Source organism: Prosopis cineraria, unplaced genomic scaffold (genome assembly GCF_029017545.1).
Source record: "Prosopis cineraria cultivar Desert tree isolate PC_DT_omini unplaced genomic scaffold, ASM2901754v1 PC5, whole genome shotgun sequence".
In the NCBI taxonomy this organism is placed as follows: Eukaryota; Viridiplantae; Streptophyta; class Magnoliopsida; order Fabales; family Fabaceae; genus Prosopis; species Prosopis cineraria.
In genome coordinates this window covers 37,244,823-37,389,001 of record NW_026555336.1, presented here as the reverse complement: position 1 = coordinate 37,389,001, position 144,179 = coordinate 37,244,823, and the positions used below count along the sequence as shown (strand labels likewise).

The 144,179-nt window shown below is 32.1% G+C and overlaps 11 protein-coding genes across 27 annotated transcripts; 6 read left to right on the top strand and 5 right to left on the bottom strand.

The window, feature by feature from the left end:
* Positions 1-2,061: 2,061 nt before the first annotated feature.
* Positions 2,062-8,199, bottom strand: LOC129311393 (glycerol-3-phosphate acyltransferase, chloroplastic). 6 transcript variants are annotated; one of them, XM_054953683.1, is made up of 13 exons: positions 7,645-8,186; positions 6,345-6,442; positions 5,633-5,719; positions 5,364-5,461; positions 5,042-5,099; positions 4,663-4,764; positions 4,384-4,445; positions 4,171-4,281; positions 3,793-3,871; positions 3,559-3,678; positions 3,370-3,483; positions 2,729-2,886; positions 2,062-2,351 (listed from the first exon to the last, which is right to left on the bottom strand). In XM_054953683.1, exons 1-12 carry the CDS (start codon positions 7,976-7,978, stop codon positions 2,758-2,760), a joined length of 1,392 nt encoding a protein of 463 aa, XP_054809658.1. In that variant the 5' UTR covers positions 7,979-8,186; the 3' UTR covers positions 2,062-2,351; positions 2,729-2,757. The 6 variants fall into 6 exon arrangements, 4 of the variants coding, with proteins under 4 accessions (XP_054809658.1, XP_054809662.1, XP_054809659.1 ...); XM_054953687.1 differs by lacking the exon at positions 7,645-8,186 and adding an exon at positions 7,470-7,593; XR_008593287.1 differs by lacking the exon at positions 2,062-2,351 and adding an exon at positions 3,166-3,225 and having other exon boundaries at positions 2,771-2,886; positions 7,645-8,199.
* A 4,085-nt stretch (positions 8,200-12,284) lies between these two features.
* LOC129311475 (dolichyl-diphosphooligosaccharide--protein glycosyltransferase subunit DAD1) lies at positions 12,285-14,986 on the bottom strand. Its single transcript, XM_054953800.1, has 5 exons — positions 14,763-14,986; positions 14,634-14,681; positions 13,278-13,365; positions 12,745-12,788; positions 12,285-12,615 (listed from the first exon to the last, which is right to left on the bottom strand). Exons 1-5 carry the CDS (start codon positions 14,844-14,846, stop codon positions 12,532-12,534), a joined length of 348 nt encoding a protein of 115 aa, XP_054809775.1. The 5' UTR covers positions 14,847-14,986; the 3' UTR covers positions 12,285-12,531.
* Positions 14,987-23,994: 9,008 nt separating this feature from the next.
* LOC129310440 (uncharacterized protein At1g32220, chloroplastic) lies at positions 23,995-29,031 on the top strand. The gene is made up of 7 exons (XM_054952279.1): positions 23,995-24,162; positions 25,059-25,152; positions 25,259-25,347; positions 25,963-26,018; positions 26,759-26,905; positions 27,920-28,045; positions 28,472-29,031. Exons 1-7 carry the CDS (start codon positions 24,065-24,067, stop codon positions 28,750-28,752), a joined length of 891 nt encoding a protein of 296 aa, XP_054808254.1. The 5' UTR covers positions 23,995-24,064; the 3' UTR covers positions 28,753-29,031.
* A 5,773-nt stretch (positions 29,032-34,804) lies between these two features.
* On the top strand, positions 34,805-41,857 carry LOC129310486 (inactive poly [ADP-ribose] polymerase RCD1-like). Of its 9 annotated transcripts, XM_054952347.1 has the most exons (9): positions 34,819-35,101; positions 36,441-36,570; positions 37,147-38,388; positions 38,818-39,059; positions 39,455-39,564; positions 40,038-40,199; positions 40,295-40,390; positions 40,492-40,515; positions 41,462-41,857. In XM_054952347.1, the coding sequence occupies exons 3-8, from the start codon at positions 37,292-37,294 to the stop codon at positions 40,492-40,494; spliced, it is 1,710 nt and encodes a 569-aa protein (XP_054808322.1). In that variant the 5' UTR covers positions 34,819-35,101; positions 36,441-36,570; positions 37,147-37,291; the 3' UTR covers positions 40,495-40,515; positions 41,462-41,857. The 9 variants fall into 9 exon arrangements, with proteins under 9 accessions (XP_054808315.1, XP_054808318.1, XP_054808317.1 ...); XM_054952340.1 differs by lacking the exon at positions 40,492-40,515 and having other exon boundaries at positions 34,805-34,965; XM_054952342.1 differs by lacking the exon at positions 40,492-40,515 and having other exon boundaries at positions 34,817-34,965; positions 36,438-36,570.
* A 16,862-nt stretch (positions 41,858-58,719) lies between these two features.
* LOC129310551 (probable transcription factor KAN2) lies at positions 58,720-63,329 on the top strand. The gene is made up of 6 exons (XM_054952423.1): positions 58,720-59,700; positions 59,824-59,900; positions 60,698-60,746; positions 60,858-61,017; positions 61,810-61,879; positions 62,679-63,329. The coding sequence occupies exons 1-6, from the start codon at positions 59,049-59,051 to the stop codon at positions 62,778-62,780; spliced, it is 1,110 nt and encodes a 369-aa protein (XP_054808398.1). The 5' UTR covers positions 58,720-59,048; the 3' UTR covers positions 62,781-63,329.
* Positions 63,330-75,941: 12,612 nt separating this feature from the next.
* Positions 75,942-85,418, top strand: LOC129311229 (probable inactive shikimate kinase like 2, chloroplastic). Of its 2 annotated transcripts, XM_054953366.1 has the most exons (8): positions 75,946-76,371; positions 76,842-77,032; positions 77,116-77,310; positions 77,533-77,594; positions 78,060-78,126; positions 78,217-78,335; positions 78,953-79,129; positions 85,178-85,418. In XM_054953366.1, exons 1-8 carry the CDS (start codon positions 76,129-76,131, stop codon positions 85,285-85,287), a joined length of 1,164 nt encoding a protein of 387 aa, XP_054809341.1. In that variant the 5' UTR covers positions 75,946-76,128; the 3' UTR covers positions 85,288-85,418. The 2 variants fall into 2 exon arrangements, with proteins under 2 accessions (XP_054809342.1, XP_054809341.1); XM_054953367.1 differs by lacking the exons at positions 78,060-78,126; positions 78,217-78,335 and having other exon boundaries at positions 75,942-76,371.
* Positions 85,419-87,634: 2,216 nt separating this feature from the next.
* On the bottom strand, positions 87,635-93,943 carry LOC129311639 (lysine-specific demethylase JMJ13). The gene is made up of 11 exons (XM_054954025.1): positions 93,434-93,943; positions 91,982-92,324; positions 91,205-91,361; positions 90,905-91,124; positions 90,735-90,788; positions 90,578-90,657; positions 90,192-90,469; positions 89,707-90,102; positions 89,068-89,495; positions 88,660-88,935; positions 87,635-88,472 (listed from the first exon to the last, which is right to left on the bottom strand). Exons 1-11 carry the CDS (start codon positions 93,434-93,436, stop codon positions 88,128-88,130), a joined length of 2,580 nt encoding a protein of 859 aa, XP_054810000.1. The 5' UTR covers positions 93,437-93,943; the 3' UTR covers positions 87,635-88,127.
* Positions 93,944-115,781: 21,838 nt separating this feature from the next.
* LOC129311673 (probable calcium-binding protein CML18) lies at positions 115,782-117,475 on the top strand. The gene is made up of 3 exons (XM_054954070.1): positions 115,782-116,026; positions 116,168-116,856; positions 117,126-117,475. The coding sequence occupies exon 2, from the start codon at positions 116,347-116,349 to the stop codon at positions 116,836-116,838; it is 492 nt and encodes a 163-aa protein (XP_054810045.1). The 5' UTR covers positions 115,782-116,026; positions 116,168-116,346; the 3' UTR covers positions 116,839-116,856; positions 117,126-117,475.
* Positions 117,476-119,250: 1,775 nt separating this feature from the next.
* Positions 119,251-121,715, bottom strand: LOC129311529 (dolichol-phosphate mannose synthase subunit 2). 2 transcript variants are annotated; one of them, XM_054953865.1, is made up of 3 exons: positions 121,514-121,715; positions 119,626-119,764; positions 119,251-119,547 (listed from the first exon to the last, which is right to left on the bottom strand). In XM_054953865.1, exons 2-3 carry the CDS (start codon positions 119,713-119,715, stop codon positions 119,395-119,397), a joined length of 243 nt encoding a protein of 80 aa, XP_054809840.1. In that variant the 5' UTR covers positions 119,716-119,764; positions 121,514-121,715; the 3' UTR covers positions 119,251-119,394. The 2 variants fall into 2 exon arrangements, with proteins under 2 accessions (XP_054809840.1, XP_054809839.1); XM_054953864.1 differs by having other exon boundaries at positions 119,626-119,739; positions 121,514-121,711.
* Positions 121,716-126,136: 4,421 nt separating this feature from the next.
* On the top strand, positions 126,137-126,998 carry LOC129311969 (uncharacterized). Its single transcript, XM_054954492.1, has 3 exons — positions 126,137-126,465; positions 126,551-126,595; positions 126,695-126,998. Exons 1-3 carry the CDS (start codon positions 126,222-126,224, stop codon positions 126,838-126,840), a joined length of 435 nt encoding a protein of 144 aa, XP_054810467.1. The 5' UTR covers positions 126,137-126,221; the 3' UTR covers positions 126,841-126,998.
* A 6,203-nt stretch (positions 126,999-133,201) lies between these two features.
* On the bottom strand, positions 133,202-137,415 carry LOC129312051 (binding partner of ACD11 1-like). 2 transcript variants are annotated; one of them, XM_054954614.1, is made up of 5 exons: positions 137,211-137,415; positions 135,319-135,422; positions 135,140-135,215; positions 134,081-134,161; positions 133,202-134,008 (listed from the first exon to the last, which is right to left on the bottom strand). In XM_054954614.1, the coding sequence occupies exons 2-5, from the start codon at positions 135,324-135,326 to the stop codon at positions 133,436-133,438; spliced, it is 738 nt and encodes a 245-aa protein (XP_054810589.1). In that variant the 5' UTR covers positions 135,327-135,422; positions 137,211-137,415; the 3' UTR covers positions 133,202-133,435. The 2 variants fall into 2 exon arrangements, with proteins under 2 accessions (XP_054810589.1, XP_054810588.1); XM_054954613.1 differs by having other exon boundaries at positions 137,243-137,415.
* Between the last annotated feature and the right edge of the window lie 6,764 nt (positions 137,416-144,179).

Genomic DNA, 144,179 nt, shown 5'->3' with positions numbered 1-144,179 from the left:
GGAAATTGCTAGAGGCATAGGACCATTTGTCCTAGCTTGTAGGCCTAATTTATTTTAAGTAATTATGTGTATGATTTTGATGATGTTGTCAACTAGGAGTTGCATTTATTTTGTGATTGCTTGCACTATATATTGATTTAAGTTAAGATGTATCTTGGGCCTGATGTTATATGTATGGTTAATTTTACTTAGACAAGACCAAAATACTAGTGTAAATATGATATTGATGATAATATTGATTGTAAAGGAGTATTGTTGCACTTCATAGTAAATTTATCCCCTTTTTATTTTCGTGATCAAAGGTCATAGGTTTGTATTATTAGAATATTATGGTGTATTGCACGGGTCGCTTGTAATTTATTGAGTATGATTTGGAGGTATTTGTAAGTTTATGAAACTTGGCATCAAATTGGGACACCATAGTGGAGTTTAAATGTTAAAAGGAGTGTGTTTGTAAATGTGTGCCCGACTTCTGAATAAAAAATGATTTGATAGTTGGATCAGTGCCATTAGCTAGTATTCTAAATGAATTTTCTGTATATACTTAAATTATTTCAATTGAATATTGAATGAATAAATAGGGCGTTTGAAAGTTTTTTTCAAATGCTGTTATTTTCAAATGTTGAAAATGTATATATTTAATAAGAATAAAATTAAAAATTTACTGAATTTTTAAATAGAGTTAATGAGATTTAAGATCTTTAATTTTGGTGAAAATATTAAAAATAATTTATAAATAAAAACAAAGATATTACGTTGAATCTGGTGTATTGGAGATCCCCTTTAATGTTGGAGGACACGACATTAATGGGGAATAAGGGACAAAGAACATTAAATTAAAGTATAGGATACTATTTATTATGGAAAAATAGCATATCTAGTAATTATATAAAAGGGATACCACAATCACTTTGTAGCCGTAAGCAGTGTTGTTAACGTTAAGATGCATCGAACACCAGGGGCGCAGGGGACCACCCCACTTGCAATTAGTATTTGCTATGAGGTGTTACTGTGAAGTTAAAATTTTGATTTGATTAAATGACGTTGCTGGGGTTTTTAAAAGGAGTCGGAATCTTATGGAAGAACGCACACACAGAAGAAAAGAAAAACACAAAGCAACAAAAGAGAAACACGGCTGCTTAGGGAAACATCAACACAACACTACAACAGTATGTCTCGGGCTTCTCGATAATCACTTTGAATCCCTGGTTCAGCGGTGCATGCACGTATAAAACAAAATAAAAAATGATTATTTGAAATGACATAAATATTAAAAGGCTTGTCTTTTAATCTTTTCCGCAGTTGAAGGGTTTAGAATATTTAGTGGCCAAGCGGTGCCTTGTTATTCAAAACAATTTGAAAGCTTTATGAAAAATACAGTGTAGGGAGAGAATGCAGGGAATATGGGGGTACGTAGGCGAGTGTGGATGAGATAAACAGAAAAGGGAAGTGAGATATCTTATGGCATGTATGATCTATGAAAAGGCTACCAGACTCCCAATCCCAAATCCAAAGGGAAAGACTAAAGAGCAGCTACGTCCGTGCGGCGCATGGCAATGGGATTCTTTTCACTCCCATTCCACGCTTGCCCTTGGAATTCGTTCACAAATAATATTCTTTTCCTCACCATTTAAAAAAAAAAAAAACGTACTAAAGGTTGGTCCTTGAGTGGGCTGCTTCGTATGTAAACATAAACACAATCTGGACTACTCCACCAGAAAGGCCATGCAATTCATTGCAATCCAATTCGACTATGCTACTGCACCTAGTAGCATAGTCCACATTACGGGGTTCGTAACATGACCGATGCAACGCATAAGCACGGCATAGCCCAAAAAAAAAAAAAAAAACCGTTATTTCCAATTTCCAGCACACCATCATCAATTAACAATCCGACCATGACCACCTGTTTGATATCTATATGCTTAACTTAAGATTTAAGTAAATTCTATACAAGTTACCCAGTCTGACGACACTATCACTGTCCAACAAAATAATATCCAACACATTCCTTTATTAAGAACAGTAAACTGTGAAACAAATCAAATTTGAACTTATAAATTCAAGAGAATAACCTCACCTTTTATTCAGTTACACGTAAACTTATATGTTAACATGTAAAAACTTGTATGGTTCAATCTTACAGAGAACTAGGAGGGGGGCATGTACAATGAGCAGTTTAATTGAACCATGAAGAAACGATGAATGAAACCCTGATACAAGGTATGCACAGCAAAAGATTTAAAAAGAAAAAAAGAAGATATATAACTGTAAATTTCCATCCAGCTAATCCGTGGGCATTGTATAAAGGAAGCTTCTCCTGGAGTGAAATAGACACTTGCCACAGGCGTCTGAAAGGAGCACAGGAAGTCAGAGCTTGCAGCCACGAAATTGAGAGAGTATAGCACACTAACACACAATTCTATCAGGTTAGGTAGAGGAAATATAAAATCTAATTTGAATGGAAAAGGGGAGAAAAAAAAATAAGAAAAGGAGGATTGGAAGCACTGATATCCTTACTTCAGAAAAATAATAAGAGACCGATACTGATAAATAATGACATGTGCATGCAATGGACATTGTACACTAAAATACTCGTAATTTTTTCGGGATATTTTTGTCCTATCTCTTTGCTTGGTCACACACAACACACTGTCATACCCTAACCTTCCAGTTAATAATCTGATATTACACAGCAGTTTCCTTGATTCCTAAATTGAGAATATACCTGATCGTATAGAGAGATTGCAACTGATTCTATGACTGGGAAAGAGAGACGTTTGGAGTTGATGCTTCTAATCCTTGTTGACCGTGCACAGCAGACTTTAATACATTATATTGCTCAGTCACAGAATTATACAGGGCTTGTGTGTATGCCTCTTTAGCCTGCACCATGTAAAACCCACATAGTTTCATCCAAATCAACCCCGTATGAAGCTCCTTGGAGGCACAACTAAAGATTCTTTGGGCCAACTATGCAAACTATACTTTTCATACAGCATGTGAAAAGAGGCGATATACCTCAACCAGACAGATGCGGTCACTTGCAATCTTAGCCTAAAACCTTTCTTGTTTTTCACAAGATAGCCGGAGTTTGTAAACAAGGGGGGGCAAACACAAAAAATTTGTGATATACAAATATGAATAGTTGTGAGATATGTGTACCAACATGACTGCCGGTGCCAACTAATGCTAGAGGAAAGGATGTTAAGAGATTTACATTATCTGCAACAAGCAAGTCACTTAGAAATGGAGCCATACTCATTCTTGAGCGCTCATGAATTGGATAGAATGGTAATCGTTGATTTGTCAAAAAGAAAGTAAGTGTAATGACAAAGTAATAAATGTGACTAGTCAAATTCAACTAACCATTTCGGGACTTTCACAAGCACCAGCAGTTTCAGAGAAGCTTATCTCTGGAGCCACTGATAATCCAACCCCATGGAAGGAGATAACTCTTTTCTCTCCTATCTCTTTTTCTACCTGCAAAACTATATGGATTCAGTAAGACAAACAATGAAACATCAATGGGGACTCTTAAAGCCAAGGATGCCATACCTGAGGAGGAGGGGGCATTATATCATAACATAATAATGCCAAAGGATACATATGACCCGGTACACCCGAATTTTCAACAAGCCTTCTCATGTTATCTACTGAAGAAGCATCAAAGGGTGCCTGAATGTTTCTTATCAGTATAAAAAGCCCATAACATTGGTAATATTCCTCATCTCAAACAATCTGAGGTACACCAAAATAGAATAGAATAGAATACTATGTCTCACAACCTACCGGAATCCATTCTCCTTTGAGGGGATCTGGTCGATCTCTGCCACCACTTGGTGCAATCCAAATTATCTGCGAGCCACTCCTGTACCAAGAGGCAATATGCTATAAACAGTACAAACAGATTATGTAATCTAAATGGAAAAATAACTAACGTATTATAATCCTTTAAAAAAGTCCCACATTTAAAAGTGATAAGAAAAATGAAGGGCATTTAAACTTGCAGTGATCCTAACCATATAGTTTAAGCTATTTTGGTAAAATGGATTAGCCCAAGCACAAGCCCATTTTGGGTGCTGGATTGATGGTAGTGATGGACCCGGCTTCATTTTCTTCAGGCCCATAAAAAATAAACAAAAGGAAATATGGAACCAGTAGACACACCTTAAAAGCATAGCCATTTCCTTCAAACTTCGTGTATTTGCTTTTCTTTTCGTTTCTATGAGTTCTGGAACATCGTTCATGTGCTTTTTAGAGTAAACACAAATCAAATTCCTAAAAACAGAAATAGAAAGTCAACACAAGCTTAGCTTCATTCATCCAGGAAAATATATGAGCATGAATCTTGACGTAGATGTTAAGAACAATGAAGAAAACCTGCCCATGCTGAAGGGTTTACATAGAGGGTCGGTTAAAACTCTATCTCCTGCTACATAAGTCTGCAAGACAAAACAGAGAATTTGATAACTTCAGCATTCTAAAAGCCCAATATAGCCTATGGGTGTGTCAGAAATAACGTTAAGGTGCCATCAAAATCACATTCAGGCCAAAGCAACCCAGAGGCTGCTTCAGCCAAAATTTTGTCCCCAGCCAAGGAAATTCCAAACATGCATTACATTGTTTAAAATAGAGAGAGAATAAAAATTGAATATTTACCAAGTTTTCAGCAATATATGGAAATGACTTTTCAATTAGCAAAGCAATAACTGCAGGATCTGCTTCAGTTTGATGATTCGACATCAGGATAATATTGTGTCCCTGCATTAAGTTTTTCAGCTTCTTAGAATTGCCCCCTACAATTATAAATGTTAAGAATTTAATGGCAGGATATTGCATGCATGCAGAAATGCCAACCTTGCGATTGAAAAAAGAAGACAGGATATAAAAAAAGAGCGAAAAAAGATTAGATTTTCTATTCTTTTCACATACTCTATTTTATTAAAAAAATTAACACAAATATTATCAATGTTTCGGGACAAGCAAAGAAACTAAAAAATAATCACATTATATAAAAATACATGTTAAACAGTAGCACCTGTTTAAGTTTCTCTTCCATTTCATAGAAAAGGGAAACGTTGCCAATGTATGAATTTCTGCACCCAGGCAAAAATATCACATTAAAAAAAAAAGAGTTATCTCTGAATCAAATTGATTCGGCTGGTCCATTTTTTCTGTTTTTTGTTTTATATTTCCATATCTATATTGTGGCAAAATGTCCAATAATATCAGATATACGAAGACAATCTATAAATGAAAATTTAAAGAATCATTTACGTACACATCCAACAACTTCCTTTTTCTTAAAACTAGACTAACAAATATCAGATGAAGAATGAGTGATGAAGCTATCAACTAACCTGAAATCAATTAAAGGACGAATATAATTTTGACCAAATAGGTAGTAGTCAAACGGCTCTCGCTTTGCCTTATGATGTGATTTAAAGACAAAAGGATCCTGGGGAAAAACAAAATAATGTTTTTAAGTTTGATGTTTGTACGAAATGACAAATTTGGCAAACTAAATGTGATTATATGTCAAGTCCTAGTGAAACATGCCTTTAATACAAAATTATAGTAGTATAAAGCAAAGACAACAAGTACACACATTCCAAGAATCCAATCTTACCACAACATCCATAAATATGCGGTCTAAAAAAGTAGTCATATTTGATAATACAATCTCATCTGCTCGGGGATCCCCACTTCGAAAAACCTGAAACGTGATTGTTTCCCAAAAAAGGTATCAAGTCCCTAACTCACTTAAATGCTAGAAATATATATTTAAAGAAAAAAAAGGCATTAAACATCAAATTGCACAATCATAAGTTAAATAAAAATAAATAAATATGTTTTGATTGCCAGAAAGCGCATCCACATCGACACTTAAAAGCCCATGTAAGCTAAAAGAATATTTTTCAGATAAGGAATAAAGCAAAAACGAATAGAGATTTAATGAGAGGAATGCAAAAGTTCAAGTGCTACACAAGTATGATATAGCTAATGCCTTGACAAAATTAAATTGTTAAGTTTTAAACACCCACAAGAAGAAGAGTAAAAGACCTCGAGGCATGATTGGATATTCATATTGATTTCTGATCTCTACCAACATGTTTTTTTTTTAAAAAAAAAAATACTAGAACAATGTCAACTGTCAACACCGAATTGTAAAGAACACCAGAAACATTAATCCTGAATTACCGTGTTTTACTTCAACAATTAAAGTTATTCCAAAGCAAACACAAAATGAAATGTCCACGTTTCTATAGAGAGGTCATCTATCATATACACCCACCACCCACATAACTACATAAGAACATATCCAATGAATATAAACTTACTGCATTTTTGTAGTTGTGATACACATCTTCCATAGCTGAAGCAACATTAGAAGGTAGAAATCCTCCTTCTGCTTCCTTCCTGATTCCAGACAGAAGCTCTGCAAATGTACAATTAACAACATGCAGGGAAAACAATTTTTTAGGATTGATGTAATTTTTTAAAAGAAAAAAATGTACTGGGTAAGAGGAGTGCAGGCAAGCACAAAAAATCCAATGCTTCTGCTGCAATATGACACACCCACGCCATCTGGCGTCTTATGCTAGTTTTAGCTATATTTAATAAATACACGCGAAACAGAGTCAATTCTCTATCCCAATTTAGTAAAGCGTTAATTTATAAACTAACAACCCACATTATCAAACTTCAAAATCCTAGTTTTCTGGTCAATTTAATCCGAAATTTAAAAAAGATCACAAATAGTAACGAAAGAACGACAAAAATGTTGAGAGACTCGACAGTCGACGCTATGCGTTCCAAAAACAAAAATTGGTAAATTCTATATTAATTTATCTTCAACCGACTTCTGATCTTCTCATAGGTTTAACTAACTGTAATACACCGATAAACTCAGATAAACAGAAGTCAGGAGCAGAGTCAATTCTCTATTCATTTTTGTTGCTTAAAAAAAAAAGTCTCTATTCATTTTCTAAGGAGTCAAACTTCATGATCCTACCTTTCTGGCGCACTAAATCCAGAAATCGCCAAAAAAGAGGGCAAATAGTAACGAAAGAACAAGAAAATTTGAAATTCTAAACGCTATTTTATTTCGTCTCTAGCTACAAGTGATAAACCAATAAACTCGGATAAGCAGAAACATAGCAAAATGTTCGCCACAAATTAATAGAGAACAGTTCATTTTCTCATCAGTTAAGCATTCAAACTTCATATCCTACTTTTAAAGTCCGTTCAATCCTGAAGTAGCTGAAAAAAGACGGCAGATAGCAAAGAAAGAACAACAAACACATTGAGAGATTCAACAAAGTACGTTCCTGCAACAAAATAAAAAATTTCTACAGTAATTTTTCTCCTCCTCCCAAGTTCAGCTACATGCAATACACACACACTATTAATAAACTCAAATATGCAGAAAAATAGTCAATTGTCAATCCAAATAATCATCTCACCATCAGCTAATATGGGAGAACTTTGAGCCCTACTTTTTCTGGTCCGCTCAGCCCAGAATTCCGAAAAATGATGCCAAATAGTAATAAAATAACAACAATGTCCAGCCATCAAAGATTAAAACAGCACGTTCCAGAAAATTCCAGCATGTACGTCAAGAAAGCAAGCAGAGCAAACCTTGTTCAGTGCGAGCATTGAGGAAAGTGCGGGAAGAAGAAACGAAAGCAGCAAGGTTCTTAGGCGAGTCGTGATCCATGAGAAGGCGTTCCTCAGCCCTGACCTTGGAAGCCGTAGAAGAACAAGAAGCAAAACTCCGGTACGAAGCGGATCGAAGAGGCAGAGGAGGGAAGAAATATTCAGAAGAAGAAGAAGAAGAAGAAGAAGAAGAGGGAGAAGTAGCGAAGAATGACGAAGAGGGAGAAGGCGGTGAAGAAAGCTTCAGGATAGACATAGTCAAAGTTGATGGGCAAACAAGAGAGATAGCGTGCGTCACAGCGAGACGACCAGTCATGGTCAACGAACTATAGAAGCGAAGACCAGAAGAAGGAGTAGAGCGAGGTAGAAAGCAGGACGAGGGAGGAGGGCATGTCGGAACGGGAGAGAGAGAGAGAGAGAGAGAGAGAGTGATGGCGCGAATGGGGGAAGAAAAAGCTGCTACCTCTGTAACTGTTCCGCTTGAGGATTGGGGGTGGCGGGACACGTGGAGCTCCCTCAACGGATGGCAAGGTGTGGATAAATTGGCTTTCCCTATGCGATCGCCATGTCCATGACATGAAACATCGGGGAGGAATTTATGTGCCAAGCTCATTAATATGCCACTCGATATCATGTTAAAATAAATTTATTAATATCAAAACCCATATTCTATTTTATTTTTGAGTACTTGTTGTGTTTCTGTAAGTTTCTAAATTAACCAGAAATTAATCTTCTAATTGCCAGGATATGGCGCGTGTTTCACAATAACGTGAGATCAAATTCTTTAGTAGATAATCTATATCGAATTTCGTATTTACTCATATATTTTTCCTTCAGATTATTTCCCCTCGTGCAATGTACAATTACAATGGAAATTTTTAAAGCTGATCAATGTTTGATTTCTGAGAGAGAGAGAGAGAGAGAGAGAGAATAAGTCCTGTTGGGCTGTTAGCTGTTGCAATGAAGGTGAAACTTGTACGATTCGAATTGTTCGATTCAACAAATGTGTGATTTCTTCAACTGAGAGGATTTTTCTCGTTTCAATATCTTGCTTGCTACTTGTGTTGTTGAAGAGAGACTTTGTCAAGCATTATAAAAAAACTCAACAAAGTGAAGAATTTAAACGGAAACATTTTCTATTATGACTTTGCAATATTGACCTGAATTTTTTAAGGGATAAATTTAGATGAGAATCGTTATAGAAAATTAATTTTACGTGAGTTTAAAAAAATTAAAATTATAGTTCAATCTAAAAAAAAAGTTAAAAAAATTTTAATAATGAAAAGTCCAGAATACTTTTAATCTGTTATGTAGAATTATTAGTTATTAATTTTTTTATTGCACTTGTTAATTTATCAATATCACTTGTAAAATTATATCATTTTATCAAACAATTAATATCATTTGTTATTAATTTGTTAAATTTATTTATTAATTTATTAACATTAGTTATAATTTACAAGAACTGTCAATAATTTAAAATTGATGTTATTAAATTATAAGACTTATCAATAATTTATAATTGATATTGATAAATTAACAAGTAAAGTTAGTAATTTAACAACTGATGATACCGTTACTTATAATTAAAAAATTAATGTCAAATCTTATATAATTATTGACATGTCAATTCATGTAATTTGTAACTAATATTTATAAATTAATAAGTGAAGTCAAAAAATTAATAACTAATAATTATATATAATAAGTAAAGGATATTTTAATTTTTTGATCGTTGAAATTCTTTTAATTTTTTTCATGTGAACTAAACTAAAATTTTATTTTTTTTTTTTGAATCTACCTGAAATTAATTCTTTATAAAAGTCCTTAACTAAAATTCACCCATTTTTTAAACAGCCTAATGGCATTGAACGTTTCACTTTTTTTTTTTTTTTGGCCAAAAATGAACGTTTCAGTTTAATTTGCATGGATGGCTCTTTTTTAGGCCAACGTGCAGATGACTTGGCTCCGAACAAGGTCCAGTAATATATTCGCCTTGTTAAGGGAGACAATTAGCAATACTTTGCTGTGCCCAAAAAAAAAAAAAATGAGGCAATGTACAAGCTACTATTCATGTTACCCCAAAAAAAAAAAAAACTTATTTCGCATTTATATGAGACCCGCGTGGCCACATTTACCCTTCGTTTGAAAGGGACAATTTTTTTTTTTTCCCCTCTTTGATATAAATTTTTTCTTTAATTCCCCTCTGAAGGAAAGTCATGGGGAAAGCATGGGTGAAATGTCTTTTTCTTCTAGTTTTTTTTTTCATAATTTTTCCTTCTTCCTAATTTCTTTTCATTTCAGAAAAAGCCTTAGTTTTTATTGAAAGTGGGCTTGATTTGTCTGCATTATATGTATACCAGGTCATTCCAAATTTGCATAAAACTCCAATACTCGTTCATATATTGTAACCTATTACAAATTTGATACATTATAATGATGGTTGATAAGTCACAAAAATAATCTGTCAAAAAGCTATATTTTGTCCCAAATATGTTTATGAATGCTCGAGAAAAGTTTTTTTTTTAATTAATGAAGTTAATAAAATTTGATCAATTATACTTATAAAGTACAAATCAACAAATTATAAATTGATAGTGATTTATTAACTAGGGCGGGTCTTCTATGTCTATAGTGAGAATAAAATGAACTGTATCCTTCCCCACTAACTAACAATTGATTGTGATTATCCATACCATCAATATAAATATAAAATACAAGTAAACAAATTATACTACTGGGAGAAATTTCTCAAGGTCCGTGCTCCATTGTTTCTCAAGGGGGAATAACTGGATGGAAGAGTCGGAATAATGAAACATGGAAGAAGTTCAACCTTAAACCTATGCCAATCAATTCAATTTTATCTTAATCATATTAAGATGGGTTTTTTCAGACTGAAAAAGGTGAAAATGGGACTTTACAAAAAAGGACAAAAAAAGGTTTGAGATAGAATAAGACACAACATTGACTAGGAATGTCATGTCCTATTACAAATATTGTGTGTGTATTATTTTTTTTCTTTCAAAAATTAATAGGCATTAAATATATTAATTACTGCTTCTGAACCATAACACAAGACATCTTTTAAAAACCTTACTTGGTTCGAAATATAAGATATTGAATAAATTTTATATCTGTTTTTTTCCATTATACCCCTATTTTATTTATCACTCCTTTTTAAAAAAAATATGTATTAAAATTTTAATTACTATCATCAATACTTTTATATAAGATATTTAACGAGAGTATAAATGAAAATATACAGACATTTATAAAAATTTAAGGTTTCAACTCACATTATTTATAAATTATAAATTAGTTAATTATGACTTATATTGCGATGTAAAGAGAGTATGTTAATATATTTTATTATTATATTAATTTTATTAATATAATTGATTTCAATCAAAACAAAATGCTGAAGCCGACCTCCTGGTTGAGGATGCTTTGCATGTTAATTCAGGTTTTTATTTCTTCGCCCCTGAAGACTAACTAGTGGAGATTTGTTCAGACCTTCATACAGTGAGGGATCGAGAACATGACACATGGGGGACCAAAATTTGTTTTCCCAATTTTTTTTTCAAGTAAAAATCATGAAAATTTATCCAAAAATTCGTGACATGGTCCGTCCCTGCCTCCGTAGGTCTTCGATGTCTTACTTTTAGTTTTTCTTTTCTATTGTTGTTATGTTTCCTTCTTATAAAATATAAAATTGATATGTAAATAAATTATATTAATTATAATTTTAATATTTACAATTCTTAATTAAAATTAAAAGTTCTTGATACAGATAATTTAACAAAACAAAACAAGCAGTAATAATCCATATTTTTACAATATAATAGTTATAATAATATAATTTATTGTTATATTTATCTATTTAATAATTTTCATTTATAGTACATCTCTTGCTTTATTTTTAAAAAAAGTCAATACATTTAAATATCTCAACTAAAGGGAAAAAAAAACCTTAATGTTATACTTAATTTATTTATTACTGTTGCTTTTGTAGCCTAAATGTTACTTGCAATTACTATCATAATATATTATATCTTATATATACTTGACTTTTAAATTATAAACTTATATTATTACTTATATATCTCAAAATTTACTTTAAATCATTATTATGATTCATATATTCTTGTTATTTTGAATTTAATTTAACAAGTTATGTAATTTAAAATTTTTATAAAATAAATTTTTCTTTTACATTATCTATTTTACTAAAACATTTCAATTCCAACCCCATTCCTAATCAAATTCCCAACCAAATGGAACAATTCTTGAAATGAGACGGGACACAAAAAAAATTTAGTCTCGATATTTTTTAATTTTCTTTTTGGGATGGAACAATCATGTGTCCCGGCTGGTCTACAACCCTAATGAATAGTGCCACAGTAATGCGATACAGGCATTTATTACGGTGGTGATCAGGATAAGGATGATACGTAGTAGGTACCTGCCCCACCCCCTTTCTTCCACAAAAAGAAAGACGACCCACCCAACATTGCTGGTGTAGATAATAATAATCAATCATTTGGTCAACATCCATTTTCCCCAACTCAAACATATCCCAATTAGTTATGACCACATGTCTCGTGGATGACTGACACGTAATATAATCATAAAGTGAATGAAGTATTCAAAAATTAACTTTAATGGTTGCAATGTTAACTGATAGCATAGCTGAAAACACGGCCCAAAACTGTTCAACACCAGGCTAGCGTTAAGTTAAATGATAGTGACTATTTTTTGCCTTTTTTTGGGGGGGGGGGGGGCTAATACAAAAACAAGATTTAGGTGTGCTACTGTTGATTTTTATAATCTAAAAGATTTATTGCACATAACAAAAGCCCCTGCCACAACTCAACCAAGGAAGTTCATGATCACCAAATGGAGTACCAAATTGCACAGAACAAAATCTGCGAATGCACGCTCCGGCGCAAGATCCTGCAATCATGCATGGCACTCGTAAATATCCATCATATGGAGAAGCAAATATGTGGAAGACCGATAAAATAAATCACTGAATTTATCACCTCAGGGAATTTCAGAATGGAAAATAGCAGAAAAATTTACCTTGAATTCCTTGTTCTCCTTGTTTACTTGGATCCGGAGACAAACTGGCCCCAAACAAAAAACACAACGACAATTAGAAGAAAGGCCATAACAAATAAAGCCCTACCACTAACAGTGGCTTAGGAGTCTCATAGAAGCCACTTGGTTGCTGGAAAAGATGAGAATAGAATGAATTAAAGAAATAAAAATAAAGTCTTTATTTTAGTATGATAAGCTGATTGTACATTCATCTTGACATTATCTTTCCCATGGAAAAACCCGATACCACAAATGTGGGAATGACCACACTCTCTGCAAATCTCATGAATTATATCTCCCAACTTTATGAATTAAATTACTCCTCCCTCCTCACGAATATGATTGACCTATCTCCCCTCCACATTTTTGTCATTTTATTTTTTTCCTTTACTTCTTTAATCCATTTCATTCTCATCCTTTCCAACAACCAAATAGCCTCATAATGTTCATAAATCTGTGTATATATAGATAGGTATAATTTGCATGCAAATGAATACTAGACATTTGCCACTTACCAGCAAGAACTGCTGTCCCGATACAAGAAAGTACTCCTGAAAGGAAGGAGTTAAATGGGAATGATCCCACCAAAGCCATGTAAACTACCTGTTTTCACAGCACAGAACATAGGTTTCAGTAGTGTCAACTTTGGTGCAAACCCACGTCCCAAGTTATTAATGATAATTAATTCTTGTTTGTATGTTTATGCAAGCATTTTATCAGGGGCAAAACCAACGAATATGAAATAGTGTCTGAAGCTTAGGAGGAAATTAAATTCACTAAACCGTGACATATATCAATTTAATACCAATCTCCACAGTTACGTGTCATGTTGTCCAGAAAACATACAAATTCTCCTTTTTCAGTAATTCACAAGACCGCTAAGTTTTTTATAGCTTTTTTCCTTCATGTATAACACAATTTAATCCAAATTGTATTCTCGCCCAACTCATATCTCAATGTCACAGAAGGAATGAGAAATGGCATACAGCATGCAATAAATATATAAACAAATCAAACTATGAGATGTTTGCACTTTGCAAAGAAACTGAAATCACAACTCCATACAATACTTCAAAAGCAAATGCAGAAGCAAAATGAGAGGAACTAAATTTTAAATTTTCATTTCATGAAAAAAGAAGAGCTATTCAAGGGGTGGGCATGACATGAGAAACCAAAGCTTTGACATGAAAAATTTCATCTTGAGCAAGTAACTGTCAATCTAGCACTTAGTTCCTCGGATGCAATATGGTGACTGGTATACCTTACTGACATCCAGGTTCACTTACAATACCGACCAAAACAATGGATTAATGTTAACAATATACTGAAACAGATATATTTGTCAGCTTTCCCCAATTCCCGCGAAGTTTTAGTGGTAAGGCAGTGATAAAATGAGGTGATGCACCTCAATTCACAAAGTTCTCTTTTTTTTTCACCATAATTTATTTCTATGCCAAGAAAGTGGTAGAAAATTTTTAAACCTAGGCACCTTTAGAAGCAAAAGCTTTTACCGATCTGAATGGCGACACAATCACACTAAACATGTGTCATTAGCAACCCGCCGCTCCTAAAATGCAGCGGACATAGGACAGCTCGGTTTAATTTACAGTAGACTCGAACATTATTAGGATATTTAACACCTTTAAATCCTGGACGACACAAAACAGAATAGGGAAAAATGATCGGCTCAAAAAAAAAAAAAAAAAAGCAATGTCAATCCATGATCACCACAATTCACGTCAGAAAACAAGCACAATTTCGCCATTGCATGTAATTGAAAACCATCGCCGACATTATAGAAAACAGATCTAAAAATAATGGGAGGTGCAAGGATTGACATGCGCTCAACGAGATTGTGACTAGGAAAGTACCTGGATCAGAGCTGTGAACACTGCGAACATGACATACAGGTCAATGATCTATAGAAAGGGGTAAAATGGGTAAGAAATCTTAGATTTTTGAGACCGGAATCGAAGGCAGAGAAAGAGAGAAGACGGAACCTTGAGATTTGTGGGAGTGGCAGAATAAGCAGACCAAAGAGCGCGAAGAAGGTCTTGAGCATCCTTGCTAGTTGACCTCGCCATCCTCGAATTGGCGCTACGCTTCTCTGCTCCCAGACTGCTACTTTCTACAGTCTCGATTGGCAACCGATGATGAAGATTGCAGAGCCCTCAAAAAATGTTCGGGTCGAACCAGGCCACACCATTTGCAAAGTCGCCGTCTTGACTCTAGGGTAACACCGTCTTTTTACTTTCAATTGGCACTTAGCACGTTGGTTGGTACGTGGTAGCCTTCAATAGGCCCGCATTTAGCCCAGTATCGAACTTTCTGCAATTTTAAAGACTAATAACAATGGTGGGCTTTGGAGAGAGTATGAGGCATGCCCCTTATAAATAATGCAACTTTTACAATTTTTTATAAATAAATTGTACATTGTATGCAGAAAGCAACGAACGAACTTTTTTACCTTGAGTGATAGCTTAATAGGTAGGCATGTGTTTTGAAAAATATTTCCAGAATAACGCCCAGTAAAAAATTATTTATTGCAATAATGAGAAAAATTTAAAAATTGACAGAAATGCTCCCAACAGCTGAGAGTATACCACTGCATGCCAAAGCAGCTACAACAACGGATGAACAATATTCTTTAGAACATAGTCAAATGAAGGTGTGAAAGCCTGGAATCACCTTCACTGAAGTTGATTTCCCACAATTAAGACTCAATGTCAAGTAGGATGAAGGGAAGAAAAGACCCTTCTTGTATAGCAAATTAGTGACTAGAGAAGCTAGGGTTTTGAAGGTGAGCAAAAATGAGCTACTTGGAATGGAAGCTGAAGATACCATGGATATTGGTTTCAAGAGTATTAAAGATTTGATGAAGGGGATTTCTATTGATAAATCCGACTCACTATGTCCTAATTTCACCATATCAAGATAGGAAAATGAAAGATTGGATCTTCCTTTTGAAAGAACCTTAGTTGTCCAACTTCTCGGGCAAATTGTGGGAAAAGCATTATCCAAAAAAAAAAAAAAGATTCCACTTGTGTGAGGCGAGAAGGGTAAGATATGGATTACAGATGTGGGCAACGATTTCTTTCTGGCTAGCTTCAAGACGAAGATGACTGCGTGGAAGTATCAATAAGAGGCTCTTGGATAATCAGTAATGCCTATCTCAGGATAACAAGATGGAGATAAGATTTTAACCCTAAAAGCAAGAAGACCTTGAAGATTGCTGTGTGGGTGAGACTGTCAGATACCAACATGAAGCACTTTAACAAAAAAATCTTGTGGAATGTCAAAAGTTAGATTAAGAAGGTTCTAAAAGTAGGCATCCACACATAACACTTCATGCTAGAGGTATGTGCACCTAACTCTTTGTTGAAATTAATTTAATCAAACCTTTATTGCCACATTATGTCATTGAAGGAGTTGTCAAACTGATTGAATACGAAAGTCTAGGTTTCTTGTGCTTAAATTGTGGGAGATACATGCATTTGAAAGAAAATTGTGGAGAGGTTAAGGTGGTGATGAGGCTAGGGAATAATGTAGATAAGGAAAACCCTATGGCCAGAGTAGAAGAGGAGGAACAAGAGTTATGGCAAATGGTTTAATGATCACAACAAAGGAGATGAGGCATATTTTGTGAAGAGGGATTTGGTAGAACCTTTAGATTTGCAGTGTTGGATAATGAGAATGAAGAGCAAGCCATTAATACTAGAGTATAGATAAAAAATGATACTGACATGAGGAAACTAGAGGCGAGAAGAGAAGATGAAAAAAGGAAAAAGAATTAGAATCATGAGAATAGTCCCAAGAGAACTAAATAGCAAGGGTTGATGGACAAGGAGGCAAAGCTGATATTCAACAAGGCATTGATAATGAGAATTAGTCCTGTGTTTATCCAGGAAAATGATATAGACCTTGTCAATAGTCTAATAATATAAACACAAGGAGGAGAAAATACCATGTTTGAGGACATTACATACACAAACTCCTTTAGATACAGAAGGGGATGCCTCAATGTCAAATGAGATTGACAGAGGGCTAATGCACAAGGCATATAAGTTGTGTGAACTTAATTTGGATTACACCATGTAAGATACTAATGTCAACTTGCTAGAATAAAATATGGAGGGCTTTGAGGAATGTAGGGGGGATTAAGTCCTTTATTGCGTTGTTAACTATCATTTATAAGCATAAGGCTAATTATCTATAATTGTTGAGGGGTGGTAGGTAAAAAATGCGTTGTTATAGTCAATGAAATGGTACGAATGTATAAATTGAATTTAACGACATTAGTTGAGCTAAGGATTAATGGTTATAAGGCTAAAGATATTGTAAAAACTATGGGATTTGGTTAATGTGAAAGAGTAGGAGCATAGGGTTTCATAAGGGGTATTTGGCTTTGTTAAAAAAAATGAGAATTTACATATTAAAATGTTTGAAAAAGGAGAAGAATTCCTGCACATAATCATGAATGATAAAGGATCAATAAGAGTTTTTGCAACATCAATGTACATAAATCGACAAGGCACGAGACGTAATGCGATATGGGCAAAGTGGAAGGCATGTGCAAAAAATATTAATAAACCTTGGATTATCATTGGAGACTTTAATGACATTACTTCTCCCTCTAAGCAAAAAGGGGCAGAGGGTTGAATCTGGCAAGATGTACTAGCTTTAAGGATTGGGTAAACAATTATGGGGTTGTTTAACATTGAGACAAGGGACTCATACTTCACTAAGTAGGGATTGAAATGGCAAGACAGGGAGAAAGTATTCAAAAGACTTGTTAAAGGGTTGTGTAACGAGTCATGGTAGTGACAATTCTCAAATATGACAATTAAAGTTTCACCGAGAATAGGATCTGACAACCACCCTGTTTATTATGATATAGAAGGTAAGAAAAAAATTGAAGATGCAGATAGAGCTATCAATTAAGACCAACCCAACCCTAAAGGACTGGCCCTTGAAGGGCCAGGGCCTAAATAGGCTGGCCCTAATAAGCTCGATTATATGTCAGGGTTTCCTTTTACAAGGGCTGGCCTTTAGAGCCCCAACCTTATTTTAAAAAAAAATCAATTTAAAGTTATAAAAAATATATTTATAATTATAAAAAAAGTTAATATACATAAAATTAAGTTTAAGGAAATAAATTTAAATCAATTTACATCAAAACAATAAAAAAATTAAATATTTAAGTCTAATATCAAATAGCAACATCAAAGTTAATACCAACAAAAGTTAGACTTAGCTAATATTATCAACTAAATCTTAATGAATGAATGAAGGATAGATGAATGCATTTAATATGTTCATTTCTTTGAGTTATATATTTAATCTTTTATTTTTTTATATTACAATTTTTTTTAAAAAATAATAAAAGAGCTTAAAAGGGCCGGCCCTGCTCCTAAAGGGCTTACCCTTTTATTTTTTGCCTTAAAAGGGCCCTTTTAAGCCCAAATTACCATTTTTCTTCCAAAATACCAGCCCAACCTTAGTTATTTTTGAGCTTAAAAGGGCTGGTCTGATGGGCTCGACTCTAATTGATAATTCTAGATGCAAACTATTCCAGTTTAAAGCTGTGTTGTTAACACACTGGTTGTTTGAAAGTCTGTGAAGGAAAGATGGGATAACTTTGTAGGCATATATAAAGCACTAGAGGCCTTCAAAATAGAGTTCAACAAATAGAATTGTGATGCCTTTGGAAAAATGGAAGGAAAAATGCACTCATTAACACATGTACGATCAAACAAGGTGACTCTTTAATGTGGAAAAGGTTAAGTAAATTATGACAGAGGCTATTACAAAACATTGATTGGGAGGTAAATAATGGATTGACATATTGCATTATTTGCATATATTTTAAGATGATATTCTTGCATTATTGCATTCTTGGATGATTAATTCTTGCATAATTAGTATTTCTAGGCCTTTAAAATTAATTAAGGTTCATTCATATTCTAGGGGTATTTTGGTTATTGTGTCTTTTATCTTTCCAAGATCAATAAAAAAATTTGAGATCTAAACTCATTCTAAATTGCGAAGAGACATCAAAAGATATAAGTTATAAAATGTTCTAAGACAAAGACATTAATATTAGGTTATCATGTTTTATAACCTAAGAGCTTAGAAATGGTATTGTATCTTGCAATTGGCTTTGAGTTTTGATTTAAAATTTTGCACACATGCTTTGACAACTCTTATGTGTATGATTACAGATTCAAACAAGGATTTGGATAAAGATTAGATGGCCAAAATATTGAATTATATGACAAACTACAAAGCAAGAAGACTTTAAAGTGACATATGTGCAAGAGTTAATTCAAAGATCTTTAAATAACTCTAAGCATTAAGGATTTTGACCAAGCATCCCTTAATCACGATTTGATCATATTTTTAAAAGTGTTTAATGAGTTCTAATTAAGTTTGGAGCATCCTATAAGAGCTACATGTGCATCAAAGTTAACATAGCTTGAATAATGGTCACATTCATTCTGAAACCTTATAACCAAGTGCATTAAGTAATTTTAGATATTTTATGGCTTTGATCACCTGAAACGCATCTTGTTCTATCATTTTATACCATCACAAGTTGAATAGAGGGATTTGGTTCGTGCATACACTCACTCACCTCATTTTACACATTACAATACATACTTATCTTCTCTCACTTTTCTAAAATTTTTAGCATCACTTCATCTAAATTTTCTCTCATTTTTCTCCACTTTCTTAACCATGATCCTTCATCTTAAGTAAGTATTGAAGCCATGAAAGTCATCTCAAAGAGGATTTAAGGAGAATTCACCATGAGAGGCTAGATCCTTACAGATTTCCAAGAAAGATAGAGTTATATCTTGAATTCTTCTAAATTGTTTCTCTTGCTTTCAATTGCTTTGAATTCTTCTCTTCTCCTTCTTTAATTATGTAAATGCTCTTGATGATTGATTCTAAGTCTTAGATTAATCATTATGGAAGAAATTCATGTTCCAAAGATGAGAGAATGTGTATTTAATTCCTGAACTAGTTTTACACTTTAAGTATTTGTGTTTACGCCTTAAGGTTTTGATAAATGAATGCATGCTTTTAGTTCAACCTCTTGTTATTTGGACATGTATTATCTATTGTTTAAGTCATAAACTCTAGTTGGTATCATCATCTTGATTAACTTAAGGTATTAAACATGGTTAAGGCAAGAGCTAAGACTAGTTTCAAGAATTGATCACAAATTAGTGTATCTATTTAGGTAGTTTGTGCATTAGATTCTCAATGGTTATTAGGTTTTAATCACTATTATATAGTCTTAATAGTCATTAAGACACCTTTACACCCCAATTGAAGAAGGCAATTGAATCTGAAATAAGGTGAGAAATAACAAGGATGGAAATTGTGAAATCTAGTCTTGGGAAGCTATTTTGATATTTGGTTGATTCCTGCACATTTTCTTTACATGAAAATCAAATATAAACATTTAATTTCTTCCTTAAACTCTTAGCTTCAACTCTGAATTTTTAATTGTCATGATTATTGGCTTGATTTGGTTGCAAAATGCTTGTTCCTTGATAATAGAATGACCTAAGTCACTCACACTATTATACCTTAATTTCTTTAAGAAACTTAACGTGACTTAGGGCTTGGATTAAAGGTAAATTTTTGGATAGACATGCAGTTAGATAATGAGCGGCTATTAATAAACAGAATGTTAAGGAGCTTGTCTATAGAATCTCAAGACGTTAAGGTTGCTTAGCTTATAGGAAAACAGGGGGGATGGAAATTGGGTAAATTGTCTAGCTAGTTACTTGCTGATATTATAGCTAAGATTCAAGTAGTTTTACCTCCTAAGGGTGATGAGTGGGAAGATGGGGTTAAGTGGATAAGGAAGGGAAAGGAGAAATACTCTATTACTGAAATGTATAAAAAAAATTAAGAGACTTTGGAACCATGATGAGGAAGAGATTTAGATGAAAATTTAGGAGTTGTAAAGGCTAATAAGGGAATGGGGGTTTATTGATGACTTTTAATGAGCAATTGCTTTTTGACTTCAGCATGCAGGGGTAAGACCTATCACTTATTTGTATGAGATGTGGGGGATGTAGATGATAAGTGTATATTTTACTTAAATTAATATATATCCTTTGCTCTTTCATTTGCTAATTAATGTGTAAATTAATTAAAAAATGGATAAATTACCTCATTAAATGATTTTTAGGTATTTTAAGGAAACATGAGCAAAAATAATATCTAAAGAGGTCAAAATTGCAAGTACCATTCAAAGCCTAAGAGACATGCCCAAAAGAGATGTCTAATCATGGATGATTAGAAAAGAAAAGCTCTTCATGCTTGGATAAAGCTCAACACGAAGAAGACTATTCGTTGGAAGTATGTTTGCTCGTGGACAAGGGATGAAGAAAGCACGATCTCATGTGGACATATGGAGCATTGGGGTTTAACCACGTGCAGAGGAGCTCATGGACATTACCCCTTTGTCATTTGACCGTGCGTGGATATCAATAAGAGTTTGATTGCCCATAAATGTGTGGAATAGACGCGTGGCAAAAGTTGGTTTAAAATTCAATTGCAAAATTAAACAATATCTTATATAATTAGATGAGATAAGATAGAGATCAAACGCCAAAAGGGTGCAAACAAGCTGCAAATAAAACCCTAACAAACTTTTAAGGGGAGCAAAGTTTATATCCGAATTGAGAAGACAATTTTGGGGCATCAACCAAGGATTTGGAGGCTAGAATGAAATTTAAAGAGTTATTGTGGGGCTTATTCGAGAGATTTTTTTGGATTTCTCTTCTCTTTTTTACTATGCCTTTGATTTTTTGTATTGTTTTTAATTTATTTTGCATATTTGAAGTCATGGGTGGTTAGTTTTATTTTATCCTCAAAAATTCTATAAACCTTTAATACTTTGTCAGTAGATTTTTTTTTTAGTTATTGATTTTGATGAATGCTTTAATGCTTAACAAAATTTATTTTTGTTCTTATACTATTTGTAGCCAACTTTAATGTGCATTTGGATCTTGGTTTTCATTTTTGACAAAAGGGAATACCAAATAGATCCTTTATTAAAAACTTATGATTAAATTTAATCTATTTGGACTTGAGAGAGAGACACACACACGTTTTCAAGAGCCATGGATAATTTTTTAAGGCTTGTGTATAACTAGATCATGACTTACTTAAGATACAATAATATAGTTAGATTATAGGTTTCGTAGTCAAGAGCCATATAATCTAATGTAGATACTTGATTTTAAACTTAAAATGCGATAACCAAAATAAATTAAATTGTAAGAGTATAAAAGAGGATTAGAATTCCTATAACGCTTTTTAACTATTAATCTCAGCCCAGATTTATTCCTTGGCTTCAATTTTATTTTATTTGTATTTTTTATTTAATAAATATTCACTATTTGATTGAAAAATTTAACTGAAACAAAAACAACTTTGCGTTTGTGCCAATTCTTTTAATTAATTTCGCGTAAGATAACCTTGATTTACTATGCTATATTAAACCCGTGATGTGTTTTAAAATTTTGTGGGCATCAATTGACAAAGACACACCTCATGCTGTGAGACACTGTGCAAGGCCGAGGAAAGTATGGCAAGATCTAAATTGTGAAGACATGGTAAGGAATTTTTTCTCCCTTGCATTGCCATCGCGTGAGTGGGTTCTGGTTAATCTGCTGAAGAACCGAAATGCTGTGGGTGATTGGAATCTGGTTTTTGCAATAGTTTTTATGGACCTGGAGAAATTATCAATTCTTTGACGTTGCTGACATGTAGAGGTTGGCAAAGTGGGGATTCTTTCAATCCAATCCAATTCGTTTGTTTGGGCTTTGGCCTCGTATTGTTCACCGAAAAACAACAAAAACAAAAACAAAGAAGAATGTTTATTACAATTCAATCAAACAACAATATAGGCCATGAAGTTTGGCCCAACATATATATATATCTATATATATTTATATATATCAGCAATGAATAACGCATGCTTCGTCTGCTTCATACAAATGTCATTTAAATGCACAAGTTCGCTATAAAATTTATTTTGTTATAAAATTACCTTAAATTTAAAATCATTTAGTACTCTACGTTTTTAGCGAGAATTTGGGAAAAATTAGATATGACTAGAAGAGAAACATAAGAACAAATCACCTCCCAAATGAAAGCGATTTGGTGGTGACTAGCATCCACATTCAATGTTAGGTTTATAAAAAGAAAAACGATAAACGAAGTTTTTATAAGAATATTAATATTAAATTAAGAATTTTAATACTAAAATATGAGAAAAAGAGTATTGAATTTGAGAATGTTAATATTGGAAAAATCCTAATTTAACGTAAATATTCTTCTGAGATTTGTACTCATCATTCTTCCTTTATAAAATGCAGTCCTTTTATGTAAATATTTGTTTTTTTCCAGCCAAAAAAAAATTATTTGACCTTTTTTCTGGCCAGAAAAGAAAAGAAATATTTACCATATTTTGCTGGGAAAAACCATTTGCTTTCTTAGCATGGAAAAATATATTTAACTTGAATAAAACGGAGGACAGATGAAGATTGAATACATTTTTATATCCCTTCGGGGAAGATTTACTTCAAATTAAAAAATACTGAATTAAAGTTTCAAAAAAAGGAAAACAACGATGCGACTTACCTCTATTTTTTAACTTTATTTTTATAATTTAATATGTATTTTCCAAAATATTTTCATTGAAAAAATGATAAATTTTTTTTAAAATATGCAAATGATAACAAGGTATTCGAAAATTTAATTTTTTAAAAATTTTTTAACATTAATAATTTTTAATAAAATGATTAAAATACTTTCAATTTAAAATAAAAATTAACATCACTAACTAAAAAAAAGTAAATATTAATTATTATTTTAATTTAAATAATTATTTTTTTTGATAATGACAAGAATAAGACAAGTAATTACAACTTCTTTAATACAAACTTGATATTGTAAATATTTATAATTATTTTAATTTAAATAATGATTATTTTTTTTTATAATGCTTAAAACGAAAAAAGTAATTACTACTTTTGTTTTATTATTTTAATTATTTAATAAAAATTATTAATGTATAAGTATAAATTTTAATTTTAATTATGAAATTCCTACAGAATTGGAAGAAAAGGGGCAAAACGAATCCAGAGAAAAACAGGTTATTGTTATTATATTATTATTATTATTATTATTGACACCCGGAGCATTGCTGGTTTCAGTATGTTTGGGGCCTGGTGAATCCAGAGGAGGATCGAACCTCAGCCTCAGCTCCGAAATGGCGTCGTTTTCGTTTTTACCGGCCATTTCTGCTTCTTCCACTCCTCAGACAAGAGCTTTCTTTCCAGCACGGCCGACTTTGCATTTGAAGAGCCGGTTAGCAATCCCTCTCACCATATTCAATGTTAACGCGCCTGACAGCATTGTTTTCTCAGACTTTGCTGCCCCCCTTGCATGTTGATTCCCTCAAGTTCTCACGTGTTTGGTTGATGATATTGATTGTAAACTTGTAATTGTTGATAGGTGTTGTTTCTTGTCCTGCTACTTATGATGTTTTAGACCGTGGAGTCACTGAATTAGTGGAAACGCTTGTTTCATTCGGCCGTGGTTAACAATTATGTTAATATTATGACTTCAAATTATAGAGTTAATTCAGAATTCAGCCTGGTGATGGTGATGATATTAGTTAGTGAATAAATGTTTATAGTAGTTATGCTAGTTTGGGGCATTATTTCAAGCTTTTCTCCCAATTGTTGGAACATTAATTTGTCCGTACGATGAGTAAAATTGCATGGTTGTGCTGGGGAGGATGAGGCGATAAATAAGCTGTGCGATATGTAATGTTATTTTTGACATTAACAAAGTTATTTTCCCCAGAACTGATTCATTTGACAAGGTTCAATTATTTAGCTTGGCCTAGTGGGGGAAGGCTGGTCATAATGAAGAGAAGCACTTATGTTAAAAGTCGTCACATTTGTATTGCACATTCTAGTGTGCGTGTAACCTATATATTCCGGATTATCCTGCGGAGCGCCCATTGTTCCTATATGAATTTCTTTGTTCTTGAACTCCATGCTTCTTGTTGCACAACTTCGTCTTAAAATCAGGTGGCCTCAGCATCAGGATACTATCTACAATGGCAGCTACATAATGAAGTGATTGAACAATTTGCTTTTCCTCTAGCTTTTCAGATCTTGCCTGCAGTATAATCTTAGGCTACATTTCTCTATTTCTGTGTTCATAGCTAATAGTCAATGTATTTCTTTCTGCAGGTTTGTGGTTAGTAGCAGATATGCTGAAGCAGGTATCAGGGATGATTATGGTTCTGCCACTATAGATGTTGTGGCTGATGTTAAAAGTGAACGGGTTTGTGGACAATCTAACTGTTGAAATAATTTGAAAGTATAAAAAAGTATTGATTTCTGGAACTTCTTTGGCAAAATAGTGCTTGCTTATGTGCTTTTCTTAGTAGGTTGTGGTCCTAGGAGGCAGTGGATTTGTTGGTTCTGCTATATGCAAGGCAGCAGCATCCAAGGGCATGGAGGTCATCAGCCTAAGCAGGTATGTGAATTGTTTAACAGATTGGCTGCATCTGTTTATTTGTTTCTGTTCCTCCCTTCCTCCTCTCTCTCTCTCTCTCTCTCTCTCTCTCACCCATACTCTCTAGGCTTCTATGTTTTGTGTTTATGAACGCGTAGCATATAGATAGAATCAAGGTGTAGTAAGTAGTAAATGGGAATATAGAATTGATGTGAAGATAAATACAAGACATCATAAAGGGGTAAAAGAATGAGTATATCCTCAAAATGTAAAATGGCTATATGCATTTTAAGGAGAGTGATACTTGCAATGAGAAATGGATTACCAGTACCTGAGCATATTCATTACTGCTTGATCCTTGAATCTCTATTTAATTCTTTTTTCTATATTAACACAGTTAACACAAAGGAAATTAGATCCAAGTATCGTTATATACCTAGACCTTTTTCCTGCAAGCCATCAACTGAAGTGTTCTGTTCATATTACATATGCAGAGTTCAAAATTACAACATTACATATGCAGTTCATATTACACACACCCAAACCCACATGCACGTGCATATTTTGCATGCACGTGATACACTCTTGCTTTTACTTTAGCGAAGTATATTTTTTAACTGGTTTTTTATGTTACAGGTCAGGTCGTCCTACGTACCCAGGCAGCTGGGTAGACCAGGTTACTTGGATTTCAGGCATGTTAACTGTATCGTTATGACAAAAAGCTGTTGATTATATGTGTGTGTGTGTGTGTGTATTTGCCAATGAATATCAAGATTTTTGTGCAAACATTCTAAGGAAATAAAGATTGGGTGAGGATGGGGAGCGAACAAATATTGTAAAGTTTTATACAAATCAAATTTAATAAAAAGCATTTGTTTATTGTTACCAAATAATGTTGCATAGAAATTTTCCTCTCTACTTTATTCACAAGTAGATTCATGTTTGAATATTTTTCTCGTGTTTTCCTTCACCCATGTGGTTGTCTTCTAGTTGTCAAAAGTATTTATTTGATGACTCCAAAGTGAAACATCTGGCGTTCAGCTAAGATATTCTGCCAATATTTTTCCATTTACATTTGACTAAATAGTATAAAAATTGTTGATCTTTTCCTATTTACAGTAACCTAGCAACTGGTGAGGTATATCAGCCTGAAGATAGGAATGCCTGGTGTGATCTGATTGAGTGAGAGAGAGAGTCTAATTTTAACAAGTTCTCACTGCCTCCTTTGACTAGATAGTTGGGCTACTTTGTGTTGTGAGGATTTAAACTGCAAAGGAGTAGTGTCGACTGCAATTTATGAGATATTATATATCAATTACTATGATAGTGTTTGTTTAGCATCACAACCTCTGGACGCGCATGTTTCTTTCTTTCTTTCTTTCTTGGTTTCCTGTAGGAGTACTGAACGTTATACCTCATACTTAATCTATAGGAGATGTATTTTATGTCAACTGGGATGAAGTACTTGTTGGAGCTACTGCTGTGGTTTCAACCCTTGGGGGTTTTGGTAGTGAGGAGCAGATGAAAAGGATTAATGGTGACGCTAATGTAGTTGCTGTGGATGCTGCAAAGGAATACGGTGAGGAGTCATTTATTATCATTTTGCTGTTAAATATTATCATAACACGTACTTAGCTTTTCTTCATATTTGTTATGTTCGATTTAGAATTGAAATTATTAGAGCAATGTCAATAACATGCCTTTTTAAACGACCATGGACTGACAAGGAGCTACTCATTTGGTTTATAAGCAGTTTCAAAAACAGCCGTGGGCTCTGTCTCTGCCCTTGTGAAGTTAGTTTTTAGACAAAAGCACCAAGCATGTGGCCATGTTTCTGGATCAGAAGTGATAAAGTACGGGCAAAGAATATTAGAAGTATGGTCAAGAGAGTGATATTGGGAATTATTTGCAAATTGGGGATAAAGCATCAATTAAGGCTAAATACTGGAAATGATTGGAATCCATGGAAGAATAATTTTAGGCGTTTGTGAAATAATGAGAACCCTAAGAAATAAAAGTCTAGAAAATAACACTTCAATTGCTTTTATTTTAAATATATGCTTTAATTATCCTTTTGTTTTATTTGTATTCTGTTTTTACTATTACCCATTAGTACTAATTGTATTAGGGCTAACTTTTGATTGATTATTGAATCTAAATTCAGACTCTCCGTCAACACTTGCCTCCTTTCTCCCATTTCGCCTCCTCCCCCCCCCCTCTCTGCCGTCTTGCACTGGTTCCTATGCATTTTAGCACAGTGGAATGGTGCCCATATCTATTGAGTCCATTCTCAACCAAGCTTGGTCTCGTGCATGTCTTTGCATGAAATGCATTTCATAAATTGTCTTTATAAATCTTCTAATTTTATTTATAAAATCCAAAATTAGTGTCCGGATGCTCTTTTTTGATACAGTGTTTTGCCTCTTAAATAAGTTCTAGTCATAAAATCTTAAAAAAAAAATCATCTTTGGTTAAAGTGCTCTTTCCTGCTGTTATGCAGGTTTTAACATGCATCTTAATCTATAGGGGCCAGATGGCATTGGATGCTTAATTCTCACCCTTTTTATCTTAAAATATATTTGTTGCCTTGCAGGGATTCCCAAATTCATCTTAATCTCAGTTCATGATTACAACTTACCTTCATTTTTACTTTCATCTGCGTACTTCACTGGAAAGAGGAAAGCAGAGTCTGAGGTTCTCTCCAAATACCCCAATTCAGGTTATTATTCTATGCCTTTAATAATCTCAACTTGGTGAAACTTACCAACAGCATTATGAAATTTGGCGCTGGAGTTATGGAGACAGGGACCCCACCTGCCGTTGTTAGGAATTGTCCTGTTTAGAAGATTGGATAGCTTGTGAAGCTGAAGACAAATAAAATCATTGTAGTTTGTGTGTTGAAAATGCATATCAGCATATTTTATATTTCCCTGAAAAGAAAATGCTTATGAAACCAGCCGTAGCTTTCATGTTTTTGTTTGACGGGTGTAAAACTAAGTGAACATGGGTAGTTAATCTCATACCACTAGATTTTACCTATTGGTGTTTGTATCAACTATCAAATATTGAGCGTGTATTGTATGAACCGGGTTGCTTTTCATTGACCTGAATTCTTGACAGTTCCCTTGAATCTCAACATCTTCAGGCGTGGTATTAAGACCTGGTTTCATATACGGGAAGAGGAGAGTTGATGGTTTTGAGATTCCCTTAGACTTGGTGGGAGAGCCAGCAGAGAGAATTCTTCGGGCCATAGAGAACTTCACCAAACCTTTAAACTCTCTTCCTGGATCTGATCTGCTGTTAGCCCCACCTGTTAGTGTTGATGATGTTGCACTTGCAGTTGTCAATGCTGTCAGGGATGATGACGAATTCGGCATTTTCACAATTGATCAGATCAAGGAAGCTGCAGCAAAAGTGAGGGCATGATCCAGATGCAGGAATAGCTAAAGGAGATCAACAAGAAGGCCTCCAGTGCTGTGCTGCAGTCATTATACAACGTGGCAATTTTTTTCCTTCTCTCGTTCATACCTAAATATAGGAGTATTGTAATCTGATATGAGTTTCACATGTAGAACACTACAGACTGAGTTCTACCTGTTATATGCATATTGTATAATGTCAAAAGAATCTCTGTAAAGATCCATGCTTGTAAGCAACTTTTCATGACTCCTTAGAGAACTATGTGCTTATGGCACCTTTTGTCTATTTTCTTTCCTTTTTTTTTTTTTAACCTGGTCAATGTTTTCCAGTTTGGGATGTGGTTATCCCAGTTACAATGATATACCTATTTTAGAAAATCAAAATTTGAGTCCAATAATTACTTGAAAACAATTATAAAACAAAATTACGTACTGGCTTATGTGAATATCCAGATTCCAGAGCCTAGACCTGCTAACATAAGCAAACCACCTGGCAAACAAAATTGGTCTGGAGAAATCGTGAAAGAAACCATGGCGGAGACGGCTTCAGGATTCATCACCTGTGGTGATAAGACCAGGTTAAAATTGGATCTTCATAATTTAATATTATTTTATCTATTATTTTAAATAACTTATTAATTTAATATATGCAGAATTTAAAACAAAAGGGATATTTTTTTTATTGCCACTTTTTTAAATAGAATTTATCACTTGAAAATTATAAAGTAAACTTTAAATTCAGACCGCTGAAGCTAAATTTGTATCGTCCAGATCGCATTGCAACGATAAATACTGGAACCATGATAGAATCCCACAAGGAAAAGCACATTCAAAGGAATTTCTCTTTGAAAGACTTTCCTGTTGCTTGTAGAATGATTTCTTCATGTTCTCTCATCATATGATAAATTCGTTTTTTATTTTATATTATACATCTATTAGCGTGAAACAAAGAATATTAAAATATAATAATAAAATGGAATCAAATCTAAATTGTCTCATTTTAACCTAATAATCCAAATGTGATGAACATAAGATGCTGATTGAATCAACCAAATCTATTTTCGATTATCATGAAACTTATGCTCAAGCCAACTATAGAACATGTTTCTGCTGTTTGGTTATTGAGAATGATGGGAATGAAGTGGATTAAAAAGATCAAAATAAAAATAAACTAAATTATCTTCTCTCTCTCGGGTGATAAATATAGAGCTTCATACTTTTGGCACAAGATACCAATTTTTAATAAACTCGAGAAAAAATATGTCAAGTCAATTTAAAATTTGAACTTCCCTTTGTGTGGAGTTGGATCCTCTTAGACTTCAACCTCTTTTATTAATTTGAGTGGATCTCCTTCACGGATTCTCCTTTATGTCCTTGTTCTGAAATCCTGACTTGGAATAAGTCATTTTATTTATTTAATTAAATTAATAATTAATATTAATAATTGGTTAATGCCTTTCCATGAATCCTCTTTTCTTTTCCCCATCATCTTTTTGTCGTTATTAATAAGTAACAGTGAGCTAGCGATGAACTCGTTCTTTCTTTCTTTATTTTTTTGTTTTGCTTGACCTGAATGAACTCATCCTTTAGAGAAATCACGATTTGGACTTTTTCTTTGGGCCAAGTTTTGAACTTGAATTCCCTGGAAGCAACTTTACAAATTCTTTTTTTTTTTTCTTCTTCTAGTGGCAAGTGATGGATTACTTTAATTCAAATTTTCAATTAAAATTTAATCAAAGTGACAGGAAAAATGTCATGATATGTAAGGTACACGTCTTTTACTTTCACCCATCTGTTCTTTATTTCTTTTCTCCATAACCTTCGCAGTAAACTTTAATTTAACAACTGTCTTATGAAATTAACATCAACTAATTTATATCCTGTTTGTTTTCTATTTTGTTTTTTATTTTTGAAAAGAAAATTTAAAAACCTTTTTGATTAAGTGTTTTCTATTTACTTGTTTGCAAAACTTTTTTTGTTTTTAAAAACAAAAAAATAAATACAACTTCAAGTTATTTTCATTTTATTTTCTTTATTTTTAAAATATGTTACATTTGATTATTAAAAATTTCAATTATGTTAACCAATTTTTATCGCAAATCACTGTCATTAATCATCTATAATCATTACTATCATTATATTTTTTAATTTTAAAATTGTTTTGAATTAATATGACCAAACGGATTGTCATTTTATTTTGTTTTAAAAAATAATTCAAAAAACTGTATTACAAAATAATTTTTAAAAATAAAAAAATAAAAACAGAAAGCAAACATGTCCTTAAACTTTAAATAGAAATCAAAGCAGCTTTTTTCTATGATTTTTGTTATTTATGAGGTTTAAAGTTTAACACTTAAATTTGTTCACGGGACATTAAATCTTTCCCGCCAAACTCAATTAATATTGGTTGAACGTATTGATGTGCATATAAAAATTTTAAACTCTTCAACATTATTAGGTTTGCTATTGAAAGTGAATTGACTATCCTTGCACCAGTACAAGTGAGCTCAATTTTTTTACAGTTTTATTCAAAATGTTTGGGTTAATGGGCAAATTTACCCTAAAATTTTTTTCACCAAATTTAACTAACATCTTTAACTCTTGATTGGTACAATATTATTTCAAAATTTTTAAAAATGGTGTAATTCTTCTCTATAATAATGTTTAACTAACAATGATTGTTAGTTGAAAATTTTAACTTGGGCTAAGGAATAAATTTTGCTTCAAAAGTTTTTTTTTTTTGAATGAGCTATTGGTATCTTAAATTTTCCATCAGCGACATTTTTTTAGATTATCAATGTTTAAATCAAAGGAAAAATCTAACAATCCATTATTGTTGTGATAAAACTTATATACTTAGTTTTATATACATAATATATTTGTATCTAATTAAATCAAGACAAATAGATTTTTATAAGTTAAAAATAACAAAGACAATAATTTACTATGAAATAGATAATCTATAAAAAATTCATATGTCCTAATTTAATTGAAAACAATCACCTTAAGCATATAAGACTAAGCATGTAAGTCTTTCACCTTTTAAAAATGGCTCTCATTTCTTGATTGTGGCAATAGGTCTTACTCGACATTGCTTCGATGTAAAATCAACTCTGCCTCAAACATTCTACAAATTTTTTCTTGAAATCTATACTTGTCCTTATTTTGGCCATGAGTATTTTTGGGCTTGCAATGGCTTAAATATAGACTTACTCAAACTTGCTTATGTGTGACATAGACTAGCTTGAATTTTGATAGAGGAATTCATTAAATTCAACTTATAATCTTCTTCTAATTTTAGGTCATGACAAATTCTGTTTGATCATTGTTTTAATTTAAAAGTTGATGATTCAAAAGCATTGCTCTAATCAAAAATTTAAAATATTGATGCCTTCTTTAAAGAAACACATGAGACAAAATCATCCTTTAACATTCAACATAACGATCAACATTGGTCAAGAAATACTGTAGAGTAACATTGTACCATTTTTGAAACTTCTAAAGTAATATCTTGTAACATCTTAATTTTTATTTTTAGTATTTTAGTAACATTAGGATTGAAATTCACCATGCAACTGGTTGAGCAAAGACGACTTTCTCATAAAGGAACTAAAGGCATAAATTGTAACCGAAAAAGGATACAGAATTATGTGTGATTAAATAAGCATTTAAAATAATATTTTGATTTATCACAAAGAAATATTTAATTATAAAAAAATTATATTTAAGTCGACTACATAAACTCAACCCAGCCATTTAAATTTTTAGAGTTTTAGAAAAATGATACAATATATATAAACAAATAGTCATTTTAAAAAATGAAAATATAAGAAAATAAAATGAAAATATGAGAAAATGGAAACAAATAATATATATCTGTGTGTGTGTGTGTGTGTGACGCAAAGCCAAGGTGGGCACGTGGGCCACGGCCCACCACTGGCTTAATGGTATTATTAACATGCCCTGATCCAGCGTGAGAGGAAGTGATGGTGTGGGAGCTTTATTTAGACAAAACAAAGTTAAAACCTCTTCAACTGTACTCCCTCGATCAAGATACTTCATAAAATTTAGTAAATAATTTTTTAAGAAATATAAAAAGCAGGCCCTGTTAAAGTTGAAAAATGAATAGACTTAACTCATATTAACTCAAGTCTTTAAACTTGATTTTCTTAAAATATTTTACTTTTAAAGTCCGATCCTTATATAAAAAATTTAGGATTAGACCTGTAAACTCTTATTTTTATTTTTTATTTTTTAAAAAATTAAAATTTTTAATTATAATATTTTATATATTTTAAAAAATATAAATTATAATGTTTAAAAAATTAAAATAAATAATAAAAATTCTAATTTTAAAATATAAACAGATATTTTAAGGTTTAAATTTAGTTTTAAAAATAAAAATATTTTATTTTTTAAAGAAAAAATAAAAACGAGCGTAAAAAAGCTATCCGATCTCATTTTTTAAGGTTTATTAGGGTTGAGTTCGAAGGCCCAGTTTTTTTTTCAAAAAAATTATCTTTTAAGCTTGAACCTCTATAAAAATGAGTTCAAATGAGCAACCTTAGAAGTTTAATCTTTATTTTCGATTGTAGGTTCTATCAAGATTATCTCCTTTAATGTACGGAAAGCAAATGATAAATATTTTTTAATTAAGCTAGGACATACACAAAGTTTATAATTCTAACTCTAACTAATTGCTAAAGTGATGAGAGTTTTTGTCATCTACTCTCACTTTAATCGGTAATTTCATAAAATTCTTCATGAATTATTTAAAAAATATGTACACAATTGGTTCTTTTAGATTGTGTTTGAGTTTAAGCTGTGAAGGTAAAAATTAATAATTTTAGTTAACATCAATTTGAAATTTGAAAATTGTTACATTAAGTTGTGAATAAATCAATCAAATTTTTTAATTGATTTTAATTTAATTATATCTCTGTTATCTATTATGAAGAACAAAAATGCAAAACAGCAAGTTTGTTTTCTATTGCACGTTTTGAAAAAAAAAAAATTAAAAGTTGTCTTCAAAAACTAAAAAACTAGAATATCTTTTTGATATCTTATTATTTTTTGTTTTATAAAACTAGAGAAAAGGCAAAAAATATTATGTTTTAATCAGTGACAATTATCTTTATAAAACAAATACGTTACCTATTAAAAAATATTAGATATTTTTAGAAGGATTAGATATTCAAAAATATAATATATTTTTAATTTTTAAGATGTAATTATTACTTTTTTTTAAAGTACCCATATTAAATAAATTATTTTATATTCATTTTATAGTGAAATGTCATATTAAATAGGAATAAATCTGAAAAGATATGATTAGTTTGAAAATAGGTAACTACTTTATTGATGGAGAAATTTAATTAAAAATGCCTAACTAACTATTTTATTAGAGGAGAGATTTAATTAAAAATGCATTATATTTTTAGATGAAAAGAGTAATTATTTCACTATTTTACATATATTTTTTAGAATAATAATTGGAGGAGATATTTTTTAACTTTTTATTTTTAAAACTTGTTGTAAGAAATTTCTCTGCATAATTGTTCTAATAATACAAAAACAGAGAACAGGATCAAACAAATTATATAATTTCAAGACGAACTCAACCCCTGTGAATCAAGATTTCATTAATTAATAATTTAATTTAATAATTACAGTCATATGCTTTTTTTTAAAAAAATATAAATAATTTTTAGTCAAATTTTATCTCAATAAAATGGTCAATTATTTTTAAAATAATACTATTTTTTATATTTATTTTTATTTAATAAGATATTTTATTTTAAAATAACTATAAAATAATTTATTTATTAGGAATATTTTTAAAAAGATACAATGTTTATATTTTAAAATTTAAAATGTTAAAAATGCGTCGCATATGAAATCTTTTTAAAAATGCCTATAGGGAATAGAGAATGGACGATTGAGATGCTGAGCTTGGTTAAACCCAAAATCTGTGTGTCGCACAAAATCCTAAACACAAGATGAGGCGGTTTGAGAGGTGACGTGTCGGGGTCGGTAGCAATATGGAAGCCTCATATGTAACGTCAATGGAGTGGGCATTGCTTATCCTTCAAGCGAAAGCGACTTGCAGATCCCAAAGTGTGTATGCGAGAGATCGAGCTTAGACCGCCGACCTAAGCCATGTCCATGGTCAGCCATATTTTACGGCGGCGTATGCCTTCCTCATGCTCCGTTCTCATGAGTTAGGGTTTTTCCTTTCATCTATCCCGCCCCCCTAAACCCTTCCTCCTGCGAATCGCCTAACTCCTTTCAAAATCTTATCTTTTTGGAATATTTTTGGTAAATTATAGGTAACTCTGTGTTTTGTGTGTATTCAGGTAATTTCAGTCTCATCTTAATCCTTCCTTTTGATAGATCTCTTTTCCCCGGATCTTATTTTTCAAAAGCGCGGTTTCTAGGGTTTGGTTTTGGAACAAACTCTGGTTTTTTCACGAAATTATGGTCGTTGACTTTCATTTGGGATCTGGATCTGCTAGATCGGGGTTGATTTTTTTTTTCCTTACAGGGTTTTAAGCTGATTCAGTTGTCTTTCATCCTTTTTCTGTTAACTCTAGTGTGCTTTTGCTTGATGTTGTGAAATTTTGTGCCAATGATGTTTGGGTGGTTGACATGTTGATTTTTTTTTTTTGGTTTTTGTTAAAATTACTAGTAATTATCGATTGATCTGTTACTCGGAACTATGACTGGTTGGTGCGAGACGTTTAATCTATTATCTCGAGTAATTTGTTTATGTTATATGTATATACATATTTTGGATTATTTTTTTCTTTCCAATTTCAATTTTTGTCAAATCTTCTCCAAAAGAATTCATGTTTCAAAAGTATAGTTTCAGATCGATGATATTAAACTGTAAGGTCTTGCCGTTTTGAGCACGCAAATTAGTATTTTGTTGGGTTGTCTTCTTTTTTTCCCCTAAACAATTATTTCTGCATTAATGAACTTTTGAGCACGCAAATTAGTATTTTGTTGGTTGTCTGATTTTTCCCCCTAAACGATTATTTCTGCATAAATGAACTTTAAGTAGTTCTTTCTAGCAGTTTTATCTGAGTTGGTTGGTTTGGAAGATTCGACTTCAGTTTTATTGGCTGTCTGAGATCAAATTTGGCATCTTGATTTATCTCTTTTAGGCCTCGTTTGGTATGATAGAAGAGTTTTTGATAGAATTGTTTTTGATAGAATTGGAATCAAAATTGGAATCGGAATCAAAATTAGAATTGAATTGAGTTTTAAAAGTGTTTTTGGTATGAAGATGGAATCACAATATAATTTTAATAAGTATATGTATTTAAAATAAAAAAAATCAAAGCACCTTTTATTTTACTTTTTTAATGAAAAACTTAGCAATTGAAAAATAAAGAATGTACTTTTAAAGCTCAAAATACCCTTTATTTTTTTTTATTGACACATAAGCCAATTCTATGTTGAGTTTGTCAATTCCATGGTTTTTACAATGAAATTGGGTTCCATCAATTTTGATGGAATCAGATTCTTTCAAGAAAGCAATTCCATTCCAGCACACCAAACAAGTCAACTGGATAATTTCATGTCTGATTCCATTTCCCTACTCACAATTCTAAGATACCAAACATGGCTTAGGGTTGTTGGAAGGGGTTTCTAATGTGAATAACCTCATTGTTACTTGATTTTTTGTAGCAGCTTCGGATGAGATGAAAGTTTGAATTCTATTATAAAACTTCATAATCGGGAGCAGATCAACTTTATTTAATTAAATTGAGGTCATAGAGATGAGAAACGTGTGCGATATGAATAGTGACTGCAGTGTTCGGTATGAATTACTCATTCATTTATCTTCATTCAATGTATGCTTTTGGTTTCTTATGCATTCACTGATTAGTGAACAACTATTTTGTGTTTTAAGTACTAGTTTGGTGGCTATATTGTTTAGTCCTTCTATGATGTTGATGGCTTGGAGTTTGCATCACAGAATGAGTTCAACAATATTTCGACAAGTTTGAAACTGGTTCTCAATAATGTTAGTGCACGCACAAAAGAAATTAACTGTGAAATGATAATATTACAGCGTCTCAGGAAGATAGGAAGTGTTGGATCAAGGAGTTTGGTTTTAGTAGAAAGCTGTGCCTATGAGTTAGAAGGCCATTCCAGTCTACTAGTTATGTGATGTGGCCTGTTTTGATAAAACATGGTTTCTTACTTTTTTGCAGTGTTTCTTAAATTTAACGTTCTTTAATTTTTTTCCCCCCTCATTGTATTGGTGATAGCTGGCTTATTCAATTGTTCATTCCTTTCTGGGCTAGTCTTTATTTATCTTCATTAACTCCACTTTTATGACAGCACTTTCCTTTATATTATCTCAATAATGTTGCATGTTTTATATTTCCAGTGATGCTAGGTCATTTTTGATGTCGTGGTCTGTGCCATCACCTCCACTGTTTCTTTAAAAGTAAACAAGGTCTAGAGTTCTATTCCAGTTCTATCGGAGCTTCTAAGTTCCAGCCTGTGTATAAGAATTGATCTAGTAGATAGAAATGGAAGCAAACATCGCCAAGGAATCGGATAGACTTGTGCTTAGTCAGAAGCGGAAGCGGGCTACCCAATGTGCTGCATATCTAAGTGAAGCATCCTGTGAAGTTTCACCACACTACCCATCCATAACATTGCCAATGAAAAAGCTTGTGAAGCACAGGAGGCTGGATGGGTATAAAAATGAGCTGACAGGAAACGAGACTCATTTTAGACAATCTTTACTTAGGTGCTATTGGAACTTTAAGAAAAGTGGGAGGCCTCAACGTTTGCTGTTTTATCAGAATAATGAGTGGAATGACTACCCTCAGGATATTGTTGACCTGGTCAGGAAAGATTTTGAGGTAAAGAATGCTGCTGTGGAGATTGAGTTTGATGACCGTCAACTTGTGCTAGATTTTTTGCACATGTATCAGATGGACCTGAAAACTGGTTCACAGCAACCTATTTCCTGGATTGATGAGGCAGGGTGTTGCTTCTTTCCTGAAGTTCATGTTGCTTCTGATGATGAACCGTATGAGGGTGGGAAAATTTATGATCCTTATGAATGTAATGAGTCTTATGAATCTAATGAGATAAAGCTGCATTTAGAAATTGAAATAAATGGAGTTGGTGAATCTAACCTGAGGGAATGTAGTGGGGAATCTAATGCTCTAGTTAAGCATATTCATATCGGTGCAAAACCTGCCAGCAATCAATATGATGTAGACATCGAGGATAGCAGTAATAATCCAGATAAAGGAAATGTTGGTGAAGCTATTGAGAAAAATCTAGAGTTAGGTTTAGATAATTATACCAAATCTGTAAATGGAAAGATGGACATAAATACTGTACAGGAGTTGTTTCTTAAGGGAATGAGTAGTCTTGGAAGTACAAACATAGTTAACATATATAGCTGCTCAAGCACTTTGCTGCCAGCTCGATTGGAACTATTCCAGAAGCAAGTAGAAATTACAGAGAAGTGTCGTGGGAACGCAAATGTTCAATATGTGTGGCTTGCTTCTTCAAAAACAGAGTTGTCTACAATTATGAAGTACGGGGTTGGGCAGTCAATGCATGGCCCTGTTGTGCATCTTGCAGCTGCTAATAGCCCTCACAGCAGGTTTGGTTTTTTAATCACCGTCTTTAATCAATTGAGAGGTCAAAATACTATGAATTGTAATGGTGAACTTTTGTGGCAATTAAATTTGTTTCAAAAGATGATGAATGGGAGTGACTAACTTCCTTTATCTTATTAGGTTTTAGAGTAATCTTTGCATTTGGTTAGCAAGTCCATTTTATTGCATTTCAAAGTAATTGCTTGCCAAAATATTTACCATAATATATAGGGGGACCCCTATACTGGGTTCTATGTAACTCATTTACATGTTAACATTTTTTTATACTTCAGTTATTCCCAATTTATTGTGGTGTATATTTTGTTATTGTTAATCCTATATTTGGATTTAAAGCAAAATTAGTAATTGCCTTGTTTTCCTTATTGTCTGCGTGATCATCCGTGATTAGAGAAGTATTTAACATTGACTTACAGGGCAAGTTATTGTGATGTTGACGAAAATGGAGTACGGCACATGGTGTTATGCCGTGTAATATTGGGGAACTTGGAACTTCTTTGTCCTGGCAGTAGACAATTTCATCCCAGTAGTAATGATTATGATAGCGGGGTGGATGATATTGAGAGCCCCAAATGCTTTACAGTGTGGACTATGAACATGAATACTCACATATATCCAGAGTTTGTCGTTAGTTTCAAGGTTTCTTCTGATTTTGAAGGTGATATGTCATTTCTTTAGTTTTTATATGTCTCGTGAGGATTCAAACAGATAAGAAATTGCCCTTTTTTTGTCAGATATAATTAGATGCATACTTGGTACTTTATCAATGAGAGTCAAGTTTGCTGATAGCTAGTTATTTACAATTTACTTCTCAATTCTTTTCACATGGATTGGAAAACTTCTTTTTAATTTTCCTTAGTAGGAAATGGAACTTCATCCTTTGGGTGTTGGGTCCTGTTGATGGTTCTCTTATGGTGAAGAGATGTTTCGTCACTACAACTTGGGGGTTTCAATGAGATAGACTGCTATTTCTTCAGTCAAGCTGTTGCATGCTAATGGTTTCTGTTGAAGGCTTTCACTATTGGATCACCAACACTTGGTCTACTTATGCAGGGAAATTTTTTGAAATTGAGAGCAAGTCTAACGTATCTGGGGTTACTACTGCTACTGCTTTTCAAGGTCCTCAAGGCTCTGTACATACAGAGTCTTCTACTGTTGATATGGTAAGTGACTTGGTATTGAATCTTGCTTCTGGTGCTATGCGAAACTTTGTAGTATTGTCACCTTAAACCTTAGGTATGACAGTGAAGGCCTAAGCTCAAGTAAAAATTAAAGCTCAGCCTTTTTTCTGGGTAACAAAAAGGATTACACCAGCACCCTTTGGGGAATATAATATCAAATTTTTATTAAACACTTCTCTTGTTATTTCCTAGGACGTCATTCTTTTTCAAGACAAATTTTCATTTGGAGTTACTGGTTGTGCTTTTATAGTTTAATGACAGACACTTTTTTCTTATCAATATTGCTTTTGCTGCAAATCTTTTCCGAAGTGTTGTAGTTCCTTCGATGACTAATTGACTATTGCATTCACGTACATGTTATTTCATTTGATTTCTCTAATATGCACTGTCTGTTACTTGATTGGCGCCTTTCTCCTGTAAGTCTGTTATTCTGAACTGAATATTCTAATGATTAGCTACATGAGATGTCTCAGGGAAAGGCTGCTAGTGCATCTGCTTGTTCTTCAAGAGCTCCAAAGTCCCCTTGGATGCCATTTCCTATGCTTTTTGCTGCTATCTCTAATAAGGTTCCTCCCAAGGATATGGAGCTCATCAATATGTATTATGAGCAATTCAGGGTACGTTAAGTAGTTCGAATTGCATGCTCATTGTTATTCTGATTGAAATTTCTCTAACACGTCATTTTTTTTAAAATTATTATTGTGATCATCAGGCAAAGAAGATAGCCAGAGATGATTTTGTGAAGAAGCTGAGGGTGATAGTAGGAGATAATCTGTTGAGAACTACAATAACAAACCTTCAATGCAAGGTAGAGTTTGTATTAGAATTACTTGGCTTTGGAAACTTGCACATGGTTTTCTATGCTACGAATTAATTGAATTTGGGCCCCTGCATTGCCATGGAATCCAGTAAGGGAGATGTTGATGCAGCCAGGTGAGGCCTACAATTACATTGAGTGGAATCCACACTACTGTGTCTACATTACTCTGCAGTCTGCATGGATCCATTTCCAAGTTTATTGCTCCTAAAAGGCAATATTTGCTGTTTATCATCATTTATACCTTTTGGACGTTGTTGGGGTATCTGGGTAAATGCATCTTGGGATGGGAGATATAATTTTGATACTTCTCAACTTCTGGATCTTCAAGTAGCAGAAGGTTGTCGTTACCTTGGGCGAATTTGATACGTCTTTGGGTGATCTTTGATTGCAAAGCTGATGAGGAGTCAGAATCACTGCAATTTGTTATTGGCGAGACCTACAACTCCTGCTTTGATTCAGTACAGGGGCCAACTCTGAAAGTGGACAGATGTCCTGTGACAACAAAATCATTGATATCGGATGACAGCTGTTCTTTTAAAAAAATAAATTAACATAAATTTTATATCCCAAAACTTCTCTGCTGATGAGAAATGCTGAATTGGTTTATTCCAATTAACGGATATTGGTTTAATTCTAACTTTGTCTGTGTGTGTATGTTACAACATGTAATTGTATGAAATATAATTTTTTGACCCACTAAATATATTTATATTTTTTAAATTACTTGGTCAAAATCTCCTATTGGATTCTCATAAATTATGGAGGTTGAAATTGAAAAGTAGAAGTGATGTGTACTATCTTGTTTAACTGTGAATAATGTGTGCTCTCTTGCCTGGTATAGTTATATAATTTTTGTTGCGTAGGTAGAGCCTGAGGCCTTAACATTATCCTTGGCAGTTGTTTGATGACATTTTACATTTGAAAAACTTCATCTCCTGGTTATGATAATTGCATATTTACAAGTGAAAACCTCTTGGGGAACAGATTTTTTATTTTATCTGAACTTTGTCTGTCTCGTGTGAGAGACCCCAAATTAAGAGTTTCCCTGGCTGCATGCAGATGCCATTCAAATCATCAAGTGATTCAACTAAGAGCAACGTAACTGCAGTGAAGCCTGAGGCTGCCTCTGAATGAGAGAGGTTAGAGATCTCTGACTCTGGGATGATGTCTTTGGAGCTCTGTATCTTTTACTTCGCATTATGTGTCGACATGAAGCTGTGAATATTATGTTTGCTTGTTTCCGGACAGTAGCTTTTAGGCATGAGACGTCTTTTCTTTGCTTTCCCTGACTTTTTGTACTCGAAGTTGGTTGATACTGGGATCATTAGAGTTTATTTTGATTTGGCTGTGACAATGCATCATTTGTTTGACTTTTGCCTTAAGTATCTTGTAACTTGCAAACTCGATATTAGACATTTGCTTTTGCATTTTCTAACTAGGTTTTTAACGTTTGAATTGATCTCTCATTTTGGATAGTTGGGGTCAACTAAATATATCACTATATATAAATTTCTTTGCCCTTGCACGTGAAACTCGCAAGATTTTCTTGTTTTTCACATGGTTATTAACATTAACATTTTTCTTATTCCACGTGTCTTGCGCCTTGGATCAGCCAGCAACGGTTGCTTTAACAAATGAGTCAGATGACGTTATTTTCTGTGACCTGTTTTCTCCTCCCGTTTACGGAGTTGTTCTTTGTTGTGCATGTTTAGAAGCTGAACATGTCCATTTGTCAGGAACTTGATATGATGAAAACGCACGTGTTTATTAGTGGAACTGGTTTTCAATGTCGTTTTAAAGTCGAGCAATTGTGCTGCTAGTGTCGCAGACAGAATTTTTAACTGTTAAAATTTGACGAACAATTGAGTTGTATCACTCGAGTCTTTTTTCGAGAAGGAATTCGAATGTCTGGAGTTTCAATTAATTTCAGAAAGATGCGCCCTAGTTTATCGTGTAGATTACTAGATTTATCGATGTATTGGATAAAGTAAATTATTAATAACTAGTAACGATGGAGTGCAGTGAGGGTGTTTCTTTTTTATGTTTTTGGGGGGTGGGTAGCCAGGCTACGGCTTCTCCTATGCTTTTTTTTTTTTTTTTTTTTTAAAGTGAAATGCAGGAGTAATGTATATTTGGCCTTTTAAGTTGATACTTTATGGGAAGTTTGGCCGTTGGCACTTTATAGAAGTTTTGTGAGGCTAGGAGGAATTGTCATTATAATTTTATATATATTGTTTTACGTATGTTTGTAATAATTATTTTAATAATTTGAAGATATAGTTGTTATAATTTTTTTTATAAAAAAATTTATTTATTTTTAACAAGATAAAGTTAATGTTATGTATGGATTTAAAATAATGATATTATTTTATTTCAGTTTTATTTTTATATTTGATGAAAGAAATTTTAAAAACTATAATTAATAAATTTTGTGAAGCATTGTTGTAAAGATTTTAAGATATATTAAATATTGTGTGTTTGATGTATATTATAGAATTATTTATTTAAAAATAAAGATTTTAAGATATGTTAAATGTTGTGTGCTTAATATATATTGTAGAATTATTTATTTAAAAGTTAAAAGATTTGGTTAAATTTTTTTTTGAAGTTACTTTTTTTTTAATAATCAAGTGATTAAAATTTATGATATAAATGGTTTATTATGATATAATTTGATCTCATCAATATAAAAATTTTATAATTGAGCATTATTATTGTATAAATATATTTATTTATTTTGATTATTAATTGAAAGAATTAGGTATTAAATTCAATATAAAAGTTATTTTGTTGAATAGAATTTTAGATTTTACTAATATATTTAAAACATTTAATGTTTGTAGGGAAGATAAAATTTTAATTAATTTAATGATAATTGATATTGAAAGAAAAATTGTTAAAACGTTTATTATAGACATAATAATTAATGATTTTTATATCATAAAAAATTGATGAGCAAAATTTAAATTTAAAGTGTGTGTATATATATATATATTGTAATATATGTATAAAATTGAAAATGTTAAAATGTTTATATTATAACTATGATATATAGATTTAATATTTATTTAATTACTATATGTACTTTGCTTTCTTTTTTTTTTTTAATAAAAATTTCTGGCGTCGTCTTTGAGTGCAGTTAAACTGAGTTGCCTAGCATCTGAAGCCACTTGTTATCCATTCATGCATGTTGCTCCAGTAATCTTAATGATCCGCCCCACAAAAGTTTTCTACGTAATCTTTGGTAAAGCTTGGATCATTGATTCGACTTGTTTTCTTCCACGTTTTGTTTCGTTTTTCGTTTTATTTGAGATTTTTGGTCCGCATGTTCACAATACGAAGCAAAACAAAGATAATAATAAATGACCCAAAACATTCCTATGACATCTGGTTCTAGTAAAATGATTTTTTTTTTGAAGGATTTTATGCCATGTCTTTGTCGGGAGAAAAATATTGGAAGTGTTGCAACATTAAGGAGGTTGTTTCGAATTTTCATTTTACCTTTTGCCAAACACCTACCATTAATCTATATGCTAAATACATGATAGATAATATAACTGCAATGAAAAATATTGCAAAAATAAGGAGTGCAAGTAACAGTCCCATTTGGAAGTCACCAACGGTATGTCAATTTTCTTCAGATCGATAAGGTCCATATGATTAAAAAAACACTTTGACATTGTAATCTTTTCTCTCGAATGCTCGTTAGTTTCTGTTCTGAACACTAAAATGCTTAGATATTTTAACGGAAAAAATTCATATACTTAAATACTTGTCATTAGTTAAATCAAGATACATGTGATTTTTATATTATTTAAACTATAATAAATTTTTGTTATTAATACTATCAACATCTTAAGATTTACATATTGATTTGATTGAATAAAAATATATTAAATATATAGAATTAAGTATATAAGTTTTGTCTTATTTTTATCTTCTCAAGACTATACACATAAGTGGATATAGGTGAGTTTTAGTAAGTCCATTGGACTGGTTGTGTACCCATGCGTCTTAATTAGGAAACCAAGTATGACTATGAAATAAGGTAATTATTGGTAGGATGAACATCTTAATCATTTTATTGTGTCAATGTATAATATGTTTTGATTTGTATATAGTACTATATATAAACGATAATTGGTATTGTTCACAAAATCACATCAAGCAACAATACTGTATGATATTAGGTATTTATTTTTATATTTTTTTAACCATCCATAGAATTATTGATGTACTTTTTAGAACTTCCAAATTCTGTCAGCAATGCATGGAGCAAATAATTTTTTTATCAAATTATTTCTAGTTAAAAGTCGGTAGTGTATGTGCATCGAAGTCATAGGAAATACAGAAGATTTGGTAGCTTGTATTAAAAACAAAAAACAAAAAGGCAGACTTGACCAGTGCAATGAATAAATTGATAAAATAAATTAGACTATTCATAAAAACTATTTAGAAATATATGATATGCAAATAATTGAGGGACAAAGGGGACTTTGATGTCCCTTTGTTTGGCATGCAAAATAAGCGATCAATTTCATCCTCTAAGGATCTTGCATAGAAATTCTTTACTTATTCTTCTAGTTAACTAAGTTGTTTTGATCAATGCAAATAATTTTAAGCATAAATCTCTGTGAAGGGACATGCTTCTTGCCCAGATTGGAAAACTGATCTATTTGTTGCTAATTATAATGCTTTTTTGCCAAACTTGGAATCTGTCTTGTGTTACTTGTTCTTGTAATCTGGTTGTAAGGGATGAGCTCTTTACGTTAGGATACTTGTCCCCCATTTTTTTTTTTTTGAAACAACCAATTTAATCACACATAACTTATACAATCAAGTGTCAAAACAAGATTTGAACCCTAAACTTTATGCTCACAAAAAGGTGGCGTTACTTGCAGGTTAAAACCCCTCCCCTCTTTTTGAAAATAACGTAATAGCAAATTAAAAAAAAAGATTTAAAGAATATTCTATAATCGAGAAAGGATAAAATTTATATACTTAATTTTATATACTTAATGTACTAATATCCAATCAAATCATGACCTGTGGATCTTAATATATTAGTTTAATCAATAATGGAGAATTTATTATAGAATAAATAATTTATAAAAAATTCACATGTAATGATATCATGATTTAATTATATACAAACACCTTAAATATATAATATTAAGTATATAAGTTTTCTCTATCAAGAAAATAAATAGCAATAGTCTTGGTCATTATATTAATATGTTATATTTGTTCCTTATTTTGATAACTTTTAAGCATAAATGAAATTTAATTACTATAATTATGACACTCATTGAGTGAGTGAATTTATACCACTTATCGAATACAAATACAAATTCAATCCATGGTCTCACCTTCAAAATCTTCAGCAAAATGCTTGTGATACATTTTAAATTCAAATGAGTAAATCGAACTGCACTGCAATCAACAAAATGACACTATTTTTGGCCAAAAATAAAAAATAAAATGAAAACATCGAAGGAGGGAAAATTGGGTTGATGAAGGTGGGTGGAAGCTTTTCCAGAGCTTGACTTGTTTGTGAAAGCCACAAATTTTCCAGATTGATTGAATTCCTTCAGAGACTTTGTAGGACCATCCATCTGTCTCCTGCAATTATTTCTTCCTTTTCCCTAAAGAGAATAAATTTGTTGATTTTTGTGGAGAGTGAACCAAACCCTAAAAGAAAAATTATGTCAGATTCAGTGAAGGGAACAAAGCCTTAATTTATGTTAATGCTTTCTTGTCAATAAATTTCACTATACATATATATATATATATGTGTGTGTGTGTGTGAACCTGGGATATGATGCACACTATATTTAATTCATATTTGATTCATCAATTAAAATTTCCCAAAACAAAAATATTTAAAAAAAAGTTGGTAAACTTGTATATCTCTCTAAAAGGGGGGGAAAATACAAAAGATTCACTTGCATGATCACACTTGCACCACCTTCATCCATTAATTTTCATAAATATTTATTCAGTGTGCGTGTGTATGGGGATGAAAAAAGTTGGAATAATTGAAATAAAAAAAGATTAAAAGAAGCTTTTACTACTTTTGAAGTCTTTAACGTGTGGGGTTGAATCAAGGAAATAGGCAAGAAAGGAATTTGGAAGAGAATATCATTGAGCTCATGTGCCTTGTATGATCCAATTAAATGTACTTTTGATTTATATTTGTTGAGGAATAAAATATTTTTGATTCAGATTTTATCCCTAGCGTTGTCTGAAAAGGTTTGTCCAACGGAAATTTCATGATAGAATTACTTGGCTAGCATTATAACAAAGGAAACACAAGTATGAAATTGACTTTAATGAGGACGATATATTGAATTTTATCTTAAAAATAATAATTAGTATTAAGTGGCGTTACATATATGCTTCGAATATTTTAAATGGCATTTGGGAGAAGGAATTAGAGTAATGAATGGGAGAAAATGAAATGGAGGCAAATATTCAACCAAGTGATTCCAAGTCTTAAAAAGAAGGCTTTATCAGAGAGACGAGAATGAGAGATGTAACCATCAAATCCACTTTAGACATAAACCGCGTAGTACCTTCCTTCCTGCTCTCATCTTTCACCTAATCGTCAAATTTCACTTTTTTCTCTTCTTATTTTATTTCCCGTCATAATTCTAAATATAAATAAATATAGCAAGAAATATGAATCACACCAACAAGAGCTCAATCTAACAGAAAAGTTTAGTTCCTTATAATATAGCAAACTAAATTTTGAATTTATTTAAAAAATGCTTAAATTTTGTATTCGACTGTACTTCCTTCGTTTTTATTTGTAGGAGAAAAAAAACTATATCATATAATTTAAAAAAATTGGTTAACTATATTAGTTGTGTCTGAAAATAAAACAAAATTAAACTAAAATACCTTTTATTAATTATGTTAATCAAGCTTTCATTAATTATTTCTTATGACTATAAATGATAAATGTTTATTGAAAAAATGTGATTTTGCTTATATAAAAAAAATTAAAAGTGATAGTTTATCTTTTAAATAACGGAGAGACTACCTCAATGGCAATTAGGTTCTCAATAATTTTTTTAAAAATAAATTATGAGTATTGATTTAAATAATGGCAAATAAGATATTAAATTATAAATGTAATTACAATTTGCAATTGAGATTCTCAATATACGTGAGGGTCTGCAATTCATTTTTTGGAAAATTTGGTCCATGACCTGTAATTAATTTCCTCTCTTGAAACTTTATTATCATTATTGTTATTAAGGCGAGGACGTTGAATGTTGACCAAAAAGGAGTTTCCAAAGAGTGAAGGGAAAGCAGAGAGAAACTTTACAGTGTTTGTGATCTATGCATGTTTGAATCGTTTTGGTGAAATGCATTAAATAGAGTGTCTGATGATAGCCTGCAAAATGATAGCGTTCAATAACAAAATAATTGTTCTAATCTGGTCCCCATCTCTCTATTCCCACAATAATTATACTCTTTCCCCATTCCTCTCGTTCTGTGGTTCAAATATCGCAACGTATTATCTCTGAATTTAATTCCACTCTCTCATCTTCTTCTATTCTCTTCCACTTTCAATCTTCTATATGTCTTTCCTTGTATTTTAAACGAAACCTCTGAAAAAAAAAAAGGAAATCGTGTGCTGATTTGAGTTGACGCCACAAGTTTCACATTAAATAAAATTAAGCTTACTGACTAGAATATAATAAAGTAAGAAGATTTATATATATATTTAAGTTTTGAGGTATTAAAATTAAGATATCGTGTTCTTTCGTTACTTTTAAATTCTGGTTTCTCATATTTTACAAGCAAACGTAACTTGTTATGGGAGTATTGATATTGATGATATATATTTACCATATTGAAAGTGAAAAAGAATGCCTAAGAGCAAAATCATTTAAAGGGGGTGTCGGTTAGGGAGTTAAAATGTTAAATCATGCCAAAGCCAACCCATCATCATCACTTTTAAAATTATTTTACAGAATAATTTAATCACGTGTCTCCCGCATCATAAAATGGAAAGTTAAAGTCCATCTTAATTAAGCATATAAATATGAGAAGCTTTAATAAATATAGAGATAATAATGTTGCTTTCTTTCATTTGCTTTTTTCTTGTTAATTATTTGGGGTCCTAGACCTGCTTTGCTTCACATAGAATCTTAAAATTGGATGACTTAACTTTTGTTATATATTCACAATCATCATCGCACACTTTAATTTGGATGAAATGTTATATAGGAGTATAAGGGGCATGCTTAATCAATTACCTATTTTTAGAACAGTTTTTGGTTTTGAAAACAAATAAAAAATTTGTTTGAAATATGGTTTTCAGCTGTTTTAAAAAAAATTAAAAAACCAGATATTCTTTTTTATATTTTGTTACTTTTTATTTCGTAAAACTAGAGAAAATGAGAAAAAATAATATTTTCATTAATAACAATTATGTTAATAAAATAAATAATTCTTTCACCCTTTATTTCACCGCTTTAAATATATTTTTTTAGAATAATGATTCAAATAGATCTTTATTTATTTTTTTTTTGTTTTCAAAACTTGTTTTAAAACAATAATCTACCAAATTATTTTAACAACATGAAAACAGAAGACAGAATAAACTAGCGCAATTTTTTTCCTCGATCAAATTAATGCACATGACAATTAGGGAAATGAAATCGAAGCACCAGCTAGTATAATTAATATAAAAGCCTGTATGATTATCATGTAATATTAAGATTCGTTTCTCGAGCCTGGGAAAACTGAGACGACGACCATGATTATTTTATCAGATAATACAAAACACTTGAAGAGAGACAAATTTTAGATGCTTCCACAAGGCACAGATCTCCAAATAATTAATGGGCGCGCGCATATATATATATATGGACGCAAGAAGAAAATATTCAAAATCCTAAAAAATTTTTTGTTCTCGATCGAGGAAAATGGTTGATGTTAATTGATTCTCGTTACTTACTATAAAAAAAATCATTAGTAATCCTGGCCATTAAGTGATTCAGTGTATAACTTGAAAAAAAAAATAAAGATGTCAGATTTTCTACGCTCTCTCCAGAAACATGGACATTAAAACCAGACACAACCAAGTTGCTAGTATTATTAATTGTTGTATGTTCTGTACGCTGTTTTCGATGCTGTCGGGAACCCTAGGTCGACGAAGAACTCAATAATTTAAACTATGCTGATGCAAAAACATCGCCCCAGAACGTATATTCAATTCCACGTTATACTCTGTGCGCCAGTAAATTAGACGGAGAAGTGTGAGATTTTGGACTCACTTGGTTTGACTCCAAAGTGTTATTGCTAAATTATTCGAATATCGATCCTCTTGACTGGAACTCCATTGCATTTGTTTCTTGAGACGTGTATTGCGATTGCATCAACTTGAACCATCCCGTCAAAACCAACTTGGCGGGTATATCTGAGTGAATATGATCAAGCCACTAAAAATCAGATAGATCATTGAAGCAATCAAGATACTAACTTAAAGGTTAATGATTATAATTAACAAAATATTTTATTAAATTAGTCAAGTCATCAGTTGAACATTTTGCTTCTTTAATTTAATTAGTCAGATAAACTCAGCTTTAGTGGATGGGATCAAAGTAATGAAAATTGGATCGGTTATCAAATTGAGATCAAAGCACTGATTTAAGATTAATGATAAAAGAAACATAGTTGAATCATGATCGTCAAATCAATTATAAACAAAGCATTGCATTGAAATGCAAACACTAACTAATTTAATAATTTATTAATTCAACTAGGTAAATTAACTCGATTTTTAATACTACCAATGGAACTACCAAACCCTACTAAACTTTTCCATCAAGTGCTGGCCAAGAGCTATGGTTAGTGATAAACCAATAGAATTGGTAGGAAGTGAAGAATGAGAAAGAGTCGGGTGAAGCAGTAGGCTAAGAGGCATGTGATGCTGAAATCTAGACCCCAACAAGCAATTAAAACAAGTATGATTATTGGAGAGAAATGAACAAGTCGTGAGATGGGAACTGACTTGGGCCTTGCACATACCTCTTAGTGGGTCCCATTATTTAATTTCTGTGCAGATAAAATTGATGTCATTTTCGCATGGAGGCTTGGTTAATTAATCTCTTTGTTAATCTCAAGGAAGAAGGTTTAAATGGGTTTGAGAGAAGTGTAAGTGTGTGTCCTCGATGTTCCAAAAAGTCTTCAATTATGGAAAGCTTGTTTGTGAATAATTATTCAAAGGAAGAAATTAAAGAAGGTCAAACTCACTGTTTTCAACATTTAGACAGCCTAAGAAGCTATCCCAAGTTGCGTAATTCCTATGCTAATTGATGACCCTTTGACCACCTTCACATCCTCTTGCCAATTTGATAACAGAGCTAGCCCCTAATTAACTAATCAATTCACTATTTTTCTATATATTACTCTTCTCTGTTCTGTTCATAGGATGGAGAGAGTATTTCTTAATCATTCAGTTTCAATTTATGTGTTACTTTTAAAAAAAAATCACATACACAAATAAAGATAATTAATCCTTCACATTCTTACTTTTTCAAAATAAAAAAAAAACTTTTTAAAATACTTTTTATTTAATACCCTATTTATGAATGAATATGAGAGAAATAGAGAGAATATATGAGAAGGATAATATTAATAAAGCATCATTAATGAAACTTTACTTTTGCCCAAATGTCTTATATTTTAAGACGTCAAAATCTTCCCAAAAGTTTTTCTTATAATTTGAGATGAAAAAAGTACTATTTATAGGGCACCTCAATAATTTTTGTGTGTATTCTTATCCTTTTACTTCTATTAACTGTTGAAAATAATGTTATTCAATCTTGAAGTATTTTATTTTTAAAATATGTATATTTAAAGAAGGGTAGGATTGAAAATTTATTAAACTTTTAGATAGAGTTAACGGAGTTTAATGTTTTTATTGATTTCAATGAAATATGTTGAAAATAAATTTATAAATAAAATTGGAAGGAGTATATAGGTAAAATATTCCCTTCGTTATCTATGTAAGACATACTTAAGAAGAATTTTGTATTCCATTTTATACACTCAAAGGCACTTAGTTGAAGTAAATTAGGGGAAGTTAAACTTTTAGAAAGTAATCAATGAAATTATTCTCTTTACTCAGTTCACAAAATCTTACATTTTTCAGGAAATTAAGCCTCACACTTCTCTTATAATTTAAATTATATTATATTACAATTTCTAGTATTTATTGTATATTTACAAACTTATCCTTAAAAATTATAAAATAAAATTCAGTAAAAAAAGGATATTTTTGTCCTGATCATTAAGAAATATCATGTTTATTTTAAAAAATAATTAGGTAAAAGCATTTACGAATTAATGAGAAGCGAATTTTATGGGAATTATACTTCATGAAAGGTTAGCTTCTCGAAGAGTTCATGAAAGGCAAACAATCATTTTCTTTAATTTGATTCAGTCCCTATTCATAAAAGGTGTACATGAAAAGATTAAAAAGTTTTAGAATATCAATTAATTATACCTTCATCCGTGTGAGTTGGTTAAAGATATGTACTTATAATAAGTAATAGAGAGAGGGACTACTAAAATTTTGCTGTAAATAACATTTAAATATTATCAGAACCACATGGAGAAATATTGAAGGAATAAAAACCTAAGGAAATGCGTGAAAAATCTTTTTTTTTCCAAAAAAAAAAGTTATGTCAAGCCCAAGAAAGATCGCATTACTCATAATTTATGAAATGTAGAAATTCTTATATTTTTTATATTTTGTATTGATTACTATTTACACCGCATGGCATGATCGGCGCCTGCTCAACGCTTTAATGACAAAATAATAAATATTTATTAAAATTATATTTCCTCCATTAAAAAATATAAGACATTTTTAATTAAATATTACTCCCAGTAAAGTAGTTACCTACTTTTTAACTAACTCTATCTTTTTATATTTATCCCTATTAAACACCATACAGTAAATATAAAATTATTATCAATATTTTAAAAAAAAGATAATAATTATACCTTGAAAGACTAACAATATTTTATATTTTTAAATATCTGACTCCTCAAAAAATATCTTACATTTTTGAACGGAGGGAGCATATTTTAATTTGCAAGTATATCTTTATATGGCATATAGGCCAAAGAAATAAAATTGAAAATATTTTTTTAAAAAAAAGATCTCAATCCAGTTTTAATAAACTGTACCATGCTGGTGTATGATATAAAAACCTGAAAAATCTAAAAGTGAGGTCAAATGAAATGGTTTGCAAGAAAACGTAACGAAGGTGGTGCATGAAGATTCTGGGGAGGATGTGTTAGTTGTAGTCTCAGTGTTGTGAAGCTCCCTAGTACTCTAAACAAGTAAAATAATATTTAATGAAAAGAGGTCTTCAAGCGCAGCATGAAGCTGCAGGCACAAAGCCCAAGCCTCCTTTGGGCTTTGCATGTGTGTGGCTGAGGAATGAGAACGATGACAATCGATTTATGAAGTTCGAAGTTGATGAGAGAGATTGGTGAGGGGACCAACCATGGCTTTAAGCTTTATACACAAAAAGAAAGAGCAACTCATGCAATGCTGTGACACCAGCAAAGGACATCTCAAGCATAAATGACACGAAACCTCTCTATCCTCGAAAACTTGAGATTTGTGAACCTCTAATGCAAGTTCCTCTTTTACATGTTTTTTTTTCTCCTAAATACATCCCAATTTTGGGATTTTTTTTTATTAGGCGCTGTACACACATTAAAATTTCCCCACAATTCACGATACTCTTCCTTTTTTGTTATATTTATTAAGAACGGACATCAGTCACCCAAAAACAAGAGGAGGGAACAAATTATGTGAAATGTAGGGGAAAAAAATAACGACACATGATAACTCAAAACTTTAAATATTGATTTAGATGGAGAAAATAAGAGTAAGAGAAAACTAATAGAAGAAATTTTCAAAAATAATGAGTACTTTTTTTAATCACATTAGAAATTTTTCCTCGTAGTTTTTCTTCTTCCATGTTCTTCTCCACATCTAAACCAAAGTAAAATTCAAATTTATAAGTTTTTTTTTTGTTATATATTAGTTATTAAAGTTAACTTTATTTTATGTAAAAAATTTTACATTAATGCATAATATTTGCATTAGAGATTGAAAATCTACAAAATAAAAGCGTAGAGGGTGCATGCGAAGGGAGGCAAAGAAGGGGAAAAAAAAAATACAAGAGTATAATTATAAGAAGTAGTGCTATCATTATAACTATACTCTCTCATGTCACTCTTCGCCCAGATTTATGATCATAGAGTTTTGGAAAAGCAAAGGATAATGCAAATCGATGCTGTCTCGTATCTATATATAGAGTTGCGGAAAAGGCATTTATATTTAAACCCTTTCATCGCAATATCAATAATCTTTAATTTCTTTCTTTCTAAATGCCCAATAAGTGATTCTACTTTTTTTTTTCCATGTAAAGGAATATATAAAAAAAAGGAAAAAAATATATCAAACATTTGTTGCTGTCAACTAAAATCTTTGGTTTCACCCTTTCTTCACTTTTCTGTCATCGTTGCTTTTTTGGCTCTTAGGATAAATTCTTGGGCATATGTACCTCTTTCTGCCCAGCTTCGATTCTCTAAATTTGTTACCCCAAAAGCTGTTCACTGTTCATTCATAGCTATTTAAGCAAAAGACCCGAACTTTCGTCTAATTCCTAAAGTTTAATTAACTTTGATATAAGAAAATTTTTAAAACTTTTAAACATTGACCTAAAAGAGGTGATATACATAATAAACACAATATTTTAGATGAAATTATAAAAAGATTAAATATAGAAACATAAAAAATGAGATGTATAAAATCCAAAGGTCTTTTATGTTAATTTGACTCTCCATGAAACTTTTGATTCTTTAACTTTATCTTAATTAGTGATTTGGTCTCTAAAATTTAATATTTATTAATTAAGTTTTTAAAATTTCATTACCATATATAATTAATTCTTATAGTCAAAGCAATGAAAAATGAACTATGATATTTTGGTCTACCTAATAATTAGGGATTGAATTAGCAATAGAATAAGCTTGTTGAAAAATTTACAACAGAATACATTTCGTCGCAAAGTTAAAATAAATTATCGTTATTTAGTGATAAAAAATGTCCATCACTATTCTATTACTAATTAGTGATAGAATGCAATTCCATCACAAATTTTATCATTAACGAATTAATGATGATGTTTTTATCAACAAAAATATTTCATTATTAATTGTGTTGCTAATTCATTTAATGATGAATTTTTCACTGATTAATGATAAAAAATTATGTCGCTAATTAGTTATTTTTTTGTAGTGAAATGGATCAAAAAAATTATTTATTTTTTGATAGAAATGAAGTAATTAAATTTTATGGTAAAAATGCACATTAGCTGGTTTTGTGCGTTTTCTTTTTATCTTTTATCTTTTTTTTTAACCAAAATGTCTAGTGTGTTTTATTGAAGAATATAAGTCGTGGGAATATAAAAAATTAGGTATTGTGCCTAAACATTCTTACATGCTCTTATGATTTATATTTATAATTTATTTTTAATATATTTTATTAAAATCAAGAAAAATGTTAAAATTTATTAGTTTTGTCTAAAAAATTTAATAATTTTTTAACTTTATTCTTATTAAATATATACATACACATACACTTTAATAATATATTTTTTCTCTCTAACATTTACTAAGTAATAAATAAAAAATTTATGATAAAAATTTAATAAAATAAATTATAAATAAAAAAATATTTTTTTTCTATCCTATAAATAGAGCTGAATTGAGTAAAACGTTTTCAAGAGCCCTCTTTAATTAGAAAAATTAAAAAAATTAAAAAAAATCTTTTTTCTTGTAGTAGACAAGACAATGAGCTGGTGATTAGTGTTGATTTTACCAATCACCCTCTACGTTGTATTTTCTTTAATTTCTTTGTTTTCAAATCTCAAAACATGACAGAAACTTTACATGTAATGCTTTCGTAACCATGACCAAATACTGAACAATTGAGTCTTACTTTCTTTGTTCTGTGACCAAATTTTGGAGTCTCACGCGTCATTAATCAAAAAGAAAGTGTAATTGCAATAGAACACAAAAAAGACAGATCAGATCTAAATCATGAATTGAATGAAATCTTTTAACTGTGTGCCAATTAACCCAAGTTTAAGGTCAAAAAGTGTAAATAACTTTCACTTGCTTTGGGAATCACGTTGGTGTGACTGACGCAATTAGAATAATAGTGACAATATATAGGAGCATATCAAGAAAGAACATTATGTCAAGCTCTAGTTAGGGCATTCAATAGGCTAGGCTTTAATGATCAAAATCAAATCAACAACCACGAGTCACTGTTAATTATGTTAATTATTTATTACCATTTTCCTTTCACTATTCACCAAATTATCAGATGTCCGAATGAAGCTCACCATAAATTAAAGAACAACGAATGTTTCCTTGCTCATAAAGTACAAAGCTTTCCTAACCTTGAAAAAAAATGATATGATATTTTTAGAAATATCGTATTTTTAAATTACAAAATGATAATTATCACATATAAACCAATTTTTTAATTATTTTACTCAGATACACAAAATTAAATTAATATTAATTATTTGACGATCTAAGATAATAAATAAATTTTAACACTATATTACTCTATACTTATTAATCTTCTTAAATGGAAAAGCTACATCTTCAATTTTATAAATGGAATACAAGGGCACTTCGTCAAAAAAAAAAAAAGAAAAAGAAAACTGTAATAGATCAATAAATGTAAATGATATCTATCATTCAGCTTGAATTAGTTCAATGTTAAGTTTTTGACTAAAGACGTTCTATAAATTAAATAGACATATGTATGTGTACATATGATCTAAATATGTACAAATAAACATAAAAATAAGCATACATCTTATATTAAAAAATATAACAATGAAAATTAAAAAAATCATTAAATTTAACCAGTGTGTGTCTTGTTAAAAGATGTTTTCGTTAAAAATTTAAATTGGATTAAAGGTGGTACAATTGTTTATTTTATGGGGTTTTAATCTATATTTTATACGTTATACACATTATGAGTGAAAAAATTAAAAAAATAAATAATCCAGAGGTGTGAAAAGGGGGGAAAAAGATTATGCATGGGGTCTTATTAATTTTGCTCATAATTAAATATCTTTAATTTCCCCTATTGTGTTTGTGAATTTCTGTAGCTGTGCTAAATTAATTAAGCATATATATGAATTACCTGAGTGTATATATATATATATATATATCATTGGTAAATTATTAGAAAAACACTAGAATGAAGAAAAATTCATAGTAGAATATGTTTCTTTTCACGTAAATTTTGTGAAATTTTTATAAATTTATCCTCTTTAAATATGGATCAAACTCCCAAGGAATTTTCCTAGGTATTTTTAAGCATCATCAACGGACTTTAATTACTTACCATGTTAAGACAGATTTTTAAAAACATTCCTTGATCTCATCAGGAGAATCGAAAACACATCATGAAAGTAAAATGTGCCTTTTGGACGTTGTCTCACCAAGCTGACTAGCTCATGAAGTGCTTTAATCTAAGAAGATTGAAGAAAAATATTCTTGAAATATTATTAATTATTATCTAGCTACTTTACAAAAATAATACATTCAAATTAAGGAATATAAAATTGAATTAGTATTAAAAGCTACTCCCTCCATTTTCATTTATAACAAAAACTATCACTTTTATTTTGTTTTTTTATATAAAAAATCACATTTTTCAATAGGCATTTATTGTAAACTTCTTAAATTATCTCTTATAATTTTATCATGTATAATTATAAGAAATAATTAATGAAGGCTTGATTAATACAATTAATAAAGAGTGTTGTAGTCTAAGTCTTTTATTTTAAAATATAATTAATATAGTCAACTGATTTTCTTAAATTGTGTGATATAGTATTTTTATCTTACAAATAGACATGGAAGGAGTATGTAAGATTCACTCAACTTTAATAGGTGAGGCAATAATAATAAAATAATCAATGTGGTATAATTAATTGCAACTAAGACATATTACCCGCTATGAGTAATTGCCACCATTGGAACACACATTTTCATTCATCATAGTCTTATGAATATGTGAATACATCCATGCATCTGACAAAACTTGGAAGTCACATTGATTGCATCAGGACCATCCAATATTTGAACCCTAACATTCGTACGTAACCATATAATTAATTTTTGATAGAGTTCCTCGACCCACCAATATTGGTGTTTCCATATCAATATTTTTTTTAATCTATTTTCATTACATTTTTAAAGCATGGATACATATGAGTCATTTTTAACCTTCAAAATCATTTTCATCTTCATGAATTTTGTCTGCGAAACACAAGTTTCTTCTATATTTTTAGAACATTTATAGATCTATCTCTCATAAAACAAAAATTAAATTATAACTTCCTTTAAATTTAGTTGAACTTCTTGCCCTTTTACAATTACAAGTATATAAAGAACGGAGGGGCAAATGTGACATTTCAGTGGGAGTGTATAGGCACCCACAAATATACCTTTGAAGTTATCTCGAGTGACGAAGGTGATTAGCAAAGAGGGGAAATGACAATGAGAACAAGAAGTGATGCCGATGGGTCCAAATATCAAAGTCTAAAATTATTCAAAGAATTAAGATAGGGGAGGGAATGAGGATGATATGATGTGATTTGCGGAGAGATTTAGGGTTTTAATTTCATGATGACCTCAATGAGTGGTTTCTAATAATTAGGTCCATAATTGCCCAAAAACAAGGTTTGGAAAAATGTGACCAATCATGCGATAGTAAATAAAAATCCCACAAATAATAATTGATATATATACCTGTTGTATTTGTATTGTTCTGTGGAAAAGGAAGGAGAGAGGGGGGGGGGGTGTGGGGGAGAGAGCGCCCTAGGTTTCAGTTAAAGAGAGAGAGAGAGAGAAACTCTGTACGTGTGTGTGTTAGAAAGTTATGAGTTTCAGAAGGACAAATGCACACGTTAAAGGTTATATGGCAAGTTTTCTTCTTCTTTTTTTCCTTTTGTTTTCTTAATAACATAAAGAAAAACACAGCTAAAAAGAGAGTATATTTGTGAGTGAGTGAGAGAGAGAGAGAGAGAGAGAAAAGGGGGGGAATAACAAAAGTTTCATGAATACTTATATAATATAATTTTACCTTTTCCTTTTCCCTATCGTCTCTTTGCCATTTCCTTTCCACATCCTTTATTACCCTACTCTCCGACGTCCACAAAACAAGCACCCCTCTCTCTCTCCCCCCCCCCATAGCCCCTCAAGTGTCATTGTCTCACATATACTTCACACAAAAGAAACAACCATTCACTTCATCCCCTTGTCATTTCTTCTTTCCCTCTGCGTCCTTCCCCTTCTCCTCTCAATTATCTCAAACACACCCGGCCCCTCTCTTCCCAATCCATTCATCTCACGCCCAGAAAATCTAAACCCTCTCTGCTTAACTCTCTCACACACACTGTGCTATCTATATATATCACAGAGAATTGCAGAAAAGATTGCTTGTTCTTGGAGAAGATAAAGCAAGCTAAGCTAGGTAGGTGGGAAATCACGGGGAGGCAAATAGATGGAGTTGTTTCCAGCACAGCCTGATTTGTCTTTGCAGATTAGTCCTCCCAACACCAAATCCACATCAGGATGGAGAAATAGTGGGACGCAAGATCAAGTTGATTTGGGGTTCTGGAAGAGAGCTCTGGAGACCAGAAGCTCATTGCTTTCCTCAATGCCTAAAACTGCCACTGCTGCTGACCTTTTTGACCTTTCACTTTCCAATAATTCCAACCCGGCCGCTACATTCACGCCTTCAGTTTCTTCCTCAGATGTCACTCACAACCACCGCTTCCAAAACGATCCGTTTCATCAGCACCACCACCACCCTCAGTACTTGACGCAGGAACTGGGATTTCTCAGACCCATCAGAGGAATCCCTGTGTACCAGAACCCTCATCATCCTCATCCTCATCCTCCTGCTCTTCCTTTCTCTCAAGTTCATCAGAATCCGGATGTTTCTATTTCAGCAGCAGTGAAAAACTCCACCGCCTGCACAAGCTCCGCCCCTTTTCCTTTTCATCATCATCATAGTCAAGGTTTGATGAGGTCGAGGTTTTTGTCTCATCGCTTCCCGACCAAGCGCAGCATGAGAGCTCCTAGGATGCGTTGGACTACCACCCTTCATGCTCGCTTTGTTCATGCCGTTGAGCTTTTGGGTGGCCACGAAAGTATCCTTCTTTTCCTTCTCCTTCTTACACCCGTGATTAATATCTCTTTCTTTATCTTCTTCTTCTTCTTCTACATATATTTATTATAGCTAATTAATCTTATAATTCCCCTTGGGCTTTTAGGGGCTACACCCAAATCCGTTCTCGAGCTAATGGATGTCAAGGATCTTACTTTAGCCCACGTTAAATCTCATTTACAGGTAGCTAATTCAACTCTTTTCCCATCGATCTGTGTTAATAATCTCAATTTTTCCTTAATTGCCTTCTTCATACTTACAGAGAGTGTCTCGTATTGTATCTTATCTCAGCTCTTCTTTTTTTATTATATCTGTGAGCTCTGTATCTGTATCTGCAAGCTCATAAACAGCTTTTTGCCTGGAAGATTGAACCCCCCATGTTCAAGAAAAAAATCAATACTCTCTCTCTCTGCACACTGAAGAGAGGGAGAGAGAGAGAGAGGTACTTATCGATTTCTGAAAACGAGCAAGACAAAGCCCCCAGAAATTTCAAAATGAGCCGCAGCCAAGCCAAGAGAAGTCAATTAATTCATATTTTCGTCCACTTCTTTAGAGTATAAAATTATACATAAACCAGATTTATGGAAAAGAAAAAAAAAATGATGAGAAAGGACAGAACACCATCATATCTCAATGATCTCCTCCTCAGATGGGTTCCCCTAACCATACCTTCTTAACCATGGTTAGTCACAAGGTTTCATGCATGTATATACGTATATTCATACACCAATACATTACCAGTGAGCAAAACCATAAATGCTTCTGCTTTACACCTGGTACTGATGCACTGTCTATCAATTTAAACCTTACAGTCACAGACTCCTTTTTCTTGTGTTTTTTTCCCCCTAATGGTGTTGCCACTTTTCTGTGAACTTCGGTCTCTGCTAATCATCCTCGAGTTGTTACGTCGTACAATTTGATAGCAGATTTTATGTCTCACATGCTGACATTGATGATCAATAAATTTCAACATTTTCCAGATGTATCGGACGGTGAAAACCACAGATAGAGCAGCAGCTTCTTCCACAGGTTAATTAGATCTTATATATGTTCTCATCAATTTGTCATTCAAATTAATGCTGCCCAACAATACTCTTTTCTTGTTGATTTCTGACTTCATTTTGTTGTTTGACCATGAAGGTCAATCAGACGGATATGATAATGGATCATCTGGGGATACTTCTGAAGAATTAATGTTCGACATGAACAATTTGGGAAGATCCGATCTATCTACCATGCAGGGAAGACAATGTGTTCATCAAGAAAAGGAATATCACGGCCTCTGGAGCAACTCTTCCAGGTATTAATGTTATTAAAAGCTATAATTAATACATAATTACTTCTCATCATTAGCTTCAATTGACAGTATGAAGAAGGAAATTAAACATTCAATTCCAGCCAACGGTGAGATGCATTTAGTGATCAAGTTGCATATAAAGTTCTCATAATGTTCCATACTATGTTCAGTCAGTCATGTTCAGAACTATGAATTCATGCATGTCTTTATTCTCTCTCTCCCCTCCCCCCCCCCCCTAAACACATAGCTTGATAGTAGATAGAAACATAGTTAGGCTCAAAAAATCACAAAAAGAAGAAATGATGATATCAGGTTTTGCTTTGTGCTGTCTGTGTTGAAAACTCCATGATGGGGTAATAATGAATAATCTGCAAGTAGCTAGTAGTGGGGGTGAAAAGGAAGTAAAAGAGAAAGAAACCCACTACAGATAGATCCTCATCATCATCTTACAAGACTCGGGAGTTTGGCATTTGCCAAAATCCACCTCAAAAATAGAGATATCTCTTTCCTTATGATTTTGTGGGGTTCAAACTTAACCTTATTTAAAATGGGACCCCCGAAAGCTTAGCGTCAAGGCTAAGCCCTTCTCACCCATTCTTGGAAAACTCTTGTTCCCAAAGCTCTATGCCCTTTCAAGTTTCAAGCTTCCCTGCATGTGCCCGTGTATGCATATATATATATATATATATATATTTATATAAATGGACAGTAAAAGATGGCTTTCTTTTATCAGTTTGCCTTTTCTTCTGCATGGCCTCTGAGTAATGGGAGATATTCTCTCATTTTTTGTAACAGAGAAGCTTGGCTGCATGGGAAGCCAAAGGAGATTGATTCTGTTGGAAACAACAATGTTAGTTCTCTTGAGGTATATATAATTATTCTCACTGATGGGTCACCTTTATTAATTTCCGAAGATGGAGTGTTTGTGGGCGAGTTTTATTTACTTTTAAGGCGACGTCTTTATCTGTGTTTGGAATTAGTATCATATAATAATAGAGCATACATGAAAGGGAAGTGAGCGAAAAAGGGAATACGTTTGATCTTTTTCCATCTAACCATGCACTACATTTTATTTTTTTTTATAGAGATGGGAAAAGGAAAAGGCTTTTCAAAAGCTGCTTTGTCCTTCCCATTTTTCAAATTTGTGGGGAGACATGTCTTTTTCACAGTTTTGGCTTGAAAGGAAAAAAAAAAAAACAAGAAGAAGAATTATGTGCTTTAAATCAACCAGTTTAATCTATTAACATTGACCGCATTAATTAATCTTGACCCCATAGAAACCCTAGCTACCACCTCCTCGTTACTCAATGATGGTGTAGATCATGAAGACATTCTTAAGGTGTTTACCGAAACTTCAGAAACTAAATAAATTATGTGTACCAGTGAGATTTTTTATCTCAAACCCTCATTTTGTTGAATTTTAACTGCTCATTAAACAAGGAACTGACAACTGAGACAACATGCATGCACTCGAATCATAGTTTTTTGAGCATTACTCTAAAATAATTGCAAGTAGCTATATGTAATGAGTGAGATGTAGTGGGGCGCGCGCGAGCACATATTGAACTTGGAAATTTAGGAGGATTTTTTTGTTTTTTTTAATAATGTCCAGTACTATTTTTAAATTATTTCTTATTTTTGTACCTTTTCTGTTGAATTTACAGAAGGAGAGAACATCAGATGGAAGCTCATCGTCAAACATTTCAGGATCAAGCCCTAAGAAGCCTAATTTGGATTTGGAGTTCACCTTGGGACAGCCAATATGAGATCTCTCCCTTCTTTGTTATTCTGATAGTATCAGTATTATTAATCGTTTCGAAGAAAGAATAATTAAATTTTTCTCTCAAAAAAGAGATATCTAGCAAGCTATATATCTATAGGGCTGGAATGAGAATCAGGTACCTGCTGAGAAACCCAGAGAAAAAGGAAGCTTAAAAGAATACGAAAGGGAAGGAAAAAATAGAAAAGGAAAGAAAAAGAAAAAGAAAAGAAAAGAAAAGCAAAAAGAGAGCTAAAGAAAGACAAGGAGACAAGAAAGACAGAAAGCAACAAAAGGAGAAGAGAGCATGAGAGAAGAGAATCCAAATCAACAAATATATTTTATGTTTATTGGTAAATATATGAAATCTAATTGGATTTGTATGTTGTTGTGCAATCTGCGAGAGAAAGAGACAGAAGCAAAAGAAAGAGGGAGCTTTACCTATACATCTCAAAGTATGAAGCAATATCCTTGATAATTGTAATAGCACTTTGCATTCATGAAATATTTTAATTTTTTTCGTATATTATAAATTTGAGAGGAGAGTTTGTTTTTATAGTTTTTATATTTAATCTTGAGTCGAAATCTTGTATATCTTCATAAATTTTTTTTTTTAAAATGTAACATAAACGGAAGTAAGTGTCAATGGAATCTATCATTTCGCTCAAATAAGAGTTTATAACCCTCCGAACATACATATTATATATTAAATTTTTTAATGTCTGCTGATGTCTTCTTATTAAAGACAGACTTATTTCAAATGCAATATGATACTTTCTCTGTTAAAAAATGTAAAGTATTTTTTGAGAAGTTGGATATCAAAAAATATAAAATATTTTTAGTCTTTTAAGATGTAATCATTGTTTTGTTTTCTAAAAGTGTCCCTATTGATAATGATTTTATATTTATTGTAGGGTATTTAATAAAGGTAAATATAAAAAGATATGGTTAGTTTGAAAGTAGGTAAACACTTTTTTGGGGATGAGATTCGGTTAAAAATGTTTTATATTTTCTAACGAAAAGAGTGTTAAATGTAAGCATGTTTTGTTAGAATATAAAAAAAGTTTTACATTTAAATATTAAAAAATAAATCATAAATATATAAGCTTGAAAAGTATTTAATTAAATGACTTAAACTATTTTAATAGAGTATATTATCTTTAAGTATGCTTAATATAAGAAATCTAACATATTTCTCAATGGAGATACAATCTTGATATGTCACGTTATAAAGGATTGGTTTCTTTCACTGTACAATCCTATGATGTAAGAAAATTGGTGTGATGGATCGATCCTAGACACAATCACATGCTAATTTACACTTTCGGAGGAAAGGAAATAGCTGAGAATAAGGACTTGGAATAAAGTCACGAATAGAATTGGAACATAGTCTAGAGATGATTGAAATATAAATGGGAAATGACATAAAATAAAGTGCAAGGAAAAAACAAAGAAATAAAAAAAAGGAATCTTATATTTATATATTATTCTTAAATTTTCTCATGCATGTACAGGGAATTTAATTTTCTGAGGAAATTACCGTCCCATACGAAAATCAATAGGTCTCCTTTTTGATATCTTTGCCTAAAATCGTTGTCCAAAGCATATATTCTTTCCACTTTCCTGTAAAGCATTTGCGTATCAAATTCAACCAATTGCTTCAATATATATGATTGTTGCCCACTGCAAGTCATCAGAGTGTATTCTTTTAGTTTGAAATGTGATAAAATTATGCATGTCATTTTGGATTTAAATTAATAGACAGTGACGACAATCAATCAACATGGGAAAAAACAAATATACTTCCAAGACACAACATACAAACATGTGAACCAAGCAATGCTACAGTGAAAATGTTAGAATTCAAGTACAATTTAAAAGATACTGATCCCTCTAATCCTATTCAAAGAGAACATAGAGAAATTTTTTTTTATCTTACTTATAAGTCATGTCTAAATTTTCATAACAAATTGTTTCTTTTACTTTCCATTGAATATTGAAAAAAAAAATTATATTATTAAAATATGTATATTTAATGAGAGCAAAATTGAAAAGTTATTAAATTTTTAGATAGAATTAGTGAGTTTTAAGATTTTTTTTAATTTTAATAAAACATGTTCGAAATGACTTATAAATAAAATTAGGATACACAATAGTTTAATAGAGTCACTACATAAACTTCTAGATTAGAATTTTAAAAGGAAGGTGATGACCACAGCAAATGATTTATCCCATGATATTGTTTCATATTCAAATCATGTTTCATCGTCTCAATCTAGCAATAGTCCTCTTTTAGTCACTAGATCAAAGCAGGAAAGGACAATGATGCATTTTCTAATTACTTGCAGTGAAATTAAGTCAATCGTGGGAAAATTATAACTAATATTATTTTAAAAAATTAAATATTTATTATATGGAAAAACAATTAAAATTAAATAATTTATGAGTTTGAAAAATTTAAGAACATGTCACTTTGTTTCTTAGAGATCATAATTTTAGTTGTGGAACTTTATTTTATCATTTAAGTTTTACAAAATTTATTTTCAAAATTAAAGTTAAAAAATTATAGATTAAATGTACTCCTCTCAATCTTATTTATAAATCACTTCTAATATATTTAATTGAAATCAAATAAAACCTTACAACTTATAATGTATTATCTAGCATTTAACGGGAATAAAAGGAAAACGTTGTAGTAATAAATAGTCGATGTCATACCTAATAATTTTGGACCAAAAATATTATTGCCCTTGCCATATAATAAATAAGATCGGATGGAGTATACAGTTGAGTCAACCAACAAAATATATGTGTTCGAGATTTTAAAATGTTAAATAGAACAAATGAAATTTTATTGAGGACACAAATGAAATTTTTGCGATGAGACGGGTGGCAAAAGATTTTTTTTTTTTTTTTTTGGAGAAGAGGGGGTGGAAAGAGTGATTTACTGGGAGACTTGAATGAGATTTTCTCCATCCTAGTGGGGGCGCTGTCAATTGATTTTATGGATAATTTAATTCAATTTTTTTAATTCTAGATATGATTATTATACTTAATTAATTTTTTAAAACTGTTTAAATTATTATACTTATATACTCTCTTTGTTTAAAATATAAGGCATTTTTAAAGAGTTTAATATTAAAAATGTAAAGTATTTTTAGTCTTTTGAGGTATAATTATTGTCTTTTTTTTAAAGTGTCCCTATTGATAAATGACTTTATATTTAGTATAGGGTATTTAATAAAAAAAAATATAAAAATATATGGTTAGTTTGAAAGTAGGTAACTATTTCATTGAAGGTAAAATTTGATTAAAACTATCTTATATTTTTTAATGAAAGAAGTATAGAACTAGATAGAGTAACTCATTGTCTATATATGGGTAATGGTTTGAGTCTCACTAGTAATATGAGTTGTCCATAAGCAGTGACAGTTTTGATGCCCATTCTAAGATGCTTTTAAATTATAATCTTTTTATATTTATCTTTATTTAATAAAATGTCTCAATTAAATAAGTTTATTAATTATATTACACCCCTAACTAAGGGCATTTGTGAATAAACCTTATTAATTACATGTTAAAAGATAAAAATATTTAATATTTTTGGGCAAAGGTGTATTTTTATTTTTGAAATATTTTTTGAAAAGCACCCATCACTATAAACTAGTTGGTGTAATATCTTTACCTTCAAAGTAATTAAACATTTTATACCCCAACATTAAATAATAGACGCTCACTGTTAACATCACGTGAGAGAATATAGTTTGACCATCTAACAAATCATTTGTGATTATCTAATGTCATGGTGGAGAATGCTATATTTTAATTACTTTAGCTAAAATGCTACACCAAATAATTAGGGTGTTGGGTGTTCCTTTAGAGAATATTTAAAAAACAAAAATGCACCTTTACTTTATATTTTTTATACGTATGATACTTCCAAAAAAAAAACTGAATAATACAAAACGAAGGGAGTAAATATTTAAATTCACCACAAAAGGACATGAAAATTATGCAAGCGATAGACTTGTCCTGGTTCTGATGAATTTTAAAACCAGCTTGACTAAAATTTTAGTTTACTAAAATGAGTAGATAAAGACACACTGCAGATTGAGTGAGGAAAAAAAAAAAAACCTTTGAAATGAGTGTGTTAATTGATAGATTAAATAGAGAGGGCATCAATTTGGTAATTGTAAATATGGAGACGTACTTGGAGGTTTTGTGAAATGATAATGCACAAAAGTATTCCCTTCGTTCCTACATTTAAGCAAGGTGTTGACGTATTGATAAAAGTTATTATTTAGTTGAAATAAGATAAAAAATCACAATGATCTTTTGATTTTATCGTAGTGGAGAGTAAAATATATGATTAATATCTCCTCTATTTTTTAAGATTGACAAAATTATTTAATTACTTAAAAATATCATTGACACATCTTATATTTAGAAATAAAATAAATTTTTAAAAACATTGTATATATAAGAACAAAGGAAGTAGGTACATATGAATGATATTTAATTTGTTTTGCATCAAACAAACAAATTGTAAAAGTTCACACAGCACACTTCCTCCAAATTATAATATAAGACATATTTTAAAAATATTATCTGATCCAAAATATATGACGTTGGATAATTTTTATATTTTTTAACTATATTCTTACTTCATTTATTATTCTTTTTGATGAATCATGCATTAAAATTTTAATTACTATCATCAAAATTTTTATATAAGGTATTTAATGACAGTATAAATAAAAAGATGTGTACATTTTAAAAAATTAAATATTTTAATTAACATTATTTATAAATTATAAATTAATTAATTATTACTTACATTATCACGACAGTATATTCACAAATAGTAGACTTATGCTCTCGCCTTTTGTCGTTTTCATTCACTCTTCACCGATGCTCCTTTTATTTATTCAATGTTTACAACCAACTCTGCCTTTCTAGAGAAAGAAAGGGCAATGCTTTTAAATATTATAAAATATTTAAAATATTATATGCCAACCATAACTTTAATCTATTCTCTCTTTTTTAAATTATAAAATATTTTTAAATAAAATTTTATATACCAACAAATCTTATTAAATATACTTAATAACTTTATATTTTAAAATAAAAATATAAACTTTTAAAAATATTTTTATCTAACAATCTTAAATTTATATTTAATTTTTAAATAAAGAAAAAAGAGTAATATTAAAATAAAATTATTTAATAAAATTATAATATTTTTAAAATATTTTATATTTTAAAATGTTAAATTTTTTTTAAAAGTAACTTGTTATTTAGGATTAAAGCTGTATTTTTTGCAAAAAAAGTAAAAAAACATCTTTGACTCTTTGTATAGAATTTAAAAAAAAATGAACGCGCAGTACTTGCATGATATCACAATAAAATTGAGCTGATGAAACTCTGTACCTTTCATACATTTTCTTGACAGGTCAATAATTAATTACTTTATTGGCGATTTTAAAATCGTCGGCATTCAATAATCATCTAACGATGGCCATAAGAGTCTTTGGTAAATTAATTTCAGCCATTAAATAACTATATGACTAGACTCGGATTTTTCGAAGTGATCGATCGAGATTTGATTTTATTCAGATTATTTTATGTCAAAATTAACCGATCTTATTTAATGAAATAAAGAATTGTTGTTGTTGTTATATTATATGTCAAAATCATGGGTTCTTTACCAGACTATTTGTAAGTGATTCTTGTGACTTGGAGAATATACACACTCGCATGAGTTTGTTGATGGTGTGAACTTAATGGAGAAAATTTCAAACCAAATGATGAATGTATTGATATGATTGACAAGATGCGCAATTAATTAATTAATTAATTAATTAAAAAAGGAATCAATAATTGGAGGGAAAGAAACATGAAACAGAGTTTTTTTTCTCCAGTACAGTCAAAAAAGAGTCCTACAGTGACAGTCTCTGAGCTTATAGTCAAGTTTTTCTTTTTCTTTCTCTACCTTTTTTTGTACAGTTGTTTCTTCCTCTTCCAAGCTTCAAAGTAATTTTCCATCTATCAAGGCATCTGTAATTTAGCCTTTTCCCCATCACTTTGGACTTTAAAGTTTCCTCATTATGCCAACATTTAGGATGAAATCAATAAAATTTGGTATTTTATTTAATTAAATATATGGTTTTCATACGATCGGTTAGAGTACCTTGCATAAAATAAAAGAGAAACACAAACGCTATTGTATATAGTGCTAACATATAACAATGATATAATACAATAAAACATCACGTAAAATTGTCTCTCTCTCTTTTTGTATTCTCTCTATTTTTGACACACATACAATACAAGCCTACCCAGATAATATATACTTTAAAGAGCGTTTTGAATATATTATAATTGTTTCGAAAAAGATGATTTTATGTATGTGGAATTCAAATACTCTGGAACATAGAGAGACACAATTAAATATAAGAGTGTACGTATTCTCTGGTTATAACTACTTAATGTTTTAAGAAACACATGCAGAGACATGTTCCTTTTAGGAGGCATTGATTAGAACCTCACCCCCAAATGTAATCAAACGAACTTTTTAATATTCAAACCCCAAAAATAAAAAAGAGAGACTATATGATAATTTTTTAATATGGGAAATGAAAAATTAATAAAAAGGAAGGTTTAGGTTTTGATTAAAAGGAGAGATTGTTGAAGGAGTCAGCTGATTGTTGGATGGATGAGCATGTGGGATATGAAAAGAGGGATTGTTCAAAAGAAGCAAAAGCAACAACATGGTGTTAAATTTTAGGAAGATAAAGAAAAAGTCATATTACATACACACACACACACACACACATATATATATATATTCTCACACACACACACACACACACACAGTGCTTTAGCTTTTGTTCTTTTTTCTTTTGTTGCTTCTTTATTTCCCTTTAATTGCATTTTTCTTTTGCACGAATGCATGAGCTCGTCACGTTACAGCTATATTCCAGCGGGACACAATTCTTTTTTTTTTTTTGGCTCTCTTTTGAACATAGCAATAAGAAACAAAAAGAGATTCCCCCTCCTTCCGTTAAATATATATTTTTCAATTTTCAATAAATTTAATTTGTGTGTTTGGCTTTGTCAATTGATCCTTTTCATTGTCCAATATATATGTAGTCACAGAAGTTTTGTCATGCACTGGACAAAAATATATAAAATGTGTTTAATTTAAGAAGAATAACATTAAAGTTTCATACAAAAAAATTAATTATTATAAGGTTCATTGACAACTGAACTAAACTATAATGCAGCTTAGTTCAGTTGTCAATAAACCTTAATAGTAATTAATTTTTTTATATAAAACCTGATTGTAATTCTCCCTTTAATTTATGGTTTATTATGCAACTAGCTATAACAATATACACTGATACTGATATAATCGTGCAATGCCATATTCATAATATAAACTTTAATGGATGATTCACATTTTTCATGATTTGTGAATGGTATAATTTGTCAATTAGAGTTCATGCAAGACCCACTTAATTTGTTAAAAAAAGAATTTCTTGTTGAAGGGGATTAGTATGAAATATAATTTTTATAAGAATCATCACGCATCATAAGTCATTAATATATATAGTATTACATCAATTCATTGAAAATAAAATATACATGTACCGAATATGTATCAAATATGATACTTACCATACCCACGCCACGATTTGCATAAACATATTTTATACTAATCCATAAGTAATATTATACTTCGAGCTTATATAAACATATTTTATACTAATCCATAAATAATATATTTATGTTGTTTAAAATTTTACTTTTTTTGTCTTACTGAATTCACACGTGTTAGTTAATTTATTGAATATCTTTATATTACCATATTCATAAACAATAATGAATAATATGGATTACTTAAACATCATGTACCATATAATGTGTTCACTTGATCTAACATGTATACTCCCTCCGATTGTTAATTACTTATTATAATTAACAACTTTACACGGGCTAGAGAAAGTAATTACAATAATTTATCTTAAACTTTTCAAAATTACAATATTACTATCCAAGACTGTCCGTAATTAAATTTATTAAATTCTAATATCATTTTTGCTGGAGAAAAAAGAACAACATGACTTTCACTGCAAGGACATGTGTAGGGGAAAAAAATAATATTCTTGGCATAAACTCTTAAAAACTTTTTAATTTGCACAGATAACTTTATTAACTATATATATATATATATATATATTGTAGGGACTAGTTTATTTTTTTTAATGTGTGCCAAGAGTATCCTCCCGCCGTAGCCAATGAATAATCCTTTTTCAAAGCCTATTTACTTATATATATGAAGAGGAAGCAAAATTAAAGTACGTACAAACATGCCTAAGCCTATTATGTTTTTCCTTTATTATTTGATTTTAAAGTTCGCTACACAAGCAATGTAAGTCCCACGTGTCACATGTCAAATAGGTTAAATTTTTATTTTGTAAATAAAGAAAAATATAAATAAATAATTAATAATACTCTTAATCATTCGATATATAGTCAAAATGTGTACACTTTACCTCTTTGCCCTTTGTTTTCCTGTTCCTCAAAACAAGGCCATCTTATCACCTGATTTGACTTTATCTAATTGATTAACAGTTGATCATCCTATTTTCTTGGCCAAAAAAAAAGAAGAAAAAATCTTGTTATTTTCTGAGCGTATTCTCTCCTCTGTACTCTGTATTCATTTAGCACCGGGAGAATTGAAATGATAATTAATTACTAGAGTCTCATATAGACACGTGATTTTTTTATTAAAAGAAATAGACGAGTTGAATATCAAAATAAAAGAAAGAAAGAAAGAAAGAAAGAAATAGACGAGTTAAGTCTATATATAATGTATAACACTCATTATATTAGAACTTGATGAGGACTCACAAATTTTTTTTAAAAATATTTATATAGATATTTATAATTTACAGATACAACATATACGCCTCCATCTGTAGATTATGGACCGCACAGCATATCTAATACACTCTTAATATTTTTATTAAACAAACTAAGTATTGGTTCATTTATACTAAAAATAAAGTTTGTTTTTAGAAAAGAAGAGCCTGTAATTAAAAAAGAAAACGAGAAATTAATGTGGAGAAGAGAAGAAGCTAAGAAAAGCGAGAAACACTTGGTCCTAGTTTTCTTTTGGACTTTTTTATCACATTGTTGCATGATAATGATAATTCAGACATCACTTTTTAAACTTTTTTGAAAACCTGCAATCCAATGCAAGTGTGGCAATTGGCAGTGTCACCCCCCAACCCAGTACACTATAATCATATCTCTCTATAATTTATCCTTCCACTTTATTTTGGCAATTAATCACGTACTAAAAGCAAACTCAATACATTCATGCATCTTGCTAATTAAAAAAAAAGTATACTATTATGAAAATGAAAAAACATTACATAAATATAAAAAAAATCGAGAATTAACAAATGTGGTGTGGCAGGAGCACAGGAGAAGGAGACAGATAGAGTGAAAGCTTGAAAAGGGGCACGAGCTACCAGTCTCCACCTTTTGTTGTAGTCTTATAGGAAAACCATTTTGTACAGTTAGTAAACAACCCCACACTTTACCCTCCTTCATTGCTCACTCACATCACTCACACACTCACACACAGAGTCACTGCTAATTATTTATTCATCATTACTCCATGATTCAGCTCCAGTCCACGTGTCTGCATCTCGTCCAATCCTTGCATGGATCGATGCCGTCAGATCTGATCTGCTTCCTCTGCCGTTTCCAGAGTGTTAAGCAAGAAAACGACGACAGAGTTGACGCCCTTGTTTTCATCTCTGATCTCACACAGAGAGAGAGAGAGAGAGAGAGAGAGGGAGGGAGGGAGGGAGGGAGGGAGGGAGAGAGCGCGCTTTACTATTTGAGTAGCTCGAGACGTTTTGCATGAAAAAGTTGCACTCTGATGGTCCTCCTTAGGTCCCCTAGCTATCTCCCTCTGGACTGTTATGGAATTTTCTTGCAATATATATATATATATATATATGTATATGTATATAACATTCATTTGTATTTATGACATATTAGGAGAGGAAAAGATGGAATGATCAGAGTTACAGTGAACTTGGGAATTATGAAACGATCGTAGTCAGTGGTCAACTGTACGAGATGTGGGTGAAAATATGGTAAAACTCACGAGCATTGATGTAAATGGTCCGTTTCGTGATCATGATTTTGATGTTTCTTCTTCACGGCGCCGGTCGTTTTTGTCACGTTTCCGTCGTTCACTGCGCTTCTCCTATACTGGTGATTCCAAAGATGGCCACTGTTTCACAGTGATATGATGGCACATACATCTCCGACAGCTCAATGTGCGACATGTGAGGTGCCTTACCAGATTGCATTTCATATCTCCCCCTTAGTACTCTAGTAAATTCTAACACAAACATAGAAGCTTGTTGAGAGAGTGTGTATGTGTGTGTGAATTGAATAAAAGTCTTATTTGATAACTCAATATACAGGCATATGTGAGGGCTGAAAAATCAAATGCATATAACTTTATGGGAAGGAGGAGATCGTTGGACTAAAAAGACAAAAAGAGGAATTTAGCAAATAAAAAGTGGAGAATAAGAAACATGGTGTTTGTACATAGACACGCACGAAAAACAGATACAAGACGACGCCATACAAGCCGAGATTCGCGCGGGAGCCAAGTACATCGACGTTCTCGTTTTGAGAGAAATCAATAATTGCAAGCTCTACGAAGAAGCATGTACATGAAAGTCTAATTAACAATATTAATTGAAAGAGAACCATAGAGTGAGTAAAATTGGGTAAATATAATTATGTTTTACACATGAGATTAATTAAAGAGGGGAGGGCAAAAAAATATGCAGCCCATATGGTGACGAATCTAAAGTGTAATGTGTACGTTTCCAATCCGATACACATGAGAAGATTCCATTCCCATGATCTAACAAAGTTATTGTCATGCCACGTCGCTCACGGTCACTGCCGACCAAATACGAGGTCAAAACGGATGGATGAGATTTCTCTACCTTCTTGTTGCACTGGTAATTTTTACAATCATCATGGCATAATTTAATTACTACGATTAATTTTTAAAATTATTGGTGAGAAGACAAGGAGTAGGAACACGAGAGACGAGGCAAAATGATATGGCAATCCATTGCTTTATGATTGACGCCTCTCCTTCCCTCTGCCTGTCTCGGGACTGTCGTTTTAGCATCAGAGAGAGGGCGGGCAGCTTTGTCGTTTGAGGGGGTTTCGGGCAGATCGGTCAGCTCTTCTCGGTCATGAGAGACAATCTGCTGATTGCGACCATACCTTCTCCCCCTACCCTACTCTTTTCCTTTTCCTTTCTTCTTCTTATTATATATTTTTATTTTTTTAAAGGAAAAAAAAAAAAAAAGAAAACACACATGCAGAGCAGAACAGATTTGACTTTTCCTTTACATTGTTTTGAACCGCCATTACTTTAGTGGGCTTTACCATGGCCCATTTCATCCATTTGCTCTCTCATATTCAATCAGTCCTGTCAAATATCTTATCTTTTTTTAATGACAGATATTATTATTATTATTATTATATGTTTAAATTCAAACAGTACTGGGCTCCCTTAAATTTGTTTCATTTAAAGCATGACAATTTAAAATTTTTGTTAGAGATATTCCTTCTAATTTTATTTATAAATTATTTTTAATATATTTTATTAAAATTAAAAAAATTTAAATCTCATTAAATTTATTTTAAAATTTAATAATTTTTTATTTTTATTTTTAATAAATATTTTTAAATTTTATTATTATTATTTTTATTCAAAGAATTGAATTAAAATAAAAATGTAAACAAAAGCTTTTAAAATTGGCAAATATCTTATCAATAGGATTATTTTTTTTTCCTCTATCCATCCTATAACTACAACTAAAGGAGTATCCGATCTCCTGCAGGCTGTATACACTCTTCATCCACCATGAGTACTTATCCAAAATACTTTATTTATTATGCGCGTGTGCGTATTCAATTACAAATTTATCTGGCATTTGTAATTTAAAAGCATTATAATTATTTTTATTTTTTATTTAAGTAAAAAAATAGTTGTCTGAATTGTAAGATTGAAAATGACGTAGGATTAATGAAGATGAGATGAAGAAAATGGTGAGTGAGAGATGTGAGAGAGGGAAAGTGGGGAATGTGAGGGACAGAGTGACAGAGGAGACTTTATCTTTATCCCAAAATTCTGACATCTGAAATCATTCATTCATTATTACCTCCTTTCTACTGCTTTCCCACTTTCCCTCCCTCCCTCCCACCATCCTTTTCCCCCAAACCAATGAAACAAATAATATTAATTTAATGCAATATCAAAATTCAAACCCATAACAAAATCCTATTATTCATGCCAGACTCCCAATAAATACAGCGGATCTACTCTATTTTGTATTTTCAACAAAAATAATTATTTCACCAAAAATACTATCACATTCACACCCAATCTTTCAAGTTTCAAATGTATAACCTCATTGGAATTTACAACTCATTCTCCACAAGTTTTTGGGCCTTCTCTCGTTTCCGTGTTATTTGGAAAACCCAATCAGGGCATTAGATCTCAGGCCCCTATTAAACATCTATATGGGCTGGGCACCTTTGAGTGAAAATCTGTGTTCATTTCCGGCCCAAGATTTTCAGTTAATGCCCACGACTCTTTTTTTCCTGGTAAAATGATTTCCCCCTTGTAATAACAATGTATTTGCATAAAAAGTCTAAAACAAAAGGTTAAAAACAAACTATATGTGCATATTAAATAAAATTTTTGATTAATTATATTACGAAATGATCGCAGCGAACAAAATACAAGTAATTATATTATTGTTTTGATTATAGAGATTGTTGTTTGGACAAGGAAGAAAAAAATAGGAGAAAATGAGCAAAGAGACGACACCATTTTTTAAAAAAAAAAATGAATTAGTGGAATAGACATATTCTAAGTGAGATTGAAGCCCCAACCTTCTACTCATAGAGAGCTTGTACGCCATGAGGTTATAAAATCATTGGCCATAAGCTTGAATTCTAACAACTCGTTGGGCTGGGTTAGATTGTGATGGAAATATTTTTCCAGTTCTTTCATAAAAGAGGTAGGTTGAAATTTGAAGACAGAGTTCTGTTTATATAATTAGACGTGATTTGATTATGATTCAACATTTATTGTAATCAATTTTCTGAAGATATATTAGGCTTAGGATTTTGGATATTATTTGTAACTCCGTCAAAAAATGGTGAACGTGAGTGTGTGAGAATGTCGACGTGATTCCGATCGCAACATAATCCATTTCGACTATCGCATGAAAATGGCGTCGTCGTCTCCTGCTGGTCTTTTCTTCCTATCCAAAGTCCCCAGCGCCCCAAAACCTTCAGCATTTTCGCTTCCAAAGCCTTCTTTCGCAGTTCCCAGACCCAATCTCTCATCGCTTCCCTCTGCTTCTCTTTACTCTTCTCACAATCTTGCGATCTTCCCGACACCATCCAGAGCTCTCCTCTCTTGCAAATGCTCTTCCACTTTCCCCTTCGCCACTAGGAGCTACGAGGTGCTTTTCTTGTACTTGGTGACTTTGGAGTTCTAGTTCGAACTGAGTTTTGTATATGAAGCGTGAGATTCCGTTTAAAATTTCAATGCAACTATGGTGTGCATGGACTACCTTCTAATTGGTTAATAATCTTGTAATCTGAGTTCTCTAATCTAATTGGGTGCTTTGTGCTGTGATGCCGTGCGATGAGCATATAAGTATTGGGGTATGTGAGTGTGACATGCATAAAAAACAATTGCATTTCTTTCCCAGAATTGACCCCTTACTTCTGTAGGTATCTTGTGAGGAATTAGGTTTTTCACAGAACTTAGTGAAGTGCTTTCAGCTAGGATTAGACTTTCTATTCATTGAACCCGTGTCAGTTTGTCCATGCTACCCATTCAATCTATGTAGAAAAGAGCATGCTGTTTAAGACTCTGTCTCGGGCTAACTTTGACATCGTCTACTTTTCGTCTTGCTAATAAATGCAGTTTTCTGATAGTTCTTCTGAGGTGGAGTTGAGAATACACATAGGAGGCCAAGATGTCCATAATCCTAGAGATATATCGGTGGATGCAAATCTTACGTCTTTAGCTGTCAGAGTGCAGCGCCCTGGATCTCCAATCACACTTATAGAGACTAATAATCTTTTTGACAAAATAAAACCTGATGAAACAATATGGTTTGTGCAATTGAAAACTATCAATTTGCGAGTCAGGTTTTAGCCTTTGATTTTTTTGGTTGAAATGTCTATGCTTTGTTAAGGTACATTGATGATGATCAACTGGTCGTGAACTTAAAGAAACATGATCCTGATTTGAAATGGCCTGACATCACAGAATCATGGGAATCACTTACAGCAGGATCTGCACAACTTCTGAGAGGAACATCAATCTACCTTGTCGGTGATTCAACTGATATCAACCAGAAAGTGGCTCGGGAGCTTGCAACTGGTCTTGGGTATATTTATATACATTTGGGATTCTAATAGTCGATCTTCAATCTGTACACCTTTTAACACCTTACATAAAGCTTCTTTCATTCCAAATCTATATCATTTTTCATTTTATTTAATAGGTTTAAGCCTTACGCCAAAAATGCTTGCAACCTTCAATTTTGCCTATAATTGACGTGAGATTCTCATCAAACAGCTTGTGATTTTGACGCTTGATATCTTTTCAGATACACGCCACTCGTTACAAAAGAGTTACTGGAAACATATTCCAAGCAAACCATTGATTCATGTAAGTTTGATTCCTTTGCCTTTCCTTTTTCTTTAAACATGCTCCTCTTCCATTCATACTTGTGGATTCTGACAAACCAGTGATAGATATATCAGCACTCTGTACTTTAATATATCATGACATCTTCAATATTCTTTCTTTACTGCTAGAGCCCTAGGATCATGAAAGAATGACTAGCCATGATATGAATATATTAATTCAACTTTTTAGCAAGGGACAAGGTAGGATTCTTACAATCTCCTTGTTTCATCCACTCGACTGTCATTATCCTTGTGGCAAACTATTCCATCTATTTTCAACCATATTTTTCCCTAGTCCAGAAAGGGGAGGGGACTAGGGGGAACATCTCACTGTAATGATGTATCCCTTTGAATAAGATGGCCTCAACTAGTATATACGTCTAAGTACTTGAAGTGACGTGAATACCATATTTTGCAGTGGATTAATAAATGTAAACAATTCCAGGGGTGATTGCTGAAGGTGTTGACTCTGTAGCAAAAGCAGAAAGTTCTGTACTTGAAAGCTTAAGTAGGCAAGTCTATGACTTTATCTTTTATCCCCCCTGGATAAGTTAGAAATTAGAAAACAAAAGCATTTATTTCTGTATTTGAGTGATCTCCAGTCATGTGCGGTCCGTAGTTGCAACATTAGGAGGGCAACAAGGTGCTGCTGGACAAGCTGATAAATGGCAGTATCTTTATGGTGGGTTTACTGTCTGGTTATCACAGACAGAAGCACTAGGTTAGTTTTTTATTTCATTCTATTAATTACTGTTCACTGGATATATATCTGCTCCATGATGATTATCTTCGGGTTTTACCTATTCTTGCGCCTTACCAATTTCTGAACATTCAATTTTATTCAGGTGAATGGATATATACGACTGTCAACCTTCATTTGCAAAATCTACTTTCCCTTCAATTCTTCAATCTCTGCGACTCTGCCCCATAACTTTTCTTTTTCTCACAGTCTATCAGTTGATTTATCCATCCATCCATTCATTTTCTTTTTTGGATTGGTCGGCTTTACAAAGTTACATCCATTGTGCTTTTTATCCATAGTCTCTTTGTCCAAGTTTGTACTAGCTCATTCTTTCTGATGTTTACCTCATATAACATGCTTGATTTAATAAAAAAATAGCGTTGCAAGTCCCTCCTTTTTGTCTGTGCCATAGTTATCAAGTTTACTTTCCAACTGCTAGACAGGATAATCAATTTTAATGGATTTGGTTGACTTTGTTATTATCAATTCTCAAAAGATGACATGCTAGGAACCGTGAGTTCTGGCTAATTAATAGGTATTAGGTGCTACAAAATAATAGATAAATCCTCTTGGGCCTCAGATTGATTATGATGCAGATGAAGATACTGCAACGAAAGAAACTCACCAAAACATGAAAGATGGCAAGCTTGCATACACAAATGCAGATGTGGTAGTTAAGCTTCAGGGTTGGGATCCTGCTCATGCCAAAAGTGTGGCGCAAGCGTGTCTGAGTGCCCTAAAACAATTGATTCTCCGAGACAAAAAACTTCCAGGTACCTTATACTTAAGGCCTTTCTGCTTTTTGGTAGACCCATAGAGTTCCATTTCATTTCAATGTCAAAATTGTAAAAACCAGTGATTGATGTTTGGGGGTTGATATTTTGACTTAAAACAATGGCATGTGATTCTGAGGGATTAAAAATTAGAATGTTGAAAATAGGAGTGTTGAAAGGGAGGGTTAGAAGTTTTGGATCCTGGCTTTTGATAGGGATAGAGTAAGAAACAAAAATTGAGGTGAAAGTGCATTGTAACGAGTATTAACTGGATCTAATTGTACTTATAAATAAGAATATATTTTCATTTCCCCTACTCTCATTCATGCCAAGCAAGAGTGTTACGTGTTAGTTCTATGTTAAAGGTTTTATTGTTTTTTATGCTGCTGTTATCTTTTATATATTTATATTGCTAGCTGTACTAGGTTAGTAATTGACAAACTAGGACCATACTTGTGGTGACACGTGTCTAGGTTAGCCTTATCTGTTGTGTCCACTCTTTCCGTGTCTATGAATGAAATCAGTCTATTCTCCCCCTTTTCCCTCTTTTCTTTTAACATTAAGGTATTAGAGCTGTTTCTTCGGCCATGGTTCTACTGGAGATGCAGTCCTCGACCAAACGCATTGGCGACATGGAACATTGACTTGAAATGCTGTCCGCATTGCTTCAAAGCACTCAACAAGTTTTGGAGCAACACACTAGTGATATCGCTGAGATAAAAAACTACCTTGTCTCAGTTTATGAAGGAGATTTCTGATAAATTCTCTATGCTCACCAATCAACCATCCCGTTCACCTCAACTTGAGGTCGATGAACCCTCCACCTTTAAAACCACCCCCTTCACAAACACCCTCTGTCGCCCTACCTCATCCAGCCACCTCTTTTCCTCCTCCACCAATCACTGTTCCACCACCACCACCACCATTCTCCATACAAGCTACCCTTCCAGCCATATTTACACCTCCACCCCAATTCAGGTCATTCTAAGGCTTTCTACCCCACCACCATGGTCTTACTCTGCCCCGACCAAGACTAGCAAAGTTGAACTTCTAAAGTTTGATGGCACCAACTTTTGAGGGTGGGCTTATTGTTGCCGCCAATTTTTTGACGTGGATGTGACACCTATTGATCAACGCGTTCACCTTCTAAGCATTCACTTGGAAAAACATGCCCTATGTTGGCACTTGTCTTTCACAAAACCAAGGCATCTGGAAGAACTTTAATGGGATGAATATTTTTGTGAGATGGAAACTAAGTTTAGGGATATCAAAGATGAAAATCACATGATTGCCATTAAGAAGTTACAGATACAGGAGTCAATAGAAGAATAAGAAGAATGATTTGATGAACTCTTAACTAAAGTGCACTTATTAGAGGAGGCGACGATGATGTGCTTCATTAGTGGCTTGCAAAGCGATGTGCCACATGGAGTTATTAGTGTCTAGCCAACAACCCTAGTGAATGCAATGAAGTTGGCCAAACGACAAATCGCCACCATTAGAGCGATTCACGGGCACACTCCGTCTTCTGTGCTATCCACTAACAAGTCTTCACTCAAGTTCTCATCATTTTCTTCATCCAGGTTTACGCATTCGTCCCTTCCAGTTTTATCAAGTCCCATATCCTTCCCACTTGACAAGCTCAAACTTGATTATTATAATTCAAGCCCATTAATTGAAAAGGCTTGAGCATCTACTTCCTCTAGCCTTGCAAGCTTTGCCTCGTGCAAGCCCTCAAAATCATTGTCAAAACATGAAATGGACGAGAGAAGACGTAAAGGACCCTGCTACTAGTGTGGGGATAAACATACTAGCACTCATTGATGTAAGGACTCGCAAGTTTTTGCCCTTGTTGTAGAAGATGATGTTGAGGTATTTTAAGACACTTTGGAGGAAGTTAAGCCTCTTGAACCAATGGGTACAGTGAATGCTATCGAGGGCAAGGAAAGGACATCTACTTTATGGATAATTGGCCATATTAAGAAGCAAAGGATCATCATCTTGATTGATACAGGGAGTATTTATAATGGAATTGATTATAGGGTCACCAAGTGCCTCAAGTTGAAGGTTCATGAATGAGAGGGAGTGTGCATCACTGTGGTTGATAGTAGACGGCTTTTACTCACTAAATATTGCTCTAATTTGGAATGGGAAATGGGCACTTCATTTTTCTCTTCCGATTTTCTAGTTATGAAAATTAGGGCTTATGATATGATTCTTGGTGCACAATGGCTTAAGACTCTTGGCAGATTCACCATGGACATGGATGAGCAATTGTTTGAATTTCACATGGATGGCAATCTGATTGAATTAAAGGGAATTCTTTATAAGGCACCGGGTTCTATTATCACAAATGGATCTCTCAGGTCATGATATGTTGATGACAAGTCATTCTTTCCTAATTCACGCTCCTCATTACTTACAGGTACAATTACCACAAAACACTTCTCTTTCTACTAATAAGCAATCTTAGTTGACTGGACTCTTGGATTCCTTTATGGATGTCTTTGTTAAACTATCTATGCTTCCCCTTTTACGCTCATTTGATCACTCAATCCCTCTCAAAGTTGATTAGCCTGTAAGTTGTAAACCTTACCATTATGGCCCTGTACAGAAATCTGAAATTGAGCAAGAGGTTCAGCAAATGCTTACCAATGGTATCATTCGGGAAAGCAACGGTTCCTTTGTTGCCCCTGTGGTGTTAGTCCAAAAAAAAAGGATGGTTCATGGCACTTTTGTGTTGACTATAGGAGACTAAATGAAGCCATTGTGAAAAATGAATACCCTATTCTAGTAATAGAGGAGTTTTTAGATGAGCTCATTGGAGCTTAGTTTTTTTTCTAAGCTCGATTTAAGAGCTGGTTATTATCAAACTCGAATGAAGGAGGCTGATATTCCTAAAATGGCTTTTTGCATTCATGAGAGGTTATATGAACTTTTCAGGGTTTTATGAACTTCATTTTCAAGCCTTTTATACGTAAGTTCATTCTAGTGTTGTTTGATGATATCTTGGTTTATAGTAAAGATTGGGCAACTCACCTAGATCCTTTAAGGGAGATCTTACAGCTTCTACGAAAACATCAACTTTTTGCTAAGACTTTTAAATGTACTTTTGCTGTGATGCAAATTGATTATTGGGGTCATGTCATCAAGGAGTCCAAGCTGATCCGAAGAAGCTAGAAGCAATTTCTTCTTGGCTAGCACCTTCCTCTATTAAGGAGTTGAGGGTTTTCTGGGACTTATTGGTTATTACGGGTGCTTTGTTAAGAATTATGGCTCTATAAGCAATCCTTTAACTACATTGTTGAAGAAAAATGAGCCTTTTGTATGGTCTCCAAGTGCTCAATCAGCTTTCAAGTCACTTAAGTGCCATGGTTTCTCCTCTCGTGCTTGGTCTTCCAAAATTCAATAAGACTTTTGTTATTGAGACGGATGCATCAAGACATGGGTTAGGAGCCATTTTATCTCAAAATGGCCATCCCTTAGCTTTTGCTAGCAAGGCACTATCTTCTTTTAGGAGGCAATTATCTGCTTATAAGTGTGAGTTGATGGCCATTGTCTTTGCTGTCAAACAGTGGTGCTTATACTATTGGGGACGGAAATTTATCATTAAGACCAACCATTTACCATTGAAGCATCTCCTAAAGCAGCATGATCTGAGTCAAGAGCAATGTAGTGGCTTCATCAGTTGTGGGGACTTGACTATGACATTGGTGATTGCAAAGGTAGTGATAATACAGCAGTTGATGCTTTATCTAGATGCATTGAAGGTGCTTGTTTGGCTATTTCTGTGCCTGTTTCCCCCTCGTATGTTAGAGTGCACGATTCTTGGCTTCTTGATGATCGATTGCAGCAGCTAGTCATGGCTCTCAAGAGTAATCCTTTGTCTAATCCTAATTATACTTAGGAACGTTATTTGTTGAAAAGGAAGGGTAAGCTTATGGTAAGGGCTGACCGTGGCCTTCAAGATTATTTGCTCAAGTTTTGCCATGCATATGGCATTGGAGGACATTCTGGTATGACTGCCGCCTATAAGCAACTTCTTTCTTTAATTGGAAAGGAATGGAGAAGGTTGTTCGTACTTATGTGCACCAATGCACAACATGCCAGCATTTTAAACCTGAATTGGTGGCTTCTCCAAGGTTGCTTCAGCCGATGCCTATTCTAAACCATGTTTGGCCTAAACTTTCAATGGATTTTATTAGTGGTCTTCCAAAATCTTACTCTAAGACAACTATTTTAGTGGTAGTTGACCATTTATCCAAGGCTGCTTGCTTTATGGCTTTGAAACATCCTTTCCGACCAAGATCCATTTTTTTGTGGCAAGTTTTGGAAGGAGCTTTCTCACTTGTACGTAGTTAAGTTGCATTTCTCTTTAGCCTATCATCCCCAAATTGGCAGCCAAACTGAAATGCCTAACCATTGTTTGAAATGCTACCTTCGTTTCATGACCATTGATTTTCCAAAACAATGGGTCAAATGGTTACCTCTAGCTGAGTTATGGTATAATACCACTTACCATTTCTTGATTGGGATGTCTCCCTTTGGGGCCACGTACAAGGTGCTTCCTCTTACTCATTTGCCTTATACGTGGGTGATTCACCCAATGAAGTAGTGGATCACACTTGCCTTTCTTGGGAACTCACTACACAGATTTTGAAGCAACATTTGTTGAAGGCTCAGCACAGATGACCCACCAAGCTAATAAGCATAGATCCAAGCATCAATTTGATGTGGGAGATATGATTTTCCTCAAATTGCATCCCTTCCAGAAGAATCTGTTGAATAACTCCTCTTTGCATAAGCTGGCTGCCCGGTATTTTGGGCCTTTCAAGGTTGTGAAGCATATTGGCGCGATTGCATATGAACTGGATTTGGCCCCCAATGCTCAGGTTCATCTGGTGTTTCATGTTTCTTTGCTAAAAAAAACATGTTAACCCAGCTGTTCCTCTTAATCCTACCTTGCCATTGGTAGGCCAATTTAAGTTAGAACCCGAAGAAATTTTGGGCCGGAAGATTGTTAAGCGTCATTATCTGCCTGCGACTCAAGTTTTGGTTCACTGGATATTTTCTCAGCTGGAAGATGCCACTTGAGAAGACCTCTTAGCTATTAAACAGCAATTCCTTCACGTTTGCGCTGATGCACCTGCTTCCACTACCATCCTTGTGGACAAGGATGTTTTTCAGGGGGGGCTGGGAGTACTGTTACGTGTTAATTATATGTTAAGGGTTTTATTGTCTTTTTTGCTGCTGTTATCTTTTATATATGGCAGACTGGAACCATAACTGTGATGACACGTCTAGGGTAGCCTTGTGTGCTGTGTCCTGCACTCTTGCCGTCTTTGTGAATGAAATCAGTCTGTTCTCTCCCTTCTTCCTCTTTTCTCTTAACAAAGAGGAATAAAATTTTAACTTTTAACCCTCCCCTTTCCTTCTCTATCATAGTATCATGTACTACCAAATGCTAGTTAAAATGTCATTCTTTTTCCATCTTCATTCCCTTGTCTTATTATGTGTATGGATTAGTAACTCAAGTTCTACTCTGGGTCCTTAGTTGATTAATTACGTGAAATCAAATGCTTGACCAAATCATTCATGCATCTGTGTCCTATATGTTTTTCGGCCTCCTTTCTCATGCTGGACCAAGAGACCAGATCTTACTCATTTTATAAACTTCGGCCTTGGCCAGTGAATGGAGAAACCAAACTGAGGAGGCGTTTGTGCCCGCCCCCAATCTTTCTCTAGTAGTGGCTTCTTGCAAATTGCAGTTTCATGGTTATTTGTGAATAACTCACTCGACGTTGTTGTTTGTCTTTCATTCTGCAATCTAAGGTAACAAGTTACTTCATTAGATGCCAATTGGCACCCCCCACAACACACGCACGCACGCACACAAAAACCCTTCTTAAAGCTTAATCTGGAGTCTGCATCACTGTCAGTTGAAACTAATAAAACCACATCAGACAGCTTTTATGTACTCGATTCTGAAATATGTTATGAGATGGAGTAGCCTATGATTGATTTTACTCACTTGTGCCTTTCTTGAAGGTAAGAAAAGCCTCTACATAAGATTGGGATGTCGGGGTGATTGGCCAAACGTCAAACCTCCTGGTTGGGATCCATCAACGGAAGGTGATGCAACTCTTGACAACAAGTAATTATGTTGTTATAACTTAGAAGCGATCATATTAGAAGTTTTATTGATGTACGGTGTTTTTAACTCATATCCAACAGAGGTGGTGTTACTTTGACGATTGTAAAAAAGGTTAAAAAAGTTTCTTCGTTTGAATCTGTCCCATTCTACTTGGCTTAAGATGGAAGTTACATAAGAAGGGAAATTCACTCTCAGCTCCCACACAATCTAAAAACAGAAAAGCCCCATGAAATAACAAAATTACCCTTAAGTTCCATATCATTTATTAAAGTTGTCAATTATTGATGGATAATTGTTAATTGTTATTGCTTAGTTGCCAACTGGACATCTTTACTAACAACTATCAAACAATAATTAACTACTTCAGTAAACGACATAGAATTTCAGGGAAATTTTATAATTTCTTGAAACTTTTCTGTATTTAGATTTCTTTTGTGAGCCTTAACGTGATTTTCTTGCATAAGAATCTCCTCATTTGTGGGTTGTTCATATAATCATATGGTGATTCAGAAAACGCTAGTTCCTTTGTACTAGACCAGTTACCAACAGTTGAGGAGAAAAGCATAGTTAATTTCTAATGCTAAATTGCTAGGTGCCAACTAATTACTCAACCTCGAACTAATCCAATTCTTGCCAATAATGAACAGGAGGCTATAGGGTCAGGTCCTTGCCCTCTTGGATATTAAAAAGGGAGGAGACGACCCAAGTAATTGAATTTTTTTTTTTTTGGGGAATAATGTCTGAGATACTGTCAAGTATTAAATATGAATATTTTTCTTTATAAGAATTCAAATATTGATTAATCACATTATGAGATATTAGTCCTTTCAGCTAGATCCAACCTCTATTGGTATTAAGCACTTGAAATTTTAACAAAAGGAATTTACAAAATGTGATTCAAATAAGGAATAGAGAAAGTAGGGGGATGGAATTTGACCTTAATGTTAATACTTGTAGTTGTGAATTTGCTATGCAAAAACTGGTGTTTTGTCGATTAAAACACTTGTAAAAGTTAATCCAAATACTTCAGCAGGGCAATGTCTTTAAAGTTTGGTTTGAATAGAGAGAAAAGTATAAAAAAAATGGGAAATAGAGAAAAATAAAGAGAAATTTTCAAAAATAGCAAAAGAATTTTATTATTTTTAGAAATTTTTTAATTTTCTTCCCATCCAAACCAAAGGTAAGAATTAAATTTGAAGTCTTTAACGAGATCAGCGAAGGACTTCAATTCCAAGTTATGTAAGACTGTAACTTCGCTAGCCAAACAATGCTGAATTGCCTTTTTTTTTTCCCCCTCCTTTGTGAGAGAATTATTTGAATAAATTTCTCATGAAATGAGCACTTGCAACCCTGTTGTTATGTTGGAATTAGTTAAGGATTCCTTGCTTTAGCTTATTTAGTTGGATTTGAATACGTTGGTTAACCCTTCATTGCTTAAAATGAAACTTGCAGTAGATCACCGCCTCCACAATTACGGGCTCATAAATCGTTTATGCACAAGGCTACTCTAATGTTTAATAGCAAACTTCAGCAGCTGTTATTAAAACATTATTCCATTCACTTTGCTTGTTATTAAAACCTCGTCATTTTATAATCCCTTGTGTCTTTAATATAAGATGAATTTTAAAATATTTTCTTGGTCCTAAATATAAAGATGAAATTATAATAATTAATGCTTTTTTTCAATTTTAACTCTTGTTTATTTATCATTTAAATTTTTAAATAATAATTTATTATAATCATGAATTACAAATAAGAGTAAAATTGGAAAGTTAAATGATTTTACAATTTCAAGATCATAATTAATATTTCTTAATAAACATGAAGTTTGTTAACTTCATTTTATATTAAGGATTAGAGTAGTATGTCACAACAGACCATATTGCTTTTGCATCCACGCTCCCACAAAGACTATGGCCTTCGTAAACTATAAATGGAAGGTTATGGATTCGATCCCTAACCTTAAACCAGCAAAGATATCAAAGTATGATTAAAAGGTCCTCACTCACTGACCAAACTCAACAACTAAATTCATTGGTTTGAAATTTTTCGTAACATCACGCCAATAAATTGACGTTCTTTTCCCGAGAAAAATATTAAATTATATTTACCATACAATCACAATATAATTTTCCTTTATCTGTACATTTAATCTGATAATAACAATTTAATCATCTCTATAACGCTGCAAAGATCAGATTACATTTTTAACTTAAAATGTCAGTAACTTTTTTTTTCTTTCGAGAGAGACTATAATGGCAATCAGTAAGCTCTTTTTACAATCTTTCAATCATGAAATTCTCTTGTAGTTTTTAATATTATATGAAGTATCAAAGAAGGGAAACGTCAAGTGAGAGAAGGGAAAGATTTCTGTGAAAATTATTTTCGTAGTTCAAGGTACAGAGAGACCTGTTGCTACAAAAAGAATGAATGAACTTACAAAGCAGGGAGGCATTAAAATCAGTAAACAACGAAGACCCATATTCCTAAGACGACCCATACGACTGATGATGGATCAAAAGAAAAAAATGAAAACAAATTTACAATGGAGTGGAGTGGCTAACCCAATCCTAACTAGTTCTAGCTTTTGCAATATAGGTTTCTGGCCCAAGTTAGAAAAACACCTGGGCCCCACAACCCCGAGATCACCAAAGTGCAGCAGCCCAAATTGTAGGGCCCGCACCAAAGAATGTAATATCCTTATCCTACGTGGTTAATGTCTTCATCTTCATCGTGCCGCTGCTTCCTTGGCAGAATCAAGTCCTTTGGATTACTCGTGTTATTAGAATGCCCATTTAGCTAAATCAAGTTAGCAGAGTCAGACATATGCATCCCTATTAGTTCTCAATCTGGCTCTGTAAGCCCAGGAATGAAGGGGCCTCGCACTTTAAGCCGCTTTGGTCCAATCCCAATCTCTTTGGGAGACGATGGTTCCATCATACTCTGCTGCAACCAGTTTCTCTTGTGGTGATCTCCTCCACTCAAGTCCTCGTTTCCTAGTTTCTTGTACCTTATGGAAATGGGATTACTATAAACCTTTGGATATCTTTCCCTGGTACAGGTTTCGCCGTCAATTTTGTGATATGCTGGGTGCCTCAACTTGCTGTAACCTGATTCACTGCCTTTGCCGTAGTCTATTAGTTCCCCACTTCTTCCTTCATCACAGTTCTTCTTCAATCGTTTTAGTCCCTGCTCATATTAATATAGACCATCATAAGTCCGTTCAAATGCAAACAAAGATCATTCGTCAAATTCCATACAATACACAGGACCCATCTAATTATTAATTAAAATATAGATAATTCAGTTAAGAAATATATCAAGCGTAACAATCCAACAGTTGTTCACAGACAGGCTCATCGAATATTGTCAATACCTGGTGGTCAAAATGCCTAGGACACGTCCCATCATTCCCATTTCTCCTCTCCGCCTTTAAAGAAGAAGGCCGCTTTACCCTAAATATCTCTGAATCAGAATCATCGCTGTCATTGGTCACGGTGGATGTCATCTCTAATCTATAAAGATCACCATGAGGTTCACTCGAGCTGTCGTGATTCCGTGTAGGGGATACTGAGGATCCACATACACTAGGGGACACTCTTTCACATACCTCTTCAAAATTAACAAGGCCCAAGTTTGCACGCCTATCATCCTGATTACGGGGTGGTAATAAAAAAAAAAAAATTCAGGATTAAAGAATTCTAGTTCTGATCCAAATTACGGGGAACATGTAATCACAAGCTATCAAAATGAAAACACTACTAAAAAAGACAATTATACGTACATTTTCTGTAGTGGCAGAACACTCAAGAGGATCAGAAAGAGAGAAAAGAGCAGATGCAGCAGAAACGAAGGAAACATCAGACACTTCGGGTTTGTGATATTCTGATCCTGAGCGATGCCTCAAAGGCCATTGATTTTGAATAGCACGCTCTTGAATATTTATTAACTGATCTGAGCCTGAGTAAGATTCAGTACCAGGATCAAATTTTATCTCACAATAAGGGGTATATCCATCGGCTTCAGCTCTCTGAAACATATTTTTCAAGGGATATGAATACATGTTATTGTCAGCCTTGATCTGCTTCATTATCGCATCCAATATTCCATCTTCCTGCTCAAACCTCTTGGCAGCAGCTTCCATATCCTCAATATCCTCCCTCAAGTAAAGTATGGGTTTTCTCCCACAGCAGAAATCAAGAGATTCGACATCTGGATTATTAAAAGTTTTAAAAACTCTTTAAAAATGGTAATATTGAAACGTAAAAGCGGCACATAATAAAAACAATCATTGAAAAGTTATTGATCATTATTAATGGTTTTCTCTTTTCTCAGTACGGAATAAGCAATTGACTAACGAGACAACCAAACGCATCCCATGTGATCAAGTTCAAAAATCGCAATTAGTATTGACAAAACATACCATGGCGTAGACACACTGGATGCATGTGACAGTCACAGTCAACATATGCTACATAACAGTCACGCTTGCAGAGACTACAGAGAATTGAGCCATGCGAGTGTGAAGAAACATTTGTGCACACCCTTGATTTAATTAAGAACCAGCGAGCACAATGCTGGAAGCGCATCAAATTAACAAAAGATATCTTGATGCTATTATGGAACATCAAGTCTGCAGAAGGAAAGTCTGAATCTTCAAGTTCTAAACTTGTATAGAGAAGCATTGCTTCTTTGCTTAAAAGTTCTTCGTGAGGTAGCAAAGGAACCCTGTTTAGATGAGCATATCGCCTACTGGCCATTGCCCCTAGAGGAAACCAATCACCAATGGCAAAATTCACTGCTTCTCCACAGTTAAAACCTGAAATGTCAAAGACTCATTGATCGTTTGAGAGCAAGGAATAAGGCAATAACTTCTAGAAACTTAACTGTACTAGTGTAAAATCTTACCATGACTAAAACCAGAATGATATGCTCCAGGAAAGGTAACAATAAACTCTCCCGGTCTTTGAACAGCTTTGTAGACCGGCACTTCATGTTCCAACAAAATATTTGGAGGAAACAGAGTTGTTTTCCCCAGCAGAACATCAAAGGCTCCATCTTCCCCTTCACTTGACAGAATATCATTAGTATACACATGTTCTCTGACGACCCTTTCAAATTCCAAAGCTGCGTGACCTGGAATGCCGTACCAAGTTTTTGATGCCCCACAGTGATGATAATTAATACTGCCAAAACAATATATATATATATATATCAATGAAACATGTAAAGCAAAAATTCTTAGAAGGCTGAATTTGTCCCCAAAAAATAATAATAATAACAACAACATTAACCTGTACAAAAAGTGATCCTCAACATGCCAAGCAAACATACTAAACAGCATTCCAATGTATAGCATAGGTTCTGTTACTCCCTGAAATAAGCTCGATGATCTCATGCGGGAAAGAAGTAAAACAAATCAGTTTGATAAAAGGAAAACAAATACCATACCGGAATTACTGTTTCCAAGAGCCGCAAAATGGACTTGGGCAGCCGAGAAAGCTTCTGGAGATATGGAGAAAGGTGTACATGGGTTAGTTAATAAAAATCCATGATAAACTATTCAGATGAATGAGCAGAAATTGAGAAAAGTTGTCTCGTCAAAGAGATATAATAAACACCTTCAAATTCCATTTGCTGCTCCCAAGTTGATCATTAGGAGAAGAGGAAAAAGCACTACCATCAACATCACATGCATATTCGACAGTTTCCATCTTTCCACACCTAATTTCATGCCAAAACTCTTTTTCCAAAAATGTGGCAGGAAGACATCCAGCACTGCAATATCTACGTGCAAAAGCCTTGTTTGCCATTTTTTCAAAATCGCGAAATGTATAATTTCTGAATGAATCAAAACTGTATTAAAAAGTAAAATAGATAAGCCAATTGAAGTTAAAAACATATATAAATTGAAAACTCACCTTCCACTCATGAAAAATGTAACTTTGTCTTCAGTATCCCACTCAGCAAGGCGAAGTGGCTGTACTCTAGTTGCAAACTTAAATCCTGCTTTCTCCTTCATCAACACAACTCCAGCAGGAACTGAAGCACTTAAAGGGGAAATAATCTTGCATATACCTGGAATTGGTCATCCATTCAAATGGAGAAGGGTTAGGTCAACATTTTATCACTCTATTGGTTCATCATAAATCAGATGTCTGATTTATGAAGATGCACGGAATAGTTTAGGCATCCCCTGTGCAAAGTGAAAAACAATCCAAGTCTATCAGTATTTAGCCACCCATCAGGAACCATTGTCAACGGCAAATTATACAGCATGTATCCAGAATAAAAAATTTTGGGAATCTTCAAAATATCTAATCACAAGCTTGATTTTCAGGGGGGGGGGGAGTCAAATCAAAGGGGCTGCCTCTATAATGCACACCAGAAAGCACATGGTGATAGATCAAAATTTTATCTGCAATCCAGGAACTCCAAAAAAATGTGCAGTTGCACTGAAAAATAAAATAGGAGCAAATTTGTCGATAAAGAGATATAAGCCATAGATTCCTCTATATGCAGTAGTTTGAAGATTTATCTACTATGACAACTTTCTTTTTTACACAAAAACAGAAAACCGGACCCCCCAAAAGTAGGACTTAAAAAGGTGACTTAGAGCAATGTATTGCCTTGTGCGGGGTTGAATGCCCTTGTTCACTAAATGGATTCATTATAGAACAAGATTCAATAGGCTGTACCATATCTCGAAGCCACAGGAATTATCTTTTGCAAATAAACCAAAGGGTCCTCAAATTCCTCCTTTGTTGGGGAGTACACAGGACACTCGGGAATTTTTTCTGTCCATTCTAGATCACTCATGTCAAACTTATCCACTTTCCGCTTGGAAAAGGCATCTGCATTACCATGCAATCTCATACCGCACGATGACGAAGCCCTCAAAGCATCCCCTCCGCTTCTTGTCATCATATTATCAACAGTTATCTCGGTGGCAGTTGAAGATTTTGCTTGGTGAAGCCTTTTACACTTCAAAGATTCTAATACATTTCCAGCTTCCTTGGGCAAACAAACTCTTCCTTCCACCTGATAGATGTTTTATCATTTGCAATAGATAAGAAACCATCATTTGACATTCAGAGTAGAAGCCATATAAATGAAAGAACAAATTTAAAAATTAAAAATGCTAAATTATTATTAGCAACGCCAAAGTGCATATTACTCGATTAGCATCATTACTTCACTCGGGTTGAAGACAAAAATGTAAATAAATGGAGGGTAAAAAAGCACTTTGAAGACAAACAACTTCAAATAAGTAACCACAAAACGGGGAGCACAGCAACAAAAGAAGGGTCCCGAATGAAAGCGATGTTCTTCGTTATGTTATCATTGAAGTCAATGGATAGATGATCACCGCATATTATCACTCCGCGGTCAAAGTCATAAAAACAGGTATCAGCAGCATTAAAAAGTATCTCTAGCGAGACTTAAACAGCCTCCTTCAGAAAACTGACCGATAACCGTTAAGACAAAAATTAATTCACCGACTGGATGACCACAACTTCGCCGAATTGGAGGGGTTCATTGAAAAACGTTACCATTTCATCCAGATTTAGGACGTGATATGGTCAAACGAAAAATCTAGCATAAAAAATTCAACGAAAGCGTGCGCGGAAATTTGAACAGTCTCCCCTTTCGAATATCATTATTTTCCAACTTGACAAAAACCAATCAAACAGAAAATATAAGAGGAGGAAAACATTGTACGGATACCAACAAATCATGAATTCTTGCCAGAAAATAAGTCAAAGACCTTAAACCTTTTGAAATTTCTTCTCTAGAAAACGGAGGAAAAGGAATTGAAACTGCTCCAGTAACTAAGAAAAATCTTAAACGATTCCTGGGTAATTTCCATGAGGAAAAAAAATCCACTCCTGCAAAATGCACCTTAAGTATTGGTTTAGAATGTTAGTTTTATCAAATTATGACATGGCTGTAATAATACAGCAGGGTTAATAGGTTTAATCATGATCATTCAGACTGAAAAAAATAAGAAAAATTGTGAAGAAACTGTAAGAGAAGCGTATGTATAGCAGAGATCTGAAAGATAAATGAGAAGAACATACATTTTGCAGAGACTTTGAAGCACTATTACAAGATGGAGGGGGGAAATATAGAAAGCATGATTAACCTACCATTTCATCCCGAGGTAGCTCCTTTTAGGCCTCAGCCTTCGCCCACTTGGTCATGAAATCACAAAACAATGACGTAACTGGATCCAAATCCCAGAGCCAAACCCTAGATCACGATCCTGGATTTTACAGATTAAGAGAGAGCCCGCAGCAACGAACAGACTCACCACATTCTCGAATAACGCCGAGCACAGGGCTGAAACCAGACCGAGAGGGATCCAAAACCTTCGAAGACAGCCAAAGCAAATTATGAGGATATACAAACGTGTGAATCAGAAAGTAGCAGCCAGCCTCGTCAGGAGTCACGGAAGTAGGTCACCGGTAAGGAGGCGGTTTTCCGGCTGAAGAAGAGGTTTTCCGGCGAGGAATAAAACGGGGAGAAACAGTGGATGAGGAAAGAGAGGAAATGAAGGCTTAGGAAACCGAAAAAGAAAAAGGAAGAGATAATTTATAGTTTTATACTGTAAAATATTAAGGCTTTTTAATTCTGAAAACCAAAAAACAATTTAACTTTAAAATTTATTTCCCTTTCCTGTGTTTTGAAAGAGCCAAAAGGAAGGGGAAAAAAAAACCAAATGAAAACAGATAACGGAGAAGAAGTGTCAGCCATATTGGTGGTTGTTACTTGTTAGGTGGTTCAACCAAAATACTTGCCGTCCAAAACGCGTTTCTTTTACATCTCGCGTTTCTGCGTTTCGGTGTATGTGACGGAATTACCGTTATAACTCGCAGGATTTATTGACGGTATAAAATTGAAGATGCATGACAAGGATATTTTAATAAATTAACCTAATGCCGGTAATCTACTCACTCGATTTAAAAATATAAAATATTTTTAATCAAATTTCACCCTTCAATATAATAGTTACTAACTTTTTAACTAATCTTATTTTTTTATATTTATTCATATTAAATATCTTATAATAAATATAAAATCACTATTAATAAAAACACTTTTAAAAAAAGTCAATAATTATATTTTAAAAGATTAAAAATATTTTATATTTTGAAATGAAGGAAGTAGAATATAAGGAGAGTATTCGAATGAGTCAGATTATCTTTTTTTTTAAGCTAACTTAAATAAATCTGAACATAATTAAAAAGAAGTAAAGAAATTCATATAACCGAGTAGAACTTTAATACCTGTACTTTCAGAGTCTGCCTAAAAATCCAAATTACTCCTCAGAGACTTTATTTTTTAAAGGAATTTTTAATTAATTTCTACCTAAAACAATATTTTTAATATATTTCAATTTTTAATTAATTTTTACCAATTTTATTAATTAATATATTTTCAAAAATTATTTTTATTAAAAACTAAATACTAATATGATTTTAAAATTTTATCCAATGATTAAAAGCAGAGTGGTTCTAATATTTGTTTTGGCTTATGCCTGCTCTTAGTTATTGATGAGGTCTGGTTCTAGTTTTTGACGCGGCCAGAGAAAAGTCAAAACGAGCAGGAAAGAGGGCACACACTACCGTGAAAACTAGACAGAGTTTGGTTATCTACAAAACGTTGAAATCCCGCCGTCCAATCTCAAAGGCCCTGGAATCTGAAATCGACTGTGGCGGGTCCACTTTTTCGGTTAAACTACCTATCCGTACAGGATAACTCCCACCTACCTTCCAGGTAGTTGGGCTTCTACTTGAAAATACCCCTTTACCCTCGTTGGGTTTCCCGTGGTCTCCAGAAGAACCGAGGGCTTTTCTGGCATTAGCGGAGAATCGTCACATGAGGGACCCGCTCACACGCAGGGGAGTCGCTTCCGTGGTGAAGGTGAACCACTACTCCACGATGCGTGACCGAAATAATTACCAGAGTCACACGTGGCGGATGTTCTACGCGTCGCACGTAGTAGACCAATGGTTTCGCAATTTTTTTTTTTTTGGTACATTACGTAGGATGATCCTAGAAATTGAATCATCCCTCCAAGGATAGAAAGAGTCAACTACTATTGTTGAAAGTGTTTGAGAGCATTCACTGTCTCTCTTTTTTTATCAATTTTCTTCTTTAAAAAAAACACTTTATAAGCTATTAAAAATAAATAAATGTGATCAAGAGTGACGGCTGAGACGGAAATAACTGGCGGGTGGAACCGGGAAGACAATCGCAAGAAGCTGAATGGGTAATGGAAGTTTCTTGTAGGAACGCTAAAAAAACCAAAATCCACCCGTTGTTAGCAGGATGGGATTTCTCTCTCCTCTTGTGATTGGTTAGTGTATGACCTTTGAGCTTTTTGTTATTTATTACGCGGAGGTTGGGAGGCTAATGATTAGGTTTTTGTTTTAAAGGGTCTATTCAGCGGCTTCGCTTAGTAGGTCAACCTCAACTTCAAGTTATCAGCCATACAGCTGATCTTTTCATCGGCCCACCCAGTCACGGCTTGGCTTATTCGTCTCAGTTGAAACTAGAGCTTTTCAATAAATTTACTTTTTTTTAACCATTGATGATTTTTTTAAAAAAAATCACATTCAAATATCACTTTAAAAAAAATATTCACATACGATCAATAAAAATAAATTATTATTAAAATAAAAATATATTTTTTAAAATGACACTTGTTATTAATTATTGTCTATGAATAATTTTTTAAATAATCCTTAAATGTTATTTGCTCTTTTTTTTTTTAATTGCTCCTCTAACTGGTAAATTATATTTTGGGTAAAACTAGTTGGTGAATATTTAATTAGACCATATAAGCCAAATTATTAATTGTTAATATTTATGTGACTTTTTGTGATTATAATTAAGACGAATTATATTCAATGAACATTCAAAAAATTTGTTTCCAAATGAGGACGAATATAAAATGTATTATTGTTAAGATATGAATATGTACTTTTTTAAATAGACTTATTATTAATTTTATTTGTAAATATCTTTTTATTTGAGTAAGTAATTTTTTTAAGTAATCCTTAAAATTTTTTTATAATTGGTTTATAAATATTACTTGAGCTATGAAGCCAACGGTGATCATATATTTTCTTAAATGCAATCCACGTTATCCACCTCAACGTTTGTTCATTGAAAAAAAAAAAAAAAGAAAAAGAGGAAATTTTTTCATCTTAAAATATACAAAATAAATCAAAATTTGAGTTGCAGGGCGTGAAGTGACAAAAGGCTGCTTTTTTTAATAACTCACGTAACTGTGCACATTAAATGCCATGTACTTTATTAAGCCGTGGATTGAGGCTTCCCACTTCCGAACAGATCTAGCTGTCCCGACCAGGGAAGAAACCATCATCGTCAGCGTTCAGGTTAATTGGAAAAAAAAAAAAAAACATTAATATTTATCTTTTTATCCGACGTCAATACGTTCATTAAGAATTGACAAACTCTCTCTCAACCTATTTATATTATGTACTCCTTTATTTAAAAATGTAAAATATTTTTAATTTTTTAAAATATAATAATTATTTTTTAAAGTATTTCTATTAAATAAATTATTTTTTATTTATTTTAAGATCAAACACATTATTAAATAATAATAAATATAAAAAATAATTAATTTAAAGATATGTAATTATTTTATTGAAAGTGAGATCTAATTAAAAATATTTTTATTTTTTTAATAGAAGGAGTATATTTATACTTAACTTATAACTTGGAACAAAAAAAAATCTTAAGATTTACTCCCTCCGTTCAAAATTATAAAGCATTTTTAATCGAATCTCACCATTCAATAAAGGTCTTACCTACTTTCAAACTAACCATATCTTTTAATATTTATCTCTATTAACTACCTTATAATAAATATAAAATCACTATCAATGTGAGCACTTTTAAAAAAGGTGATAATTATATCTCAAAAGATTAAAAATGTCTTATATTTTTAAACATCTAACCCTTTAAAAAATACCTTATATTTTTGAATGGAGAGAGTATTAATTTTATTTAAAATTTTAATAAAATTTTAAACTTTATCCCTATTAAATATATATTCATTATAAACATACTAGTATAAGCATTTTTAGTTAATTTTAATTTAAAATATAAGCAGCTTAATATTTTAAAAAAATTACCCTTTGTACTTGGCAAAATAAACGGATTAAGGTTCAATTGAATTAAAGCTGTATGAGTTAAATTACATTTAATTAAAGTTTAAAGAATGAGTTATAATTAAGTGAGAATTATAGGAATCAAATGATTAATTTTTTTTGCTAAAAAAATGTTTTATGAATCTATAACAAACATTTTTTCTTAAGTTAAATAAGGATAATTTAAAATTATTCATCATCGCCTATATGATTATAATTTTTTAAATATCATATTTAAAAAAATTCCTCTTACATTTGCATGGCTCCAAAACTGTGCAACCCATGAATCCAATCTAGTTTATGATTTTTAAAAAGAGCTCCCAGCCATTAATAATATCAATTAATTTTTTGATCTATGTATGGCAACTAATTTTATATTACACATGCGAACTAGAATTTAATCCTGTGTGTCATATAAAATATATAATTTATAATTTTATTTTTACTTTTTAATCATGTTATTTTCTAAATTTTGCACTATTAAAATGATTTTCAGAACATAGGGTTTGAAGATAAATATTCAAAAATATTTTATCTTGAAAAAAAAATCCACTTACTTAGTGGATAAATCTAGTTTATAATTTATAAAAAGAGCTCCCAGTTATTAGTAATATTAATTAATTTTTATCTATGTATGGAAAGTAATTTTATAATCCCTCCTTCCTAAATTATAAGACAATTTTAAATGAAATCTCACGTATCAATAAATTTCATTAAATATACTTAACAACCTTATCTTTTTAAAATATAAATATAAATTTTTAAAAATATACATAATTTAATATATTAAAAAGAGAATGGACGTAAATTAATTATAGAAAAAGAAAGAAAATATTAGAATTAATGTATTTAATAAAATCATAATTCACTCAAAGTGTTTTATATTTTAGGATGGAGAAACTCCTTTAAAAGTGTCCTATAATTTGAGAGTGAGAAAATATTATACATGCAAACTAGAATTTAATCCCATGTATATAAAAAATATATAATATATAAAATTATTTTTACCTTTTAATCATGTTTTTTCAAGATAATGCACTACCAAAATTACCTTGGAATAAAAATTTTTACTCACTTAGTGGATTCTTCTGTCCGAATGATTCATTTAATAGAAGCCTCATTTCTCTTCTCAATTATTTTAAACAAGTCATTATTTACATAGATAAATCTAGATGGTCTTTAAATATCTTTTTTAATACTATATCATTAGTGACTTTATCTTTGAAACTTTCAATTTTCTTATGTATATATTGATCTTTTAAAAAAATATATAATGCATTCCTAAAATTGTTTTCATATTAAATCCTCATGTTAAAAAAAGAAAGAAAGAAAGGGGCATCATAAATACTTCCTCTATTAAAAAACAAAAATATAAAGTATTTTTTAAAAGGTTAAATATTTAAAATATAAAGTATTTTTAGTCTTTCAATGTGTGATCATTATTTTTTTCAAAAATACCCCTATTAAATAAATGACTTTATATTTATTTTAGGGTGAGACATTCTAATAAATAGAGGTAAATATAAAAAAATATAATTTATTTTAAGTTAAGTAACTATTTTATTAAAGGTGAAATTTAATTAAAAATACTTTATATTTTTTTAACAAATGGAATATATTTGAAGAATCCACGCATTTATTGTCATTTTCTATTCATATTAATGTTTTTAGTACACAGATTCATCCAGTAACATTTATATTTGAAAGCTTTAAAAAAAAAATTCAAACTTGATAGTACTCCCCCCACCCAAAAAAAAAAAGAGTTTTATACTAAAAATATTAAAAGATACTTCCACATTGCCCTTCTAAGAAAATTTCATTTCCCACCCAAAATTCACTTGTTGCTGTTTATTTTTTTAAAATCTCAAATATATGCATATTTAAAAATGTATTTTCTCATGCACTGATTATAAAAAAAGATTACACACAGCTAATAAAATATGGTGAAACACGCTTTACTATTGCAGCATCATATTTTAAAAATAAATGTCAAACAAAACAGTGATTACCCAGCTCAACTTTACTTCTGAATGTAGGGGGAAAAAAAGACAGAAGGACAAGAGTGGAAAATCACCGTTCAATCTATAGTTGTTCTGCAATAATTCTGACAGGTTTTACAATATAAGAAGATAAGAAGAATGCATGGATGGGACACACAAGTTTAAAATAACAATTGGATAGAGAACACATCAGCAAATATTTTTTACATTTTTAATCGCCACGATAATATCTATCATCTATTCACACGCACGCCCATGCGATACAAACTCCTTTGAAAATTGCATTGCTTGTTAAGAATAAATAGGGTAATTAATCTTAAATTTTGTATAAAGCATGAGCCTTAGAATCTTGTTATAATAGAAATGCAATGTAAATCGCTTAATTGATCTGATATTTTATCTCTTTCATAAAAATAAAGTTAGCTTAGATTGCAGGTGTGAGTGTGATGTAGAATATGGACAGAGATTAATAATTCAAATCCTCTTAGTGTAATTAAAACACACACATGTATATATATATATATACTTAATTATCACTTCATGTCAAAAATATTGACTAGAGAGGGTTTAAATTTCAAGTGTCTAAACTTTTAAAGTACGACATGAATTAAGATTAAAAAAAAAAAAAAAAATAAAAAAGAGAAAAAGAGAGATAGAAAGTACTGCATGAATAGAGACAGAATTTAATTTGTAGAAGGAGCGGGGGTTGGTGGGTGAAATGATCATTGTTTTTTTGGGTCAGGGGTGTTATGGTAATCGTGGGCGCCAGGCAGGATGTGGTTTGGGGAAGTCACAGGCTGAGCAGGAGGGGGGAGGAAGATTCTGTTTCTGGAACATCCCAGAAATGACAAAAAAGCCTGGTGAACAGTCGGAATTCACTTAAATGCCTCAAGCTTCTTGAAGTATGCGACTTGTCTTACATCATGTCCCTTTCACGAGCTAGATTTACTAATTGATCCGATTACAGAGTCAAAATCCCCTGTTGAATTTACTAATAATCTTTTGAATGCGCATTAAATAGGATAGTTTTTTTTTTATAAGTTTAACAAAAAAACAAACTCTCTGAAATTTGTTTAAATACGAGACTGGGGGCAATGGAACATTATTCCTTCAGGTTACTTTGACGAGAGCCATCTTCAAAAATTTCTTTAATCTTTAATGTGAGAAACTTTACAAAAATCAGTGAAGTAGTAGCACGGGCGTATTTTTCACAACTTCTTTAATCTTAGCTATGATTCTCATTGACAATACTGGGGAGGGACTAATTGGGAATGGTGGTAGCTTTTCTTAAGGGTGCTTTTGATTTGTTACAACAATTTTTAATAAAATGTAACTTCCTAACCATATTTATCTATTTATTCTGGTCTTATTTATAAATTAATTTTAACATGATTTATTGAAATCATGAAAAGTTTTAAATATTATTAACCCTATAAAAAATTTAACAAAAATTAAATTTTATCTCATCATTTAAAAACAAAATATGCTGGCATTTAATAACGTTTCCAACATTTAATAAGCACAATAGGATTAAGATGGACCATAACAAACATGCTACCTATGTCTTGAATTATAAAACAATTTTAAAGGTATCTCATGATTTTAAAATATAAGACAATTGGATATAAATAAAGTTTTATTGATAATGATTTTTTACTGTTATCATTTGAGATAATATATAATTAAATTGATTATAATATAATGATTAGGTGTGTAGATTTAAATTTATATTAAAAAATAACATTTTTTTTAAGTTTATATTGCTATTTTAAAAAATTGAGTTTATTAAAATGTTATTATTAAACCTTATTAACATGCGTAGTCTTATCTTACATTATTTTATAATTTAGGATATAAGAGTTTCTTTTTTTTAACCCACCCCGTAAATAAGACAGGATAAACATATGCAGACATTCAAATCGTTTACTTCTTCCGTCCATATATTTACCCCTCCTTGCAAGAAAAAACACACAAAATAAGGTGTGTTATTAAAAATAACCAATAATTGTACCTTAAAATTCAGAACATTGAAAACATGAAAACGCAAAACAAAACAAGTAAACACTGAAAGAGGAAGCATAGCAAAAAAAGCGCAGGAGAGAGTAAATAGTTGAAGATTAGGAGGTGACTCTTGATTGAGGTGGTGGAAAAAGGAGGTGGTGAGGGGGAATGAATGAAAGGACGGATATAAAAAGCAAAATTACAGGAATAGGACTAGGCTGCGGAAATGGATTATGTAGAGGAAAATTGAGAAAGTTATCTTTGTTAATCATGTTTCTTCTTCTCTGCCAGCCAATTAAACCAAAAACAATTTAAACTCAGTTCGCTTGAATGTAGAGTTGGAAAAACGGGGTTAACTCATTTTTGTAGGATCAGCCCTTAACAAACTCAAGTCTAAAGAAGCTAGTTTATTAGGCCCAAGTTCTTTTCATGAGCTTAAAATACAAATACCGACTCTCAACATAATGGGTTCAAGGTCGGCCTTGTGAGTTTCAGGCTTTTTTAACTATTTTCATTTTTTAAATTTTTTATCAAATAAAAAATTATTTCATTCTAATATAATATCTAATCAAAAAATAATGAAAAATAACTAAACAACATCTAAATAAACTAAAAACAGAAATAAAATAACCATAAGATGCCAAGTAATGGATCAGTTAAGTCAACAAACACCCAATCTAGATCAAATGAGATTAATGGATTGAAATATGAGATTGAGAGATCTAGATAAATTAGGAGATTTAGGATTTTTTTTTGTCACCTTCCTTCTTCAACAAATATAAGCTCACATGTGATGTGGGTTAAGATTTAATTTAATTTTTTTAAATTTTAAAAGAGTAAAAGTTATAAAAAAATTTTAAAAAAATACGTGAGCTTAAATGAGCTGGCCCTCGACCCTTGAGGACTGACCTGTTTAAGCTTGAAATTAAATAGACTAACACATTTAAATTTAATTTATTATTTAATATCTAATTTATAAGCTTGATCCTATTATTATATGAATTTAAATGAGTTGGTTTTACAGACTCGTTTCATTTTCTTGACTCTAATTGAATGTAGTGCAACCAAATTACTTGTATTCTAAAAACATGACGCGCCAAAAGCGGGGTGGGGAACAGGTAGTGGAATGAAATTTGAAATATCACACGGTCACACTCACAACAATTTTAACTCATCATCATCATCATCATCATCATCATCATCATCATCATCATATATCATCATCATCATCATCATCATCATTATTATAATACCCCACACTTTGGAGTTTGAACCCATTATTTTACTTTGCCTTAATATTTAGATTATCCTCCCCCTTTGTTGGCGGGGAAAGAAAGGGGGCGACCCTTCATTATTGACACGTTGCCATCAAGGCTTGCCTATTTGCATTTAAATACAAAAGGACAAAAATATTATAAGAAAAAAAAAATACATATATATATATATATATATTTTTTTAATTTAAAAAGATAAAATATTTTTAATCAAATTTTATTTTTCAATAAAATAATTATTTATTTTTTAATTAATTTTATTTTTTTATATTTATCCCTATTAAATATCTTACAATAAATATAAAGTCATTATTAATAGGAACAGTTTAAAAAAAAGATAATGATTACATCTCAAAAGACTAAAAATATCTTACATTTTTAAACGGAGAGAATATATATTTATACATAAAAATACACCATATCTGGTGTATTTATATATTTACTTGGTAGGAGATGTTTGGAAATGATTTTACAATCCTTGGAGAAAAATGATCTTATCATTATCTCTCTTTTTTTAAAAAAAAGTAATCTTATTGAATAAATTACTTTATATTTTTTAAAATAAAATATCCTATTAAATAAGGATAAATATGAAAAGATATAATTAATTTAAAAATAAGTAACTATTTTATTGAAAGAAATTTAATTAAAAAAGTCACATGTTTTTTGACAAATGGGGTATTTATAAAGTTAAACAATCAAACAATAATTTTTTCAATGAATTAAAAAGGAAAAAAGAAAAATACTGATATAAACAATGTGGATAATGGGGACATGCTTCACAATGGAGCTCTCTCTCTCTCTCTCTTTCAATTATCCGTTTCCTTGTTTTTTCTCTTAAAAATTTAATAATTCTGACTTAATATTTAATAAATTTATTATTTTAATTTTACATAAAAGATATAAATAAATTTGAAGTATTGAAATTTGATATAAACAAGTTTGCAGAAAAAATTGATATAAACAAGTTAAAACTATAATATTTTACTCATATATTTTATGTGAAATAATAATAATAATAATTTTACAAGTAAAATATAGCAACCTTCCAAATTTTATATCATTAGTTTTTTTTAACTGCATGTTAGAAATGCTTAAAAGTTACAAAATAAATACGTTTACTTAACTAAAAGATTTAAAATATAAGTTAAAAAAACATACGCATGAACCTTTTTTTGGTATTTTAAATTATTTTTAAAAAATTATATTTAAGAAAAGGTATTTTGATCTGACAAATGTGCCTCAATGGTCAAGAGTCGGATGAATGAAGATGATATATTAAAAACAGAGAAAATATTTGTGTTATGTGATATTGGAGGAGGTTCATATTAATTTTAAAAATAGAAAAGAGATATTTATAATCAAAGTAAAATAAAATAGAGGTCAAAGTATTTTATTTAATTTTATCAAAATTAAATTTGATCTATTGAAAATCTTTAATCTAATAGCAATGAAGGACAAAAATAAGAAAATGGAGAGTAAAAGCAGACACCCCTAGTCCCGTTGACCTGTGCCTGGTATTCGTTAGACTCATTGGCCAGTTTTCACCCAATCCATCTACTTTATACATATGGTGCCCCTCATCATATATTTATAAAAGTCATTAAAAAAAAAAAGATACGATGATGTTATATTTTAGTCACTTTGGATAAAAACGTAGGGCATTAGTGAACTCTTTTCTATTTCTACTGGCAGCTATGCGCAATTAAATGAGAACAATTAATTTTTAAATTAGTTTAATTTTTATCAATATACTTTTTTTTATATTGTGTTTGTTTTCTTTTTTTAAAAAAATTAGTATATGTTTTTTATCTAAATAATTATATTTGTTTTGATTGATCTACAAAGCTGCTATTCATGTTAGCAAAAAATTTAATGGTGTAACTTCCTTTTTGAATAACAAGGATCAAGTCTATAATTAAAATAAATTTAAGAAATTAAATTAATAAAAAATTAAATTTGAAGAATTGAAAGTTTCATTATCCCAAAAATTTATTTTCTAATCCAGGTTGAAGCACTGTATATTTGTATACGCTGCTCTCAACATGTTTTTTTTTTTTTGTTGATAAAATTTAAACAATCAATATTTAAATTTGCTTGAAACCTTTCTAAATAGAAACCAATCATTGAGATGCATCCATATGTATATTTCCATGTCACATCCTCATTTGCTGATCATTGTTCAAAGCATCTTTGCTTGTTTACTAATTATTTTGATCAATTAAACCCAACTGTTTAATTCACTCTAACAAATGGCACACGACCACGAGCATAACCCATTTTTAATTATATAATTATAAATTACTTAATCATGCATCCTTTTTATAAAATATAGTACAGCTTGATCTTACCTACTATTCCCACATCCATTATATTATTGTATTAATTAGGCATAAATAAACAAATTAAAATAATAGTTATCCAATCAGAACAACCAAACCTTCTGCGGATTGAACCACGCAGTCATATTAGAATCCAGAATGGTTTTGCTGGGCATCTCTCGTGTCAGAGACTTTATCCGAGAAAGCCCCAACATGTTTATTCCGGCAATCTACGGAGTAAGTGACCGTGTCACGATTGATTTGATTGTTTTAATGATCACATTCAATATAATATAACTTAATTTTAACATAAAACCGTTTATTTATGAAATCAACAGTATTAATTAATTAATTAGAAGCATATATGGTTGCATTGAGTTAAGGGCTTTTGGTAAGAAATCTGGCTAGTTTGGGTGTCACGTGTGTGGACACGGCTTCACATGGAGATCTCGTCTTTGATAATCTTTGATGAATTAACACTGTACGTGGAAAGTTTTGAAAATCGTCAAAGGATCAAATTTTAAATATGTCATGATATGTGTAAAAATTAATTATTTCTTTAATTTACAATACTAGTGTAAATAATCTGTTCGATGCACTGTCCTCTGGTCATATATTGTTTGATATAAGATTTTGCAGCCATCAGCAATTTAGCACAATAAAGCTAGCAAGGGATGTTATGCACAACATCTAAATTAAATACCAATCAGCGTTATTGACTAGATTAATATTTCTTGGCAGGGTAAATGTTAAAGGAAGAATCACATCCAGTATTATTCACAGACAATAAACAATAAAAAATAAATTATTATTAAAATAAGAACATAAAATTATTTTTTTCTCAAATGATAACTTATTATTAATCTCTATCTATCAAGAACATTTTTTATATGTTCTAAAATGTGATTCTCTTAATATTAAACGACATGAAAATACTTGTCATAATAATGTTTATTAGAAGTTCAAATCCTCATACCTTTAAACACAACGTAAAGTTATTTTTTAGAATATTAGAGACCGATATTTTAAATAATTAAAATTATAAAGACTAAATTATATTAAGTTAAAGTTTATCAATTAAACTTTAATATATTTAAATTCATACCAATTAAGTAATTAATTTTTCAACAAAATTTACTGTTCGTACAAGTAATATGCACTATCACTCTTCTATTGTTAAATCTATTCCTTAGCCACGCTTGGATATAATTGAGAATGGCATACGAAGTTATATATAACATGTCCATTATTTAAAGTGGGAAAAGGAAGGTAGTGATGGGGATTAGAAAGCAAAGTGTCACCCATCAACGTGAAAGATAGGTGCTGCTTAAATTAGAGGCACCACTAATAATGATACCTCTATTTGGTATGGCTTTAATGTCGAGGATAATGCAAATATATTTGTCCCGTCATCATTAAAATGTAGGTGAGAATGACAAAGATGTATACTGTCTCCTGTTTTATATATAAACCACCTTGTAGAAAGATTGGTGATTATTTTTACAAATCACCTCGTATAGGATAATAAGTTACTAATTACTTTTTTCCAATGCTATTTCTTTTATAATTATCTATAACAAGGTAAGAAGTTGCACGTAAAAAGAAATATTTAAAGATAATATATTTAATAAAAGTAAAATAAAAATTTTCTTTCAATCAATATGAGTATAGTTGTCAAATTCTCAAGTTGACTCGATGAGTTTAATATTTTTATATCTTTAGCTTATAAAATCATGTCAACTCACTCATAAACTTGAATTAGATACAAATTTTGTTAAACTTATGAGTTTACTTTTGAATTTATCATTTTTGTCCTTATAACTTATAAAATCATGTCAATTAATTCATAAATTCAAACTAAATGCAAGTTTGGTTAAATTTGTTAAACTCATCAAATTTTTTTTAGTTGAGCAAGTTAAGTATATAATATGAAGGATTTAGTTCATAGAGATTATAAAACTTGATTTAAAGAAAAAAAAACTTGAAATGCAAAAACTAACATTTATAAAAACAAAAATACTAAAAATAAGTTCTCCTATTTTAAAATTTAGATGTGTTTAATTTCAATAATTTATATTTTTAATATATTTAAATTTAATTATAGTCATATTTTAATGACTATTTATTAATAGAGGTAAACTCTTATAAATTTATGATTTGAGTTTGTGATATGAGTTTACATTTTTATAATGAATTTTCTTAAACTTTTAAGTTTAACAACCTTTATGAATGATTTAACTTACTCTCTTTAATTTCGATAAAATAATTAAAAATAACTTGTATATAATATTGGAGTGATAGCATATCCTTTATTATCAATGAATAATATATTTAACTAATATCCAGCAAAAGATTACATAAGTATTGTAATAAGATAAAGATTGCTCATATCGTAATCATGGCATTGATGGCAAAGGTTATAATAATTGGCGGTTACCTCATCATTTGGTCGAAAGCGAATATAACGTAAATCTTAAAAAATAAAAATATCAACGTATAACGTGTCACTTTTTATACATTAAAATAAATAAATAATTTAAATAAAATATTTTTAATTTTTTAAAACAACAACAACGACAGCTGGATAGTTTTTTGTGTCTAATCCATCTGCTTATCTTATCTCAAGTGGATATGATTTGTTGCTCTACACCCACCCCACCCCCTCGCCAATTTTTTTTTTTTTTGGCAGTATTCTCTCCTCTTTCTTTCCACAACCCAGTAACTTTTGACTTCATTCATAACATAGAAATGTGATTTTTTTTTAATAGAACTCCAAAAACATTATTATCTATTTTGCTTAGATAATCAGAGGTGTTTCGATATTTCAGTGGCCTTAACCTGACTTGGTCATTTAATAAAAAATAATAAAATAATATATATTTAGGTCGATTTCTTTTTCTTTTTTGTTGGTATTATGAATTTGTTTGATAAAGACAGAGATATGGATTCAATCAATAATGACAAAAAAAAACCTCTATTAGAATTACTTTTCTCTCCTTGTTAATATGGTACATTTTCCATGCATTGAATACGTAAAATTAGACAAAATTGAAATTTTAGCCACCTAATTGTTTTTTCACGAGCCTATGTTAAATAAAAATGCTTTATATTTAAAATAAAGTGAGCATATTAAAAGCCAAAAAATTATTTTATTTTCTTTAGTAAAAAGCCACAAAATTAGTTTTTATTCTATGTAAATATTCTTCTATTAGGGACAATTTAATTCAAGAAATTATCTATACTAAATGTGAATGCATTTTCTAACAAAAAATCAAACCCTAGTTCATGATAATGTGAGGAATTAGTTATCCCCGCTAAATTCAACTTGCTTTGGTGGCCACAAAAGTATTTTAAAAAGCCACACGTACACACACATGATGGGTGGGGGTGGTGGCCAACGTCAATGTTATTTGTGGGGGACGAGGAGGATAGTGTACTTGGAAGGTAAGTATGAGCATCAAGATGGTCAGATGCCCTTAGAAGTCTTTCACTGTGCATTCAGACACCCCCACACACTACTTCCAAACTCATCAAACGGGTCAACTCTCTCTCTCTCTCTCTCTCTCTCTCTCTCTATATATATATATATATATATATCTGTATGCTCATATACACATGCGTTCATGCGAGTTGCTATCATTTTATTCATTAGGTAACATATACAATCAAGTAATCAGACATTTAATAATGGGAAATTGACTTCACCCCCATGTGAACCACTCACCTGTTTTAATGCATCAGCATTCATTTTTCTATTAATTAATGAGTGTTTGGTTAAAAATAGAAGTGGACAAAGTAGAAATCGGAAACTCCTAAAAAGCCCTTAAGAGGGAATTAATTAAAGAGAAGTATCGTTTTCAGAGTGGGAAAACTGAAAAACCTGGTCTTCACAATAACAGATGTCAAAATTGGACATGTCATGAAAAATGACATGCATGTATCCCCTATTCCCCTTGTATCTTGCATCTCATGGAGGACAGAGCCACAATTAAAAGTGGCGAGAGAGGGCACCACGTAAGGCAGCCGCATAAAAAAAGCAAAAGTGGAACTCAGCTTTTGCACCTTTTCATATTTGTGGCTTCATAATGTAACTAACTATGTTTGGTCTCCACATTCTGGTTGTGAGAGCCACGTTGCTCACACACTCTTACAACACCCCCTCGTTGGCTGCCACGTCTGAAAATATCATGTTTTCAAATAAATAAATCTGCCTTTTTTATTTTTTCTTTCTGGGGTTGTGTAGACGCTTTTCTGCACTTTTACTTACCCCTACCTGCTTTGTTCTGTGGAATCGATCATTTGCGTCTTGCATGGTGCCGCGTTATTCGGTGGGCTCTCTGGGCCCAAATTCTGATGTCCGATTTCAATCAGCCATTCTGCCGCATAGGATTTCCACCGTCGTTTTGCTCTGTTCTTTCTTGTCGTTTTCGTGGATCACTTGCTTCCTTTTTTGACCCTCCTGTCCGTGCTGGTCGCCCATTTGATTGATTGATTCTTCATGCCTCAACAACGCTATTGCCGCTTAAAAAATTGAGTGAGTGTATGTATACTCGTGTATACTCATGGGCTCGCCAGAACATGACATACTTCCGGACTCAAAAATATTTAAATATTATTCATCAATAAAGTTTTCACGGCATATGACACTTAAAACTATATTTATACTTGAATCTGATCTAATTATGATACCAAACATGTAATAAAATCTTTGTGAAATGGAAATTATAAACTTAAGGAAGGTGTGAGTGTGATGGAGGAGATGATGTCATAGTCGGAGGGCAAGTTGTGTTTGTGCCATGAATGTGATTAGTGGAGTTTGAAAAGGAAGGGTTTTGACTTGGGAAAGGAAGATTAAGAATGTTGTTGTGTTCAAAATGGTTAGACATTAGTCCAAGTGCCTTAATCTCAAGAAAGCAAATATGGCCATGTTTGGCAGATAAGAATCCTAATCTAGAAAATAGATTTTACATTCAAACATGTTTGGTACACTCTAATCATAGTTCTTAAGAATTCTAGTTTGGGAAAAAAAGTCAAATCAAATTATATCAAGATAGCTATAGAATTGGTTGGATTTCATGGAATAATTTTCTATCCCCATGCCTACCCCCATCATTCTCTCACTTACTCACCCACCATCGGCCTTCTCACCCACAGGCCACTGTCATCCACCCTTACACATCACAATGTCAGGTATCGACCACCACCAATGCCTTGGAGGATGCAATTGTGAAGCTCGACACATCCATTGCAACTTCTAACAATTTCAACATTAGCGTAGGAGTAATGGAGACCACGACCAATAACAAAAATGACCCAGAAGATGGCAAAGAAGTAGAGAAGAGGGCTATTTTGATGGTGGATGTGGTGGAGGCTTCTTGTTGCTCCTTCAAACAAAAATCCTTATAGCACTTGAAACAGAGATTCATGGTAGCTAGGGTGTCGAAGAAGATGGTTTGGTCATAACTAGAAATTTGATCGTTGGAATTGATGTTGTTGTAGCCCTTGATGGAGAAGTTTCCAGCAATGTTGATTTGGGAGATGATGTTAGGGTTGCTGCCTTGGGAGGTGCAACAGGATGATGGTCATTGATGAGGTATTGCTGTGCTTAATAGATAGAGTTGATTTTTTTTTTTTTGGGTTTAATTTTAAAAAGGATGATTTGGTCTTTTCCTACTTTAAGTATATATATTTATTAAAATTATATTAGGATTCAACCCTTATATTAAACACATTTTTAAAATTTACTTTTATTTTTATTTTAGTTTTAATTCTATCAACAACTTTTTTATTATATCAAACCAGGCTCGTGCCGTCATGTCATGTTTGGCAATCCCTGATGTCCTCTCTATCCATCCCACAATGACTTGGACCCCATATTCATCCTCTTTAAAAATTAAAAAAGGAAGACGAATTAGTCAAAATCGAAACGACAACTACAAAAACGTTGCCCCTGATTGAGTATTATGGCAGTAAGTGATCGTTGGACCACTCGATTAAGGCTAAAACCATAGAGGATAGAGCAACTCATTGCCATGGGTGGAACCTTCTCCTTTCTTTGTCATTTTTTTGGTTGGGATTGTTGAGATTCAATTCAATTCATCTTCCTCGTGGTCAGCAATACAAAGAATCTTAGTCAAACTTTATTTTTTTTTCCCTTTTTTGGTTTCATTCTTTTCATTTTTTACTTCCTGCTCCCTGCCTTTTTTCGGTTAACTTCATAATTTCAACTACACTTGATGCCTTAAGCCTCTAACTCGTATTAGCCAGGTGAAACAAATTGATCATGTTTGTGTTCTTTTTTATTTTTGGCAAAAAATAAAACAAGTCATTTTTATTAATATTAAAAATCATACACACGCTGATAGTCAAAGCTAACAAACAAAACACCCAAAAAAAAAAACCTATTCAATAAAAATGCAACACCAAATCAAAGGACAATAACTTCAATTACTTAATTAAAAAAACTAGCCACCTCAAAGTTTGAGAACCATGGAACCAATTAGATTCTAGGAATTTACTATTCGTCCATATTAAGAATGGATATGTGAAGCCTTTTCTTGTTGATGAAGTTGTGAGCCAAATGAATCCATTTCAGTTGTTCAACTATTGCCAACTTCAATTCTTCTTTTAGGTATAAAGAGTAGGCTTAACCAATAATAGAGAATGTCTCTTCCCCGACTAAAATTGTTATATATATAAAAAGATTGAGATGCAAACCCCAACTTTAATTGGTTATTGACTAAAAAAATGATATGTATGTGTATGAAATATTGAACTATGAAAGTATTTGTCTGACACATTTTATAAAAAAACAAGACAATATTAAAACTTGTTGACCAAATTGTATTTGATGATGATATTATTCAAATACAAACAAGGACCGCGAGAATCTCAACTTTCAATTTTTAACATGCATGGATAAGCTCAAATTTAGATCAATAAAAAAAAAGAAAAAGAAAAGATGAATAGTCATTCACTAAGTAGGATACATGCATCATTCTCATTATCAATCTTTTGTTAATTTTTTTTTTAAATGAAAGTGATAAAAGCAAAAGAGAGGAGAAGCGGAGCAAGGCTTGGTGGATGAAATAACGTGGACTCTTGGTTTTAAAGCACCAAATAAAAAATATTAAAGTAAACTTGTACATTCTCATCATAAATTTTTCTTAAATGAGAAATGATTACATATACAAAAAGTTTGGTGGCTCCAAATTATAGGGAAACAAAAAGGAACGATTTATAATTAAAACGCTTAATCATGTGATATTCAACCATGGGAACTGTATATTTTTATGATAGCTAGAAACCATCATAACAATAGCGCATAAACCCTGAATCAACTGGCTGTAATTGAAGCTGGAAGTAATCACTATGTGTGGAAATAAGAATCAAATTGATTGTTCCCAGATAACCTTGATTCTTGAATATTGGATGGGCTTCATATTTTGGGCCAATAAGCCTTATTACGAATAATAGCCCATCACAGTAGGGCCCAACGTGTGAGCCCAAGAAGGGGAATAGACCTTCTAGTCAAGTGGGAAATATCATTTAATGTGTAAGATTTAATTATTATTTTTTAGGCGTTTCTGCATGTTTAGATTTTTTTTCTTGGGATGTTGGATTTTTGGCAAAATAATGATGTTAGACTGTTAGGTTTGTTTTGAAATCTAGTTGCGGCTCTCGTGAGAAAACTAGCCTTTGTTTTTTTGGGCCAGGAGAAAACTAGCTTTTGACTAAGGCTAAAAGTTAAACTGTAATATTATTCTAAACTTGTGCATGATATTAGATTATTAGGTCTAGCAAAAAATCATGAATTTTCAAAAATGCCGACAAATGAATGGTTCCAATTTTCCAGCTGAGGGTTCTTCAATGGTCAGTTACAGATATTTGAGTTTTTGTTTTCTTTCTTGTACTTATATTAATGACAGTAGGAAAAGAAAAAATAAAAAGTAAATATGTATTCTGTTATAAAAAATCAATTAAAAAATATCACACAAGATTTTATTTAAATTATTTAAAATATTTTAATTGGATAGATAATAAATGACGTGGTATACTTGATCTACCTAAATATTTGTCTCATAAATATATATATTTTTTCTTATATATGTTCTTTTTGCCAGCATATTTTCTCACTTATATCAAACTTTGGCTTTTAATATTTTCTTCCCCTTCCGTTTTCATTTTATTTTTATTCACTAAAATAAAAATTTGGATTAAGATATATTTTTATTCTTGAACCATTTTTTATGAATGTCAGTCATTTTGTACTGATAAGCTAGACAATTTTCTCTCTAAACTTTTTTTTTTAAATTTAAAAAGCCAAAAACTCCTTTTATTAGTTAGCCATTAACTTTGTTGTTTTTTTGCTGATATGTCATATATATGAAGCTCATGCATAATGATAGCTAAGACTCTGACTATATCTTTTGATAATAATTTATCTTTAAATTCTTTTTTTAAGAATGCTGTACACTCTAAAGTCTTGTTAAAATAAAAATTTAATAAGTATTGTTAAAATATTAAATATTTTTCTTAAATAATATTATTTAAAAATATTCATCCAAAACATATAAATTATTTTTTAAATATCAATTAACAGCTCAAACTAATTTTTCAAAAATTTATAGATGAATTATAATTTTTGATATTGATTAAGTTTCTTAAATTTTAGGTCCTTCTTTGTAATTTTTTTGTTAACTAATAATATTTTTCTAAAATATTATACTACCTAAATTTAATACTCTCTACACACTACAGCAAGGTAAAATTAAAAATATGACAAATCAAAACTAACATGCCAAAAAAATGTTTATTTAGAAGATATTCCATTAATACACTACAAAAAATGCTACTTAACAAGAGAATAATGAAGAGATTGGGGGGGATCTCTCTAAAATTTAGAGATTCATTCCATTCATTTTTAATACAAAAAATATTAAATTGAGTGGTGTAATATTGGGAAATACCATTAGTTGATAAAAAAATTATAGAAAATGAACTAAAAATTTTAAAGAATTTGATCAATATTAAAAATATAATTGATATATAAAAAATTATAAATTATCTATAAATTTTTGAAAAACCTGTTTGAGCTATTAATATTTTAAAAATAATTTATAAATTTTAGATGAATGTTTATAAATAATAATATTTTAATTATTAAATATGTATTAAATTTTATTTTAATAAGATTTTGAGGTATTCAACTCTTTTAAAAAAATATTTCATGATACTCAACATTCATAAAAAAAAAAAAGAATTCATGAACGAATTAACACTAAAAAATATGATCAAAATCTTATTTATCATTAAGTGTAAACCTCATGTACATGCCACACCAACAAAAAAAGGCAAAGTTATGGCTGACTAATGGAATAAATTTTTTCTTTTTAAAAAAATTATTCAAAAAAATTGTTTCATTTATTAGTGCAGGACACCAACACCTAAAAAAAATTAAAAAATTAAAATACACCTTAATTCCAAAACTTTTGACCAACCAGACACAACAAAATAATGTTATTTGCAAGATAAATATACAAGCCGTAACCAAACTAAAGCGTTGGAGTACCGACTACCATTAAAGTTTTCTTTTCTTTTTTGTTTTTTGTTTTTGGGGTCCAGAGACTACCATTAAAGTTTTTGAATATGTATAAGTGTTCCCACCTATTTAGAGCTGAGAAATAATCAGAATCACATGTTCTTCTTTCTCTCATTGACTGCTTTTCTTCTTTTTTTCTTTGCTTGTTGTTTTGACCCTTTCCAAGTCCTTTAGAATTAGCTCCATTACGATTTTGAAATATTCAAACCAACAAATGGCGAAAAAAGAAAAGTCAAATTATGATTCTTTGAGCTATCTTTTTTTTTTTAATTACTTATACGTATATTCTTATTAACAACAATCATATTCAAAGTTCAGTTAGGTATTAAAAATAAGTATATCTCTTAATGAGCATTCAGAACGTGATTGGTTTTGAGCTATTATTTGGTGCAACACATTATACATGAAGACAAAAGATTTGGGTATTCGGTGACTTTAATTACGTAATACACAAGTTGAATATAATGTTTTCATGAATAATACATTTAACAAAACATCATAATTTTACCATATCTTACATTGATATTGGGATGTCAATGCTGTTGATTATTTTTATATTTTTCAAATATATCAAAAGATTTTGTTGGTCAAATATATTTCATAGTTTATTTATACATGCATTAGAAATTGAAATACCCCTGCAACTAACTCTATATTATTCTTTGTGCTGGCAAAGACTAAGCTCCACCGTGACATCATTAATTTTTTTTATAATTATTTGACTGAGCCAAATTTAAACATCATGGAATGTAGTTCAATTAAAAACAATTTTATTGAAAGTAATTTTTTATTCACATAAATTCGAATTTGAGACTCCTTGTTTAAGTGCCTATTCCACATGTATGATGATGACCTACTAGTGAGGGCATCACGTTTGATCAAATTAGTTGACCCAATCTTACGGTGAATGCGGCCCCAAAGTCCATTTGTCCAGAGACAACGTGGGAACTCGTCACGCATTTCCCGCCTCTTTTAACGTTCGGTTTCCTCATCCCTTCGACACATTAATTGCAACGCCTCATTATAATATAATATTCCTAAATTAATCATTAATCATGAACTATGAATCGCCTTCTTCCCATGTATGGCATTGACGATCCATCACATAATAATAATCTATCAATAAATATAACGTTAGGTCTGTCAGAAGAAAGATACTAAGCTTGGGGAACAAATTGTAGCTATCTATATCTTATCTATCCATCCATCTCATCGCATAAATTGAGACCCAAATTGCTCTTACTGGTTCTTCGTTTCCAGACAATGAAGCGTCATCAAACTCTGGTGTGAAGCTCTTCGTTCTGATCCCTGTTCCCCGGCACATTCCATCTCGGATCTGACATCCTGGCAACGCTCCGGTATTTCGGATTACTTGGAGCTCTCAAAGCCTTCTTAATCACGGACTCCAACCTTTTCAAATCTCTCTCTGTTTTCTGCACATTAACAATAGTACTGAGATAGATGAGAAATATTGACTGGATTTTCTGGAAAATTTTCAGGAAATGAGTTCGAATTGCGGAAGACGTCCTTGAACTTTGGCTATGATCGGAACCAATAGTTTGGTTCAGATTTCGAGATTAACAATTGCGAATTAGGTTTTAGTCTATTAAACAAGGGTTGGATCGAGGTGTGACACTGGATCTTGATATTTCTGAAGACTGTCATTGAAGAAGTTAATATGTGCAGCAAGAAAACGGTGAATTTGGACGACGAGCAAATAGCCGAGCTACGCGAGATTTTCCGTTCATTCGATCGGAACAACGACGGCAGCCTCACTCAATTGGAGCTCAGCTCGCTTCTTCGATCGCTTGGTCTGAAACCAAGCCCTGAACAGCTAGAGGGATTCATGCTGAAGGCGGATACAAACAACAATGGCCTTGTGGAGTTCTCGGAGTTTGTGGCACTGGTGGCGCCTGATCTTCTGCCGGCGAAGTCGCCGTACACGGAAGAACAGCTGAAGCATCTGTTCACAATGTTTGATAGAGACGGAAATGGGTTCATCACGGCGGCGGAGTTGGCGCACTCTATGGCGAAGCTAGGGCATGCTCTCACAGCAGAAGAGTTGACAGGGATGATCAAGGAGGCTGATTCTGATGGAGATGGAAGGATCAGTTTTCAGGAGTTCTCGCAGGCCATTACTTCAGCTGCTTTTGATAATTCCTGGGCTTGAGAATTCATCTTCTTTCTGGTATTGTCTCTTTCCTTTACCTCTCACAGACGCGTGATTCAACTCAAATTATCTTGTTCCTGTGAAGTTGAAAATCCATTTCTTTTGGGTTTGGCTACGTAGATTGTTAAACATTGAAGTATTGAATAGTTGATATCTTTTTGGACTCCTAAAATCTAAGCAAGAAGATCTTAATATCAAGGGCCATCATATTTGTGTCTAGCATTGAGTTACATTTTTTTGATATGGAACTCCGGCCTTATTGGTTATGTGACTCTGTTTTCTTGCAGAATCGGCAACCAAAGTCAGTATAGTGAAGGCAATACCGTTTGATGAAGAAGAATCCGAATATGTTGCTAGATGAGTGATTTCTAAACTTTTTCTTTAGATGCAGAAGTTCTGATCAGGCTGGCCTCTAGGGTTGAGTTGAAAGGTTTGCTGTGTCATTTGGTTCTGTGCCGTTTTCCAATATGAAAACATCAGCTTTCGTGACTCCCTGAGCATTCGATAATCAAAAATTTGATCATCTGTCAAACGACTTTTTGATATAAATTGAGGGTTGTTTAAAATTATAGAAAGAGGCTGCTTTTTCACATTTGTTCCACCAAGTTACCACTCAACAAGGATGTCATTCAGATTATTCTCTGTTTTGGTCTAGATAGAAAAATAAAAAAAAAAAGCATTTAAAATGAATTTTAGTTTTATTATACAAAAAATAAATTATGACGATGATCATGATGAAACCACTAGCACGTTACTTCTTCTTCTTCCTCTTCTTTTTGGGCCTCCCACTATGCATATTAATTAGCGTTTTTTTTTTCTATATGGAAAATGCTAGCAATGACCTTTTTTTGTCCGAAATAACCTCGTCTTTTTTTTTTAAACCAAAAATACCCTGGTGTCAATAAACAATAGCACCGAACAATTTTTTTGGAATAAAAGAAAAATGAAAATAAGAGTGCTGATAAATACAATTATAAAATTTTTTTAAGTAGATCGAGTACGTTATGTCAATTATTATTTGTTCAATAAAAACATGACATTCAAAAATAATTAAATATAAATTGATTATGACATTAATGATAGTAGAGAAAAAAAAGACAAAAAATTAAATATATATTTTGTTATAAAAATAAAATCAATTAAAATATTATCACATCAAATTTTATTTAAATAACTTGCCGCATTTTAATTGAATAAACCATAATTGACATGATATATTTAGTATACTTAAGAATTTCTCACACAATTACTACATGGTCCTCCTATCACATGAAACAAATTAGCACCGAACAAATTGTTTGTTTTGCATCTTGTAATAAATGAGGTAAAGTCTCAAATATACATTATAGAAAATACTAGCTTATTTTGAACCTTGCAAATATATGGAAATTACTTTAATTTCAAAATTATTTATAACGCTGTTAAGAAATTCAAATTCTTGAAAATTTAATTTAATTTTTTGAAAAAATTAATCTTTTAATCCTTCAACTTTTAAGTCACTTATAACTCAATTTTTTAACTATAATTCGCTATGATTTAATCCCTTAACTTTTGATTCACCCATAATTCAATCTTTATTTTTTAATTTTTTTAAAAAAATTTTTAATTAAATAAGAAGGATAAAAAATGCTCATACATTATTTTAAAATACTCTTCTCTTGCTCATTGATGTGAGATATAAGCTAACAGGAAAAAAATTAACAAAAGTTTAAGAACTAATTTGTAAGTAATTCAAAAATTAAGAGACTGAATCACAGACAAGTCATAATTAAAGAACTGAGTCACAGTGAATTATAGTTGAGGAATTAGGTTATAAGTGAATTAAAAGTTGAAGGATTAAAAAATTTTTTTTTTTAATTTTTTTATCACTATCTAATTGAGTCAATTTTAAGGATTGTCAAACCTAATTAGAAGTAATTCTTCCAAAAATATCTTTTACATTTTCACGTACTTGACATTGGAATGAAACCACGACATAAGCCACAACAGTTCTTCACTATAACCAACGGGTAAAAGTTAATTATTAACTCATATTATTAAATTTAAAATGCATCTTTTCTCTGCAACCCATACAACTATGATTCAGTGCTTTCTCGAGAGAAACAGAATCGGATGCTCTCTCCCTTCAGATTCATCCTCAGCCATTCTTACATTAATTTTTTTAACTTGACTCTAACGTTAACTTGAGTAAATCTCTTATATTTTTCTCATTAATCATCTGTTGATAATTCAAGATTATAAGTGCACATTGTCTAACACGACTTCTTCGATTTTCCTGGTGGGTTTCAGTCTTCCAGGGGAACTGACTAATAAGATGGGTTAGAAACCTGGTTCGTTGTGATCTGCTGCATGAGAGGGAGAGTGGCTTGTGGGCTTAGCTCTTACAAGGATTTGTGGGTGTAGAAGAGCAAATAAACAATCAGGCCATAGACAGCAGTGCCTGGAGCTAACTAAGGAGACCAAGTCAGATCACTGTTTCAAAATTTGTAACACATTCAAACCAAAATGTTAATAGGAAAATGCAAGAGTGATTGCCAAAAAATATAATAACTAAGATTAAGCTTTCTTATTCTTGGATTTAAGCATCACATATCCTATGAATATGCTTATGAAGCACAGAAGCGCCACACCAACAGACACAGGTATTAGGACAGCATACTCCTGAGGCAGGAAATACTTGTGAACGAAGTGATTGCTATCTACAAATGGCTGAAAACCGAAAGATCAATCGTTAATAATTGAGAAGTCAACATAATTATTTTGAAGATTACTTTTCAAGGTACCTACCAGGATAATGACCCAGAAAGTATAGTAAGTGAATATAGTTATGCTGATGAAGGATAATACAAAGCCAACTGCTCTATCAGCTAATTCCATGCTGATGGGCTATGTTCTCACTTCCTGTTAACACCATACAAATAACTCCCTTCATTTGCATTAGAAAAATATTAATAATTATCATAAACCAATCAGCGTCAGCCATCCACCCAAAATTGCTAATACAAAAAACAAACAAAAAAGCTGGATCACAACCAATTGCATGAAATTATAGCCTTGGAAATGCGTGTTCTGTTGTTTCTTCACACACAAACTTGAAATGAAGGTCTATTTTTAGAAAAAAATGAAATTTGGGCAAGAGTAATAACTTTCAAATCTTTCAATTCTAGAATAGCTGGTCGTTGCAGCCCTGTGCATTCAAATCACAGTCTTCGTTACTCAAGTCAACCAGATACAACAAGGAAGACATCTTCTGGTCACACATTAGCTATTAGTACCTGGTCCAAGCTTCATACCCCATGTTTAACTGGCATCCTAGAACTAACATAAACAAGAAATAAAGAATACAAAAACCTATCTTGGCAGTTGGCACAAATACAGCAAACAGATTTGATGAATTAATACCTCGAGACATTGCCTTCAGAATGGGCAAGTCTCATTAACACAAACAAATGCCAATGACGAGGTTTATCATAAACCTTTATTTATGTATATAGATTAAGATTTTGTTTTTGAAAGTTTAAAGCAACCAATAACAAGATCACCAAGAAAGTGTAACGAAACCAATAAGACTAGACAGAATCAACCGGTTTTAAGGGTGACATTGATGATGGCAAAGGGTAAAAATATCTGATCCTCCCCCCAAAACTGTCCAAATCCAAAGTGGCGATCTCTTTTGAATTTTAGCCAACTTCAGAAAAAATACGTCTCTAACATCTGAATTGGAAAATACTTGATATCCAAACCACCCAAAATATCTAAAAGAATACCACATTGGATAATGGATGGTTGGATAACAGGTATTAACTATTAAGCATGGGACGTCCAGTACAAAATATGCCTGATATCCAAAAAGGCAACAAGTTTACTGCAATTAGATAGATACCCATTATCGAGTTACTTTTTTCAATTAGCATGTATAATGACATTTTATCATAGTAATTGGGGCTAGAACAATAACCATTAATGTAAAAGCTTGCTCTTTCTTCTCCCTCCCCTACCTGTTCATTTTCCCCATAAAAAAAAATACTAACTCCAGTGAACAGTGACACCAATTTCAAAAGTAATTACAGCGTACAGTAATATCAAACATTATCGGGAAGCACTATAAATTACGGACAGCAATTAAATTTCCAAAGAAGGATGTTTCTGTGAGAATTTTGTAAGAAAGAAAGTTGAGCAAATATTCGGATTGAAGGAAGAAGAGACAACGAGGTTTCAGATTCCAGCTATTAAAAATTGGAATCAGAGGAGGGAAGTTGGTTAACCAATTCAAAGAAGGATCAATACTCGAAAGGCTTTTCTACAGCTACAAGCAGACAGCACACGGCAATACAACTAAGGTTCTGGTGAACGATGGCAGTGCTGCCAGGGCTGAGGCTGGAGCAATGGTTCTCCAATCAATTTACATAATAAGAGGGGGGAAATCTCACTAATTCGCATAACCTCTAATCTACCAGAGAGTATTTCTTGTTCATGCAATTCATATAATCACCCCAATAAATTTCGAGAATTAGATTGCAATTTCTCCAGTTCCCTGATACACCCAGCGAGTCTGAAGTCCCTATGGCTCTCTTGAATTCCAAAAAGTAGTTTGATTACGAGAATTTCAATAATTACATCGATGAGATCCATGCAGCGGCACGAGAGCGAGAGCGAGAGAGAGAGGGGTGCTTACCTAGATGAAAAAGGCGGCGATGATGTTTCAACTGTCAATACAAGGCGTCGCCGTTGATCATGGAACTAACAGCAGCCAGTAATCGGAGGAAGAAAAGAGCACAGAAGAGATGAAAATGATGTGAATATAGGTTGCGAATGCAAGGGAAAGTGCATTGGCTCGAAAAGAATCGTTGACGACATGCAATTAGGAAAAACATCGTCCAAACCCTCCTGGGTAATTGTAGAGATTAGCGACAATTTTATTTATTCATTTATTTTTTAAGTCTTACGAATTTAAAATTTGCAGGAAAAATGAATTATTTTATAATGAATTATATATATATATATATAATACTTGAAAAACTTATAGAAAAAAACTATGTAAATGATAGTGGAATCTCACGAAACATGATAATTCTTCTTAAGTCCTTGTAAACCTTTATAATGTTAATGATTTTTGTTGAAATAACTAAAAATTCCCAATTCAAAATAAAAAGTAAATATTATTAATTACTTTGATTTAAACAATGATTAATTTTATTCATGTAATAATTAGAATGGAATAACAAATTATAACTTTTACTGTGCAAATTTTTTATTGACTAAAATTTAAATATTATAAACATCTGTATTTATTTTAATTTAAATAATGATTACTTTTTTTTTGGTGATAACTAGAATGAAATAAGAAATTATAACTTTGTTGCACACATAAAATTTATAATTACTTTTTTTATTCTAATTATTATTAAGAAGAATTTTAATTACTGCTTAAATTAAAATAGTCACTAATATTAACTTTTTAAGTTTAAATTAGGTATTTTAATCATTTCACCTAAAATCATTGATGCAAAATGGGGAAGGAGAAATGGGTGGAGAATATGGAAAAAAGATAAAAGGGATTAGCAGAGAAAATAGAGAGAAAAAAAAACTCAAAAGAAATGTGAGGTAACAGTATTTCTTATTTAATCAAATGTGAATCTATAAAAAATAAATAAGTTAAAGTATTATTTATAGGCTTCAACATTGACCCTAAAAATAAATGCAAGAAATTTTTGAAATTTTAAAATTAAATGAGAAGATAATAATAATAATTTAAATATTACGATAATTAAAATAAAATATTCTTAGTTAATAAAATATATTTGATCTTTCAATCTTTTTAAATCTTCAATATCTTTAATTATTTTTTTATTTTTCTTCCTATCAATCATTTATGTAAGAAAGATCCTTGAGATTTGAAAAGAATTATGATATTTTATAAGACTTTATTAGCATTAGCATGTTTCAAGGGAATTTTTTGTCATTTTCCAATATATATCATGTTTGAGTATATATAAAATAAAATATTTTTTCATGAATTATAACACCAATCTTAAATTTTTTTTTATTTTTAATGAACTATCAACATTTGAAATTACTCCAATGTATGGAGTATGGAGTAATTTCAAATTGAACTAGAATTGTATTTCAATAAAAGGGAAGGTCTTTCAAGTTTTTTTTTCCCCTTCTTTTTCTAAAACTGCAGCTCTGAATGGAACACTTTGCTTGGTTCCTCCACCACACATGCAAGGAAAACTTGCCTTTGGGTTTTTCCTTTTGTGAACAATTGATCTTGGATGAGATTCCACAGACTAAGCATGAATTAAGATCTTCACAGTTGGGATGCTAGGAACAGAGTTGGAAGCTTGTCATTTAGAAGAATTCTCTAGTAAAGATTGTTCGCTTAAGTTTATCGGGACATCTGAAAAATCTGATGCAGACAATTGTACTCCAAATAAAATATATCAATACATGGCTTTGCGTTTAAGTACACCCAACATACTATAAGTGTCCTAAGCCTAGAAATTCAAATGAGCACCTTACCTCAAAATGAAAACCACCAAATCTTGGTTGGGTCAGGTTAGAAGTAGATAGCTTTGTCGATTTATATGGATTAGCTACTTCTGGAGGGATAATTTGAAACTCACAAGGATCTTGAAAAAAGAGATTCACAAAGTTTCTAGGATATCTTCTTAGTAACAATGTGGAGTTTTTAGTAATCCTCACAAAACTTGAATTATATTGGCAAGAAAATTACTCTCATATTAATGTTCAATATTATGATTCTTTAGAAGCCATTCATCTTATTAAAACCAAATACACTCGTAAATCTTTTATCAATTCTATCAAAAGAATCAGAAACCTTTTTACGCTCGATTAGCAGGTCTTCATTAACCACATTTTCATATATTTGTGTTGACTGGTCAATTCATCAAATTGATAAGGATAGTTTCAATATTAAAAATTTTAAGGACCTACCATGAAAGTATAAATACCTTTTAAGTTCAATTTTTTTTATCTATAACTACACCCTTGTCAAACTAAAAAAGTAGACATTCATAATTATATCTTAACTAATTCCAATGCATAAAAACATACTCCATATATTTTAAATTATAAGATACTTTTAGACAAAATTTTACATACCAATAAAATTCATTAAAAACACTTTACAACCCTACTATTTCAAGATAAAAATATAAACTTTTAAAATTGCCCTTCATTAATACTCCATTGATAAAATAATAATAAAATAATATTGAAGAGAAAGAATACATGGGAAGAGTAATAATGAAAAAGTATCATTAATGAAATATTACTTTTATCAAAGTATTTTATATTTTGGGATGCTCAATTTTTTCTAAAACTGTCTTATAATTTGAGACGAAGGGAATACACAAAAATATGAGACTCACTTTTATCCAAAGAGCCTTTGTTATGAAGACAAGCTTTTTTAAACATTATTTTTCTCCAGTGAGACAGGCACCTCTAGTTCTATTTACTGGACAAAAAAATTAATTTTAATCCTATTTATATACTACTTTATTATTTTTATGTTTATTTTTACTTTTATATTTTTATTACACATTCTTATCAAAGAATAGAGAAGAAAACTTATTAAATTTTAAGATAGAGTTAACAAATTTTATTTATTTTTCTATCTCCATGAAGCAGGTATGCATAATTATTCATCAACTACCTTCACTATTTCACATACCATAACTGAATTCTTCACATGCCCACCCACCTACGCTACACTGAGTAACAAATTTAGAAATTGCACGTACCGTCATATTCTTTTTTTTTTTTTTGGCCAAACGAACGTACCGTCATACCCAATTACACCACTTTTTGCAAAATAATATGAACCTTCACATCATTATATCCACCAACCAGCCATATTATTATTACTATTTTCTCCTTTGCTCTTTCTCTCCCAAGGTATTTTTATGCCAGCTCCTCCAGAATAAAAATAAAGTCCTATTAAACTTCGCATAATCGGAAAGATAAGAACCTAAAAAGGAAGAATCCTTGCTAAAAGGAGACATCAATTAAACGTAGAAATCAGGATACCCATGAGACAAGGCACCGAAAAACAAAAAACCCGGATTTGCTTCTTTTTGGGCCGCACAAAATATGCCAGTCTTAGTACTGGGCCTTTTTCAATACCCACTCTTGGATTTTTCCTATCTCCCAAAAGCTCAAACAGTAAACACAGACGAGAATATGATCATTGACCCCAAAGACAAAAGTTGACACGGAGAAAAAAGGACCCGACTTTCCTATTTTGTTACTGCGTAAATATAAAAACAGTGGTATCCGTAGTTAAACTTTTTAAAACAGTGAACTAAAAATTAGTGTTTCAACCGGAGCTGCCTTAAAGTTAGGTTGATCTTAACTAAAATAATATAATTTAACTTATATATATATATATATATAATATTTATATTTAAATATAAAAATGAAAAATTAAATAAAAAATCATTACTCTTACTTAAACAACCTAATACAAATTCAATAGAAAAAAATATTGTACATGCCAACATAATCAAAAGAAAAATTCAACAAACTTATTAACATCTCAATAAAAGGTTAAATAATTTTGCTTAGATAGCCTAACAAAAATTTAATATAAATAGAAATTGTCTTTATCACAACTAATATTTAAAGATTATCCTACAATCTACTCCACAAATCTTTTACATAATTTTATCATAATTGCTAAATTTATCAAATTTATTATTACGATAAATACGATGTAACGGATTGGGGTGACCTGTCAAGTTAGAACTGAGTTGATCAGATTGATCCATGTTAACCCTTCCCTAAGTGAAGTCATAAATCAAACCAATTGGGTTATCAGTTGATCGGTTGGATTTTCTATTCATTGATTAAAGCAAAACAAGAGGTTCGTGATGGTCGGCAAAATTGCATGGAGCTTAAAAGAGTAAATTAACTAATATTTTGTGAATTCTATTAAAATTATACAACCCTTTTAGTTATTTTAGTAAAACACACAGAAGATCAATAAACTCTCTTTATTTTTAAACAATACTGGTGTATATTTTCTAAAAAACGAAATATTTATACAAATAAAAAAAAGTCCAAACGAATAAAGAAAAAAGGTGTAAAAGAAAGATAAAAGAGGAAAGGGAATGGAATGAAGGATAAACAAACATTGGATTCCCGTGAGATTAAAAAAAGTAAACACGCGAATCGTGACGTGGCACCGAAAAATGGAGACAAATCGAATACTTGTATGTAATTTTTTGGCCACAACGTATAGTTGTATAATTTTGTATATTTGTATTAAACAAATCACAAGTTGACTCCATCACTCGCAGTCACTTCTCAATTTCTCTTCTTCTTCTTCCTCCTCAGCCGCTCTATGCACATCTGCGACTATGCATAGACTATCTCTCGGCTCGCCTTCCTCCAAGCTCCACCTCCATGGAAGCCCCAAGGAGGTCCCGCTCTCACCACAAGAACCCAAGCGCCGCCTTGAAGTCGACGACGACAACAACAAGACTCATCGATTATCACTATCGCCTTCTCCGACACCGAACAAGGTCATCCATCTCATCCCCGTTCTAACACTCCTCTGCTTGTTCATCCTCTACCTCTCCTCTCACAATCCCTCTCAATCAGGTACTCATTCTGCTTTAACACTGCGCCTTACCATCAATCTGCCATTCCTCTTTCACTATTTCATTTCCTTGCCTTTTTGTTTCAGACTTGGCTCAGTTCAACGGGTTCAAGCGCTCCTCCAGTCATTTCGGTATGATGCATTTGCAGAAACCAGAGACGGTTTTGATGTTCTGGAATTTATCTAACCATGTTTTTTTGGACTGATTTCATATTTGTTTGTTATCTATAGATTCGGCGGTGGAGATGAACGGCATTCAGAAGTACATGAAGGTAGAGAGAGGCGATGTTTTGGCGATTCGAAGCCTGCGTAATTTGCGAGAGATCGGAAAACAGTCTCCGAAATCCCGACCTCACAGGAAATTCGCGGATTTCTAGCCCGATTTCTCGCTGCCTTTCATTCAATATTCTTATTCGTGTATATCCGAATTGCTTGTCAAACGTTTTTTTTTTCTTTTTTTGCCGCTTCATTTTTGTACAGGCATTTCGAGTTCGGAATTGATTTCCATGGAATAATAATCATACTACTCATCATAGATTTGCGTTCTTGTTGGAGCTGTAGCAAACAACGGTGAACGGTGAGTGTAGGATAAAAATGCGAGTTCCGGCGAACGGCGCAAGATAGGATAGGGCAGTGTGGGGTGCGCCGAATGTTGGAATACAGCTGGACTTTGGGACCGTTAACTCATCTCGATTTGCGGTTGAAATGCCAGCTGTAAATGGCTGTGCTCATCAGAACAGTGCCTTCATTTTCACTGAAATTGATTTTCCCAGTAGGCCTTTTGGCCAAACAAAGTAATCGATTTTTTGATTTTTCTCAGTATTGACTGTTGCGTGCCATTTTTCTTCGGGGGATATTGCAAGTTATTTTGTTGGGAGCAAAATGTTACTACTTTGGATAATAGAGAGGGTGAAGCGAAATTTCATTAATTTAAAATTTTATTGTATTTCATTAATTTTCGGGGATCTCATATATTATGTAGGATTTCGCTGATAATCCAGTGCATGTATTCTGGGTTTAAAATATTCCCAATCCTTTTGCGGGGATTTACAAGTGTGGCGTTCTGGGGAGGTAAGAGTTTAGACAGAGGGCGTCACGCAAAAGCGTCGGTGGTACTTGATCAAATTCTAGTACTTTATCATTGTGGCCATGTTTGGGCTGATTGGGTACACGTCGCCGTAGCGTCAAGAAGTCAATTATCATTGTCAATATCAATAATCAATGTCTAACCCTAGCTGTTATGGCTCAATATCTCTGGAGTGAGAGCTTGAAACTTATTAATAGCAAACCATAACGAAATAATTACGCTATTAAAATCAGAAATTGTACCAAGTTATTTATAAATACTCCCTCCTTGTTTTTTTAAAATATTTTTATACATATTACAAGTCCTTTTACAATTTTAAAACAACATGCAATAATATTTTTCTTAATGTTCTATCTTCCCTTAATATAATAATTTAACTAATTTATTTAATACAGTTAAACATTTATATCCATTATAAAGTAATTGAATAAATGGAAATTAATTTTTTTGGTACGAATATAATTTACTCATACCCATTACAAATATTTGGCCAGTGGATAAACTTGGCGTCGTGTGTGATACGTGGAGCGGGTAGGGAGGTATTATTATGAAGGCTTAAGTTGGCGGTGGGGGGAGGATTATCCAAGTGATGGTAAAAGAGGGTCCCACACAAACGACACAAAATGGAAGGTGATGTTTGCTGTCGTTTCTCATTGTTGGAGCCGCTGCACCACGTTGCCACGCAAACATGCCGACGCCGTTTCGCCGTTAACGCTGCTTAGACGTCGCCCGCCCTGACGCTCAGCTGATCCTCCATGACCAATGTGTGTTATATGCTCTATATAACTTATTATATGCCCTCTCCTTGATAGCTTTATTTTCTCCACGAATTGATTAATATTTGTAATTTTCAAGGTATATAATTAAAATTTGAAAATTTTAATCTTGTCATTTTTTGCCATCAATCTTGTCATTTACTATCAGTTTTTTTTTTGGCCTGGATTTATTAGGTACTCATCAATTATCAGGTATTCGAGCATTCGAGTCAAGTTGGTTTATTAAATACATGCATGCACCACGTTATTGACGAATCGCATAAAAACTAATAATTCAATAGTTTCTTTTAAATATTAAATAAAAGTTAAAATCATATGTGGGTAAAAACAATTATAAAAAGTTTGGCATATGTTTTTTTTTTAAAGAGAAACGTATTTATAAAAAAAATATGATGAGTAGATTTCTCATTTCATTTATGCAAATACTTTTTAACCTACTAAACATTTTGTCAGAGTTCAATCTTCATATACAAAAATTATCAATTACCAATAGTGTTTTATCAAATATTTACCTTCTATCTCAGTCCAAAAATATTTACCTTCTATTAAATTGAGGCATCTTATATACTTCCTTTGTTAAAAAATAAAATATATTTTTTGTGAAATTAAATGTTAAAAAATATAAGACATTTTTAATATTTTGATGTGTAATCATTGCATTTTTTTAAATTGTTCATAATAAATAAGTCATTTTATATTTATTTTAAAATAAAATATTGTATTAAATAGAAATAAATATGAAAAGATAATGTTAGTATGAAAAGAAATAATTACTTTATTAAAAATAAAATTTAATTAAAAATATTTTATATTTTTAAAATGAGGAAGGATGTGTTAAAAGTGAGGCAAGTCATATGAAGGTGATATATGACAAAAAATCAATTAAATCGCTCCAGATCACAGAATAAAAATAATAAACATGATTCTGACTCGGGGTATTAAAAATCCATATCATTTTCATGAGACATGGAAGTTATTATGGGAAGTTAAAAGAACGCTGTGAGAATAATGACCAATGAACTTGTAAAAGCAACCTATTAATACCTCTTCATGACATCTAAGTCAAAATCAAGAAACTACATGTGGCAACGCTTGATGGAATTGCAAAGTTGACGCTTCAATTTATTATTTGTTAATTTTATATTGGTATTATTCATTAAAATAACAAATTAAAGAATTTTGTTGATGGAGTGGGTTGGGCTGCTATTCCTTGACAGCGAGTTTAATTTACTTAGCGACTAAGCATCCCAATTCTTTACAGCCAAAAATTAAATAAATAAAATATCCTCCTAATAAAAGTTAATTAATTATTAATAATACGATCGACATTTTCTAAACGCGTTGGTTTGAACTTTGAATCCTACACCAACTAATAAGAAAACCTCATTAATAAATTAATAAATATTCTATAAATAACTTATCATTGATTATATTGAACTTTGTTTTTCTAGTAACGCATCTTTATTTTCCTGCAACTAACAAACGCGCTCGTGCAATCCATTTGAATGAAATTTCATTGATCCTTAATTTTTTTTATCATAAATTTGTGTGAAATTATGATTTTTTTAAATTAAAAAAATGAAGACAAATATCCAAGAGGTTATCTTAGAAGAAAAAAAAAATACTAAGCTAGGTTATGATGACTCTCACATTCCTCTTAACCTTGTTGCTTGAGTCAACCTAATCTTATATTAATATGACCGAATTAAGTCCAGGGCCGGATGAACCGCCTGGGTAAGCAGTGGAGTAATAAATAAACAAATAAGTAATTGCAAGATGGAGGCATTTGTAAAAATGAAAGTTTCTCAAATGCATAAAGTTCAATGATGAAGCTTCCTTTGATAAAATAAAAGAAACTGTTTTGAAGCGTTACGCTTAATTTGTGAAGACGACATGTGAATAAAAACAATGAATGGATGATAGTGATAAAAGGGCCAAAAAGGTGGGCCCCCACGAAACTGAAGAAGACAGCTGTGGGTCCCACCATCACGGGTGGCAGTTTTCCACCACCACAACTAAGCTCGTGAATGTGAACTCTCCCTCACATGCGATCAATCGCGGATAACCAGCCATCCAGTACGCGGTCACACCAGTTGAATTTGAATGCTGATCACTTGTGACGGTAAATTCTGAATCATTTTTTTTTGACCAAAGTTAAATTCTGAATCATTGAAAAAAATGAACACTAATTTAAAAAAAAAAATCACCAAGAGATTAGTGGAGGTATTTTATATTTTAAGATTCTGAGTTTTTACTACACCCCTTTGTTTCTTAGCTGAAAATGAATTTTTATAGACAATGACCAAGTTACTCTTAAAATTTAAATAAACAAGTATTCACCCTACATAAATAACAAGTTAGCTGAGTTTTGATAACAATTAATTCATGATTAAAAACAACACATCCATAATTTAATAATATTGAAAAACTAATAGCATAAATTTAATGAAATAAATGTTTATTCTGTCTAAACAAGTTATTTGAATTTTAATAATAATCAATTTATGACTGGCAGCAACATATTTATAATTTAACAAGATAGAAAAATTAACAGCACAGATTTGATGGAACAAGTGTTTACCCTGCATGAAGAAGTCATTTTAGTTTTGGCAACAACTAATGACAATAACAAATTCAAACTTTAACTGGATTGAAAAAATAATAGTATGGGTTTAATGAAAAAAGTATTTACCTTGTATAAATAATAAACAATCCGGTCTTAATAATAATTAATTTGTGATTAATAATAATATGTTCGAACAATAACAATCAATTTTTATTTAATTGTTTTTCTTTTATTAAGAGGATACATGCTACCATATAGAATTAAATTTATACAAAACATTCTCCCAACTGACCCAACAAAAGTTCTGGCAAGGGGGGCGGGGGGAATAGAGAGAGATTGAACTTAATCTTTCACCCTGACTGAGTAGGGAAAGTTTAGCTTATATAGCCCAATTTGTTGAGTGGGTTGAGCTGGAAAAAAAAGAAAAAAAGTAGCTGCAATAAAAGCAAGATTGTTCGGCTTAAACCCTTCAATCCATGGAATAAACAATCTAACCCGTTTAATCTACAAGCTGGCATGACTTTAACTACCTAAATACACACTATATTAGGAGATAGTGTGTAACCAAATGATTTAAATTAGTTTAATAAAGTAGAGTATTTAATAAAAAGAATTTAACATGATATTAGAGTCAATCGATTGGGGACAACAACTAGAAAAAACAGGAAAAGAAAAAAAGAGATTAAAAGGAGAGAGAGAATAAAAAAAATTACATATACCCAAGCCTCTAAAATTAAAAAAGGTATAAGTCCAGGCACGAAGGAAAGAAAAATGAAAAAAAAATAGTAGATGAAATATTAGAGTTAAAATAAGCTATATATCTAGAAATTAAAAGATAAATTATAAATATATAAAGCTTGAAATGTATCTAATTAAATAATTTAAGCTAATTTTGTGACGTAAATGACTATTTTTAAGCACATTTAATACAAAAAATCTAACACACTCAACTAAACATACGTTAAAGGTTGAATGTAATTGCATTTAGATTAAGTGCTAGTTTAAATTTTAATTGGGTATAATAGATTATGAAAATAATTAATTAAATGATAGATTTTAATAATAATTGATTATATTATAACACAATTTGTTTTGATACAATTTTTTTAAAATTAATTTTAGTATAATTAAAAATATTTTAATAATTTATTCAAAATTAATTTTAACTATATAAATTACTATAAAGGACATTGCCTTTCAAAATTAAATTATTGATAAATTTGTATCTAATATTATTAAAATTATTACATTTTATTTAAGAAGTAAAATATATTTTTTAAATTACATATATAATTAATTAAAAAATTTAAATTATATTAATATTAACATTTAAATTTATGTAAATAAGTAACTCAATATATCTTAGTTAAAATAAATTTAATAAAAGAGAAATATTTAATTCTTAAATACTAAACATTAATTTTACAACTAATGAAGATGATAATATATAAATTAATTTTTAATGACATCATGGATATAAGTTATATCCAGCGAAGATGTTAAGCACTACCTTCAAATTTTAGCAATATAAAAAATGTAACAATATAACAAATGATGCAAACTCTCTCTCTCTCTCTCTGCAGCAATCTTTATAATGACCTAAATTAAATTAAATTAATTTTTCTCTATTAATTAATATTTATTTGAACTAATTTTATAGTAAGTGATAATAAGTAAATGATGGTGATTAATAAAAATTTATACTAGTAACTTTTTTAAAGATTCAAAATTTAAATTTTATTAAGAAAAGAGAGAGAGAAAAGAGAAGAGAATTTAATTTTATTTTTATTACATTTTGTGTCTTTTTTATAATTTTTCTTTAGGTCTTTCTTTATAATTTTTTTCAATGTTTTTTGATCAACTTTCTGCGGAAGCTCCAATCACTAACGTTCCAAAAACTTCAATTTTAACCAAAAAAGATCAATTACGAGTTGTTTCAGGTGTTTGGGTGATAACTCAAAAAAATTGACTTGAGTCAAAAAAATCGGTTAAATACATATCCAAACACGCACTAAATCAAATATGACGAAAAGTATCATGATAATTGATAATACCTGTTAAAAGAACATGTTCTAATAATAAAGACATTAATATGAAAAATAAACTGAAACTATTATCAATATTAAGTTCAATAAATCTTGTTGAAATTCAAACCATCATCTAGCTAAAACTACCCCCGAGGCACACATCTTGTTCGACATCAATAACAAGGTGGCGGTTATTTTTATTCCATTGCCTCCTATAGAACTTGAGCTTCACTTAATTCATGGAGTAGTTAAGCTCAATAGTCAATACTATATGCGTGCCTGTGTAGCAGAAACTCCATTCTCGAATTTAGACTTTAGACTTTCAATTCTTTCGGTAACAGTTGCAAAGGCAAATTATCACCCCCCAGTATATCTTTGTTACATGAAAGAGAATAAGCAATTGCAGACATGTTCAATAAACTAGCGAATTCAATCTCAAGCAAAAGAAAGAAAGAAAAAAATACTGGTCTAAAGGTGTCTTATAGAAACAATTCGCAGAATGTATATACAAGAATGTTAAAGGATCAAACCCTGAGCGGGAGGTGGCTTTGAAGAGTGCTGCTCACTTGCTGCTGCTGCTTTTGGAGACTCTGATAGAACCTGTGCATATTGATCCTCTACTTTTCGCTTTTCTTCCTGTTCTGCATCCTCCACTTTCTCTTTTGTCTTTTGTCCCACTTCTCCAGCTGCCTTAGCAACCTTGTTAAATGCACCAGTTACCCAGGAAGCCCCAGTAAGCACGTATCGGTTCTTCATCAGAGCGGATCCGGCCGTACTGACTTTCTGTTCTGCAGCTGCAAATGCTGATTTGGTCTTCTCTGAAACCTGGTACTTTTGATCCACCTCTCGAACTCTGTCACTCACAACCGAAGCACCAACACTTATTTTCTCAGTAAGCCCAATTTTCTGATCAAAAGATGCAACTTTAGCAGAGGCTGTGGATGACAACTGGTGCCTCTCATCAAAAGTCCTTGCTTTGTTGACAGCATCTTTCCCTAAGATGAAGCCCTTGGCTAGCATGCTTGAGACCACATCCTCTGCCTTCCGGAAAGCTGAATCACCACCAACAGGAGTCTTTGTGGCTGTTTCCTGCAAAAGATCAACGGTTCTTAGTCCAAACAGTCTGGTTAGTTTAGTGCAGAAGTTCTACGCAAGTCTTACAGATGATGCAAGAGCAGCAGGTGGAAGCTTGTAATCAGGATCCAGAGTTACTGTAACTGATAGATCGACTATTGTTGCTCCCTATCATGCATGAAACTCTGTTAAACTTGGTTACACGCAGTAAATTACATAAATCAATACATAAAGAGGAATAATTAGCAGAGATTGTAAAATTTGTTATAAATATTCGGAGGCATGCAATAACTATAGAGGCACATGCAGCACAAGCTCAGATTAGCGTATGCTTGCATGTTAGACTCTCCAAACTCTCTCTCTCTCTCTCTGTTTTTTTGGCAAACAAATTTGTCATTTCATATTTTTGAATAATTATGTTACGTAACCCATAGTCATATAGCAAGAAGATGCTTCAATCTAAAGCAGAGGGGGAAATTTTTCCAGCCTCACAGGAACCAGTAAAATATGTCCACTAAGTATAAGATCATAAAACCTATAGTTCCAGGCTTCAGAGAGAAAGGTACTAGCTCTTCCTTTGAAGTTCCAACTACAAATTATTTCATCTTCAAAGGCAAAGGGCGTATGAGAATTTTATATTAACAGTTCTGTTTGATAAGAAAGAGTTTTTCCCTGATTTGAACCCTCAATTGTAGCATTGAGAACTTGTGGATAATTATCATTTTCATAAATTTTTATGAGGAACAAACCATCTGTCTTAGCAGGAAAACCTTAAAATAATCAATAATAAAAAAGAATGTAAAAAATACAGAAATTTTGAGGGATCATAAAAAACAATTGAATAATACATGGCGATTTGAGATTCACTGACATGTGTATCGCTGAAATATGGTTAAGGAAGGGTTGCATGAAAAACTTTTGACAAAAAGAAGCTTTTGAAAGCCATTCTAGAGCTTGTCAGTTCTAACCATGCGGAAGTCTTCAAAAATATTATATTCCTTATATTTCAATGATAAAAAAAGTCTCCATTATTCATGCAAAAAACTCCATATGTCAACTCAGAGTGACCTTTTGGATATTGACGAACAATCATCTAGCGTAAAATACACCATAATGATACATATCAAATGATGGTTGACAAGTTACCGATAGTAGCACTGCAGTCTCAGCTCCTTGCAAATCCTTGAAGGTGACATAGGCAGTTTGAGACCGTTCATCATGACTGCAACAGCACAAAAGCTTATCATTTGTATCTAAAGAAATTAGGATTGAAAATACAGTAAAAGAATAAATCAGGATGTATAACACCGAACACACCAACTGACCTCTGCATTTCAACATATTCAATGTCACCAGAAAATGAGAAAAACTCTTTTATGTCTCGTTCTGTTGCTCCCAAGGAAACATTGCTCACTTTAACAGTTGTTAGCTGAAAAGAACAACACACATGTAGTAAAATTCTGTGGAAAATCCACCTCCATATAGCTACAGCATTTTGAAATCCCACACCAAAGGGCAAAGACAAACAAAAGCACTCATCTATACTTTGTTACTGCTTTTAGAAGCACTTCCCACATGGTGTCTCCCATTAGTTTTTTGGAAAAAGAAACACACATGAATATTATGTTATAACTGCGTTCAAGTTGTCAACCCATTCTCACCGCTTGTTCATGGTGTTTATAACTTGCTACTTCTAATGCATTATCTTTATGTGGTGTACTACATAGAGACAAGAGAGGATATGACATATAAGAGGTTGTAAAGCCAACGAAATATGTTAAATATGTAAAATCTAGTTTAGCAAACAAAAAGGAGATTAAATAAGTCTAATTAGTTCTGATGTAATACATTATTCTCAGTCAACCCTAAAACTAGTTCAGATAGACAAATGAGGAAATAACCTTAACCCACAAGCTTGATGTTAGAATCAACATTTCAAACACATGCTGGTCAGAAACAACTGTACTTATCCACATCACACAGTCATATTTCAATTAGACAGACTACAGAGAAATGCATACTTGTTTTTAAGCTTCAATTTTGGCTAAGAACGTACACCTGAGTCATTTTTCAAAAGATAAGAGTTTATCTCTTTCCCCACTTATTACCAAACAATTTATCTGATTAACAAAATACATAAGACATTCAATTACTCCACAATCAGGCACCTCGTAAAATGAGGTCACCTAGCACTTTCAGTTGTTTACCATTCAATCTTATGTATTATTTCCCAGTAATATTGTTGCTTGTCCTTGAATAATATATATACATTTGCATAAAATTTGCACTATTATCTTCGTGACGTTTTAATCTTTAGGAAATCCTTTAAAAATTTTTTGTAGGAAATAATAGGATTGTTTATAATCAACCTGTACTTCCGCTTATTTTTCAGCTTTTCAATCCCTTTTCAAAACGGAACATAAACTTCAGCATTGACTTCAAAGCATCAAGTATTCAGGTCTAGATTTCAAAGCCTTGAGTGTAAGTGTTTAACATATCAGATTGTAACAGATGTTATAAGCAGCATTCGTATCTACACAGGCACCACATGGACGCCTGCGATTTTTGGCATTTTCCCATTCCTGGAGTTCACTATAAACGCCTCCATCAGCCGATAACATATTGCTAAAAGGTGAGCTAAACAAGGTCCAAACTTTTCAATGGGAAGAATAAAATAAAATCAGAAAAAAGAGCCTCGGATATCAGCTCTGCCTACAGTGTGAAAGAGGAAGATTTAGATTATTGGTACTTGGTAGGGTAGATAATGTTCAGCTTTGTCAAATTTATCTGAAACGGTGTGACGAGACAAGAAGTTAGCTTTGTTCTAAGATTGGTATCAAGATCGAATATAAAAATGATACCCTTTACCCATTAAGTGAATTGTAACCGAAATTTAATAAGCCCGTGGAAGCATTTCCAAGATCTATGCATGTAATTCTGAGAAAGGGATCCCTTTCATAATTCTGAGAAATGTGAACCGCTGATGGCAGAAAATGAACATTTCATAGACCGGCTTCGCGGAAATTGAGGGTATGCTGATAATTATTTCCAAGTCAAAATCAGAACAGTTTCCAAATCAGAAGAACAGACACTATCGCAGACATTTCATCCAGCTGATATTCAAACAAGCAAAAAACCTTCCCAATCCAGAAAAAGATCGAACTTGTAAAATGTGATATATTACTAATAGCAAGATCTTCAAATGTGCGAAACATACCAGCAGTGCGCACAATGATGAGAAGAACTCACCGGCATCGCGAGACGATTGCAATAAAAGACCTCCGGCGAGGAAGAAGAGCCGCGAATACGAGCGGGCAGGTCGGAACTATGTCTGTAGCAGAGAGTCTAGGGAGAATCGAGGTCAGCGAAGACGAAGAAGAAAATGGCAGCGAGACGGAGCGCTCTTGAATTTTATTAGACAGGGAGAGTTTGAAACACGCGCCTGGTTCACATTCGCACGTGGGAGTGTCGTGAAGTGCAATCTTAACGAGAAGTTTTCCTACACGGAGTTGGACCGTCCCGGACGGCTTACTACAATTAATTACAATACGGCTAATATACTGCGTTGGCGTTAAGATTTATTTATAAGTAATTAATATATTTTTCATGGATCAGTAAGTGATAATATATGTAAATATTCGTGTTTAATTGACATTTAAAATTTCGTAATTCGTTTTAATTAATTAATTAATTAATTGATAGGACCAGTTCGTTACTTAGAATAAACTCCTATGGATGGCGTACGTTAATCTAAACAATGAAGCATCGTCTATTAATGTGATCTGATTTAAATTGTTCTTCGTGACATTTTTTAGGTTTTAAGAGCATTTTACGTATTAGAGTTACACCAAGATAAGCAGTGAAATGAAGTAAAAGATGATGTAGAAATCTTGTCTGGCAAGATGCTGTTTCGTAATAAGGTTTGGAAGGGGCATGAGTGGCATTTTCAAAAGTCAATGTGTTAAGAGATTCATAGGGTTTGTTTACCAACATATTTTGATAACCATTTTTTGCTATTCAAAATAAAAGAATAAAAAATTTATTTAATAATATGTTTTTAAAAATTATTTTAAAGAATATAAAAATAAAAATAATTTTTAAGTGTTTGGAATTATTGTTCTGAAAAATAAAATAAAATGAAAAAAATATAATTTTTATTATTTTTTATTTTCAAAATATATTTTATAAAACATTAGTTCTTATAGTAATAAAATAAAAATAATTTAAAACAGTCTTGTAGTCTCTATTCTTATCACTCTAAGAATCAAATCCATTAGCATATATACTAATTAAGGGACTCGGGTCCCTTCTATTTGAATCAACACGCAAAGGTAATTGGGGCAACCAAAAAAAATTCTCTGAAAAAAAAAATTCTCGGGTATAGTAGTGTGTGTGTGTGTGTGAGAGAGAAATGGAGAGCCAAGAAAATTATGAAGGCATTGGTAGTTGTGCAGTGCATGAAGACACGTTTTTGAAGCAGGGAGAGGATATCACGATCACGATTTGATGAAGCGTGTTGGCGTTTTCAAGAATTGATGATTGATATTGTCTATTGAGAAGGTTCGCGTGAGGCCGATGAGAAAGGTACCAGATTTTGTTATGCGTGCCTGGTCACGTGACTTGAGCGAAATCTACAAGTTTTTTAGTTCTCTTCCTCAACACATAGCTCATTGGATTCAAATTAAGAAAAATGTGTCAAGGTATAGGGTTTCAGAATAATTCCTTGTATGCCTTTATATTGTTTAATATGTAAAAATGTTAATTTGATTATCAATTAAAAATTACATAATATTTTTGTACTATTTGTATTATTATGGTGTACAATTTGTGTATTTTGTGCTTTGAATTAGTGAGTTTTGGTTGTAAATATAGAAATTCATGCTTCAACTGAATAATTCATTTCAAAAAAGTTTTCTCATTACACCACAGCTTGGCTGCTTTTCTCATGGGCTTTAAATAGCCATCAAGAATGAGGCAAGAAAACAAGAAAGACTCAAAACGCAAGCAGAGGCATGCAGGCCCATTATAAGCCCAGACCTTACTTGACTATTGATCTAATACATACTGATAATGATCTAATACACTTTAAATTTCAACACTCCCCCTCAAATTAGGCCTGAAGATATTAAAAGTGCCTAACTTGTATAGCATATCCTAGTGTAATTTTCGACCAAAAGTCTTAGTTAAAATATTTGCTTGCTGGTCGCTTGATCCTACATGTTTTAAATTGATCAGTCTACTTTGAAGTTTTTCTCGCACAAAATGACAGTCGATTTCAATGAGTTTTGTTCGCTCATGATAAACTGGATTTGAGGCTATTTGAATTGCAGCTTTGCTGTCACAGTGAATGCACACAGGAGTTAAGTCATACACATGTAAATCTTTAAATAAACTAGTGAGCCATATAATTTCAAACACAACACTCCCCATAGCCCGGTATTCTGCTTCAGCAGAGGACCTAGAAACTGTGGTTTGTTTCTTTAATTTCCAAGAAATAATTGACCCACCTAGTTTAACTAAATAACCTGTGACAGACCTTCGAGGCTTTGGGCATGAAGCCTAATCTGAGTCACAAAATCTTTCTAGCCTTAAATTTCTTGTGGAAGGGAATAAAAGACCTCTACCTGGATCCCTTTTAAGATATTTTACAGTATTTAATGCAGCCTTTATATGTGATTTTCTAGGATTACTCATAAATTGACTCAGCACTTGGACCGTGTAGCTTATATCAGGTCTAGTGTTTGTTAAATCTAGTAATTTTCCAATCAGACATCTATATCTAGCAGGATCTGGTAATAGGTCATCTTTCTCCCCCTTTTTGGCTTACTGTGAAGTTTTAGACCAGGATTTAAGGGGACATTTCTCGGTCTAGATGCTCTTAAGCCAGTGGTAGTTATCAAATCTAAAGTGTATTTTCTTTGATTTAAAATCAATCCTTTACATGATCTAGCAACCTCAATACCAAGAAAATATTTCAATGCTCCTAAATCCTTCATTTTAAAATTTGCATGCATGAATTCTTTAGTTTTCTTTATCCCCTCTTGGCTGTTTCCAGTTATTATTAGGTCATCAACATTAGCCAACACAATATTAAACTCATCTCTATCTTGTTTCGTAAACAATGAATAGTCATGTTTACTCTGGACAAAACCTCTTAAAACTAAAGCCTCACACAGCTTTATATTCCACTTCCTAGCTGCCTGTTTTAAACCATATAGGGAGTTAATTAGTTTACATACCTTTTTCTCCCCCTGTTTACTAAATCCCGATGGTATTTTCATATAAACTTCCTCATCTAAGTCCCCTTGAAGGAAAGCATTATCAACATTTATTTGAATAATGTTCCATTTATTATGTGCAGTAATAACTAATACTGATCTTACAGTTGTCATTTTTACAATAGGATAAAAGTTTTTAGTATAGTCTATTCCTTCCTTTTAACTAAAGCATTTTGCTACTAACCTTGCCTTTAATTTATTTAGGGTCCCATCAGCATTATACTTCTTTTTAAAGATCCATTTACAGCTTATTGGTCTCTTTCCTGGTGGCAAGTCAACTACTTCCCATGTTTTATTATTTTCTAAGGCAGTTATTTCATCTTACATTGCTTTTATCCATCTATCATCCTTAATTGCTTCCTCAAAGGTGTCAGGTTCACTTATGTCATCTATAACAGCTATGAACTCCCTATAAGATTGTGAAATATTTGCATAATTGATGCTATGTTGCATAGGGTATAAGATCTTCTTATTGCCTTTCTTGTCCATTTTATTCAGAAAGTCTATATTAGTACAATCATAATCCCTAAGCCAACTAGGTGCTCTCTTCTGTCTAATGGGTCTGTTATTATCTAAGTTTTCATGTCTTCAACTCCCTAAGTCATTAGTGTTTTTAGGTGCAATATTACTATCATCAGATTCAAGGTTAGGCTCATTATTAGGATGTATAAAAGAATCAGAAGGAATTGCAGGGGCAGGAACATCATCAAAAATAAAAGGATCTTGAAAATGTACCTGTTCCTGCTGGTTAGAAGTAGCCGTCTGTTCTAAAAAGAGAAACTGGTTTTCAAGAAAAACAACATCTCGATTGACAATTATATCATCATTTTTAATGTCATAAAGAATATAACCCTTTTGATTACTTAGATACCCTAGGAACGTGCATTCAACAGACCTGGCATCTAATTTGTCTAATCTTCCAGGGATCTTAGCATATGCTAGACAACCAAAAACTTTCATATTTGATAAGTCAGTTGCTTCCTATATAATATCTCATATGATATTTTGTAATCTAAGACCTTTGAAGGAATTCTATTAATGATATAACAGCAGTCCTAACAGTTTTCCCCTAAAATTGGATTGGCACACTAGCTTGAAACATCAAGCTTCGAGAAACCTCTAATATATGCCGATGCTTCCTTTCTACAACCCCATTTTGTTGTGGGGTACGGACACAAGTAGTTTCATGAATAATACCATTTTCATTAAAGTATGTAGAGGCTGATAGATTCACGAATTCTGTTCCATTATCACTTCTGATTCGTTTAACCCTGGTAGAAAATTGATTTGTTATGAGGGAAATAAATTTCTTTAGATAATATAAAGTTTCATGTTTATTATGCATGAGATAAATCCAGCTGGTTCGGGAGAAATCATCAACAATGATGAGGAAAAATTTGTAACCATGATGAGTAGAATGTTTATAGGGACCCCAAACATCAACATAAAGCAAATCAAAGCAGGAATCAGTTTTTATTTGACTAGAGGGAAAGGACAAATGGGTCTGTTTTGCTTTAAAGCAAATATCACAGCTAGAGGAATTAATAGAAGACAACTTGTCTTGTAAAGGGATTACATGTTTAAGGATAAAATCAGATGGATGTCCTAATCTTAGATGCCAAATATTTTCATTGGAAATGGTATTACTATTATGAATATTAGACGATGGGACAAGATTTTCATCAACCAAGTATAGACCAGACTCTATTCCACCAATCGTATTGGTTCTGCCACTAAAGAGGTCCTGTAATAAACATTTGTCAGGAAAGAAGGCAACCACACACTGTTGATCTTTTATTAGTCGAGAAATTGATATTAAATTGTAACAAATTCCTAGAGCATATAAAACATTTTTCAAAATAATGTTCTCAAATATCTTGATGCTACCAATGTGAGTGACCGTGAGTTTGTCAGTATTAGGAATCTTTATTCTAAATGAGTGTCCACTGTATTCATGATAAGAGTCAAAATACAATAGTTTACTTACAACATGTCAAGAAGCTCCAGAATCTAATAACCAATGTGGTTGTGGGTTAAGTGTAGGTGTACTAGAGAATAGGCAAGTGTTCAAACCTGAAAGCTTTACCGAGTCATTAGTGACTGCTCTTCCTACCGAGAGTGATTTAGTCGAAAGAGTCTGGACTTATTTTTTCAAGTTCTCGATCATCTTCTCATAATCCTTTGGAGACAGTAGCTGGTGATCGGATGATGTGTCTTGTTGTGGCTTGGATGTATTGTGAAGGGTGGAATTTTCAACATGATTTGCTCGACTGAGTGGACTACCTCGTCCTCTTCCTCCTTGAAAGTTAGGGGGGAACCCGATAATGTGAAAGCAATTATCTCTCGTATAGCCCTTTCTGTGGCAGCAAGAGCTTGCCTCTCCCTTGAGATCTTCCAAATCGTCCCCGACCTCTAGTGATTATGGAGGCAGAATAATTGGACATCTGGAACGAAGTGGATGAGATGGAGTGTTGTGCCTCTTCTTGAGAGACCATAGAGTAGGATTGATTTATTGAGGGCAGAGGGTCCATTAGCAAAATCTGACTTCTAGTGGACTGGTATGAGTTATTAAGCCCTATGAGGAATTGGAATAACTTTTGTTACTGAACGCACTTCGCATATTCAATCGAAGAGGGACATTTACAGGTAGGTAGGGGAACAATTGTGGAGTATTCTTCTCACAATTCCTTGAGTTTTGTGAAGTAACTTGAAACGGTCATACCTTCTTGGGTGAGTATGTTGATGAGACGATGAAGGCTATATACTTTGGTTCCATCGGTCACATCAAATCTCTTGCGAAGATCATTCCAGACATCCTAAGCATTTTCAGAGAATGTGATGCTGACTGCGATATCTTTGGAGACGGAATTAATCAGCCAAGATAGGACTACTGCGTTACACCGATCCCATTGGGTTCGAAGTGCTGTGTTCTGCGATTCTCTGTTGCAAGATCCATCTATCAGCCCAATCTTGTTTTTCGCTCTGAGAGACATTCGGATAGCGTGACCCCAGACAGCGTAGTTGGTACTACCGATGAGTGGCTGGGCGACCAAGGTCGAAGCTTAGGTGTCCGAAGGATGGAGGTAGAGAGGATGGTTCATATCTATTGTGGATGTGAACGATGGTGGGGATTCAGCTTCTGTCATGATGGATCTTGAGGAAAAACTAAGGTGATGATTTAAGCATAGCTTTGGGTAACGCTATAACTTAGCGATTTGGGGAAAGGTTTTCTGAAGAAGGACGAAGGAGACGACTCAGAAGGAGATGACTTTGTGATTTGGGGAAGCATTAGGTTTTAAGGCTGTAAAAAGAAAAAAAATGATCGGGTCGGGTTACGAACCCGACTTTGGTACCATGTAGAAATTCATGCTTCAACTGAATAATTCATTTCAGAAAAGTTTTCTCATTACACCACAGCTTGATTGCTTTCCTCATGGGCTTTAAATAGCCATCAAGAATGAGGCAAGAAAACAAGAAAGACTCAAAACGCAGGCAGAGGCACGTAGGCCCATTATAAGCCCAGACCTTACTTGACTATTGATCCAATACATACTGATAATGATCCAATATATTTTAAATTTCAACAGTAAATTTTTGGATAGGGCTAAAATATTTGTGCAAGCAAAAATATATATATATTTTCACTTATTTAAAATAAAAATGATTGTTTTATACAAGAAATTCCTCTCCCTTATGTTTTGTAAAATTTAAAGTTGAGTGATAATTTTGAGTTATATGTGTTTTAGGTTGAGTATGGTGTGTTGCACAAGTTATATAAAATTTATTGAGTGTGATCGGATGATCGGTGTTGGTTTTTTAACACTTATGTGTGAATTGGGACACCTTTGATGTGAGTTTTCATGTGTAAAAGTGATAAAATAGGTTGTGGTGTCTACCTTTCATAAAAA

Coding starts and splice junctions, on each gene's coding strand:
- LOC129311529 (XM_054953865.1), bottom strand. CDS start 119,715: ATGGAATTAGCTGATAGAGCAGTTGGCTTTGTATTATCCTTCATCAGC. Junction 119,548..119,625: donor CTTTCTGGGTCATTATCCTG/GTAGGTACCTTG, acceptor TTCGGTTTTCAG/CCATTTGTAGATAGCAATCA.
- LOC129312051 (XM_054954613.1), bottom strand. Junction 135,216..135,318: donor GAATATGTTGAAATGCAGAG/GTCAGTTGGTGT, acceptor GTGCTGTTGCAG/TCATGATGAACGGTCTCAAA. Junction 134,162..135,139: donor AGACTGCAGTGCTACTATCG/GTAACTTGTCAA, acceptor CATGCATGATAG/GGAGCAACAATAGTCGATCT.
- LOC129311393 (XM_054953683.1), bottom strand. CDS start 7,978: ATGACTGGTCGTCTCGCTGTGACGCACGCTATCTCTCTTGTTTGCCCA. Junction 4,282..4,383: donor AAACCCTTCAGCATGGGCAG/GTTTTCTTCATT, acceptor TTCTGTTTTTAG/GAATTTGATTTGTGTTTACT. Junction 2,887..3,369: donor CTTGTGAAAGTCCCGAAATG/GTTAGTTGAATT, acceptor TACATGGTGCAG/GCTAAAGAGGCATACACACA.
- LOC129311969 (XM_054954492.1), top strand. CDS start 126,222: ATGCATAGACTATCTCTCGGCTCGCCTTCCTCCAAGCTCCACCTCCAT. Junction 126,466..126,550: donor TCACAATCCCTCTCAATCAG/GTACTCATTCTG, acceptor TTTTTGTTTCAG/ACTTGGCTCAGTTCAACGGG. Junction 126,596..126,694: donor GCGCTCCTCCAGTCATTTCG/GTATGATGCATT, acceptor TGTTATCTATAG/ATTCGGCGGTGGAGATGAAC.
- LOC129310486 (XM_054952340.1), top strand. CDS start 37,292: ATGGAAGCAAACATCGCCAAGGAATCGGATAGACTTGTGCTTAGTCAG. Junction 39,060..39,454: donor GGTTTCTTCTGATTTTGAAG/GTGATATGTCAT, acceptor CTACTTATGCAG/GGAAATTTTTTGAAATTGAG. Junction 40,200..40,294: donor TGTATTATGAGCAATTCAGG/GTACGTTAAGTA, acceptor TGTGATCATCAG/GCAAAGAAGATAGCCAGAGA.
- LOC129311475 (XM_054953800.1), bottom strand. CDS start 14,846: ATGGCGAGGTCAACTAGCAAGGATGCTCAAGACCTTCTTCGCGCTCTT. Junction 14,682..14,762: donor CCACTCCCACAAATCTCAAG/GTTCCGTCTTCT, acceptor CCCTTTCTATAG/ATCATTGACCTGTATGTCAT. Junction 12,616..12,744: donor AGGAGAACAAGGAATTCAAG/GTAAATTTTTCT, acceptor GCATGATTGCAG/GATCTTGCGCCGGAGCGTGC.
- LOC129311673 (XM_054954070.1), top strand. CDS start 116,347: ATGTGCAGCAAGAAAACGGTGAATTTGGACGACGAGCAAATAGCCGAG.
- LOC129310440 (XM_054952279.1), top strand. CDS start 24,065: ATGGCGTCGTTTTCGTTTTTACCGGCCATTTCTGCTTCTTCCACTCCT. Junction 25,348..25,962: donor GAGGTCATCAGCCTAAGCAG/GTATGTGAATTG, acceptor TTTATGTTACAG/GTCAGGTCGTCCTACGTACC. Junction 26,906..27,919: donor GGATGCTGCAAAGGAATACG/GTGAGGAGTCAT, acceptor GTTGCCTTGCAG/GGATTCCCAAATTCATCTTA.
- LOC129311639 (XM_054954025.1), bottom strand. Junction 90,470..90,577: donor GAGGATCACTTTTTGTACAG/GTTAATGTTGTT, acceptor TTGTTTTGGCAG/TATTAATTATCATCACTGTG. Junction 90,103..90,191: donor TCATTCTGGTTTTAGTCATG/GTAAGATTTTAC, acceptor TTGACATTTCAG/GTTTTAACTGTGGAGAAGCA.
- LOC129311229 (XM_054953366.1), top strand. CDS start 76,129: ATGAAAATGGCGTCGTCGTCTCCTGCTGGTCTTTTCTTCCTATCCAAA. Junction 77,595..78,059: donor CAAGCAAACCATTGATTCAT/GTAAGTTTGATT, acceptor AAACAATTCCAG/GGGTGATTGCTGAAGGTGTT. Junction 79,130..85,177: donor CCGAGACAAAAAACTTCCAG/GTACCTTATACT, acceptor CCTTTCTTGAAG/GTAAGAAAAGCCTCTACATA.
- LOC129310551 (XM_054952423.1), top strand. CDS start 59,049: ATGGAGTTGTTTCCAGCACAGCCTGATTTGTCTTTGCAGATTAGTCCT. Junction 59,901..60,697: donor ACGTTAAATCTCATTTACAG/GTAGCTAATTCA, acceptor AACATTTTCCAG/ATGTATCGGACGGTGAAAAC. Junction 60,747..60,857: donor AGCAGCAGCTTCTTCCACAG/GTTAATTAGATC, acceptor TTGACCATGAAG/GTCAATCAGACGGATATGAT.